The sequence below is a fragment of the Sarcophilus harrisii genome, chromosome 4 (assembly GCF_902635505.1).
Source record: "Sarcophilus harrisii chromosome 4, mSarHar1.11, whole genome shotgun sequence".
Taxonomy (NCBI): Eukaryota; Metazoa; Chordata; class Mammalia; order Dasyuromorphia; family Dasyuridae; genus Sarcophilus; species Sarcophilus harrisii.
This window is the reverse complement of record NC_045429.1, coordinates 123212946-123357124: the sequence shown is the minus strand read 5'-3', so window position 1 is coordinate 123357124 and position 144179 is coordinate 123212946. Positions and strand designations below refer to the sequence as shown.

Below are 144179 nucleotides of genomic sequence, written 5' to 3'. Positions count from 1 at the left end.
AAAGAAAGTAGATTGCAGGGATGAGAGTAATTTGGATAATCAGTTTTGGACATATTGATTTAGGATGTATATGTGCCATCCAGTTTGTGATGTTCAAAAAAGCATCTGGTGATGTAAAACTGTATCTTAGGGGAGGGATTTGGGCTGGTTATAGAGATATGAATCATCTGTGTTGAGATGGTAATTGAAGTCATAGGAGTAATGGATCATCAAGTAAGAGGAAAAAGAACTGGCACAGATCACTGGAGGATCTCTCCCCTTCACTCCTCCTCCCCCAATTAATAGACACACCACAGATAAAGGAAACTGTTAACTAGACCAAGGAAAACCAGAAGAGAGCTGTGTTTAAAACAAAAACAAAAACAAGCTAAGGAGGAGATAGAGTATCTAGGAGATCAACAATGTCAAATGCTGCAAAGACAGATGAAAAAAGAAGTAAGGAAGAGAAGGGCATTGAAAGGAAAGATGAAGGGGAACTAAAAATAACATTTCACATTTTTGTCTAGGCCTAATGATGCTATCATTATCTTAATAAAAGGTAATTCCATAACCCAAAGAGATGAAGCTCTAATGTTGTTAACATTTCAGACATCAAGATGAGCTGTTTGGAAACCCCTTTTGAGTAATGAAGCCCTTTTTGGCAACTATTGAAATCTTATGATATCAGTAGTTTCTTACTTTCTATATATAAAACTGAGCCTAACTGAAAGGTACATTTTAGAACTCACTTAAGATGATGTTTCACTATTTGTAGTCTTATGAAAAGATGCTCCAAATCACTATTGATCAGAGAAATGCAAATTAAGACAACTCTGAGATACCACTACACACCTCTCAGATGGGCTGAGGTGACAGGAAAAGATAATGATGAATGTTGGAGGGGATGTGGGAAAACTGGGATGCTGATACATTGTTGGTGGAACTGTGAACAGATCCAGCCATTCTGAAGAGCAGTTTGGAACTATGCTCAAAAAGTTATCAAACTGTGCACACCCTTTGACCCAGTGTTTCTACTGGGTTTATATCCCAAAGAGATCTTAAATGAGGGAAAGGGACCTATATGTGCAAAAATGTTTGTGGCAGCCCTTTTTGTAATGGCTAGAAACTGGAAACTGAGTGGATGCCCATCAGTTGAAGAATGGCTGAATAAGTTATGATATATAAATATTATGGGATATTATTGTTCTGTAAAAAAACAACCAGCAGGATGACTTCAGGGAGGCCTGGAAAGACTTACATGAACTAATGCTAAGTGAAATGAGCAGAACCAGGAGATCATTGTACACAGAAATAACAAGACTATATGATGATCAATTCTGATGGACGTGGCTCTCTTCAACATTGAGATGACTCAGACCAATTCCAATTTTTCGGTTATAAAGAGAGCCATCTACACCCAGAAAGAGGCCTGTGGGAACTGAATGTGGTTCACAACATAGCATTCTCACTCTTTCTATTGTTTGCTTGCATTTTTTTCTTTCTCAGTTTTTTTCCCTTTTTGATCTATTTTTTCTTGTGCAGCAAGATTACTGTATAAATATGTACATATATATTGGATTTAACATATATTTTTAACATATTTAACATGTACTGGACTATCTGCCATTGAGGGGAGGGAGGGGATAATTTGGAACAGAAAGCTTTGCAAGGGTCAGTGTTGAAAAATTACCCATGCATATGTTTTGTAAATAAAAAGCTTTTTTAAAAAGATGATGTTTCGATGTGTACAATAAATTTGGAAGAATAAAAAGATCACACACAAAATATGTTGATAAATGATCAATAGCCATCCTCAGGGACTGTGTCTATTGGCAAGGCTTCGTTCTTTGTAAAGTTCTCTTCAGCATTTTAATCAAACTCTTGAGTAAATGTATAGATAGCATGTGCTTACCAAATTTGCATATGGAACCAAGTTGGAAGAAAAAAACAACATATGGCAATATGAGATCCAGACAGGACCAAATCTAACAAGTTGATAAATAAGAATACATGTAAAATCCTAGATAACTCAGGAAGATCTGGGTTCAAAACTTGTTACTGGTGACCCTAGCTAAATCAGGCAACTTTTCTAGGTTTTAGTTTCCTCATTTGTACAATGAGTAGGATCATTGACTCAATGACATCCATCCTCTTAAATTATGATACTATGCTTCTTGAACAGAATAAGGAAAAATGTGTCTGGATAGCAACTCATATGTGAGGACTTAGATGTCAAGGTTGACTGAAAATTCAACAGAAATGTGATGGCAAAAAAAGTTATTGCAATCTTTGATTACCTTGACAGAAGACTAACATCTAGAACAAATTTTATTTTCCATTGGTCGGGCAACATCTGGATTACTGGATTTAGGACTGAGTACCACATTTTAGGATGGATGTGTGAGTGTGTGTGTGTGTGTGTGTGTGTGAACTATCATTAGAATAACTAAGAATTAGAACTGTCCCAAAACAAAGTAAGCAGTCTTTAGTGATGAGTTCCTTGTTATTGGAAATATTCAAACAGACAATGGGATGATTTCTTGGGTGGAAATAAGGAGAATCCATGCTTTGTGTAAGGGATGGATTTGAAGACTTTTCTAGTTCCTTTCAACAATTAGGAATCTAGAGTTAGGATCATGGAATCATCGGCTTAGAGGTGGAGGGCATCTTAGAGATCATCCTGTCCATTTGCCTCATTTTACAGTTGGGGAAATTGAGGTTCAAAGATGCCCTGGGTCTAGTATGCTTTGGAAATGAGATGTGAAGCAACAATTCTGCTCTAAGTCAACACTATATCTACTACACCCACTACTGCCCTTCAATTAGCCAGCTAATTGAAGAAGCAAATAAGTTCATATAATGTGGTACTGTATTCACTTGCTTCAATATTTAAACAAGTTTAACAAGTCAAATACTGTAAAATTTAATAGTAAAAAAAATCATTTTATAAAGAATGAAATGGAAAATTATAATAGAAAAAAAAAAGACATATATTTGTTATTGTTTGTCCTTCATTCTTGAAGAGGAACATGATATGGAGAAGGTGATGAAATGACATGCAAGGGAATTGGATTTGAGGAAGGGAAGGCTGTTCTAGGTCACCTGCCTTACTTTCCACTTCAGAGCCATTTGGATGTAGTGGCCAAATACAGATCAGGATGACTGGAGATGACTCTGAATGCAATGGGAGACGTTAACCTTTTAAGCTAGGGTCTTCAACAGGTCTCATTTTGACTAAGGCCATACCCAGTTCAATGATTAAGTACAGGTAAATATTGAGGCAAAAAATGTCCTCTTTCATATAGTTAAAAAAAAAAAATCTAAATAAATAAATGTATCTGAGAGGGGAAGACATTCACATATCCACAATGGATAGATAAATATATAAGAAAAAAAATTGAAAAGTGGCATATTTCAAGTAAGCTTATGTATTTTTCTGGATTTTAATCACTGCTTTTCTGAATACACATATGAGCTTTGCCACAGTCTGAAATGCCACTATGAAAACTGTACCTGTCCTTCAAAGACTCTTTTTATTTGAATTATGACTTTGCCTAAACTGGGCCAGGAAAGAAACTGAAAAAAAGTCAAGTGTTTTCTTAAAATATGATTGTTTTTAAGGAAAGATATCACATTTCATATTTGGAATCACAAAGAAGATTCTTTTTGAAACACAGAACAAAAATAAAACAAACAGTAATTCCAAAATGTTCAATAAAACACCAGATTCACTTACTCTTTGCTAAGATATTTTGTAACATGGGACTGATAAATCATCTTGGTTTAACTTCATAGTTAGAAGGCTTTGTTCTAAACCCTGAAAGAAATATATTTATTGGTATATCCCAGTTAGAATCAACTTTGTATATAGAGAGTGAGAAGACACTTATGTCATATGGTTTTAGAAGTGGCAGAAAAGACTTCATTATCTAAAAGAGGTTTTTCTAAATAACCTGTCTTGGTATCTGAAATTTTATACTTTTAATAAATCTTCAACAAAGAATTCTATTATTCTACTTCTCAAGAGAAAACTAATTTCTTCAAACTCTAAATTATTATTTCTTTAGTTTTTTTAAATAGCATTGAAAATATGTGTTTTTGAAATAAAAAGCAAATCTACCAATAATTAATATTTACAAAAAATGTGTGTGGGCTTTCTTCAGGTCATAGTATCTATTATATAGATGATAATTTACATTTCCTAGCACAATTCTTTGTACAAAATGGGCACTCAATCAGTCAACAAGCATCTATTAATTCCTTATTATGTGCCAAATACTATTCTAAATTCTGCCAACACAAAGACAAAAATGAAGCAAAACCTGCTGTATTTTTTCATAGAGAAGAGGTTGGCAACCACATACATAAAACTAATAAATAACTCAAAAGACTGAATAGTTCAAAAATAATATTATTATTTTGCAATATTTTAATAGATGATATCTCACTATAGTAAATATTGTCCCATCAATTCTTCCATGTTATTTTAAACTGAGCCATTACTAATAGCTAGCAATTTAATAACATTTGGGGGTTTGCAAAGTACTTTTAGAAATATCTCATTTGATCCTTATAACCATTCCCATTTATTGTTATCATTATCCCCTTTTACAGATTAAAAAATTGAGGCAGATTAATTAAGTGAATCATAGAGTTAATAAGTTTTCTGGAGCTAGATTTAAACCCTGATCTTTCTGATTCTCAGTCCAGAGCTCTATCCATGGTATTACCTCTAAAAAGTCTACTCAGTATATTGACAGCCTTTCTTTAACAATATTCAGACTCTGACTCTGGCTGGGGTGTGCTGGATTTGGCTTGAACTTCTCATTGCTAAATTTTTAGCATCAGCATTTGTACCTCAGAAATCTCTTACAAAGCAGGACTTGATTATTTTGTTGATTGTCTGGAAAAAAAAAATGCTAATGATGCAGATTAAACTAAATAGTATGTTCTGGGCACATTTTTTTTCTTTTTTGGAGACCTTTTGTATCATCTCAATCTCAGGCCAGGGGAAGGGGATTAGGTTCATAATTTAGTTTAGTTCCTATAAAGCACAGTCTCAGTTCCATGTGCAAAACTCTCTGGTTGCTCAAGTCCCAGCTAAGCTTGCTTTTCAGGGTTTCCATGTGGGACTAGCTAGCTGCTGACTCCAGGTCATCACAGTTTGAACTTCCTGTTTCGCCAGGATCACCTGAAAGGGAGGAAAGCAAACAACTCAGAACAGAAACAAATTCCTTTGTTTGGAGTCATTTCAGACCCATTTCTTGAAAAAGAGGTAAAAAGGGGGGAACAAGGGAAAAAAAGACCTTTCCCTTTCACTTTATGATGCCTGTTCTGTGTTTGATCAGATTTGATTTTTTTTTTCAGTTTAAACTCACAAGGCAGTTTCTAAAGGGCATGAGTGGGTAATGTGAGCATTCCAAGCCCCCCTACTCATTAACCAGCTTGATTTGTGCCCCTCTCAAGTGGGACCATAGTTTCTGTTTATCTAGTCAACCAAGAACCAGCTTGGCTAGGTCCTCCAGAGGAATCAAGTTTTTTGTCCTTTTCCTTCATCAAAATTAATAGGGATTAATAGGGAGGAGCTGAAAACTTTTAACCCACCTCCTCATTAAAATCTTAAATTAAATTAATTAGAATTGCCTTGCCTTGCCAAGGGAGGTCTAAATGATGTACTATCAGGTCAATCAGAAGGAAGACCCATATTTAAAAAGCCCTGTCTGAAGAGGGACCCCAAAACTCTAAAACTCCTTGAAGAAGAAAATCTTTGATTCTGCCTCAGTGAGGGACCTCACCCCAGAGAAACAAGACAAACAGTTTCATTCTGTTATCTAGCTGGGGTTGGTTCAGTCCTGAGTAAAAGAATTCCAACCCCATTGAATTAAAGAAACTCATTCAATTCTATTCAAACTCCAGTTCAAGCTGAAATCCAGCTAGTGATAAGCCAATTTGGGACTCCACCCACTAGCCCCCTTCAGTTTATAGCCAAAGCACCTCTTATAAAAGAGCCAATCTAAAATCCTCTCTGCAGAGGTTCTAAACATGCCATGCCAGGCTATGCCACGTTATGCCAAGGAAGCTTCTGCCCACTGGAATAATATTCTTTTCCAATATTATCCTCTCTTTACCCTCACCTATTTCCCTAATGAGACTTTATGCCTCTCTGTCAGGATTTTTAACCTTATTTCCCAATCCCTATAATAAACCTCTTTTATCAATCTAGGTTTTTGGGTTTGTAAATTTCTTTAAAGAGAATCTCTGTACCGCCAGGCAGGGGATTCCCCAAAATTCCTGATCCTTGTGCAAGGAGTGTAGGGGAGCCAAACCTCTCCATTTGGTTCCCTGAACCCTGAACCTGCCACTAGACCTTATCATTTAACTCCCTGACCACCAGAAACCCTAATCTCATTTTGGTTCCCTAAATCTAGACCTTATCATTTGGTTCCCTACAAAAGAGAACCCCCAAACCTAAACCTTGTCATATTTTTGGTTCCCATACTGGGAGCCCTGAAAACTAGACTTCACCTAATCATGTCCACTCTAGCCCTGGGTCTTTGCTCATCAAGAAATCATTGACCCAACTTATTGGTTACTACTAATCTAACTAATAAATTGATCATGCCTAGGACTCTGGCTTTTGCAGAGATGTCAGTATGATCCATTTTCCTAACAATTTATACATTTCTGTTATTAAAATTATGTATCTATATCTATCTATCTATCTATCTATATATATATATATATATCTCATCCTGGAGAAAATAACCTTTATTAGAACTTTATTTGCTACAAAAGTACCCTCTTGGTGACTGAATTATTATAGCACAAAATCAGAAAATCAGTAGTGTCATTTTTATTGTATTGGAATGGGCAGCATTACATAATGGTCTACTTGTTCTTCTTTTTACATAATTTTTCATTTCCCATCCCAATTTGCACTGACTATGCCTCATGCCTGAAATGTTCTTCATCTTCATCTCTATCTTTTATAGTCCCTGCCTTTCTTCAAAATTCAGGTCAAACCCAGCCTTCTTAAGAAGGTCTTTTCTGGTCTCCATGGCTACCTTCTAGGGTTATTCTCCATCTACTAGGAATGTATCTTTTTATATAGCTATGGCTATGTTGTGTGCCTTATTAGAATATAGACTCTAGAAAGCCTTTAAGGACTTTCTTTATATCTCTAATACTTAAGGTAAGGATTTAATAAATTCTTGATTTTATTTTATGTAAAATGTTCAGACCATCGTACATTTACAACATTTACTTAACATTGCTGTTTCTTTGCTTTATCCTTCCATATTTTTTAAGTATTAAGATTCTATTTGGTAGTGAAAGAAGCTTAGTAAAGTACAGGTACTAATTGCTATTTTAACGTTGGATAGAATTCTTCTATAAATCTATTTGGGCAAAGGTTTTTTTTTTTTTTTCCTCTTTGGTTTTCTACTTTGTAATTGTATTATTTAAAATCTCCATTTGATATTCTGTTAATTTGGGCATTTTATATTTTTTGTAGTTAATTTTGAATTCTTCATTTTTTCATGTTAACTTTGTGTAGTAGGATCTGATAATTCTTTTAATTTCTTTCATATTGGTTACAATTTTACCTTATTAATTTTTGTATTGTTTTGTTAGTTTGAATTTTTCCCTCTCCTTTTTAATTAGATCAAATAAGCCACAGATAGAAGGATTTATTTTCATCCATTCTGCCATTCTCATTCTCAAATGACTCTACAGTCACATTTTAAAAACTAGTTAAGTTTGTGTCTTCCTCTCTTAGTCTTTTTTTATTGTTTTTGGCTGGAAGGTGTTTTTTTTTTAAATCCTCTTCCTCTTTTAAGTCAATTTTTGTTGTTGTTGTTCCTGGAATTAGTTTTGCATTGACTAGTTGGATGCAATTCTGTTTCCCAAAAGGTCTGTTTCCTACTTCATCATCCCCACTCCAATTTATCTATTTTATCTCAACTATTTTTCTTGTTTTTCCCTCCTTTGCTCCACTTTTTTTAAATCTTTCAGTTAAATTATTTTATAATTGAGACTCTTCAACTTCTTATATTTGTTAGTTTTATTTTTATTCTTCCTTTTTCAAAGATTTATTTTCATTTTTTGTTCTCTTTTCTTTATTACTTCTGTTCTTGTCTACTTTGAAAACATTTTCTCTTACCTATGAGATATATCCTACTTTTACTTCTCTGGTTTCTGTGTTTCTCCTGGGGTTAAAGCTTCTGGCTTACTAGGTTTGAGTTCCTTCTCACTAATTTCTATGTTAATGTCTTTATAGATATTAACTCTTATCCCATTTTATTTTTTGCTGTGCTTCAATCTTAGAATTTTTAATTTCTGAGGGAAGTATGACAAGAAAATTACATTGGTAACAATTGTAAAATCCACTTTTACCTCCTTCCCAAAGGCTATGCTATCTCATCTCTCCATAAGTAGCCCAATTCTTATCATACGCCTGCCACCAACTCCTTTTGCTCCTTTTGCATTTGGCCAATTGAATTTTTAAATGAGTTATTTTGTTCCATGGATTTTTTTTTTCCATTTCACAAATTCTGTTTTTCTCTCTTTTTTTTTTCCTGAGGCAACTGGGGTTAAGTAACTTACCCAGGGTCACACCGCTAGGCAGTATTAAGTGTCTCAGATCAGATTTGAACTCAGGTCCTCCTGACTTCAGGGCTGGTATTCTATCCACTGAGCCACTTAACTGACTTACAAACTGTTTTTCAAAGAGTTGATTTCTTTTTTCCATTTTGTCAAATTTATTTTGTAAAGAGTTATATGATTTTTCCATTTCATTAAATCTTTGTGTAAGGAGTTTTCTTCAGATAATTTCTGTTTCCTTTTCCAAATTCTTCTGCAATGTTCTCATTTCCTCTCCCCATTTTTCTTCTAACTTTCTTTTAAAATCTTTTTTGAATTATTCCAACAGAGCCTTGTGAGATGGGAACCAACTCATATCACCCTTTGGGGATTCATCGGGAGATGATTTGCTTTTAGTGTCTTCAGGATTCTGTTCTTCAGAGGTCTGTTCTTCCCTTTCTCCATAAAAACTATCTATGGTCAGAGTTCTTTTTGCTTTTTTTGCTCATTAATTTTTTAGAGTTGACGTTTGCTCTCAGGGCAAAGGGGAGATTGTCCCTAGCTTCCTCTACAAGCGACAGTGGCTATGCTGGGTTGGTGCTGCTGACTTCTAATGCTGTGTGGGAGCGGCCAAATCCTGCATTATTCTGGAGTTCAGAGACTCACTATTTGCTTTTTGTATTTGTGTTGGATGCCTCACAGCTAATCTGCTGACCCACTGCTTGTAATCAGGACAGAGTAGCCAACGATGCTATATTTTGTACTCCTAAGAGTTTATATCTCCCTTCTCCTGGGTCAAGTTTGTTGTCTGTGAAAGTGTTCTCCCACCCAAATAGGTCAATTGGTTCTAGGTTGAATCCATCATGAAGTTTCCATCTCTCATTTCAGGTATACTCTTCTTCCATGGAATGCTCTTCAGGGAAAAACTCTCTCTGCTTTTTCATCTTTAGATTCCTTTTTTCCTATATTATTCTTCTATCTTTCCTTATTGAAGAGATACTTATCATCATTGCTGTTCATTGATGAACTAGGGAGGGTGCATAATCCTTTACCCTCTCTATTCCTTTTCTCTCTATCTATGTATCATCTTACTCTGCAATTGCCCACCACAAGATGCACTAATCCATTAATAGAAGAAACCAAGTGATTCAGCCATGACACTTCTCTCTTGCTCCTAATTTTTTGTTTCTTCTTCACTTTTATTTTTAACTAATTGTGTACTTTCAAAAAAATTCTTGATTCTTTTTAAACCTCACAGATCAGTGTATTTGTATATCTTCTGATAACCTCTATGCATAGAGATAATTTATTAAATTATTTTTCTATGATTATTGCAAGGCCAAGGTCTCCCACTGAATCCAGGACCATCTCCAGTCATCTTGATTTATATCTGATCACTGGACCCAGATGATTCTGGAAAAGAAAGTGAGGCTGGTGACTTTGCATAGCCCTTCCTTCCTCACTTAAATATAACTCACTTTCATGTCCTAGTATCACCTCCCTTATGTTATGGTCCTCTTTGGGAATGAAGGACAAATAACAACAATGTTATAGTGAAATAATATTTTATCATACTATAATTTTTTAGATATTTCCCAATCATTTAATATTTACTTTGTTTCTAGCTCTTTGCTACCAGGAAAAAAATGCTATACTATAAATATTTTGTGTATAGGAATTTTTTTTCTTTTTTATAAATGGGTTCCTTGAGGTATATGCAAAGGACATGGAGTTACTTGTTATTCTATTTACACAATTCAAAACTGCTTTTCAATATGTCTATATGCAAAAGGCATGGACTTATTTTTTATTCTATTTACACAATTCAAAACTGCTTTTCAATATGTCTATATTCACTAAAAGATCCACCAATAATGCATAAGTGTAAGACCAAAGGAATTTAACTGATTAGTCAAAGATCATACAGGTAATAAGCATCAGAGGAAAGATTTGGACCCTGGTCCCGACACCAGAAACAGAGTTCTTTCTATTTTGCCATATTGCCTGCCATAATAACAATTCAATAAATGCTTGCAGAATAGAATAGAAATAGAACTAATCCTAGCTCTGCAAGAGTTCAAAGCAGATCTTCTGCTATATGAAAACATTTCCAGCATTAGAAGACAACTATCACAGCTCCCCTTGTCTTCTTCAAGCTAAATATCCTCAGTTCTTTCAACAAGTTACTAATAGTGGCCCTTGCAATACTGAATTTAATTATTTAAGTAAATTCTTTCTTAAATGCTCCAAGTTTCCTCAAGTGCTCCAATACTTTGTACAAAAAGAAATAACAATAAAAGCTATTGTAAAGAACAATGCATGCCAATACCCTTTATAAATCTCTTTATAAAGTTAATAAGGAACAGTAGGATTAGCTCAGTCTTCAAATTTGGTTGAGAGGGCTAATGCCTTAAAAGGAAAATATTGCGATCCTCTTACCTATCCACCCACCCTTTCTCATCCTTTGGTCCAAAGATGAGACCTTATCCAAGGTCTCTCATAATCCCTTATATACTGGAAGCTTTAACATTTTGTGGGGCCCAGTGTACCCAGAAATATGCTAAAGCAGGGCTACTTTAACTTCTACTAGAGGCCCCTTTTTGCTGGAGAAATGTTTATGTAATTATGGATATATTGTAATGCTGAAGAAACTGAGCAAGACAGAAATTAGAGACCAATTCAGTAGTTTATTAAATGGAGAGAAATAGCGGGACCAATGGATCCATGATTGATCCCAGAGCTAAAAGAGACTATCATCTCAAAGAGTCTAGCCCCAAGTACCAGGGCAGCAAGCTTTTCATGGATTAACAAGAACAATGACATAATGGAGGTACCTAGGTGGGGATAACCTAAAGGAGGGAGGTTACTGATATTCTAATGATATCTAAAATGGATAAACCTTTGTCTTGTCAAACATTAAGAAGGAATGTCTATAAAACCTTTCTCTCAAACATTAAGAGGGAAAGGTTATAACCTAAGGAAGAATAACTAAATAGGACCATTTGAGAAACTGGGTCACAACATTAAAAGGGAACTTTGGCATAACAATATAAGTATATAAATCAGACAAATCAAATACTTATAATAAGTCATAATTTCATGATCCCCATATTCAGTTACAAAACCCCATAATGGGATAGCGAACCACAGTTTAAGAGGCTGGCTGCTAAAGCCCAATGCCTTAAGAGATCAGATTGCTTAATTTCCTGACAAGTCATTGTTTTGTTGATTATCTAGATTTAAGAAAGTGATGGTGAAGATGCTAACAATACAGATTAAATTTAAAAGTTTATTTAGTTACTTTTTATTGGAGTTGGGGAGGAGGTGGTCCAATTTAAACACTTACCAGCAAATCCATATTGGGAGAGGCTTTCAAAAGTGAAGCCATAGGAACTCTAAACCAGTTTATTCTCAGGAATTGCCAAACTTGACAATCCTGTTCCTATTATTAATGATAATCAGATCAATTCTCCCAGACTGTCCTGTTAGCATACAGTGATGTGAAGTTGGAACTCATCTGGTTTTCCATTGTTAGTACTTCAACTTTTAAAACTGTTTTGATTAGCATACCTTTCAACAACCAAAATCCTTCCTGGTTCCTCCCCTTACTCCTTAGATCCTGCCCAACCCTCCTCCACTCCCACATTAAAAGTTATGTACCCCAAAAGCAAGTTGCTTAATCATGTGACTGCCTTGCTTAGTTATGGTTGGTTAAGATTGTGAGATATTTCACATAATAAGTGGTAAACTTTTGTAACCTGTGATGGATATCTGTGTCATGATTTTTCCATGTTGTTAATCACTATACTCTATTTCATGTCTCTTTTTCATATTATCATTTCACATGTCCTTTATTTCCCTTCAGAATGACTAGTTCAAAGCCACACAATAGCCCAAAGTAACACAGGTTTGTTTCTAGAACTCACAGTGCCCAAATATTTCTGGGTTTTTTGTTGGCACTTTTGCCTACTGGGTGTAAACCTTTATTTGCAGGTAGCAAAATCTCTGGTAAAACAGATTTTACCTTGTTTTGGCTTGCCTAACTTTTTACAGAGTGACAATGGTCCAGTCTTCATGTTACAAATAACCCAAACTGTGTCTGAGGCACTTAAAATTAATCATTATCTCCACTCTGCCTGGTATCCTTGATCTTCAGGGAAGATGGAGAAAATTGATCATACTCTCTTCCAAGTCAATTGCTTTCTCCTACACTTCTTGAACTATTTTTTCTGTTCCTTTTAAACATACATCCCAAAACATGAGGGCTTTGCTCTTAGTGCTCTCTCCAGCTCTCCTTGCCCCACCTTGTAGATTCCCACATGTAAGGGATAATTCTTTGGTCAAGCTAGAACAAAGTTTAACTTCAGGCATCATCTATGCTGCTAATGAATATACTTTTCCCTAAAAGATGAGTTATTCATTGATATAATGAATGTCCCTATCAAGAGAAATGCCTCCTATTGGGAACCCCTTAACCAGTCATCCTCTCTCCTCAGTATCTAACCTCTTCTAAACCTTTAGCACATTTAAACCCTTTGCCAAACAAGTGACTCTTCTACTATTTGCAATGCCATTCTCCTTTATCCCTGCTTGCTAAATTTGTTTCTTCTAGGTTTTGATCAATTTTAAGCCGGTTGTGGTCCCTCTAAGAAACTACATTTGTGATTCCTTTCAGATTGATTTGTGATTCCTTTCTGATTCCTAACCCCTCCTGGCTGATGCATTATCAATCCAGGATGCCAAGGCCTTTGATTCACAAATCCCTGTCGAAAGCATCCCTTTGAATTCCAATAGGAGATTTGGGCTTGTCCCAGCCCCCATGGGATCTGAGCCAACTTGGGCCGTCCCAGCCCCCATTCTGATGATCTATTTGGGTTTTCCAACACCCATTCAAGCAAATTCTAGCCCTCACTGAAACCCAGAGAGGAGCCAACTTGGGACTCCACCAACAGGTCCCCTTTACCTTAGTCTCTCATTATAAAAAGAGCCAAACTAAAATCCTCTCTTTGCAGAAGTTCCAAACACGTCATGCTATGCTATGCTTGGCATGCTAAAGACATATCACTGGAATACTGTTTTCAGTGCTGTCTTCTCTTTGCCCTCACCTATTTCCTTAACCAAACTTTAACCTTACTTCCAATCTCCATAATAAACCTTTTTTATCAATCTAGGTTTTCAGGTCTGTAAATTCCTTTACAGGGAGCCCTTGAGCCACCAGAAGGGAGTTGTCCAAAACTCCCTAGCCTTGTGCCTAATCCTGAGAGATTGCAGGGGAGACAAACTCCTCCATTTGATACCCTAAACCCTGAACCTGCCACTAGACCTTATTTAACTCCCTGACCACCAGAAACCTTAACTTCATTTGGAGTCCTCAAATCTAAACCTCATCAAATTTATCTTCAAATGATGGCCAACTCTGACAGTCTCCTGGCCCCTAAATTTCATCACTCTTCTGAATGGGATACTGTAAAGCAGACTCAGCTCTAGGCCTACTCCCAGGTTCCCCCCAAAGTCAGAGAGAGAGAGAAAGTTTCAGGGTTCCCCACATCACCAACAGGAAGCAGCTTTAGAAGATTAGATCATTCTGATTTCTCTTGTGCAGTAAGAGAATTGTATAAATATGTTTATACATGTTGGATTTAACATATATTTTAACATGTTTACCATATATTTTATTGCTTGCCATCTAGGGGAGGGAGTGGAGGGAAGGAGGAAAAAGTCTGAAACACAAGGCTATGCAAGGCTCAAGGTTGTCAAATTATCCGTGCATATGTTTTGAAAATAAAAAAAAAAAACTTTATAAAATAAAATGAATGTTGAAAACTAGCTATGCGTATATTAGGAAAAATAAAATACTATTAAAAAAAAAAGATTAGGTCATTGATCTGTACTCCAAAAGAATGTGAGCCCCAATTGTTTAAGGGCAGAAATGAATAATGGGATAAATGAACCCCAGAAAAATATTACCCAGTATCTGAATGGACCCCACTGAGGAGCAAGCTGATCCTGTAGATCCTGTAGATAGAGCTAGCTTGTAGTGGTTTGCACTGTGGTGCCTTAGTAATCAACACTACTTGTACCCCTACAGTGCCACCAAACATTGGCCTGAATTTCTCCTTGGTTTCTGTAACACTTGCTCCCCACAGGCCACTGTGTTTCACTTCTAGATTCTGGGGTACCATTCTTGTTATCTCTAGATTTGGCTGCTAAAGAATTTGGGGCATTGGTCTTCAAGATCCATTTTATTTAGGGAAAACCTCCACCTACTTTCCTAAAGATTTCTTTAACAATTAAAAGAGGAGATGTCAGGAATGATGTGAACTCTAACCAAGTCCATCCTATTTCCATTGTCATCAATGTGAATCTTAACCATGGTGAACCTTGTTACACACAAAGAGAGGCCAAATTCCTGGAACTGTTTTGTCAGCATGACTAAGATGTACTCAACTCATCAAATCATATAAGGGCTCCTTCTTCCCTGAGCAGCCACACTAGACACTAACTTGCCCTACAAATAATCTATGGGAAAAAACAAGCTCATTATCCGTTATTAACATACCCTATTTCCTCCATCATGCAGTTGCTGTACACATAATGCACATGGGAATTTGTTCTCAGCTAGGACCTTTCCTAACTCTAGACTCTGTCTTTACTTCCTTTTTACCACTTCCCTCTGACCTTTAAATAGTTCCCTTTAATCAAAGTCTGCTCCTTAATCATTTTGATTAGCCTGTGAGCCTTTTCTGGACAATAAAGGGCCCTTGTGACTATGATAATATCTTTATGTGAGTTTCTCACATTCTGAATCTACTCTCCCAGAACCTCTCAAAAAGAGACCATAATCTGAAGTAATGATACATAGTTTGGATGGAGGAAAAGGGGAACCTCTGGGAGGATACCAAAAACAAATTTTGTGTTTTTTGCTACTTTTTTCTAAGTACTTTTCTTCCTCTGTAGGAATGAAAAAAAATTAAATTAGCATAAGAAAGCAAGACAATATCAACAATGATAATAGCTAGCATTTATATATCACTTTGAGGGGTAAGAAGTGATTTATATGTTGTATCTATCTCATTTGAGCCTTGTTATGCTTTTACTATGTATAAAGCACAGTGCTAAGTAATAAGGAAATAAACACAAGCAAAAAGACAGATAGCCACCTTTCTTGAGTAGCTTATATTCCTTTTTCTTTTTTTTTTTCACGTAAACTTATCTATCTATCCATCCATCTATCTATTTTTGCTGAGGCAATTGGAGTTAAGTGACTTCCCCAGGGTCACACAGCTAGGAAACATTAAGTGTCTGAGGCTATATTTGAACTCAGGTCCTCCTGACTTCAGGACTGGTGCTCTATCCACTGGGCCACCTAGCATAAAATTTATTTATTTTTAATACATATTGCTTTATGAAACATGCTGGAAAAGAAAAATCATAGCAAAGGGGAAAAATCATGGGAGAAATAAAAAACAAAAAAAAGAAGTGAACATAGCATGTGTTGATTTACATTCAGACTCCTTAGTTCTTTTTCTATATGCAGATGGCATTTTCTGTCCAAAGTCTATTGGGATTGCCTTTGATCACTGAACCACTGAAAAGAACAAAGTCTTTCATAATTGACAATTGTACATTCTTGCTGTTATTATGTACAATGTATTCCTGGTTCTGCCTGTTTCACTCAGCATCAGTTCTTGTAAATCTTCTAAAATCAGCTTGTTCATTATTATTTTTTTTTTGAAGAACAATAATGTTCCATTATGTTCATACACAATAACTTCTTTAGTCATTCCCCAATTGATGAGCATCCAATTCAATTGAGTGAATTCAGTTCAATTTATTATTACAAAAAGAGTTGCTGCAAACATTTTTGGAGCTCATATTCTACTGGGGAAAGACAGCCCATAAAAGGAGCTAAAATCATGGAGGGACAGTACCTGCAGCAGAGGCCTAGCGTCAAAATCTGGAAAATCAGAAATAGAGCCAGGAGTGGAATTAAGACTGACTGGCCTGGGCTCTTCCCCAAAGTGGAGGTCTGAGGAGGAACTTAGCCTTGGGGAAGGAGGAATAGCAGAGAAAATATTCCACCATGAGATGGGGTAGATGGATGTTCCACTGTGAAGAGGTCCTAGGCAATGAAGCAAGTTCCAAGCTGAGATAGCCCCTGAGGCAAGGGGGAGAAGTCGAGAAAGTCAGAAGCAAAGACCTGGGGAAAAGATTTAGATTAGATATAAAGAAAAACAGTTTATTAATAAAGGCTATCAAATATTAAAACTAAGAAAAGTTGGAACATTGACATTCATAGAGATTTACAAGAAGAGTTCTGAGAAGGGACTATATGAGTAGTAATACAATTTGGCTAAACTTGGCTCTGTTACTTTGGTTGAGTGAATGCAAACAGATACATCCAGAAAAACTGAAAAATCAACACTTCCAGAAACTGTTTGGAAGGCCAAGAGTCAAACCTTTGTCCCCAGAGCCAATCAAGTCTTGGGATCAAGATTTTGCTTTCTGGGAAAAGAAACAGCCTAAATGTACATGGGAGATGGGGAAGGAGAAGGAACAAATTTTTAGGGAAAGGAGAAAAGAATGTGTAAGCAAATGAGTACATATTATACATATTATAACTGAGTCAATCTGAGTCAAAGTCTAATATCATTCAGAGAGCAGGTATTTTGTTACTTAACTTGCAAATGTTTAAAATGAATATTGAGGGTTTGATAGGATTTTGTCAACCTATTCTTGACAAATTGAAAAAAAAATGGCATAATTAATAAATAATTCAAGTGGTCTAAGTGTGGACATTTGAGTCATTTGCATGTATATTTTTACCTGTAAGGTAAAATAGATTTTTTTTTTTTACATAGAATGATTTATGGAAGTTTTGTGTAATTTAAACGACTGCTTCCCACACTTGTAATTAGGGATTTGAAGCCTGCATAAGGCCACTATTTCAAAGAAAATTACTTCATAGATTTTGTAGGATGATATTCAGTGGTACTTAGATGCTGATTCTGTCAACTGCTATTGCTGTCTCTTAATCACAGTGTTTCTCATCAGGACTGGCAGAAGTCCCACACTAAATTATAGTGTGACAATAGCTTCTTGAAATTATATCAGAAATAATGCAAGGAAAACAGGAAGGGTGTGTCTTATTCTGTATCCATTGTCCTTCAAATGACAGATTTCTTTGAAGTGGGTTAGTGTATCATATAGCAGGATTATTTAACTGAAGCATTAGAGACAAACATCAAAGTATATATTTTGGAAAGAAACACAGTTTTTGCCCTTCTGGAATTTATGGTCATTGCTTCCTTTAGTAGCCAATGTTTTTTAACTTTCAGATTCAGTATGACTGTCCTTTACCAGGAGAGTAATGTGTATGCAGTAAGAACCCAAGAAATGTTAGTGATAGCATTAAACATGTGTAGATGAAATACTGTTGTAAAAAGTACACTGAATTTGGAGGCAGGGGAGCTGTGTGTATCATTTTTCTGTTACTTATTAACATGATGTGATCTTGAGATGTTCATTTGAGATGTTCATCTTGAGATGCCCATTTTTTAAATGGGCAATTATTTATTAGCTTTTTATTTTCTTTTTTTAAATACAATAGCTCTTATTTTAAAAATATATGCAAAGATAGTTTTTAACATGCACTCTTGCAAAACCTTGTGTTCTAGATATTTCTCCCTTCCTTGCACAACCTCATCCCCTAGACAACAAATAATTCAATGTTAAGATGTACAATATTTCTATGCATGTTACCATATTTATCATGCTGCAAAAGAAAAATTGGATCAAAAAGGAGAAAAATGAGAAAAAACTCCAAAAGCAGGCAAACAACAACAACAAAAGTGAAAAAAATTATGTTGTTATCCACATTGAGTTCCCATAGTCCTCTTTCTGGATGCAGATGGCTCTTTCCATCACAAGTCTATTAGAATTGGCTTGAATCACCTCATTGTTGAAATGAGCTACATCTATCAGAATTAATCATCACATAATCTTGCTGGTATTGTGCATTTAGTCTCGATGGGTCTTTTTCTTTTTCTTTTTTAAAATTATAGCTTTTTATTGACAAAATATATGCATGAGTAATTTTTCAACATTGATCCTTGCAAAAACTTCTGTTCCAACTTTTCCCCTCCTCCCCTCCACTCCCCCCTCCCCCCCCCAGATGGCAGGTAGTCCCATACCTGTTAAATATGTTAAAGTATATGTTAAATACAATATATGTATACATATTTATACAGTTATCTTGCTACACAAGAGAAATCGGATTTAGAAAGAAGGTAAAAATAACCTGGGAAGAAAAACAAAAATGAAAGCAAACAATAACAGAAAGAGTAGAAATGTTATGTTGTAGTCCACACTCATTTCCTAATGTTCTTTCACTGGGTGTAGCTTGGTCTGTTCATTACTGATCAATTGGAACTGATTTGAATCCTCTCATTGTTGAAGATAGCCACTTCCATCAGAATTGATCCTCATATAATATTGTTGTTGAAGTGTATAATGATTTCCTGGTTCTGCTCATTTCACTCAGCATCAGTTCATGTAAGTCTCTCCAGACCTCTCTGAAATCATCCTGCTGGTCATTTCTTACAGCACAATAATATTCCATAACATTCATATACCACAATTTACCCAACCATTCTCCAATTGATGGGCATCCATTCAATTTCCAGTTTCTAGCCACGACAAAAAGAGCTGCCACAAACATTTTTACATATACAGGTAATGGGTCTTTTTCTATAAAATAAGTGGAAGTAATGGATAGAGTCTTCGAAATGAAATAAAAATGGATAACAAGAAAGTTAATACCCCAGAGAAACAATAAGAATGTTGATAAATTCAAGATGACCGATCCAGATGAACTAGATCTCTGTATTTTGAAAAAAAACCGGCAGGTATGATTGAAAGTTCATGGAGAATGGAGAAGTACTAAAGAAAGCCCTGGAGAAGGGCAAATGTTGTCCTGATTTTCTCTTTATTTCTTTTGTTATTTTAAATTAAATTATATTTTTTTTAAAATTTCTTTTCTTTTCTTTCGCTCTGTCCTTTCCTTTTCTTCCCCAGGGATAGGGAACCACAGAATGAATGTTCCTAGTTAATCAAAACAAACTCCCACATAGGTCATGTTAAAAAAAATATATATATATATATATATATATATATATATATATATATATATGTGCCTCATTCTGCAAAAAATTTGGTCCCTCACTTCTCTAGCAAGAGATGGATGGCATGTTTCAAAGGTTTTCTGGAACCAGGCTGGTCATTGCATTAAAGAGATAATCATTTTTACAGAGTTGTAGGAATAATCTTTCTCTTGCTTGTGTTCACTTCAGTGTGGACCTTCACTATGCATACCTTTTAACCCTGATTTTTTAATAAGGGGAGAAAAAAAGAGTCTACAAATCATCTGCCAGTAAACTTGACTTTGATGTCTAGAAAACATCATTAAAAGGAGATTAAGTGAACATCTACAAAAGGAAGCAGTGAGAACAAAGGGCTTTATCAAGAACAGGTCTTGTGCAAAATCTCAAAACTAAGAGATAAGGCAGTAATGATGAAAACCATTTGGTCCTGATGAACAAAAAGAAAAGTTAGTTCTGTGGCCCACAATGAAATACGCTAGCTACCCACTTCCTGATGGAGATGATGCACTCATTGTGCAGAATGAGGATTGCCTATGTGAGGATTTGTTTTGCCTAATTACACATAATAGTTTTGTTTATCTCTTCCCTCCCTGCTCCCACTTCATCCCTCTTTCCCTCTGTCCCCCAATGCCTGTGGATGAGATTGGGGAGTGGGACAGGGAGATAAAAATTCTTGTTAATTGAAAATTGCCTTTTTGCTGATATTTGAATCTCCAGTGTTTAGCACAATGCCTAGCACACAATACCTTCAATCCAAAAATATGGAGTGACAAAGAGAAAGGGGGGGAGAGGGGAAGAGAGGATTTCAGTAGTGGAAGCTGCCTCCAAGAACAGTATTTTCTGAAGCTACAGCAGCTGTCACAAGAAAGGCAATACTCTGCCTTACTGGCAATAACACATCTCATAGCAGATGATGCTCGTTCCAAAGGATCCTTAATGGACTTTACAATCTTTACTTCTTGATTGGCCTCCTGGAGATAGAAGAGCATGGAGCAAGATGAAAGCTATAGCTTGAGATGTGCTTCAGCAGAGAAATAAAAGGACTCCTTGTGAATTGTGATAATCAATGCTGTGCTGTCACTTATTAGAATTCAATTTGTAATGACTGAGTCCAAGGGCAAAATGTATCATCATGAAGTTACATAATTCTGAAGGCCACTAAAATAATTTGTAAAACCCTAATTACTTAAAATTTCTTAACATTAAATAGGGAAAAATTTGGAGAAAAAATCATTGTTCATATTTATTTGCTCCTTAAACAATCATTTAGGACCTATGCATTCATTCTTTTAATTCATATTTAAATGAGCAAGCAGTTTTCCATTCCATCTCATCTCATCACTAAGAAAAAAAAAGAATACAAGAAAAAACTCAGAATAAATATGTACAATTAAGCAAAACGCTTTCCCATATTGACCATGTCTAAAAGTGTCTGTCTCATTCTGCATATTTAATTCACTTCTTTTTCAAGAAATTAAGTGTCCAGCTTCATCACTGGTCCTTTGGAATTATTGTTGGTCATCACACTTGTTAGAATTCTTGAGGTCTTTCAAAGTTGTCTTTAAAACACTGCTGTTATTATATAAATTGGTTCCCTGGTTCTCCTTCATTTTGTATCAATTCATATGTCTTCCAATTTTCTCTGAAACCATATCTTTTGTCATTTCTTATAGCACAATAGTATTCTATCTCTCTACTAATAATTTGTTCAATCATTCCCCAACTAATAAGATATCCCCAAACTTTCCAATTCTTTTTCCTCACAAAAAGAGCTGATATATTTTTTTTTTTGGTATATTTCTTGCATTTTTCTTTGGTCTTTTTGAGCATGTAGACATAGTAGTGGTATTGATGGATTAAAGAGTTTAGTGTCTTGGGGGCATAGTTCCAAATTGCTTTCTAAAATGCCTGTACTAATTTTTAGTTCCTCTAATGTTCCTGTTTCCTAAAGCCCCTTTTACATGTAATTTTCTTCCCCCCCCCCCCCCCGTCATCTTTGTCAATTTGATGGGTGTGAATTGAACCTTAGATTTGCTTTAATTTGCATTTCTCTCAGTGATTTGGAAAATTTTCATAGCTTCAATTTCTTCCTTTTAAAAGGAAAAAGGAGAGGAATAAGCATTTATATAGTGCTTATTATGTACCTGGCACTGTGCTAAATGATTTATAAATATCATCTCATTTGTTCCTCAACAACAACAAAGCTGTGAGATAGGTGTTATTATTATCTCCATTTTACAAATGAAGAAACTAATGCAAGTAGATTAGGTGATTTACTAGGGTCACACTGTTAGTGAGGCTGAATTTGAATGTCTGATACTCTAGGTATGATCTCTGGCATTTTTTTTTAATTAAAGCTGTTTATTTTCAAAACATATGCATAGATAATTTTCAACATTCACCTTTGCAAAATCTTACGTTCCAAAATTTTTTCCCTTCCTTCCCTCCATGCCCCCCCCAAGATGGCAAGTAATCCAATATATGTTAAACATGTATAATACTTGTATACATATTTCTACAATTATGTTGCTGCACAAGAAAAATCAGATCAAAGAGAAAAAAAAAAGGAGAAAAACAAAATGCAAGCAAACAACAATAAACCAGATGAAAATACTATGTTGTGATCCACACTCAGTTCCCACTGTCCTCTTCCTGGATGCAGATGACCCTCTTCATCACAAGACCATTGAACTGGCCTGAATTACCTCGCTGTTGAAAAGAGCCATGTCCATCAGAACTGATCATCTTGTAATCTTCTTGTTCCTTTGTACAATGATTTCTTGATTCTGCTCACTTCACTTAGCATCAGTTCATGTAAGTTTCTCCAGGTCTCTCTGAAATCATCCTGCATTCTTCATTTCTTACAGAACAATAATATTCCATAACATTCACATGTCATAACTTATTTAACCATTCTCCAACTGATGGGTAGCCACTTAGTTTCTAGTTTCTTGCCACTAAAAAAAAGGGCTGCTGCAAACATTTTTGCACACACAGGTCCTTTTCTCTTTTTTGTAATCTCTTTGAAATACAAGTCCCATAGATCTCCAGCATTTCTATCTGTCTTGGGAGATAACTCAGTTTAAATGAGACCTACTGGATTTCAAGTGTGAAGGCTTGGGGGAGGAAGAGGGAGGTTGAATTCTGGCTGTACCATTTACTAATTTAACCTCAGGAAAGTTACTTAAACTGGGTCTTGTTTTCTCCTCCATAAAACAAAGGACCTCTAAAATCCCTTCCAGATCTAAAACAATTATGCTGTGAATGGCTACGCAAAGCTCTTCAATATCTTTGCAAGAATGATTTATACTCATTAAAGGCATTCTTGAAGGTGTTAGATGAGGACATAAACTTTAAAAAACTATTCATTTTTAATACACGTTGTTTTATGGATTATGTTGGGAGAGAAAAATCCGAAGTGAACATCCATTCAATCTCGTTTTTTTTTCTGGGTGCAGATGGCATTTTCTATCCAACGTCTATTGGGATTGCCTTGGATGGGAACATATTCTGAAGACATCTTTACCATCACACAACTAATTGAAAGGTAAGAGAATAATAATAAAACAACAACCCAAAAAAGAGAGCAGACAGGACAAGAAGCAGGTCTTTCCGAGAACAGTGAACAATATGAACCACCTATCCAGAGAATATGTTTGTATTTGTGAGTGTGAAGCTGTAGCATTGAGTAGGTGGAAGGGAATAGTATAAGAGGTTAGAAAAATATGGTGGTGTTGAATCAGGCCATTAGAACTCATAGAACTCATAGGGTTTTGAGCAAAGGAATGATATTTTTAAAATACATTAATAAAGACTAGTCTGAGAGAAGTCTGAAGGAGAAATTTGGAAAAGAGAAATAAAGGCAGGAAGATTTAGGAAGTTACTCTAAATTAATGAGGTCTTGGGTTTCATTTAGAAGGGCAAAACCTTCAGGAATAAAGACATAATAATCTTGTACTTTGTCCTGGTTAGATCAGAAATAGAAATATCATATTCAATTTAGCATACTACTATCTAAGAAGGATATTGTTAAGCTGGAAATTATCCACAGAAAGTTAACTAAGATGGTGAAGAGCTTTGAGTTCATGTCGTATGTGGCATGGTTAAGGGAACTGGGCACATTTATTCCAGAGAAGAGATAATCTTGATAGCTGTTTAGTTGTCTGATGGGCTATTATGTGGAAGGAGGTAATTAGACTTGTTCTGTTTGACCCCAAAGTGTAGAGGTGGGAGCAATAAGTGAAAACTGCAAAGGCAAAATTAGACTTGATTAAAGAAAAAGTCCTAACAATTGAAATAAACCAAAAGTAGAATGATCTGCCTTGAGAGATAATGAGTTCCTCTTTATTGGTGATCTTTAATGCAGAGATTGTACTAGTCCTATTATGTATGCTAGAATAAGGGATTTTTTTTAGGTTTGAGTTAGACCAGATGGCCACAGAAAGTCTCTTGCAAGCCTGAAATTCTGTGATTCTGTTTAGGGGCAGTGGGAATAAAGGAAAGGGGTGGATGTGAGATATTGTGTAGGTAAAACTGACAGACTTTGGTATCTGACTAGTTATAAGAAGGGGAGAAGGGACAGCCCAGGAAAACTCCAAGGATTCAAATATGGTAGGTAGATGGTACAAATGGTGATATTATTGACTTTTTCTCTTTGCATATACTCCGTGCTTAGCATGGTATATGACATATAATAGATACCTAATAAATGCTCATTGATTTGACAAATATGGACAATATAACAAATTCCGCCTTGGAAATCTTAACTTTGAGGTGCTGATGAGACATACAGATAGAGATGCAGATCTGAAATTCAGAAGATAGATGGAATGGAAATGTAGACCTGGATGTGATCTGCATAGAAGGACCAACATGACTGAGGGAAACCAATTCCAATGATCTTATGATGAAAAGAGCCATCTACACCCAGAGAAAGGACTGTGAAAACTGAGAGTGGCTTATAACATAATATTCTCACTTTTTTTTGTTGGTCTTTGCTTGCATTTTGTTTTCTTACTCATTTTCTTTCCTTTTTGATCTCATTTTTCTTGTGCAGCAAGATAATTATATAAATATGTTTACATATATTGGATTTTATTTTATTTTAACATGTCTAACATATATTGGATTGCTTGCCATCTAGGGGAGGGGTGGGGGGAAGGAGGGGAAAATTTGGAACACAAGGTTTTGCAAGGGTCAATTTAGAAAAATTATCCGTGCATATGTTTTGTAAATAAAAGGCTTTAATAATAATAAAAAAAAAGAATGAACAGTTTGAGAAGTAAGAAGAAAACGGGAGGGGGCTGGTAGGGAGGAGAAAACATGGTGTCTTTGAAACCAAAAGAGGATTACAAATGCTAGGGAGAAGTCATGAAGATTGAGGATTAAAAAACACCCTTGCCATTGAATGTGGAAATTAAGAGATCTCTCAGAGCAATTTCAGTAACTTTGGTACAGAAGGCAGATTGTAAGAGGCTGAAAAAAAGTGGGTGGTTAGGAAATGGAAACATTTGGTGCATCACGTAGTTTTATTTTGTGAATTTTTGTGTTTCATGTCTTCAAAATAATTGTCATCATGTGCATTTTATTGAATTTTGGAATATGCATGTTTTTGTCTGCTAATTCTCCTTTAGATTTCTGACACTGAAAATAACATATATACTCACCTTTAAATCCCTAAAGCATTTAACAGGGACCAGACAAGATTAAACCCAAACCAAACATACATATAATATCGATGTAAATACTTATTTGTAAACATATACAGACATTTATATATGTATGTGTCTATATACATAAAACAAAAGTTATAAATTTCATCTGGTATTGAAAAGATTCTTCTCATGTAGCATTGTAAAGGTCACTTCTCTCTTGTCTGAGATGATGGTATCTCTCTCAGATAATCCTTAACTGGAAATGTATTTTTATTTTTTGGTATAACCATATTGGGTTTTTTCTTAACTGTTCCAGGATGTGCAATTGGCTTGGCTTCAGTCAGACTTCAAGTCCAGGAATCATATATTCCAGTAATCACTAGCTAAAGAGTCCCATACACTGCTATAGAACTCAGTTTTATAGTTTTCTTTTTTTAAAGAGATAGAAACAATGGCAAGTCCCAATTGATCCTTTCAAGTTCTAAAGTACACTGATTGGCTAACATATTTCAGACTTGGAGAATATCTTAATTTGGACAACTGGTCAGTCAAGTGAATGAAATCTCAGGTGGTAGATCCTTGCCAAGTAACTGGAAACAACGAATTCAAAAACTTTAGTGGAATTTTCCCATTGCTAAGTTAAATGCTCTGTAGCCATATAATGTATATGGTACATGACTTACCCAATATAAAGCATTGATTCTTGCTTCCTTCTAAGTCTTATGATTTCAAAGTCTTATTATAGTCGTTTTTAGCATTGAAACAAAAAGGTTGGAAGCAACTAGGCAAGGTGAGGTTGAGGGAGGTGACCCAGAAGAAAGTGTTGAGGAGAGGTTGGCCTAGAATGAAAACTTTATTGTAACTAGTAACCACAATACATTAACTAGTATTTAAATAAGATAAAACAGTAAAGGGCTACCTAATGCTAAAATGTGTACTTCCCAGCTGGCCAATCACTCTGGTCCTTCCTGCCTTTTGTTCAAGGGTAGCTAGCCAGTCCTAGGCTATTGTGCATGACCCATTTCTGCCATTTGGGAGGAGTATGGGGAAAGAATCCAAATAAAGTGAAAGAGCAGATAAGACCCTTGAACCTTTAGACTCCCTGCTTGATGATCAAGGGAATCTCCAAGAATAAGAGAGAGAGAAAAAGAGAGAAACAAACAGAATGTTAAGTTGTTAACAGAAGATGTTTGCTGTAGAGAAGCTAGGGAGCAGGAAGAGCTGAGGAAGGAGTCATGATAGTTATTTTCAAATATATGAAGACCTATTACCCAGAAGACAAAGTTGAATTATCCTGCTTTGGCCCAATGGTAAAACTAAGATTACTTGGGTGGAAGGTGAAAAGAAGCAGATTTTGATCTTATGTAATTAACCAATTGGTGAAGGAAATGGCAAACAACCCTTTGTCAAGAAAACCCTATATGGAGTCATGAAGAGTCAGACATGACAAAAACAATTAAACATTAATCAATAAACATTTTTTATTTATTTTTTGCTAATTCAATCAGGGTTAAGTGACTTGCCCAGGGTCACACAGCTAGCAAGTGTTAAGGGTCTGAGACCAGATTTGAACTCAGGTTCTCCTGACTTCAGGGCTGGTACTCTATCCACCTAGCTGCCCCTAAAAGTTTCTTTTTTAACCTATATTGGTGGTGTTTAACCACCAATTAATTTAATTAATTGATTTAATATTGGATTGCTTGCTGTCTTAGGGAGAGAGAAAAATTTGGAACACAAGGTTTTGCAAAGGTGATTGTTGAAAACTATTTTTGTATGTATTTGGAAAAATGAAATGCTATTAAAAAAAAAAAAAGTTACCAAAAAAAGGGGGGGAGGGCATGTGGGATTGACTCAACTTAGAGAAGTAGAAAATAGAAACTCTGTTGTCCAACAGGACAAGTGACAGGTTTCCCTACAAATTTGATGGGCATCTGTGTAGGGTGGGACTATAGGATTCTGGATAAAAGGTCGAAAAGAATCCCACAGCCAGAAGTCAACTGGGCCCTTGCCATGAAATAACGGAAAAATTTGTGCAATACTATGAGCATCAGGTCTCCAGTACAAGCATTTTGATGCTTGACAGATGGCACCATCTGCTGGGCAGAAGGAGCAATTATCAGAGAGCAATTGAGGAAAGGGCTGAAAAAGAATTGAGCAGTGACTACAGGGGGAAGATATTTGAAAACAGTAAAGGGCACCAGGAAGCAAAACTACACTGTGAATGAATGGAAGGCAAAACCAATAAGGGGGTGAACAGGGACTTTATTGTGCCCTGGCTTAGGGGACACAATGGTTCTGGGTTCAAATCCAATCTCACATGTTTCCTAGATAGATGCAAATTATTAAACTCTCTAATCTTCAGTTTATCTACAAAATGGGTATAATAATATCTACTTCATTTTAATATGTGAGCTTCTTGAAAGCAAGGACAATTTTTGCCTTTGATTTTCCAGGACCTTTCACATAGTAAGGGCTCAATAAATACTTGATTATAAAGATCAAGTAAGATAATAGAATTTCTTTGTAAACCTTAAATGTATAAATGTGAGCTATTAGTAACTGGATTGCTTGGAACAGGTTTTCATTTTTTCACAAACCATACAGGTTAGGACTTCAAGATAGGTCTCAGACAATCTAGGAGCTGGATCTAGTTTAATTCATCCTGGTTTCATCCTCTCTACTTTGGGAGATATCTTGTTTAATTCATTCTGAGCAAAGATCTGCAACATTCTTGAGAAATGGTCATTTAATCTCTGATTAAAGATCTCTAAAAACAGGAAATCTATTACTTCCTAATCCATCAATTACTTGAATATTGCACAGTTCTAATTGTTGTCTCTTTTTGACACCCCAGTGTTTAGCACAGTGCTTGATACATTGTAGGTATTTAATGAGTGTTTATTGACTTGTTGGTTAATTAGTCATGTCTGACTCTTCATGACCCTATATGAGGTTTTCTTAACAAAGGGTTGTTTGCCATTTCCTTCATCAATTGGTTAATTACATAAGATCAAAATCTGCTTCTTTGCACCTTCCATCCAAGTGATCTTAGTTCTGCCATTGAGGCAAAGTGGGATAATTCAAATGTGTGTTCTGGGTGATAGTTTTTCAAATTTTTGAAGACAGCTATCATGACTCCTTCCCCAGCTCTTCCTGCTCCCTAGCTTCTTTTCTACTGCAAGCATCTCTATTTGTTCAGTATATTTTCTTCTGTTAACTTCTCAACATTCTGGTTGCCTTTTCTTTTTTTGACAATCCAATTTATCTATGTCTTTCTTAAGATGTAGGATGGAAATGAACACAGTAATGCATAAATAATCCATATAAAGATGGCAAAGAATGGAATCGAATCACTGCATTTCTTATGCACACAATGTCTCTTAATGAAATTTATTAGCATTAAGAGGTTTCTGACTGCCATGTGCTACTACTGACTCATACTGATCTTGCAGACCACAAAATCCCCAGACCTTTTCCAAAGAAAATCTTGTCTTATTTTCCCCTAATTCTATACTTGTGAGTTTGAAATTGTGATCCTATGATTAGAACTTGGCAACAGCTACTGTTAAAGTTCATTATATGTAAGTTGGTTCATTATTCTAGCAAGTCAAGATCTTTCTGGATACAGCGAGTTTGTTAACAATCTAAGCTTTATGCCATCTGAAAACTTGACAAGGATGCTAACTAAGCCTTCTTCCAAGCAACTGATTAATAGAATGTGTAGCTCAGGTCCAAGGACAAATCTCTGGGTTACTCTAGTTGCAACCTCCCTCCAGAGTGGCATTGATCCATTAAAGGTTTCAGAAGTTGGACTGGACATGGAAGAGGGCCATAAAACTCTCCAGTAAAAGAGAACTGACCAGATGCCACTGTAGATCTGACTCCCCCCCCCCCCCCCCCCCCCCCCCCCCCCCCCCCCCCCCCCCCCCCCCCTTGTCTGACTAGTTCTCTGCCCAATCTCTGGGCTTCTGCACTGGTTGAACTTTTCGAGTCTTTGTGATTCCTGTGATTTGTGATTTTCCAACTCTGGGGCCCAATTTGTCTCAGATCTCTTTGCTAAGGATATCCTTTCTGTACATGCTGTTCTTCTAATCAACTGTTCCTGCCTGCTCTGTTTGGTTGACACAGCTGATTTATTAATGCTCCAATATCTTGACAGCTTATGGGCTCAATTATTTAAGCATATAACACTGTCTATAGTTTTCCCTTGATCTATATTGATTTAAGTTATCCTGGCAAAAATAAAATAGATATGGTTAGACTCGTACAAACTGTTCCCAATATTATATTTTGTTCTGTATTCACATTCCATCAACTGTTTCTCTGGAGATGGAGAGCAGAACTTATTATGGACATTAAGAACTCATTATGAGTCCTTTGGGATTGTTTTGGATCTTTGTATTGATGAGAATAGCTAAGTCTTAAGTGACTTGTCCAGGATCACACAGTTAACAATTATGCAGCTAGGATTCAAAAATCAGATCTTCCTGTTTTTGTATAGCATTCTAGCCACTATGCTGTCTATTTGTCTAAGTAAAAAAACAAAAGTCAAATATAAAGACTTTCAGAAGCACCTGGCAGCTAAAGGGGTTGCTACTGATGCTTCTCTAGTGGAATGGAGATTTGTTCAAGTGGAAAGAGCAAAGACAATACCAGTAAAAAACAAAACACATTAACTCAAAACATGCTTGAATTGCTATAAATTCTAAAATAAAATTCATCAATGCAAAAGACAATACAAAAATTAAAGAACTTAGAAAGGGTTATTTTCATTGATGAAGCTCACTTTCTTCATTCAAGTTTTTGTCAAAGATGTTGTCAGAATTATTCCAGCACAGTCTGTAAAATCTGGGCATCTTTGTATGCACTCACATCTCAGGTTATAGAATGTGCTTTAGCATAGGGTCTGAGATCAGGGGCAAGGAGTCTAGTGGTGAAGAGCCAGATTAATCCCTTGAGTAGAAAGGGAAGATAAGATGATGAAAACATGACTAGCACTAGAGTGAGTGAGCAATTGTCTTCCTATTTTCCTTCTCCTTATTTTCTTTTACTTTTGGTTCTACATAACTGGTCCTAAATTGGCTCTAGAGAAACTTAACTTGACATCTACGAATTTTGTTTTTAATTTTGATAATATACTTTCAATATAACTGGTTTTCTTTATCATCTTAGGTACTTTATTTTATGTATTTAAAAACATTCTGAGAAGGAATCTAATCTTTACCAAAAGGCTCTATGACACATAAAAAGGTTAAGAAGTCATATTTTAGAGTAAGATGAAGAACTGGGGGAAAGGAAGGAAATGAGGAAAGGAGGAAATTTTGAAGAGCAGACTTTCTACTAATTTGGGGGGATCTATATAGTTTTTTTATAGCATGAATTTTAGGGAAACGTTTTGCATAATCTCACATGTGCTTTTTCAATTAAGGGGGATTGGGGAGGAAGAAAGGAAAAGAATCTGGAACTCAAAAAATTTTCAAAACAAATGTTAAAAACTGTTTTATATGTAACTGGGGGAAATATAGTTATTAAAAACAAAAAAGAGCAAAATTTGTAATTGACTTTTCCTGGTTAAAAAGACATATATATATTAATCTGTACTATCTCAACATATAACCTTCTTTCACTTACATTGCTTTCCTCTCTCACTGCATATTCCCCCAAGTTCAGCCACTTAAGTTATTTCCTGACCTCAGGATTTTGGTTTCAGCTCTGTGTTTTTTGTGTGAGTCATACTCATTGCCAGGTATGCCTTTCCTCCTTATCTGACCTCTGCTGGCATTGCCAGACTTTAGCTCACAAAGGTTCCCACTGCATCTAGGGCCATCTCCAGTCATCCTGATCTCTATTTGGCCACTGGACCCAGATGGCTCTAGAGAGAAAAGTGAGGCAGGTGACCTAGCCCAGACCTCCTTCACTTAAATCCAATTTACTTGCATGCCATGGTATCACCTCCCTGATGTCATGGTCCTCTTGGAGAAGGAAGGACAAATAATATAAGCAGCATCATACTTGTAAATCATGCACAGTTACTATGTAAACAATGACTAAAATACTAGCAGTTTTTACTTTCTAGGTTTCTTAGTCTGTTGTTAAGTTTCTATGTTTCTAGAGCCTAGCAACAAGGGAAAGAAATATAGTTGGCTCTGCAATATGTGCCATGAGTGGCTGAGCAAACCCTTTAACTAAGCTTTGTGTGTATGTATGGTGGGCGGTGGGGGATAGGAAAGAACACAGGAAAGGGGAGAGAGGGAACTAGATTTGATTTAAAAAGTCATAGTTTTAAGTCATCTTGTTCTAAAAATTGAAGAATAAAAAATAAACTATTAATATCCATTTCTAAATTTTGGAATTTTTATCTTTAAGGTATAAATTGATTTAAATTCTCTATCACTTCTTTATCTTATGAGGCAAAGGGAAAAGAAGCTAATATTGTCTTGTCTTGGTGTGCACTGCTCTTTGTTGGTACTACAATGCTGCAGCAACCTATCTCCAACCTTCTTTTCTTGTTTTGAGCTCCCTGTTTTCCAAGTTTGTACTTTTCCTTCATTCTTAACCACTGCTAGGATGGATCATAGGATGGGCCATATACTTCTCTGCCCTAACTCTCCTTCCCTCACACTGCTGCTGAGATAGGGAAATTGGGGGATCTTGGGAGATTCCTCTTCAAAGAAATGTGAAGAGCTAAAGAATTATTTTACATATTCCAAATGATAAAAGGATGGGGCAAGGGTGAATATACATATTTTAACCACTACAGGTTTTCCATTTATTTAATAAACAAATTCTGAGTTCTCAAGAAAAGGATTTCTTATCCTCTTGCTAATTGCAAAATACTTCTTAATTAAACAACAATTTACCAAATGCTTAACAAGGGCCAACTACTTATTTGGAACTGTATATGGTAATGGGAACACAAAGATGAATTCAATTGGATGGATATGACATTTAGAGAAGTACAATATAAAGTAGTAAATGAAAACGGCAAAGGTGAAATTGAGACAAAATGGTCTAGGGATACTACAGGGAGAAAGCACTTAACTTTGGGGATCCAGGAAGTCTTCAAGGAGGAGATGGCTCCTGAGCCAATCTTGGAGGAGGAGAAGAAATCAGAGAAGTTATTAGAGGACACTCCAGATTGCATATGGATCAATTCTGACACAACAGTGAGCTCACAGACCCAGGGAGTATTCAATTTTGGCAGAATATGACCCTGTTTCATTCATAATTAAAATACCATAATTTGATCATCCATTTCCAAATAGTTGGATGCATGAACTGTTTCCATGCTTCTTTGGATGGTGGGGAGGATTATTATGAATAATGCTAGTATGCCCATTTTTGTAAAAGTTATTACTCTTTGTTCATAGGATCACAAATTTAAAACTGAAAGGGACTAAGGTGGTCTTCCAGGCCAGCCACTTCATTTTACAAGAGGAAAAATGTGAAGCAATTTTGCAAATTTAAATAGTTGACACCTTTGATCTATGATAAAATATGGCTTGATAATATTTAGTAAAAGGATAAGTTTGCCAAGTAAAAGACCTTCAAATGAGCTGATAAATAGTAATCCAGTACTTGTATTTTACTGACACTATCAATATATTACAAAACTGAGGAGGGCGGAGATCTTTTGTTTTTATATCACTTATGTCAAAATACATCCTTCCCTATCTCCTACCCAAAGAAGCATCTCTCATATAACAAAGACTAAAAAGAAGAAAATGAAATGTTTGGCAAAAATAAACTATCACATCAACCTTGAAGTCTGAAAGTACGCATAACACTCTACTCAAAGTTCTCCACCAAAGACAAGGAAGGAGAGGGGCATTTTCCCAGCTCTTTTTCAAGGTCAAGCATTTGATTTGTTTGTTTTTTGTTGTTAACATTGTTGTAGTCACCAAGTCCATTATCTTTCCAATCCTGTTTTTTTTTCCTATTGTACAAGTTCACAGAATTCTTTGAATTCTTCATAGTCATCATTTCTTATAGTAATATCCCATTATCAATTCCAAAATTGGGAGGCATTTGTTTCCATTTGTCACCGTAAAAAGCGTTGCTATAAATATTTTGGCATATTTCTTCTTTTATTTTATCTTCTTGCTCAGCAAAATCAGATCTAGATTAAAGAGTATGGACATTTTAATAACTTTCTTAGCATAATTCACAACTCCAACAGTGCTTTTGTGTGGTTAACTTACAGTACCTTCAAAATCAATTATTCTCTCATCGTTTTTTCTTTTGGCCAATTAGAAAGATGTGAAGTAAAAACCTGAGTCATTTTGAAGGGTAGAACACATTTAAACAGATATGTAAATACAAAGTAACTTCAAGAATCAGCAGGCATTAATAACTACAAGATCACCAAAGGCCTTGCATAGTAATAATATCTGAACTGTCCTTTGAAGAAAGCTAAAAGACAGAGAGGGAATGCAGTTCACACAAAGGCCACAGCCCAGGTGCAGGCTTATTGTTGAGAAATGGAAAATTGAATATGTCAGTTTGAGTTGAACAGAAATAATGTATGAGAGAGAATAATATGGAATAGGACTAGAAAGTTAGTTGGAAACCTGCTCTTCTTAATGTTGTCCAACTCTTAACAGTTTGGGAGTCATAGGTTGGTCATGAGAATCTTGGGGAAACTAGGTTGAGACTGGAGGGTTTCTAGGATTTTTATTTTGTTGTTGTTGAGGCAAAGTTAAGTGACTTGTCTGAATTTTAACTCAGTATCTCCTGACTCCAAGACCTGTTTTATCCACTGTGATACTTAGATGCTCCTTGATTTTTTTTTTTTTTTTTGCTGAGGCAATTAGGGTTAAATGACTTGGACAGGGTCACACAGCTAGGAAGTATTAAGTATCTGAGGCCAGAGTTGAACTCAAGTCCTCCTGATTTAAGGGCTAACGCTCTATCCACTGTGCCATCTAGCTGCCCCTGTCCCTTGATTCTTAATACCAATGGGAATTCACATTTATATTCTCAGGACCATGATGACCAAGCATTACTCTTGCATCAGAAAAGTTGAGTGATTTGCTCCATATCACATAGCTTCTAAGTGGTGGAGCTGAGATGATTACTGACCTCCTAAGTTCATAGCTAAACCCCAGAATCTTGTACTGATGTGGTCTGGTTGGGCCAGGACCCACCAAATACTGGTCAGACTCTGACAGAGAGGACAGGAAAGCTAGTAGTGAAAATTCAACTGAACCCCATTTGGGGTTTTCTTTGGAGAGATAATCAAGTGTCTTGACATCTCTTACTTCAGCTCCTGTTTACAGATGAGCTGACTGGATTAAGTCCCTCTCAGGATCACACTGCTAGTCTGTGTTTGAGAAGGGATTTGAATTTACAAAGGGGTGTCTTCCCTTGCCACACCTAGATGTTCCTTCTACTAGGAGTGAATTCAGATAAACAAAAATTATTTATAACTTAAATAATTATAATTTATACAATTTCATATAATTACATGTATCATTTTACTGTAAATGTAAAATATAATATTTACCATACAGTGAATTCAGATAAACAAATTATTTATAACTTAGATAATTATAATTTATACAATTGCTTATAATTACATGTATAATTTTACTGTAAATGTAGAATATAATATTTACCATACAGTGAATTCAGATAAACAAAAATTATTTATAACTTAAATAATTATATTTATACAATTTCATATAATTACATGTATCATTTTACTGAAAATGTAAAATATAATAATTTACCATACAGTGAATTCAGATAAACAAAAATTATTTATAACTTAAATAATTATAAATTATACAACTGCATATAATTACATGTATCATTTTACTGTAAATGTAAAATATAAAATTTACCATACAGTGAATTCAGATAAACAAAAATTATTTATAACTTAAATAATTATAATTTATACAACTGCATATAATTACATGTATAATTTTACTGTAAATGTAGAATATAATATTTACCATACAGTGAATTCAGATAAACAAAAAATATTTATAACTTAAATAATTATATTTATACAATTTCATATAATTACATGTATCATTTTACTGAAAATGTAAAATATAATATTTACCATACAGTGAATTCAGATAAACAAAAATTATTTATAACTTAAATAATTATAATTTATACAATTGCATATAATTACATGTATAATTTTATTGTAAATGTAAAATATAATATTTACCATACAGTGAATTCAGATAAACAAAAATTATTTATAACTTAAATAATTATAATTTATACAAGTGCATATAATTACATGTATAATTTTATTGTAAATGTAAAATATAATATTTACCATACAGTGAATTCAGATAAACAAAAATGATCTATAACTTAAATAATTATATTTATACAATTGCATATAATTACATGTATAAATTTACTGCAAATGTAAAATATAATATTTACCATACAGTGAATTCAGATAAACAAAAATTATCTATAACTTAAATAATTATAATTTATAAAACTGCATATAATTACGTGTATAATTTTACTGTAAATGTAAAATATAATATTTACCATATAGTGAATTCAGATAAAAATGATCTATAACTTAAATAATTATAATTTATACAATTGCTTATAATTACGTGTATAATTTTACTGTAAATGTAAAATATAATATTTACCATACATCATACAAAATAATTTACATATATGTAAACATATATTGTTATATATGTAAATATACATATGTATGTATATGTATAATATATGTAAACATAATTTTATAAATACACAATTAATACTTTTGATTGTATAGTAAAACATACCTAACTACACAGAAATTTCTCATAATTTATACTTATTTTTTAAATATATTTTGTTACCTATAAAATCATGACTATTTTATATAAAATGTATGTAATTTTTATATATGGCATATATCATATATAACATATGTAACAGTATGCTATCTATAGCATATGTAATTTGTGAATATAATTAAGTGTATCACATATCTTTATCGTACTTAAATTATATAATCATATTGAATACAATTCAAAAGTTTTTAATACTGCAAAGGCTTCTGAGATTAGAAAGCTCTAAGCTACACCTGAGATTCTTTATAAATCCGAAAATGGCTAAGTAACCCTTTTACTCTTGGTTGACCCAGGCAATTCTAATTCTACAATTCTAAATTCTATTATTCTCACATCTGGCAGCTAAACAGCAGCCGGGGGACCTCTGCAATATGTAACTTTGTAGGAGATGAGCAAGCTGTATTCTTTTTTTACACTTTCATAACTCAGATGAAAATATCATGAGCTTTTAAGAAAACATTTTAAAAGAAAAACAAAACCTGGCGGAATTACACAAATTCCGTGACAAATACATGGACGAGAAAATAAAGTTTTGATCCCCTAGCTTTCCCAGGCTTCATTTATCAAATCGCTTAAATAAAGGGCTGTGCCATTTAAGGCAGCTTGTTAGTTAATTACCAAGTTAAAGCAGAAGAAAAAAGCAAAAAAATCCAACTTGAAAGTGAACTTGGATCTTCTTGGGGAGACCGGAAGAGGCAGCGTGAAATAGACCACCCAACAACGCACGCGCACTACGGGGAGTGGGGGAGCACGGGCAGGGACTAGGAGACTTCGAGGCTCCGAGCAGGTGCTCGTTGCCTCGTGCCAGCGGGTCCCGGGACCATTCAGGGCCTCCTGCCTTGCGCCTGCGCGATGCGACGCGACCGCTTCGCCGCCTCCCTCGGCCCCTCCCGCCACCTTCTTCAAACCTCCCGCCTCCGCACTTTCCTATCCCGGAGGCCCGGCGCCTCCGGAAACACGAGACCCCGCCCCTCCCCACCCCGGGTCACCGGGCGACGTGAGCGACCGCAAGAGAGGCGCGTCGCGGCACCTCGGGGGCGGGGCCGAGGTCCGGCCAGCGTCTCCCCCCTCCCGCCGCCCTCTGTCGAATCTGCGGCGGCCGTTGGGCCGTTAGCGCAGTTTGGGCGGTTGTCTTGGAGAAGCAAAATGGCTGCGGCGACGGCGGCCGCGGCGGCGGCGGTGGTGGCGGCGGCGGCGGAGGAGGACACGGAGCTGCGGGACCTGCTGGTGCAGACGCTGGAGAACAGTGGAGTCCTCAATCGGATTAAGGTAAGGCGGGCGGGGCCGCCGGGGCCTTGACACCCGACTTAACGCGGCCTCGAGCAGGCGCTCGCTCTCCTCTCGGGATCCCTCGGGGGGGGGGGGGGGGGGGGGGGGGGGGGGGGGGGGGGGAGGGGCTGAGGCCCAGTGGCACAGGGATCCGCGCGCGGGCCGGCGTCGCCGCCAGGGAGGGAACCATGTGCGGGGAGCGGAGCTAGGGGAAGTGAGTGCCGGGGCCTGAGCTCATAATGGAGGCTCTTCCACCTGCCCGCAATGGTCGCTAGTCCTCGCTCGCCGCTGCTACGGACCCTCCTCTCTCCCCGCCCCCTTCCTAGCTCCGGAGAGAAGCTGCGGCCGGAGGCACCCTAGCTTTGAAAGCCCAATTTAACCCCCTTCTCCCCTCTCCCCGGGGGGCGGCTACAATAGCTGGGACGGTGTGGGTTCGGCGGGGATTCCACTCGTTCGAGGGTGAAATTAGTGCAGGGCTGGGGGGAGGAGGAGAGAGACTTAAAAGCTCTTAAGGGACCATGTCTCCCCCCTCCCCCCCCCCCCCCTTTTTTTTTTTTTTTTTTTTTTTGGTCAGTTGTTTTAAGCTTGATCGATATGAGCCTTTGTAATAGATGGGGGAGGTTGTGGTGGAATGGGACGCTGACCTCTCCCAAAAAGGAGATCACTTGGATCCAGAGTTTGCAAGAGTGAGAAATGCCTAATACAGGTGATAACAGCATCTTAGCGTTTACAGTTGCAAGGAACCTGAGAGTCATGGAAACTGCTGTTCATTTGTTCTTCAGTTGGATGTGCACATAAGTCAGCGTAGGTACCACAGGACTATCACTTGCTGTAGCAAAAATTAATCCCTAAATACCGGAACTAGGGCTGTGGTGTAGGAGATATTGGTGGTCCTCCGGCTAGCTTACGGTTGTCAAAAACAAACGTGATGAGGTTGGCTATACTGGTAATAGGAAAATAGTTTTTACATGAACTTTTCTAGAGTGAAGGTTTCATCTTAGAGTTTCTTACTGAAGAGATCCCATTCTTCATCCAACCCCATTCCTACATGGTCAGTGTGATTTTAAACAAGCTCTGCAGCCACTGTAGGAGCAGAGCTGTGGCAAGAATTAGGTAATTTTATCAATTTTTGCCCAGGGGATTTGAAGACAAATTTCTATAGTGTTTGCATTTTTTCTTCTTGAATATTCATGCTTTCCTATTTCTCCTAGCTTGGAAATACTAGTAGTATTTCCTAGTACTACTAGTAAAGTAGTACTTATAGAATAGGTATTCAGACCAAGTCATCCACCTGGTTGTTTTGTTTTTTTTTTAATTCTATTTGAATGGTATGTCAACATCTTAAATTGTCAGAAAAAAATTTTTTTGAATATCCCCTTCCCTTTTTTATTTTTTTGTTTTTTAGGCTGAGCTACGGGCAGCTGTATTTTTAGCACTTGAAGAACAAGAAAAAATAGAGGTATGCAAATGAAATTAATCTTTATTGTACCTTTTTAATTTATAATTCAAACTATTTAGGAAAAACTCCTGTGTTTTTTTTTCTTTTATTTATATCGTGATATAATTTTTGAAGAATTTATCATTAAATATATATTACAGGGGAAAAAATTAACATTCCTTTTGAGGGATATGTCAGTACTTTGGGGTCAACAAGATAAAAGCATTTAGGTTGGAATATAGATCCCAGATAGAAGCATTTAGGTTGGATAATACAGGTCCTAGCATCAGAATAAAAATTCAGTTCTTCAAATCAAAGATACTAAAATGGGGATGCAGCACCTATCTCTAAGTAAGTACTTACTGGAGTCCCAGACAGGGAAAATTAAGTAAAGATTTTCATTTAATCTTGATTTTGGTATAGAGCAGAGTTTCTTAAACTTTCCGCTGAGAAATTTTTACATGACCCTGGACATAATAGTATTTAAAATAGTATAAGTCAAACATTTACTGACAATCAGAATTTTGTGACCCTTTCCCATGCAGTTATATGATCCCATATGGGGATCTGAAAGTAGTAGCCTAACACAAAAGCACAATATCTGAGCTCTGCTGTCCCCTTGCCTTTGCACAAGCTATGTCTTCTGGAATGTATTTACTTCTTACCTCTTATTAACAGTCTTGACACAGTAGGGAATTTAATAAATGGCCTATTGATAATATGTGGAATCACATGGTCACAGTGTTGTTTCTTGAACTTTTTTTTCTCCCAAATATAATGAAAGCAATCCCTGGGGTGAGCGTTTTTTGTTTTTTATTTTTTTTTTAAATGGATTCTAAAGCTGTTCCTAAAGCAGAAGCTATTTCTTTAGAAAATACATGGTAATGTGTGTGTCCTCCCTCCCCCCCCCTTTCTAACTTGATGGCAATCATTTAAGTTTTGCTTAGGATCACTGTCTATTTAAAAAAATATATTGCTTTAAATCATAGATTCTTAACTTTTTTTCCCCCCCTGTTATGAAACCTTTCTGTAGTCTATTGAAGCCTGTGAATCCCTTTGGATCCCTTCTTAGAATAATTTTATAATGTACAAAATAAAATACCTAAGATCATAAAGGAAACCAATTTTGTTGAAATGCAAATATCAAAATTTTTAAAAAATTTCACAGACCCTAAGTTGACCTGCTTTAAATGATATAATTCTTAAAGCTAAAACAAATTTATTTTCTAAGTCCTTTCAGAATAGTGAACTTTAAGGTTATATAATTTTTGTAGCATAGAATCTCCGGTTTCCAAGAGTTTTTGAAAAGTAGGACTGTACAAAAGCTAGGTTTATAATAAAGCAAATTTGCTAATTTGGTTTCAAATAAAATAATCATAAAACATTCCAAAACCCTTAAATACTTTCAAACGCCTAATCTTTTAAAATAAATTTATAATTTATTTTTACTTTAAAAATGTAGCTTTATGGGGCAGCTAAGTGACCCAGTGGATAAAGAGCACCAGCCCTGCAGTCAAGAGGACCCGAGTTCCAATCTGGCACCAGACACTTAACACTTCCTAGCTGTGTGACTCTGGGCAAGTCACTTACCCCCCAATAGCCTTAGCAAAAAAAAGTAGCTTTATGAAAACATGTAAATTAATGATATATAAAAACATGTGCAGTATTCACTTTTAAAGATTATTAATAATAGAATTCTACTGTTGATAGTTTAAAGTATAATGTTAAAAGTGGCAGTGTAGTACTTTGTGACCATAGAGCATAGAAGTGAAATTTTATAGATTTTGAAATAGAAAAGTTTTTAAGATTGATAAATTAATTTTAGACTTTTACAATTGTCTTTTTTAATAGAACAAAACACCTTTAGTGAATGAAAGCCTGAAAAAGTTTTTAAATACTAAAGATGGTAAGCACCTTTTTATCTACTTTTGGTTTTTGTTTACTCAAATTTTCAGATCAAAACTTGAGAGAATGCCATTTGATATTATAAAATAACTTAATTCTTTCTTCCTTTTCTCTTTAAGACAATGTAAAAACATTATAATAGCATTAAACCTCTATATTGTGTCAGATAGTGAACTATTGTAGACAGTTTCAACCAGATTGACTCTAGCCATACTTATTGGAACAAGGCAATTTGCCAGAAAAATAGTTACTCCAACATCAGGATGGAAAATCCTGTGTGGGTAATTGTAATGTGTTTGGAGTTAATTGTAGCTTCTTAGTGACTTGTTCTTGAAGGGAATGTAAATCTTCTGTTTTTCATATTTTAGTATTAAGTATATTACAGAGAAATAATTTTTTTTCTGAAATTTTCTTGCAAGCTTTGTTTTTAAAAACCTTATTCTTCTGTGGTAATAGTACCATTTCCTAAAATACAGGAAAACAGTTTTGCAAAATACTAAATGTTTGAATGAACAAGTATGTGTTTTTTTTTTCCATTTACTTTTGTAGGTCGTTTAGTGGCAAGTCTTGTTGCAGAATTCCTTCAGTTTTTCAATCTCGACTTCACCTTGGCCGTCTTTCAGCCTGAAACTAGCACAGTAAGAATGTGAACTTGACCATCTCATATAGTGTCTTTTTGTGACTTTAGAATATGAAGTTAACTACATATATTTAAATTCCCCTTATATATGTATTTATCCTCATTTTGAATTATTTATGCAACTTGAGGGAATTTGAATAACTGTTTCCAAGATGGCTATGTCCCTCCTACTATCCTGTAGTCAGCAATTGGCCAGAAAGACTTTTCTGTAGGATCAAATTATGTAGGAGGCAAGAAAGTGGACTACCAAGAAAAAAATGGCCCTATTCTTATTGTTGGCTACCAGAAGTAAACTCATGTCCTGAACCAGATGCTCCCATTGTGGGTTTTTGTTGTTGTTGTGAGGAGAAATGTATTTTGTTTTATTGTAGTCATTATATGAAGGTCTTTTTCTATAGATGACTGCTGTATTTGTACATATTTAAAGACTTGGGGGTTTCAGATCTGCTGTTTGATTTTTTGGGCTGTGTTTCAATTTTACCAAATTATAGATACAAACTTACCTTTCTTTATATTGGCTTCGTGTATTTATTGAGTGCTCCATTATTAAAATATAGTTAAGGGTACTTTTAGCTCCAAGAAAATTCAACTTGTCTTAGAAATTAGGACAATTCCCTTGTATGATGAATTTAGTGGTGATAATTTTTTTTAAATTAAAGCTTTTTATTTACAAAAGATATGCCCGGGTAATTTTTCAACATTGACCCTTGCAAAACTTTCTGTTTCAAATTTTTCCCTCCTTCCTCCAACCCTCTCCCCTTGATGGCAGGTAGTCCAATATATGTTAAATATGTTAAATCCAATATATGTGTACATATTGATACAGTTATCTTGATGCACAAGAAAAATTGGATCTAGAAAGGAAAAAAAACCCTGAGAAGGAAAACAAAATGCAAGCAAATATCAACAAAAAGTATGAAAATGCTATGTTGTGGTCCACACTCAGTTCCCACAGGCCTCTCTCTGGGTGTAGATGGTTCTTTTCATCACTGAACAATTGGAACTGGTTTGAATCATCTCATTGTTGAATAGAGCTATGTCTATCAGAATTGATCATTATATAGTCTTGTTGCTATGTATAATGATCTCCTGATTCTGCTCATTTCACTTAGCATCAATTCATGTAGGTCTCTCCAAGCCTAGTTGAAATCATCCTGTTGGTTGTTTCTTACAGAAAATAATATTCTATAAAGTCCATATACCATAATTTATTCAGGCTATTCTCCAGTTGATGGGCATCCATTCAGTTTTCAGTTTCTTGCCACTACAAAAAGGGCTGCTACCAACATTTTTGCACATGTGGGTCTTTTTCCCTCCTTTAAGATCTCTTTAGGATATAAGCCCAGTAGAAACACTGCTGGGTCAAAAGTTATGAATGATTTGATAACTCCATGGGCATAGTTCCAAATTACTCTCCAGAATGGTTGGATCTGTTCACAGTTAGTGGTATTAAATCTTAAAGCTTATTACCGTACTATAGTCTTAAAAGGAGACGTATAATATTGTACTCTTCACTGCCCTTTATTAACCGCTCATGAATGTAAATTTCTTGAGAGCACAATTCATTTCTTTGTTACTTTGCACATATTAGGTAATAAATAGTACATAAGGCAAACAAGATAGCTTAGGGCTAATTGCAGAAGTCAAGAAGTCTCTCATGAAAGACATTTTAGTTGAATAGTATGTAAAGAGTGAATTAAATACTTTTTAAGCATTTACTATGTGTTGGCACTGTGCAAAGTGAGATAGTCCCCACTCTTAACATTTTAAGAGGGAGAAAGAATTCTTATGAGGCAGTGATAGCCAGGGAGGAGAGATTTTATCTAAGAGTTTAATTAAGTTAGATCCACAAGACAGTCCACGTCCTTTCCAGAAGTAGTGGTAGTATTGAGTTGATAACTGTACCCAAAGCGAGAGGTAAAAAGTGGTGGTAGTGGCACATCTGCCAGGATAGTTTCTGAAGCTCTTGAGGGGGCACCAAGGCAATAGTATATACTAGCAAATGACAAACTACCAGGATAGATGGTCATGGTATGAAACATTGTCTCAGCTGGGGCCATCTGGATAAAGTGGGATAGGTGAGTTTGTACTTGGCAATCATAGCAACTCATCATAGACAGTTTGGACAGACATTGAGAAGCAAATGAATTGAAAGAAAATGGAGGCACTGAAGAGAAAAAATCTTTTTATAAACTACACAAGTGAGCTGGGTAGAAGGTGGGGAGTGAGTGGGAAGGATGGTAGTATGATGAGAGCCGGGGCAAAGGTGAAGAGTTTGGGAAGAAGTTTTAACTGAGAAGAATGGAAGGCAATAACTGAAGGTTTCCCTGCAGCTAAGTCTTGTATAGGGGTCAAAATGGAGGCACTGGAGAAAAAGACTTGACTTTCATGCAAGATAAATTTATTGCTTTCTAGAGCATCATTCAATTGATGAAATAAACTCCAGAAAAAAATCATAATTTTAAAAAAATGGCTTAAGCTTTCACAACTAAGAAAAAGAAAAGTAGAATAAAACTAAAAAATGAAAAGGACATGCGTTTATTAGGTGCTTTCTATGCCTCAGGTTCTATGCTAAGATAGATATTGTTTAATTTGATCTTTATGGCAAATATATAAGGTAGGTGCTATTACAGTCCCCATTTTACAGTTGAAGAAACTGAAGTAGACAAGATGATTTGCCCAGGATGACACAGGTTAGTAAGTATCTGCAGCTGGATTTGAACTGTCTATCAGACTTCCACTCTAATTTCTGTCCTTTGCCATGTACCTCTATATAGTAAGAATTAATCTTTGTAGAGCCCTGATGAAATGTTCAAAGAGGGAAAAATAATTTGAGGAATTCCTGACATTCCTGGTCAGGCTAACAGAAGCAGGGGCAGCTTGTGGCAGGGAAGAGAAACCCTGAGAGACTTCCAGAGAAGAGGATGGAAACTCTTGGGTAAAAAGCATCAAAGGAAGAGTTGGTAGAAGATCAGTGTTCAAAGCCAGGAGTATTTGGTTCGTATAGGTTTCACTCAGTGATTCAACAGATAAAGTGACGCTGAATTTAATGTTATTTTTGGTTTGTGTATACATTTGGCTTTTTTGGTTATAGATAGCAAGCAGGGTTTGTTGATTTCGTGGGTCACAGATGAATTTCCATTAATTACGTTATTAGCTGTCTCCCATCATAATATCATTAATAGAAAACTAAGTTTATAGGCATGTCAAGTTAACAAATGCATGAAAACTTGTAGCTCTTGGCTTTTCTGTAACAACTGAAAGTAGAAAAGGAAATTGAATTTTTCTTGCATTGCTTTTGGGTTTTCTCTAGGTTTTATTTTTATTGGGATCATTTCTGATACCACAAATACACTGAGCTTAGAGCTCTCAGATATAGACATCTACACATTTATTCCTCAGCTTAATTTCAGCAAGCATAAACTTTCATCAGTCACAAAAACACAGTATATTAAGTAGTAGGTTTGGTTATGTTTAAATTAATGCTTGCTGAAATTAATATAATTTTGCATATATATAATTGCAAAAATCAATATCAGCATATGATCTATAAAATACTGCTTTGATCACACTGTATCATAGGAAAAAAATTTACTTGTTGGCTTTGATTTTTAGAGGAGAATGAAGCAATTGAGATTTTTGATACATATTTTTTAAGTGAGAATAATAAAGAGGAAAAAATAGATTTCACTATTTTTCTAATTGTCATTTGATTATTTTTTTCTTCTCATGGTCCTCGTATTCTTAAGTTTAAAGATCTTTTATTTCATTGATGTGGGTTGTCCTGCTGAAGGGAGATTGTAACTTTTCTATGCCTTACTGAATTTAGTTCTTTTTCTGATTCTAGTAGAAAAAAATTAGGATCTGGCAGTCTTTAAGTTTTCCTTATTATTAATACAGGCTGTTTCTGGATCTTTACTTGAAATCTTTTCAACTTTTAAAAAATATATCAGAGCTCATGTTCTGTTGACATTGTCTTCAGGAATCTCGATGTCATTGATGGGACATTAGTTGGAGAATTTATGACAGACATCCATAGGATTTCTGGTTATTTGGTAGTAGATTAAATTGTTATTAATATAGGGCTGAAAGAGATTTGAAGTAACCATTTTCAATCAGTAAATTGTTATATAAATTTTCAGTAAATTGTTACATTCTTTTTGATCATTTTGATACACTTGATACATTTTTTTTTTTTTTTTTTTTTTTTTGCTGAGGCAATTGGGATTAAGTGATTTGCCCAGGGTCACACAGCTAGGAAGTGTTAAGCATCTAAGGCCATATTTGAACTCGGGTCTTCCTGACTTCATGGCTGGTACTCTATCCACTGTGCCACCTAGCTGCCCCTTACACTCCTGTTTCAATTAATATTAGCTCTTTAAGTGGTTCCTTTCATTGAACCTTTTCCAAATTAATGATGCCTCTATAAATGACATCAATACTAATTAATTAGATTTGCTATGAAAGGAGTATTGAACTTGGCCACTGTTTGTGACTTTGATAGTTATCTTGCCTCATTAGATTTTTAATTCTTCATTTGTAAAATAAATTGTAAAATTGTAAAAATCTTCATCTAGATGGAGAGTTCTAACTTTTGGGTAATTATGGATTCCTTTAGCAGTCTGGAAAGCTTATGGACCTTCTTAGAATAATATTTGTTATCTGCATTCATAATTGATGGAAATGTCAAGTTTCAGGTAGAGATTAGTAAAAATCAGTTTACAGTATTTTTCCCATCTAGTTTCACAGATCTTTTGAACACACCAGGTGCTCTTACAATTTGTGTCTATACCATTTTTTTTACAGGATGGTTTCATGGCTCCTTTATTTAAAGGAGTGTATTGATATTATAATGCATTGATATTAAATCATATCACATAACTATAAAATAAAATTTTTATAAGGTGATTCTTGAGCCAACTGGCCACATAACTTAAGAGATTGCTAAGATAGCAAAAAAAAAAATCCTCCTTATGAAATAGTATCATAAGATCTCATCGATGAATATCCCATAAGAGATTTTTTAAGTGATCTCAGTGTACTTTTATGCATCTTTTATTTCATTTCTTCAAATAGAGAGGTTTTGGAACAAAGTGGATCTTTAGGACAGCTTTAGACTTGGGAAGAACTAGGTTCATTTTTGGTCTCTGTCATATACCATCTGTTTGACAAGAAGACTTAATTAACCTTTCAGAATGATACTAAATTTATAGTTGAGTTACTGATTTTCATTGATGAAGATTATTTCTATACTAGAAGTTATTCATACCAATGACAAAACAGGTTTGAAATAATAAACAAAAATCAGCAGTGGGTGTTATGAATAAACAATGAAATAATTGAAAAGTTAGCTTTATAAAAAGGAAATGAATAATCTATAAATTTCATGTTAACTGCTGAAATATCAAGAATTTCCTGTGAATTGTAGTTGGTGAAAGATGAAATGGCCAAGGAAACCAAAGATTTAATATTCGAAGCATATTAATTTATTAAATAATGCATGCTAATTGCATAACAGATCGGGACCAGACTTCAGCTTTGGACTGGACCCTGAATCCAGAGGGAAGACAGACTGTATATATTAAATAATAATCAGAAAAGGCCAGTAAGTTTAAAAAAAAAAGGTTAAAAAATTAAGTTACAAAGTGTGATAATATATAATCTGATTTTTAATTGGATTAAAAATTGGAAACTTTCCAAGTCAAGAGGGGGAGAGTCAACAGGTGCAATTCCATGAATTCAGAAGAAATGTCCCACTTCCCCCAAGTATCTGTAAACAATTAGAGGAATATGGAAACAATTGATTCATTAGTATGAAGGCCAGTTTTTAAATAAGACATAATGATTGTTTGAGATATATAATTGTGAAAAAACTTCTTACTTCAGTCTTTAGGTCTCACTGGGTTTTTGATCAGTGTAACCTAGACCTTAGAGGTCTTTAAAGCAGCAGGTAGAGGTGGTTCAGCTTCCTATCCATGTAGGTTTCAATTCAAACAATGCAATCAAGTATATTTAAAGTTAATATTAAAATTCCCACGATTAAATAAAAGTTTTCTCACAGGACACAAAATGAGCTAGACTCATAATTAAATAGAAACTAACCTGGCTCCAGAATTGAGTCACAAGATGGAATCAGTCTGGTTCAAGCAACTCCCCAAATTAACCACTTGCTGTCCTATTCCTGTCAGTTCCCTCAAAACCTAGGCTAAGTTAGGTTAAGTGATTTATTTTGTTTTTTTAAACTATATACTGAGAGAAAATTACCTTTAAAAATTAAATTTAAAAATTGTTAGTAGTTCATTAGTAATTTACATTTATATAAAATTTACTAAACTGAACCATTAGGAAACTTTTTGACAACAGTTTTAACCTAAGTGAAATTTCTAGGCTACGAGAGTCTGAAAGTAAGTGATTTAAATCGTCTTTTTAAGTAGTGCCAGTATATGTATTTATATTATTTTCTAATCACTTTAACATCCATAAACTAATCTGATTTTTTTTCTTCTCCGCACCCTGTAATTTAGAGTAGGTGATAATACCCTTATTTTACAAAATGAGGAAACTGAATTTGAGACTGTATGCCTTCTTCAAGATTGTGTAACTAGTAATTGACAAAGCCAAATCATATGATACAGTGCTTTCATTACTTTTTCTCAAAATGATAATATTCCATAATTTGAATATCACTGTCTTCTATGTAAAGAAGAGAAACAAAATAGATATTGAATGGTTCATTTAAATAATTAAGTGAGCCTTTTTCTTGGGCTTCAATATTTCTAATAGTTTTTATAGAACTGTGTAGTTATTTTCCATTATATATACTTATTGCCAAGTTCTTTATTATTTTAAAAATAAATTTATATTTACTTAAATTTTTAATATGCCCTTCCATCTCTTCCTCTTCTTCTCTCCCCGATATTTTCTCCCAACTTCAATGAAAAAAAATAAACAGTAGACCCTTTATCTTAAACGTGCATAGTCTAGGAAAACAAATTCCCACAGTGGCCTGTATCACTTTTTTCATTTACCATCATTTTGATCAGTTCCAAGTTGTTTTTCTCTACAATGTTGTTATTTTAGCAATCGTTTTTCTGCTTCTACTCACTTTTTCATATCAGTTCATAGAGGTCTTTTTTCCAGTTTCCTTTGAAACTCCATTTTATCATTTTTTTAGTATACAATAATATTCCATTGCATTTGCATATCACAATTTGTTTAGCCATTTCTAAAAAGAGGACATACGTATTTTTTGTACATATAGGTCCTTTAAAAAATTTACTTCGGTGTACAAGCTAGATGGTACAACTTGGGGCAAAGGTTTGTAAAATTTGGTGACATGGTTCTAAATTGATTTCCATAGTAGCTGGACCAATTCACAGCTCAATGAACAGTATTTCAAAAGAGTATCAGCTAGTATTTCTTTTAGCTTCACCATTCTTTAGATACCTTCCCCATTGTTTTTTCTTTCAAACTGGATTAAATGATTTGCCCAGGGTCACACAACTAGTAAGTGTCTGAGGCCATATTTTCAGGTCATCTTCACTCTAGGACCAGTATTCCATCCACTGTAGTAGCTAGCTGCTCCACCTTTTCCATTGCTTACTGAAGTCATTTGTGATTCTATCAGAATTATTTTGCTGTAGTTCAAGTTGAAGAGAATGTAATTTTCTCTCTTTGTCTTTTTATCTGTGGTACCTTGCCCATAATATGTATTTTGTATTTTATGGAATTATATTTCTTTATGTAATATGTTTTTGTAATTGATTCCCTCTTTTAGGCTTAGAGAATCCTACCTTTCTTTCTCATCTTCTTAATATTTATAGTAATTGTCATATTATGTGTGATATTTCTTTACCATATCTATTCTTAATATCACATTGATAAACTTTCTTCAAGTTTTTCTCCACTTTAGCTTCTCTAGAGAGATGTACATGGATCTAACTGTTCTTCATACCTGAAATTCTTTTACTTTGTTTCCTAACTACTTTAGCTTCCTTCAAGTTATAAATCCCAACTTCTATAAGGAAGTTTTTAGTGATGCCCCTTTAATTTTACTATCTTATCTCTGTTGATGATCTCCAGTTTATTCTTTATCTACCTTATTTGTAGATAGTTGTCTGCCTGTTAACTCCTCCATTAAGTTGTGAGCTCCTTAAGAGCTTTGTGCTTTGTGTTTGTTTTCTTTGCTTAGTGCAGTGTTTCATATATAGTGCATGATTAACAAATATACATACTAATTGTACATAGAAATACAGAATGTTTAACACTTAAAGGGATTTTAAAGTTTGTCCGGTTCTCCCTTGTTCCAGATAGGAAATAGAGGCTCCCACATTAGAAGCAACTCATCCATAGTTACATAGTTAGTACGTGGCAGAGCCATAATGTGTGAATCCATAATTTTTAACTAATTCCACAGTTCTCTTCATACCTCCTATCTTATATCAATGTTTAGGATGTCCCAAGAGTCTTTATGCAATTTTGAAGTATGTTTTAAGCTATTAAAACTTAAAAACTTCATGAAGACTTTTTGAACATCTTGAATTTAGCATGTACATGCCTGTACCACATATATGTCTTTTCATATGTGAATGATGATAAAAACTCATACTATTTCAAGATTATAAGAATAAGTGAGTAACAAAAGATCTAGTTTAACTATTAAGGACCTGCCACATTAATTTATATCTCTATGTATTTCTGAAGAAATAACAATTCAAAAACTGTTCTTAAAATCTCTGAGCCCCAATTTTCTTATCTATTTAAAGGAAAAAAAGGCTAATACTTTTACTACTTAACTTCTTAGAACTCTTGAAAATTTTATGAAGCAAATATTTTTACTATATTATGAATTTTATAGTGCATTGTAGTACATCTTTTTTTTTTTTCCAGATTCATGGGCTTGAAGCTCGAGAGAATTTAGCCCGTGATTTAGGAATTATAGAAGCAGAAGGCACTGTGGGTGGACCATTGCTGTTAGAGGTAATCAGACGATGTCAGCAGAAAGAAAAAGGTTCAATTACTGGGGAGGTAAGTATGATTTTTACTTTTTCTGGGATTTTTGGTGGCAGAAATGTGCTGTTGAATTTCCCAAGTTTTACCTTAAATCATACATTACATCAAATATGTAAGTTAGCACAGGCTTCTAGGACTGGAGGTTGAAAGAATTGGATTATGTGTATTTAGATTTGATAATATTTGAAAATACATTGACAATGCCAGACTCTTGAGAAGATAAAAGAATGAATATACCTAGGAATCTCTTTTCTCATTATTCTCCCTTGAAAACAGCAGTAAAGATACAAAAAAGAACTAAATTGTTAGAAATTTTCTAAAAAAAAAAAATTCAAAAAAAATAAAAATCATGAAGAAACAAAAGATTACAGTGAAAAGGTGTTCTGTCCTCAAAGAAGCTGAAGTTCAAAAACACCTTTCGGAATGGATAGAGAATAATTACAAATATCACATCAGAAAAATACTATAATTCTTTTCAATCCAGACTGCAGACAACACAGTTGAATAAATTAATGGAAGTAATGAAATTGATACTAGCTGAAGGAAATAGGTTTGTTTTGCCTTTATAAAAAAAAGACTCATAGGGTTCAAGATTGTTATGTTCAAAAAGGCTGTGATGTGGAGAAGGAATTCTGTTTGGTCTCAGAAGGTAGGTGTGTGTGCTGCACAGAAATTGCCAAGAGGCCAATTGTGCCTTGTTGTCAAGGAAGAATCTTAAAATAATTAGAGTTATCTTAAAGTAGAAAGTTTTGCCCCCAAAGATGGAAGATTTTCTTTTCTAAGAGATATTTACACAGATGCTAAATGACAACTTTTTGGATATATTGTAATGGAGATCCTTTCTTATATGGTTTAGACTAGCTGTCTTAAGTGTCTGAGCTGTTCTTCTATATTGTCTTGTTTGTTGGATCTCATTTGAGTTGGGGTTCCAGGCTTGAGTCACCAAGTTCTTCCTGGACATCCCAAATAGGAAAGCCCATAAACATCTTAAACTTAAAAAAACTCATTATCTTTTCTTTAACATCTTTAAATATTATTTAGAACAGAATCCCTATCACTGTTGATTTGAAGACATTATCATCCTCCTAGTCCTTAAGTCAGTGTCATCCTCAATTTCTCACTATTATATATTCCATATATCCAGTCTTTGGCATGTTATTTCTTTACAACCTCATATCTTTCCATATTTCTACTCCTATAGCCACCATTTTGCTACAGATGCTTTCATCATGTTTTGCTTGGAATATTGTAATAGATTTTTCATTGGCCTCCCTGCAATAAGTCTCTCCTTAGTTATGTCTATCTTCCTTGTAGCTTCCAAAGTTATTTTCTGTTTCTTGTTTCTACTTTTTCATTGGTAGTCCCTTGAGCCTGGAATACCCTTTCTTTACCTCTACTTCCTGGCTTCCTTCAAGATATAATGCAAATGTCATCTCCCCCAAGAAGTCTTGCTAGTTGCTAATGTCTTTTCCTTCTTTGCATTATCTTCCATTTACTCTTATTTGTGTTGTACATGTGCTTATATAAATGTGTATAGATAAGCAAAAATACCTCTATAATACTTCCTTTGAAGGGTGGTATGAGGAGCAAAAGAGATAATGTTTGTGTGACAGTATCTGCCATAAATTAGATGCTTAATAAATACTTTTTTCTTTTCTCACTTATGTGTTATATGTACTCTTTATCCCACATTGTCTCCCCTATTAGAATGTGACCTTAGAAGGCATAAATTGCATTTATTTGCTCATACTAAATGCTTAATAAATTCTTGGTTATTGACTGACTAATTACAATAATTAAAGAGAGCAATTGCAGAGGAAAACAAGAAAAAAAATTATGCAGTTTAGGGTGTTTTTGATTTTAAAAAATCAAAATTTACTGTTTAAAAATATAAAAATTTTGTATAGAGCAAGAATTCTTAACTTGAGTTCAGAGATTAGAAGTATGGTATGGTTTGTGTTTCAGTGATTTATTGATGATGAGAGAATATTAGTATTTAACATCTTTCATTCAGTGTTAGTGTGAAAATATTATCTACTTATAATCTATTTGGGTCACATTCTATTAGATTTAATGTAATTTTAAGGAGAGTCATCAAATTAACATAGCATCTTTAAATATTTCTAATAACTCTGAATAAGACTTAATCAAGTAGCATTTATGTATTCTGGAGGAATTTTAGTAGGTATTTCTGGTTTTACATCTACATGCAAAATATTACAGATCAGGATTGTATCACTTATCTCTGTGAACCCAAACATTTTGCATATGTCTTTAGTTTTTCAAGTGGAAACATCTTTTGGTTTCTGTTGATCATCTCTGCTTCCCTCTTTAATAGCACAAACTGTAATAGAACTTGTCTTCAATTTCAGGTCCTATTTTCTTAGCTGCTCCAATGTCATAACAACTAAGTTTATAAAGTAAAAGTTGAGTTACAAAAATAATTGGATTAATCTATAATAATCAAATTTCAGTACCCTAATAACAAAATACAATAACTCAGGCAAAAATATAAATAAGTTATATATAAATATATAGCATGCTATTTGAATTATTTCATAATTTATATAAAGTTAATGGATAAGTTAGGGAATTTTACTTTTTTTTTCCCTAAATATACTGCTTTAAGATTTGCAAAATGCTTTACAAATACTCTCATCTTAGAAGGTAGGTGCTATTATGATCCTAGTTTATAGATAAGGAAACAAGCAGACAGATTAAGTGACTTGCTCAAATCTGGTGTCAGTTATCACAAGAATAACAAGGTTGAATTTTGAGTTCAAATCTTCCTCCGTCCATTTAGCTGTCCATATACATAATTATATTTTAATTGCATTATGACTCACAAATGTATCCACACACATATAAGTAAGCACACATGAACTATGTGCATGAGTCTTTGAAAAATGAATTTTGTTCTAGGATACAAAGAAATAGATAAATTTGTTAGAGGTAGAAAATTTCAACACGTTTTATGAATCATAATGCAATAAAATTATGATTAAAAGATATTTCAATGATTGTGCAAGTACTTAAAATAACTGGCAAAGAAAATACAGCAATGATTTTCCCAAATAATTCCATATAACCACTAGGATTTATGTAAGAAATATTAAGTTAGTTCAAGTATAGTTCAGTATAACAAATCTTATAAAAAAAAATATAGAATTAAATCTTTATCACATGACATACTCCACAATAAATTTCAAATAGAAGTAATATATATGTATATCTTAAAATAATTGGAAGAAAATGGAATAATTTAATAATTATAAGGAAGAAAACTCTTAATAAATATAATTGTAAGAAGCAAGATGTATTGATTTAATTTTCTGAAAATAGCTCCTGCAGTGCAAAAAGTCATGCATAACAATTGGGGAAAAGGTCACCAAATCAAGAAACAGGAATGTGGCCATATGACAAATATGAAAACCTTTACATACAGTTGTAATGTTCTCGCTAAAATGTAATGTTTTCTGTTGAGGTTTTCTTGGGGTCTCTGGAGGCAGTCTTCATTTCAGTTCAGTAATCACCACAAATGCAGCCAGGTGTTAAAGTCCAAATCCTTTATTATCTCCTTCAAAGTCCTATCTCCTTCACTTGGGGTTCATCTAGTTTTCTAGAGTACTTCCAGAATCTTGGTTTCAGTGGAGAAGTGGAGGAGGAAAGCCTGCCACCAAGGTGGTGTGAGATGGGATGAATCTGTCTGAGTCCAAGGGCTTGTGCTCCAGCCTTCAGCCTCCAGCCTCCAGCCTTCTGTCCACTTGTCTCTGAATCTCTCTGAATCCAAAGGTTTGTGCTTCAGTCTCTAGTCACCACAAAGGTGAACAATGGAATGAATGTCCCTGCCTCCGAGACTTCTAGTGCGCTTGTCCTTTCTGGCCCTGAGATCTTCTAGCTTATATGCCCCACACTGAGTACAAACCAATCATTATATTACGAGGAAACCATTATTTGTTGTAGGATTTAATCAATGCTAAACTAGATTTAACCATTGTCTCCTCAATTCCACTTAGAACCTTGTTTCAAGTTCTGGCCCATAACATCTCCTGGTAGGATTAAATCAATCATACTGAACCATCTAAATTAGATAACTATTGTTTCTATCAATTATAAGACTCCTTTGTTTCAAGTACAGAGTTCTGGACCATAACATACATTGTTTTGCAAAGTGAAGAAATTGGGTAAAATAGAAAAAGTTCAAAAAGAAATTCAGAAGCAAACAGAAGTGTTTTTAGACAGACTGCTAGAAGACTTGCATTTAAATCTGGTGTCAGACATTTACTAGTTGTAAGACCTTGGTAAAATATTTAACCTTTATTTTCTCTGTAAAATAAGGATAATAATAGTTTTCCAAAGTTGTGAGGATGGAGATGAGATAATTATCAAGCGTTTAACATTTTATCATAGTTGGAGAAAAAATTTTAAACCCCAAGTTAGTGCAGTAAATGAACAAGTTCAGGATGAGTGAAGCAGGAAACAGGTGTGAAACTCAAAATGAGCTCTCTCACACTTTACAGAGCCAAGGTCAGCCTTTTAACTCTTCTGGTTACAGAGTTCTTCCCCCATCTCCCCAATGTTTGATAATGAGCTTAACATTCTTTCCTGATCCTCCTACAACATACACACTTAATATGTTCCCCCTCCCACTACATACATTGTATGACCATTAAAATGAACCATAGCTCCTCTTGGGGAGAAATTAATATTTATGAAGGAATTAAGCATTCATCCTCAAGCAAAGGTCTGACCTTTGTCTTTTAGGGTTTTTTTTTTGGTTTTTTTTTTTAACTACACAGCTAATTCTACCCAGTTTTATGTAGTTTCAATTGGTTTCAGATGCTTTCCTACTTCCTTCCTTTGGATTACTTTCAGCTCTAGATTTGTAGTTTTTCTCCATTTTGGGAACATAGTTGTTTGTTTCTCACACGATGGCTATGAAAATGTTAGCTATTATTTTTTATAAACTTTTAAAGTTTAAATATACATGTAAGTATGTATATTAAATTTGTTTTGATATCATGTGTTTTATATTCTTAATGATGACTAAGTTTAAAACAAAACTGGGAGAAGCAGTTACAGCATATAATTTGGAAATATAAAATGCACTTGGGTCACTGGCATTCACTTTCATGACATGCATCAACATTTTATGTTTAGTTAAGGTAGAAAAGCAACATAGCCTGGGAGATCAGAAGCTAGTTTTTGTTTCAGTTCTGTATCTTTGAACACATTCTGAGTAGAGGGTTGTGAGAAAATGATTTAGTTCTTCAAAAAGTATCTGAAATAGTTCCTAGACTATGTTACATTAAGGTACTGCCAATATTGTTGCAAGAAGAATTTGACACTAACATGCTCATTATTCTATTAATAATATCCCCCCTTAAAAAAGGAATGTAGGTGAAGAGCTATTATTAGCAACTTAGGGAAGGATGGAATAATGTACATGTTAGAGCCATGGATAAGGGAAGAATTGACCAAATGAGAGCTAAAATTGTTAGATATAAGATGGATAATATTGATTAAATTAAAAGATTTTTGTAAAAACAAAACCAATGTCATTAAGATTAGAAGGAAACCAGAAAATTGAGGGGAAAATCTTGGTAGGAAATCTTATAAAAGCCTCCTGTCAGATATATAGGTGAATCAAATTTATAAGAATATAAGGCATTCTCTTGTTGGTAATGGTCAAAGTATGTGAATAGGAAGTTTTCTGAAAAAATCAAGACTGATTATAGTTATGAAGAAATGCTCTAAATCACATGATTAAAGAAATGGAAACAACTGAGAAATATCACCTCTTGCTTAGCTGCTTTCATTGGCTGGAGATGTTATTATTGAGGCCAAGATTCTATATTGTATTATTACATATACTATTTAGCTTAAAGAAAATCTTATCTCATAAGTATCCTTCATCCTGACCAGATGGTATGCAGATGTGTGATTAATCACAAATATTATTAGATTGTTCATCTCACAAAACCATTTGTTACCATTTTTGGAAATATAGTATCTATACTACTGGTGTGTTGGTAGTTTTATAAATCAAATCATTAAATTTTGATTACTTATTACTGCAGTACACAGTGTTTGAAAGGTATAAAGATAACACAAAAAGAGCCTGTTCCCACAAAGATTAGTAATTTATTCAGGAGTATGGTAGATGGAATATTAAATATTTTGTGTCAGGAATATCCAAATAATTGGATTTCTTTGATCCTGGGCAAGTCACTTAACTTCTTGGCCCCAATCTTCTCATCTGCAAAATGGGAATACAAATAATAACTACCTCACAAGTAAGAATCAAATGAGTTAATAATATTATATTATGTCAATTTTATATATATGTGTGTATATAATAAGCATTTTACAAATCTTGAACTGCTTTATAAATGTTAGCTAATGATATTTTTAATAAAAGTTAAGGAGAATGGAAAACTAATAATCAACTTGAGCTATTTTTTTAATATTGGCTAGGATTTTGATGATGGGGGCAATCTGTAGGATGAACAGTGAAATGTATTCTGGGAACTTGCCCATAAATCTATTGGTTTTTCATATTTGTTTCCCTTACTTTCTGGAAAATTGGGTTAAGTTAGTGTAGAGTTTAGAAACATGAGTTGTGATGAAGCTGGAATGATATAAGATCAGTTAATATAGAATGCCTTGAGTTAATCACTCCAAAAAATCTATCTAGAAGGGCCAGTGCAAGTAACTTTGTTAAAAAAGATATTATCCCCTCAATATCACACTTGTGCCCTCTGTCTGTATATATTCCTTCTAACTGCTATATTAATGAGAAATTTCTAGTGAGTTTCAAATATCATCTTCCCATGTAGGAATGTAAACAGATAAACCTATTTAAGTCTCTTATGATTGTGAAGATCGCGTATTTTTAAATCAGCAGGAGTCAGGAATTCAGGTTAGGGGAAAATCGTCAAGTCTTTATTCTCAGTGAAGAAGGATCGGAGGTGGAAGGGAATCGGCGATAACAATGTGTGCAGCTGAGTCAAGAAGCTAGCTAGACCAGCAGCCACACGACCAGCAGCTAGGAGTATCGAACCCAGGCCCAATCTCTCCCAGCTTCTCTTCCTGTCTCTCTTTGCCTCCACCCACCAAAATCATCATTTCCTATACAACACATCAGGACTTGCACAGAGAGTGGGCAGGGACCATTCTTTATCCAATCATGTATATTAATAGAGTATAGCCCAATTACTATTTAGCCTCACATACTTGGGACCTCAGTGCATCAACTCAAACCTCAGCCCATTACATATGATGTCACTTTTCTGATTACTTATGTTCTCCAGAGTCCTATATTTGAAAATCAAAATTTCTATTCAGCTCTGGTCTTTTTATCAAATGCTTGAAAATCTTCTATTTCATTGAATTTACATCTTTTCCCTTGAAGAATTATACTTAGTTGTGTTGGGCAGGTGATTTTTGGGTGTAATCCTAGCTCCATTGCTCTTTGAAATATCATATTCCAAGTCTTCCAGTCCTTTAATATAGAATCTGCTGAATTTTGTTTTATCTTGACTGTGGCTCCCCGACTGTGGATGCTTGCAATATTTTTTCCTTGACCTGGGAGTTCCACAATTTGGCTATAATATTCCTAGGAATTTTCATTTTGGGATCTGTTTCAGGAGGTGATCTGTTGATTCTTTACATTTCTATTTTACCCTCTGGTACTAGGACAGTTTTCCTTGATAATTTTTTGAAAGATGATGTCTATGCTCCTTTTTTTTTTTTTTTTTTTAATCATCATGACTTTCAGTCATTCAGACCAGTAATTTTAAAATTATCTCTCCTAGATCTGTTTTTTGGGTCAGTTGTTTTTTGGGTCAGTTGTTTTTCCAATGAAATATTTCACTTTTTTTTTCCTGTTTTTTTTTTTTTTTTTTCCTTTTTGGGGAGTTTTGCTTTATATCTTGATTTTTTTCATAGTCATTAGGTTCCATTTGCTCAATTCTATTTTTTTTAAGCAATTATTTTCCTCAGTGAGGTTTTGTATCTTTATCTTTCCCAATTGGCCAATTTCGCTTTTTAAGATATTCTTCTCCTTGTTAGCTTCCCCCCGCCCCCAAGTAAATCTGTTTTAAATACACATTACTTTATGAACCATATTGGAAATGAAAAATCAGTGCAAAAAGGAAAAATCATGAGAGAGATTAAAAAAAAAAAAACAGAAAAAAGAAATGAACATCGCATGTGTTGATATACATTGAATTTCCATAGTTCATTTTCTGGATGCAGATGGCATTTTCTGTTCAAAGTCAACTGGGATTGCTTCGGATCACTGAACCACTGAGAAGAATCAAGCCTTTCATAGTTGATCATCACACATTCTTGCTGTTACTGTGAACAATGTATTCCTGGTTCTACTTGTTTTGTTTACCATAAGTTCTTGTAAATCTTTCCAGGCTTTTCTATAATCATCTTGTTCATTTTTTATAGAACAGTAATATTCCATTATCTTCATATATCACAGCTTTATTTAGCTATTCTTCATATGATGAGCAGTTATTCATTTTCTAATTCCTTAATACCATGAAAAAAATGGTTACATTTTTGCACATGTTGAGTCCTTTTCCCTCCTTTAAGTTCTCATTAGTTTTTTGCATTTCCTTTTGCACCTCAGTTCTTTCCCCAATTTTTTCTCCATCTCTCTTACTTGATTATCAAAGTACCTTTTGAACTCTTCCATGGTCTGATCCCAATTCTTTATTTTCTTTGAGGCTTTGGATGTAGAAGCTTTGACTTTGTTATCATCTTCTGAGTTTGTGTTTTGTAATGGGCCAGAACTCTGAACTTGAAACAAGGATTCTTACAAAGTACTATAAGTAGAATTGTTGAGTTTAGCATGGTGCTTAATAGTTCTCTAAGGTCAGTAGGATTGATTTAATCTTACAACAAATAATGGTTTCCTAGTGATATAATGATTGGTTTATATTCAGTGTAGAGTATGTAAGCCAATCTCTCAGAGCCAAGGAGAGAGATTCATTTCCACTTTCAGTCAAGTGGTTCTCCTGGGAGACTGAAAGAGCTTGGATTCAGAGGTAAGGATGACAAGTGGACTGGTGGCTGAAACAGAAGCCCTTGGACTTAGATTCATTCATCCCATCTCACACCACCTTGGTGTCAGGCTCTCCTCCTTCATTTCTCCACTAAAACCAAAACTCTGGAAGATCTTAAGAAAGCTAACTGAGCCCCAGGAAAAAAGACAAGACTTTGAAGGACATAATAAAGGATTTGGATTTTAATCCCTGGCTACTCTTGTGGTGATTACTGAACAGAAACAAAGGTTGTCCTGAGACCTCCAGAAAACTGAACCCACCAAGAACATTGCATTTTGACGCCCAATGTGAGGCAAGAACCTACATTTATGAAATTAGGGTAAGCACAAAAAATAGATAAGAAGGATACTTCGTAAAGGGCTAAACTAATGCTTCAGCTGAAATGGGACATGTTTACAAAACAAATTTCAAGGAAAATGTGTTGAAAGCTTGGTTAAACTTATAAAAAAAACCAAGGTTTGATTGTAACTTGGGAGCCGATCTTGAACTTTTAGTAACAGTACAGTACATATCTCCTTGGTTCTTAAAGGAAAAAGAATTAGATCCAGAGGAGTGGAAATTAGTAAGAGAGTAACTATGTGAATATTACAATGATAGTGGCCCTGATTCAATTTCTAAAGAAGCATTTTATACATATAACTTAAAACAATAGAATAAGAAAAAAAAAAAGAAAGAGCAGGAGAGGGAGGATACTGACAAACTAGGTGAAAAGAATGAAGAATTGGACAAGAAAAGAGTTAAGTACAATTCTGATGAAATTAAGGAATGTGGTGCTTCACAGCAGGAGTCATTAGGGCATTTTCAACCCCTGACTGTACCCCCTCCCCCCCCCAATTAACCCTTCATGGATGGAGGGAAAAGGAGGAGGGAGAGGGGGAGTGACACAATCAGCACCACCTATGAAGCAGCCTATGTCAAGATTACAAAAGGCACTAGTTGTAGCTTAAAAAGGATAGAATATATCTGATTTAAAAATAAATACATACCCTGGTATTGAAGAGTGACTCTTGAGGTCAACAAAGGAGAAGATACACTCCTTTTGATCTGGGAAAAAATCAAGGATTTGAAAAAAAGGTTGCACTCTTTATAGGGCTACATCATCTTATGTTAAGATGATATTAGAGAATTTGGCTAATGAAATTTTAACCCCTAGTGATTGGAAATCCATAGCAAGGACATGTTTAGAACCTGGACAAAACTTGTGGCTTTTGGAGTATAGTGAACTATGCAGAATACAAGCCCAACGAAATAGGCAAATTGGGGTTAATATACAAATCACCTTTGACCAACTAGAAGGTAAAGGTCAGTATGCAGACACTTCAGCACAGAATAATTGCCCCATAGCAGCATATGAGAAAATTTGCTGCTGCTGCTATAAAAGCATGGGGCTCCCTCACAGGGAAAGCAAGATTGAGGGGAAGCCTTCACGAAAATAGAGCAAGGTCCCAATGAACCCTTTCCTGATTTTTGTGGGACATTTGCCAACAGCTGTCATGTGAACAATTAGAGAAAATATAGCTACAGGAGTTATGATAAGACAACTGGCTAAGGAAAATGCTAATGAGGTTTACAGAAGAATTATATGGGGACTACACAAAGATGCTCCTTTAGAAGAGATCATAAGACTGTGTCACAGTGGGCACAAATGCTTATTATACCCAGGCTATAATGCAGAACATGGGAAGACAGGGTCCCTCTTGGCAAGGGACTTCCAGAGAAACTCGTCAATGCTTTCAGTGTGGTAAAGTAGGGCATCTGAAAGCTCAATGTTGGCACAAGATAAGAGTGAGAAAACAGGGGTGAGAGAATAAAACCCCAAACCCTGTGTCCAAAATGTAACAAGGGCTTCCACTGGGCTTCAGAATGTAAGTTGATCCAGGGAAATGAGAGGTGGGACCTAGCTCCAGGGACCCAGGTGGGGCATGATGGCAGCCAAGGTTACACCCAGAGAGTCTTTAGAAATTCAGTATTGATATGATCAATCAGCAGAGAAGCAATCTGATAGGAGAAAGGCATTACATGATCAATCAGCCAAAAAGCAATCAAATGGAAGAAAGGGATTATATGGTCTATCAGCCAGGAAGCAATCAGAGGGGGAAAAGGGATTGCAATTAGGGAAAATAGAGTTGTATGCAGCAGGGACATCCCCATGAGGTGAAATCTGTTCCTGTCTGGCCCATGGATCCTTTGCCTCCAGGCACAGTAGACTAGACCATTTCCCCTCCTGCAAGTGCTTACAAAACAGTGTTCATCCATACATTGATGTGGGAAACTGGGGAATGTGTAGATAATATCCAGTCACTAATACAGGTAAACAATGTGTGACTTATCAACCAGGAGAAGTAGTAGCATCAGGTTTACTGATACAGAGTCCTAATAAGCAATCTGGTGATACTTGCCCAGATTCTGACTCCAAGCAGCAGAATCGAGGAATATTTTGGATTGCAGCAGTTATAGCTGACACACTTATGCTCACTATCTATGTAAATGGAATACCACTGGAAGGGTTGGTAGACACAGGTGCAGATCATACCCGTCATTAGAGGTGCCACCTGGCCCAGTCACTGGCCAAAGATTAAGGCAGACACCTATATGTCTGGTGTAGGAGGATCAGTAGCAGCTGAAGTTAGTGCTGCTTCTATGAGATGGACATTTGAAAACGAAACAGGAGTTTTGACTCCTTTTGTAGTTGAACAAATCCCCATCAGTTTGTGGAGAAGAGACATTTTACAGCATTTAGGATTACAATTAAGTACTTCAGCTTTTGAAGGCCTGCCTGCACTCTGACCTGTTCCTATTCAGTGGAAAACTGATACACCAGTGTGGATAGAACAGTAGCCCTTAGCTAGCAAATAAAATTCAGGCCTTATTAGATATAGTCCAAGAGCAACTTGACCAAGGACACTTACAACCTCCTGGAATTCCCTGTATTTGTTGTAAAAAAAAGAAATCTGGAAAATGGAGGATGTTGACTGATTTAAGAAAAGTAAATGAACAAGTGGAAACTATGGGAACTCTTCAGCCTGGACTTCATCTCCTACTCAGTTGCCTAGATAGAGATGGCCTCTTTGGGTTATAGATATTAAGGATTGTTTCTATTCCCTCTTAGATAAGAAGCATATGAAAAAATTTGCCATTTCAGTACCCAGCGTTAATTTAGTTGAGCCCTATAAAAGATATGAATGGATAGTTTTGCCACAGGGAATGAAAAATAGCCCTACTATGTGCCAAATGTATGTTGCTGCTGTAACTCCAATAAGAGAAGCATTTCCAAAAGTAATATTGTTACATTATATGGATGATATATTGGGATGTGCACCTGAGGAACAAATGTTAGAAGCATGTCTACAAAAGACCATAGAAACACTAAGGAATTACAAATTATACATAGCCAGAAAAAATTCAAAGACATGCTCCTTTTCAATATTTAGCATATGAAGTATACCCTAAGCTGCTTACAGTTCAAAAACTGTCCTTAAGAACAGTGAATCTAAACACATTGAATGATTTTCAGAAATTGATAGGAGATATCCAATGGATGCGACCAGTGTTAGGCTTAATTACCAATCAATTACAAATATTATGTGACATTTTAAGGGAAGACACTGCTTTAAACTCACCATGCCAGCTTACAAAAGAAACTCAAGAGGCTTTGAGAGAAGTTGAACTGGCTTTATCCAATGTGGTTGAAAGAGTCACTCAAAAACCCTTGAAAATAGCAGTTTTTGCTACAGAAGAGGCACCCACAGCAGTCCTTCATCAAAGAGACATGTGATAAGAGTGGGTGAACCTCCCAGCACAACCACAACAAAGCCTTGCTCTTTACCCAGTGCTTGTGGCTAGAATTTTATTGAAGGCCATTAAACGAGCAGTACAATTATCTGGGATAAGACCTAACAAGATATACACATTCTGCAATGAGATGAACCAAATTGGTTCCATTTGTTCAGTAATGAATAGGACCAGCTACATCCAGAGAAAGAACTTTGGGAAATGAGTGTGAACTACTACATAGAATTTCCAATCCCTCTGTTTTTGTTGGCTTGCATTTTTTATTTCCTTTTCAGGTTAATTTTACATTATTTCAAAGTCCGATTCTTCTTGTGCAGCAAAATAATTGTATAGATATGTATACATATATTGTGTTTAACACATACTTTAACATATTTAACATGTATTGGTCTGCCTGCTATCTACGGGAGGGGATGGGGGGAAGGAGGGGAAAAGTTGGAACCGAAGGTTTTGCCAAGGTCAATGCTGAAAAATTACCCATGCATATATCTTGTAAATAAGAAGCTATAATAATAAAAACAAAAAGATATACACATTCTGTGCCAATGCACCAATTAATGTATGCTGTGAAACCATCCCAGAGTGGCAAATTTTGTTGGCCACAGCTTCAAATTTTATACATGGGACTCCATTAAAGATAACCCGGCTATTACATAATTGGCAATGGATTTTTATAGAAAAGGTTTCTAAGATTCCTCTTAAAGGACCAACTATCTTTACAGATGCATACAAACATAACATTTGTTCTGTATACTCTAATGATTTAACTATAAAGAGAGTAGTCAGAATTCCTTTTCAGCCCATTCATTAGAATGAATTGTATGCAATCATTCTAGCTCTTATTATCCAGGAGATATAAATATAATATCTGATTTGGCCTATTCAGTAAGTGTGGTACAAAGAATTGCCATTGCCCAAATAAAATTTACAGCTTCTAATATTTATCAGCTCTTTAAGGAACTTCAAGAGCAAGTGAGAAAGCATCCAGGTAAGATTTATATCCTACATGTCTACTCTCAAAGTGGACTTCCAGGTCCTATTTTTGATGGAAATTCAAAGGCAGATAATCTTTTAACTATGTTAGCCAGTACTCCTGTATTTCAGGAAGCCCAAGAATCTCATTCTAAATATCTCAGGCTTCTTGAGCTTTACGTTTACAATTTGGGATAACAAAAAAGGAAGCGAGGAGCATAGTAAAAAAAAAAGCTGTACAGCTTTCCTTCCTTTCCATGCTCCTGTGCTCCCTCCAGGAAAGAACCCTCGTGGTTTGAGACCCAGTGAAATCTGGCAAATGGATGTGGCCCATTATAAATCTTTTGGTCGTCTGTCTTTTACCTATGTTGTAGTAGATACCTTTTCAGGATTCACTTTTGCAATACCAGCAGCCAGAGACAGCCCAAGTTGTCACTGAATTCCTTATACAAGCTTTTGCAATCATGGGTGTGCCACAACAATAAAAACAGACAATGGACCTGCATATACTTTTAAATATTTTGTACACTTTTGTGCACAGTATAAGATTTTATACACCACTGGCATATCTTTTAATCCTCAAGGTCAAGCTAATAGTAGAGAGGAGAAATGGAGACATTAAGATGCCCCTCCAAAAACAAAAGAAAGGGGGAGTCATAGTTAATCCTAGAGAATTTCTAAATTTAGCTCTCTATACCATCAATTTTTAAATTTTCGATAAAGATGCACTGGCTCTGGCAGACAGGTTTTATAACCCACCAGAAGACCAGTGTCCAGTGCGAGCAACTCCACTATCTTTAGATAATCACCAGATGATGTGGAGAGATCCAGAAAGTAGTGAATTGAAGGGACCAGATGGGTTAACTGCTTGGGGGAGAGGGTTTGCTTGTATTTCTACAGATGAAGAAGGAATCAGATGGGTGCCAATGAGCACCTGGAGACAGAAAAAAGAGAAAAACCTTGAAACAAAGGAGAAGACCTAAGAAACATCTGTCACTGAAAGAGCATGGCTGATAATGAGTTACAGATCTTCAAAACCCACAGGAATCATTGGATTCCCTGAGATAAAAAAATGTTGAAACAGGACTTCCAAATCTGCAGGAATCATGGGATTCTCTGACACATGATGAGACTATTGCAGGAATCTTTGGATTCCCTACACACATGAAGTAATGAACAATAGATTACTTTTGGACTATTTCTAGGATTTATGGACATGTATAATTCCTCATGTTGATTCATGTTATTTGTTACATACTACCAGCCTGTGTTATATTGCTATGTGCTTATGTAATAACTCCCATGTTGATGGATTTATGTATACCTGTTTAAAATGAGACCTTTCAGAAACCCACTAATCTAGTTTGATTCCCTATTTTCCTTTGGTTTTCATTTCCCTTCCTGAGATGTCAGGGAGGGCATGATCACCTCCTTTTATGGTGTTTTCACCCCTTTTTTGAGGAATCAGGGAAAGTGGTGTTCTCATTCTCACCTCGAGAAGTCAGGGAGAATGTGACCACCTTAAATTCTAAAACAAAAGAAAGCAGGAGATGTTAAGCACCAAAACTCTGACAAGGATTCTTACAAGGTGCTAATTCAGTGGAATTGATGAGACAATGGCTATCTAGTTTAGCATGGTGCTTAATAGTTCTCTTAAATTCAGTATGATTGATTTAATCTTACAACAAATAATGGTTTCCTAGTGATATAATTGGTTTATACTCAGTGTAGAGCATCTAAGCCAAGCTCTCAGAGCCAAGGAGAGAGATTCATTTTCTCCTTCAGTCAGGCTCCTGGTTACTCTCCTGGGCGACTGAGAGAACTTGGATTCAGAGCTAGAGAAGACAAGCAGACTGGTGGCTGAAGCACAAGCTCTTGGACTCAGATTCATTCATCCCATCTCACACCACTTGGTGGCAGGCTCTCTTCCTTCATTTCTCCACTGAAACCAAGACTCTAGAAGACCTTTAAAAGAGCTAACCAGGCCTCAGGAAAAGAGACAAGACTTTGAAGGACATAATAAAAGATTTGGACTTTAACCCCTGGCTACTCTTGTGGTGATTACTGAACTGAAACAAAGGCTGCCCCGAGACCCCCAGAAAACTGAACCCACTAAGAACATTGCAGTGTTTTGAACCTCCTTGTCACCATAATAACTTTGAATGGTCAAACCCTTTTTTTTCCCTGCCCATTTTCCTAGTCTATTAATCTGCTTTTAACTCTTTGTTAGAGTAGGTCTCTGTTTTCAGGGTGGAGATGGCACTATCCCAGGCTTCAGAGGGTTTTTTGCAGCTATTTTTAGAGATCCTTCTAGGAATCTGATCAAAAGCCCCCTTTTCTGCCTTGGAGGAGTTAGATGTACTCCTCCCCCACTGTAGCTGTAAGATCTAGCATGCTAAAACCACAGAGTCCTGCTTTGCTGAAGCTAGAGTCACTAGGGTTGGGACCAGGACTGCGCTATTATGACCTTCTCAGGGACTGCACACCAGACTCCCTCCCAGTTGCTACAGACCCTGTCCACTGACTTTTCAAGTCCTCCTTGGTGTCCTTGGGCTGAGAGATCCTATAGCTGATTCAGAGGTCCTACTTTTCTGGGATCCAGGGACCTGGGGTTGGGGCTGGGCCAGGGCTAGGGCCTATGCTGGCAAGGCCTGTGCTGAGGGGTGCTTTGGGCTCCTACCTTGGTTCCATAGACCTTTTCTGCTGATCTTCCAGGTCGTCTTTGGCATCTTTGGGCTGAGAGGTCTGGAAGCCATTAGGACTGCTTCAGAGGTTGGTCTGGTACTGGGAACAGGGCTGTGCACTGGACTGGCCTGCTCCAGGACTACATGCTATATTCCCACCCTTGTGTATCAGACTTTTCTGCTGATTTTCTAAGTGGCCTTTGGCTGAGAAATGTTCTAGTCCATCTTTTGGGTGTTCTGATGCACTAAAATTTGTTCAGAGTCATTAACTTAAAGGAATTTGGAGCGTTTTGGGGGAGAGGTTGGGTGAGTTGCTGCCTTTACTCATCTGGGCTCCGCCTCCTAAGACCCACAATCTAATGCTGCCCCAGAGGCTTATTAATTGTGTGATCTTGGCCAAGTCACTTAAACTTGCTGTTTCAGTTTCCTTATCTGTAAGATAGGGATAATAATAAAATCATGACTGAAGGAAGAGAATAGAAGCAGCTAATGTTCATCTTTTCCCCACAGAGCTAGTGGAAAGTACTAGCTCTAGAATCCAAAGTGTTCAAATTCAACTTATAATGCTTCCTACCTTTTTGACTTTTAGCAAATCATTTACTCTCCCAAGGTTTTGGTTTTCTCATCTATAAAATTAAGGAGGTTAAATTTAGATGGCATCTGTGTTTAGTCATTCAAATCATTTATTCTATGATTAAAAACTTAACACGGATATAATAGTGTGATTATAGAGAGCTGGCTTTAGAGTTAGGAAGAATTAGGTTTTGATGAGCCTTTGATGTGAATATACTTGAGGGGTAGAAATTGAGGAGCATAATTTTAACTTTTTCAATGCTTCTGACAACTCTCATTAAGACTTTTTTTACCCTTGATAAAGTTTCTCACCCAGTACAATCATACATCTAATCATCAAAAAAGATAATCCTTTTCTGTCAGGGATCCACTTGGGCCTTAAATTCTCCAACTTGAAGAGACTAAGAATGCACTACATAGAAAAGGTGTGGCAATTCAAGGAGTGCTTACCAAATTGTGAGAAGTTAAGATAGAGACAAGGTACTAGAAATACCCGCCCTCCCCCCCCAAAAAAAATAGTAAGTCTGACTATAAGCCAACCTTGCTTCTAATCTGATAAATCAAACATTGAGACTCAGACAGAAGGAGAAAAAAATGAATAAAAGCATTCAGTAAGACATTGAACAAGTGTTTACTATGAGAGAAAAATGAACCAAAAATCCTCTCCCCAGAGATCATAGAATAAAAAATTCCAAAAGTTTCCAAAGAGTAAAAATTTTTAAAAGAATTAAGACAACTTACTGAAAATATTACTACTTATAAAAAGAGACAAGTTAATGAGAATATTGTTTTCATTTTGTTTTTCTGAATGAAAAGTCACTGAAATGTTTTTCTGACAAGTTATTTAATTTATTATGCTCTGGTAACAAGTGAATTGTGCTATGTAATATTCTAATTTCCTGAATTTTGCCATTGTGGTATTCCTAAAAGACACATGTGACTTTTTTTTTTTACTTTTTTTAAAAATTTTATTTGTAGTTCTTTATAGCAGTGAGGCAGGAATGAGCAGGATGAGAGATTCTCTGTGTTAGATTTCTGACCTATTAGACCTTTCTTTAATGTCCAGTATTTTCTTATTTATTAAAAAATTCTTTGTGTCATTAAAGCCCTTTATAATCATTTTCAGTCTACCATTCTGGGATTCTCATGCATTATTCCTCTTTGAACACTGTATTCTAGCCAGATTGGTTTGCTGGTCAATCCTTATCTATAGTTTCATTTCCCACATCCATGTCTTTGTACAGACTATATCATGTATTTGAAATATAATCATTTATCACCTTTAACTCTAAGCTTTAAAAGCCCAGCTCAGGTGCTGCTTCTCTATAAGGCCTTTCCCAATTTCCCCCCTCATCTTTTAATTATACCTATTATTTCCCCAGTCTTTTACTAGTTAGTTTTATATTGTTTTCACCTATATAATGGTACGTTGGCAGTCTGTTTCAAAACTTGTCAAATTCCCTATTTAATGTTTTTTGACAAGAAAAAAATGCTTCAGCACTTGACGTTTGCTCGGCACTTGTACTTTGTTGTTACCTTAGTTGAGCAGTAGGGATGTGAGGTTGATCAGGTTTTCTGCCTTGCTGCTATAGCTCAGCTGTGGGCAGCTTATCCTCAGCGAAAACTTCAGTGATCTGGAATGTCAAATTGGTGCCCACGATGATGCGAAATTGTTGTGGGGCAGTTTCTTCAGGTCAGTGTAGCTGCATGTAGTCTCCTGCATCCTAAAATAGTACTGGAAAGGGCATGGAATAGCTGGCCTGTTCAGCAGAAGCAGCAGCTGAGAAGCAGAGGTGGAGGATCTAGGATTCCGCACAGTCTAAGCCTTGTAGCCCAGTGTGTGGAGGGCACCACAGCTTCTCTGCTTGCATAACCAAGCTTGATCAACTCTCCCCTCCATCTTCCCCAAAGCTTGGACACAGTAGGGGTAGAGTAGAAAGATCAGGGTTCTCCCTAGAAAGTGAGTAGGGTCAAGAAGGGAACCTATATTGGGCTGACTTGTTTCTCTGCAGCTGGAAGTGCCACTTGCCCTTTTGGGTAATTGGGTAGGGAGGAATGATTAGGCTATGGATTGGAGATGTACTCCTTATGGGAAAATTTTTTTTGGTACTTTTGCCAGTTGTCATGCCTTCTGGAAATAATTCGTGACACGTACTGACTGAACTATCACTGTACTCTTCTGTGTCCATATTATTTCCCCATAGCAAATCTAAGTTCCTCGAGGACAAGGACTGTTTCATTTTTATCTTTATCTTTAGTGCATACCACAAAATAGAAATTTAATAAATATTTGTTGATTTTTGTATAAGATAATAAACAATGTTAAAGTTAAAGCTTTTTTGGTACTGTTAAAAAGAAAGTGGAATGAGAGGAGTATTTGCATTCAAATATCAAGATTGTGTCTTTAATTTTAAATATAACTAGAACTATTCAAAATACAACTTTTAATTATGTTTTTATTTTCATAAGACATATGAAATGTTTTACGTGGTATATTTCTATTTAGGGAGGACTGGATCTTTCCGATATACATTCACCACCAAAATCCCCAGAAGGAAAGATGGCAGGCTGTCATTCAGTACCAAGTAAGGTAAGTCATTTATAAATTGCCAAATTGTAAGTATTTCTGGGATTAATAAATTACACAAAACTACTTTTGATTTTTCATTTTTATTGAAATGAAAATGTCAGATATGACTGTTCTATAGTTGGCTTAAAAACTTTATTTTTTTTAATCAAATATGAATGTATCTTATGTCTTTCTGTGATTTGTCAGTAGTGCTTTAAATTCTGTTTTGTCAGTGTGATTTTGTTGTGATAGCTATAACTAAATTTAAATATTTGTATATTTTCACCTGTTGTGGTTTATGGTGCTATTTTTTTCACTTTGAAAAAAGTGACTAGTGAAAAAAAAAGTGAAAAAAAGAAAATTTATAGGGTTTTTATTTTAAAGATTCTGACTTTAGAATTCAATTATATTAAGTGCTGATAAGCTTGGGTTTCTTTCAGCTTTCAGTAAAGAGAGATGCTCAGATTTGGAGCTAAAAACAAAATTTGATTTGTCTTATTGAGGCTGGCTTTTAAACTCATTGGTTGTCTCTGTCTTCTGGTTATGTTCTCCTGTATTTTACATGTTGTACTTAAAAAAGTAAACTCAGAGAGCCAAGGTGATTTGCACAAGGTCTCATAGTTAGCGTCAGAAGCTGAATTTTAACCCAGAACCCAGCCCAGGGCTTTTTGTACTACACCCTATGGTAATGAGACAAGCTAGAATATTTTTTGCTAATAGAAGGGGGAAAAATTGAGATGAACACTGGAGTTTAATTTGGACTATCTGTTAGGGTTATGGATGATTGACTTGATTCTTCATAATACTTAGCTTTCGGCTATAGTAAGGGAATGTAATATCACAATCTATGGTAATTTCTATCCACTTTCTGCTTTGTGTATATTTCACTATTTTCTTTTCAGTTTTTTTTATCAGAATTATTCTCAATGAGAAAAGCAATTGAATTCATGGTGAAAGAGTCACTAAACATATAACATCAATTGGATGAAAGTAGTCTTTGCTAGCCTAATCATGCATAGAATTTTGGAGAGGGGAAAACATTACTTTGTGGTGAATTATTACTTTAGTGGGTTTTGTTTTTTTAATTTTATTTTGAATGGATCTTTTGAAAGTTTACATGTAAAAAAAAAATCAGTATTTTATTTGTAGTTCTTTATAGCAGTGAAGCAGGAGGAAGCAGGATGAGAGATTCTCTGTGTTAGATTTCTGACCTATTAGACCTTTCTTTAAACTTAATTTTTTATATTAATCAAACTATTTATAGTAGATTATCATGGAAGTGAAACACAAGTTCAATTTAATAAATGTTAAAATGATTTTTAAAATGATTTTTAATTTTAGAAAAAAAATTATGTCCTAGAATCAAGTGTCTTCAATATAGAATCAGTTTTCTTCTATGTAGAAATAATTAGTTTAGACTTGGTAGAGAGAGTACCCACATAAATGGGGGTAACAAAAGTATTGAAGTATCTCTGTTCTTAAATTTATATGGGTATTTCCAGTATAACTTTTAATAGCTATTTTATTTTGGAGAAACAGAATCCTAAGTAAAAATTTCCCTTTTACTTTAATACTTAAAGAGTCTGTGATATCACCTATGTGGGTTATCCTTTCTCAAATGTAGATTGCAATCCTTCTGCAATCTAGTAGATGATCTTGTTGCTTTGGACTCAATAGCCAACATCTTGTGTCAATCTAATGAGCTTCTCCTCATTTGGCTAGACTGGTCTTTGATAGACATACAGTCTATCACTGGGCCAATTTTTTTGGAAGCCTATTCAGTTCAAGTGAGACTTGTCAAAGTTCATACTTCATAGACAGCCTTTAAGACTCATGGTCATCTCTATAACACAAATGAGGAATCTGAGGATTGTATCACTAAAATGAATTTTTTTTTTATCTTTGTTTCTTGAATATTAAGGAAGTAAGGAAGTGATAATTTGGATTTTTATTTTAGTCACCTAGAAAATATGTCTGAAAGATACTTTTATAGAAATAAAGTTGTCTCAGCTCAGTTATAGATAAACCTATAAGTTAAACTCCAAGGAATCTTTTATTTTCCCTTTCTCCATTTTGTTTTTCAAAGAGATTCAAAGATACCCTTTAAATGGGATATAGAATCATATAAGTACTTATTACAAATCTGAAAGTCATTTGGTAAACCTAGAACTTCACTAATGGCTAAGGGATTTAACCATAAGCTCAAGTCCACCCTTATTCCAATTAGTTCTGGCCTGTCTTAGGCAATGTTGGTTAAATTTTTTTCTGTCTGTTCTCCCAGTCTTAAGACTATTCAGATAATCAGATAACTCTGAAACTACATGGGTATGGTCGTCTCACTGTAAACAGACTCCTTGAACCAAATTAAGTAAAGTTCCAGAAATTAAAAGGATAATGACTATCCAGCTGAGTTTTTGGATTGCTCAGGAGAAGTATGGCTGCTTCTGGATCATTACATATTAAAATTATATATTATCCACATCTGGCTAAACTACTAATGAAAAACAATTGCTAAGAATATTATTTATGCCAAGAGTAAACAGGGTGACAAGCAACTACTCTTTAAGTAGAGATTTAGAAATTTCCATTAATCTTAAGATAAGAGTGGTTTATGAGCAATCCATTATTTCTTGATATTATACATAGAAAGATATCTATTTTGTGGTAAAAGATGTCATTTTATTCTCATGCTCAGATACCAAGGTATAAAGGACAAGGTAAAAAGAAGAGAAGCGGGGAGAAGGCTGGTGAAAAGGTAAAATGCATGAGAGCAAAAAGGCCGGCAAGTGCTTTTAGATCCAGTAGGGAAAAGCAGCCTGTGCTGAAAAGTCCTAATAGTGGGTTCACATTGGAATCACAATGTGATAGATAATATGATTGAGTGTAAACACGAACTTTTGGGTTTTTTTGGAAACATTGCAGTCATTCATTTGTAATTATTATAGAACCTAAACACATATATGATGTTTTGTATAAAACAAAATGAGTTCTAGTTGGCATAACCATTTTAAAGTTCAGTTTTTACTGACAGAAACTTGTACCACAAAGATACCTGTTAAACTATAAATGCCCCTGGTTTTAGGTTTTTATTAGGTAAATAAGATTTAGAATTTTTCTTGCTTTTTAAATGAATATAAAACCTTGTGAGAATACTTACTATTTAGCTTCTGTTATATAGATACTTAAGATATTTGTGTATAAATTTTAAAAATTAAAATTGGGCTTTTTTTATCAATTGATATCTCACTGCATAGTCCTTCTCCAAGAGCCATTCCATATAACAATGTATATTTATGTGTATGTATATGTATAGCGTAATATACATAAACATAAATATGTACATATATGCATATATAAATGTATACTTTATGTACACATAAATATACATATATGTCTACATAAACATTTCCTTTTTTCTCTTCAAGAACTTACTGTTTAGTTGCAATAATTTAAAACTTAATTTTACATAGTTTCCTTATCACAGACCTCATGTTATTTACTCATAAGATCTCTAATTAGTAAACTAGTGGATAGCTTGTAATTGGAGATGAGATGGAATGAGTAGCTTAATTGCTATATTCTGATTCCTTTAAATCATATATATTTATTAGACTTTAGATTATTTACCTTTTTTAAATTTAAAAATTGGGAGTCTAAAAAGGAGCAGGATAGATTTTTTAAAAAAAAATTATTTAAAATGTATACATTTATTTCATTTTGCAAAATTCATCATCTCTCTGCTATTCTCTTATTGATTCTGAATATTTTTATACTGATTTGCAAACTCTTTCAAGATAAGCTAATACTTTCCAGGATCAAAGGTCTTTCTTTTAGTTAATATGGAAAAAAGGAAATAACTTCTTGAATCAGTTGACAGATATAAGCTAGAGAATACTAAGAGGTGAATTTCATGTCCCTATATTAAAAACAACAAAACCTTTAAAACTTTTTTTGGAAATGTATTTTATGAACCTAATCTTAAAGAAGCATGTTAAGGTTATGACTGCTTTTGGATAAGATGGATAGGATACCTAAACAGGCGCTCACACTTGATTTTTGTCAAATTAACCAGCATAATGTTGAGCATGGTAACTAATGTGTAGTAGTTTAGTGCTTTTGGTTTAGTGCTTTGGTCTGTTATTTGATTTTTCCCATTTTTAAATATTAACTAGCTGCCACAGTACCTGAATTCCATTTTCATAGACATGTTACCTCTGCTGTAACCACACTTAATACCTATAGTTGTTTGTCTTTAGAACCATAGGTATTTTCATTGTTTATATCTATACCTGTTACCAGTAAGTACCTTACTGCTGTTTTTTGAAGATACAACAAACTACTATTTGAAGATAGTAACTCTTTGAAGATACAAGCCCTTTCCCATAATTCAATTTCTAACTCCTATTTTTAGTGAGTAAGCTCACCAAAGCCAGGCTGCAAAGCAACGTCGATTTCCTCCTGTTTAGGGGATTTTGTCATTCATCGTCCTAGTCCCCTACCCTAAGTAATATTTGGGGGGAATAAGATTGGTCCCAGGTAGATTTCAGGTTTCTTTCCTTCAGGCCTGGTACAATATTGCATATTTTTCCCCTGCCCTATTTGATGTTCTTTTTATTTTCCTACTTGGATTGAATCATCACTTTTGCCATATTTTATAAGTTTGGGATAGAGGAGGAAAGGTCTTAAGGGTCTTTTGAATAGTTTCTGCAGTCTTTGGGGTGGAATATCCTTTAGGAGCTATTCCAGACAGAACATAGTAACTTCTCACAGTCATACTGTTTGCTTGTTACAGGCTGAGGAGAAGGGAGAAGGCCAGATGTGTAATATAATCTTTGTAGCAGGAGAGGATTCAGATATGGCAGGAGTATCTTCCACTATAGGCTTTAGGTTTTAGGTTCTACTGAAAGTGTGAAGCCTGGGTATCAGAGGAATTGAGTGATTTTTTTTTTTAAAGGATTAGTTTTCTCTGGTATTCTTAAAGAGGTCTCTCTCTCTCTCTGTCTGTCTTTATCTCTGTGTGTGCGTGCTCGTGCACGCGCGCGCGCGCGTGTGTGTGTGTGTGTGTGTGTGTGTGTGTGAGAATGGATTCCGCAGTAATTGTTCTACCTTTGGTGCTCTTTTGGGTTGTTTTCTTCTTTGATTTATTTGTTTGTTTGTTTTGAAATTTAGTGGAGATTGGGCTTTGACCCCCCCCCCCCCCCCCCCCCCCCCACACACACACAGCCAGTGATTTCTTAATTGCCAAATCTTATGGCCTTTTTCTTAGTCTTTATGAGCCTCAACAGGTTTGGGCTACTTCTTTTTCTTTGGATTTTTATAATACTCTTCTCCCATGATTCTCTTCCTCTTTGTCAGATTTCTCATTTTTTGGTATCATGTTCTGCTTTCAAACTGTTGGTTTACTCTTAACGCTCTGTCCTGGGCCTCTTCTCTTTCTTTATTTGCTGTCTTGGCTACTTCCTTGTTTCCTATGGGTTCAGTTATCTTCATACAGATGATACCCAGAGCTATATAATGTTTTTGGTCTCTTTTGAGCTTTTTTTTTTTTTTTTTTTATATCTCCCTTGATTTTAAATCTTTCCAAGGAAGTTACCTGAAAACAAAAGATTTCCCAGTTTTGCCGTTGTATCCTCAGAGCTTCATGTAGTGCCAGGAACAAAGTAGGCACTTCATACATATTTATTGATTATAAGAATTGTAAGTGATGATTTTAAGGATAAATTGAAGAGAATAATGAATGGGAATGAAGAAAATGTAAAAGCTGGAAGGCTAGCAAAGATACTTGAGAAAATACTGTTGTGTTCACTTTTGGAAACTATTCATTTCAAATTAGAATTTTACAAGTATTAATTGTATGTATTGATGAGTAATAACAGATGCTACTTTGCAGAACTATTTACTGTAGATTCTTTGATATAACAAATAATGACCCATTCTCTTGCTTTTTTTTGGGTAGGGAATCTTTTGGGGTTATATATTTACATCTTCTTGATGTAGGACTGAATTTTTCGAGTATTGTAGTGGTAGGTACAATTCAGTGAGAAAACTTGAGTTTGTTGATACTTTGAATTTATTGAAGGACCTTAACTTCTAATTAAAACATTTTGAAAATCACATTACCTTTTAAAAACCATAGAGATTTTTTTTTTTTGGGGGGGGGAGTAAATTCTTCTATGGCACCCTACCTAATATTCTAAAAAATGTTAATACAGCAGAACGATTGATTTATATAAAATTTCCTCCCTTTAAAAAAAATTTAAGTGGTTTTTGAAAATCTGTCATTGTTTCTTGCTTTGGTATTTAAAGCAAGATTTTTCCTGAGTGGTGGTTTTTTCCTTTTATAGTGGATTTTCACATTAAATTTTTTTTTCACTTATACTATTTTTTTAAAGTACTTTTTGGTTATGACTTTCAAAGAATTAAATCTTAAACCAAGAAGTAGTTTACCTTATGAAGGTTAAAAACTAGAATATCTTTGTATAAGATGGTAAAAAAGTTGATTTTTTTTTTTTTGCTCTGAGAAAATTGAAAAAGATGTCTGTCATATATATAATTGATTTCTTTCATCTGAAACTCCTTTTATAGTGCAGTTTAAGAAACTAAGTTAGAAAACAAAACTTGGTTTACCCAATTTTGAGCTAATTCTAAATCTAGTCGCATTTCCTACTGGAATTTCCTACTGGAAAATGAGATATGCATATCAGTGCTTATGGCAGCTAAAATAGTGTTGGTAAAAATTCACTGATAGAAAATGAGTTATATTTATTTGTGTAAATGTTTATATATCCTGGAGTAGTAATGAAATACTTTTTATTGTGAGTTGATAATCAGAATAAGGTTATTTTGGGTCTCATCTGAGGGAGTTTATTTACTAACGCAGGTACCTATTTTTGTTATTTTGTCTAAAGCCTAGTGTTAGGTTCTTATATATGTAATAACCAATTATTGATTAAACTCTAACCCTGTAATAAAATAATGTATACTGAAATGTCACTGAGTCTTATTTCCAAATAATTAGGAATCTATCCCTTCCTTCTTTGCCTCCCCAAAGGGAAATTTTTTTCTTTTTCACTACTTTGATGAGAATAAATGACAAATAACCAAATGTCCATTTATTTTAAAAAGCAGTTTTTAGGGAATGTAATACAGTCACTAAGGCAATATGTATCTAGCTTAATTGTTTTATACGTTATGTCAGTACTATTATTTTCTTGTATTTCAAGAATGAGTTTTTTTTTCAGTGTTGGTATTCTTTCCACTTACAGTTCATTCCACAACTTAATGGATAATGGTCCTAAATCTGTCTTTTTGGGAGGTCTGTGGTTAAAGCTTTTCAAATTATGTTGGTTCTGTCAGTTTGTGTTCTGTTGGCATAAATAGCCTTCAAGAAACCATCATGTTACATTGCTTTTAAGATTGTAAAGGTGAGATTGCCATTACTATGAATTGATGAACTTTATACACTATAGAATCCTAAAATATGTCAAATGTCAGCATCATTAAAAATATCATACTTAGTATATTTTTGTTTTTGTGCATTGCATTTAAATTCTTTAAAAGATTGGCAATCTTTGGTATATGAGGACTGTGAATAAAGTAGATTCATAAGTTGTTAAAAGTAAAAGAGATCTGAGAATAAGTATATTTATACTGTAATTGATTTTTTTTAATGCTATAAGTTATTGATTCAAATGAGTGGTAATCATTTCAAATCAGTTATCGTGGCAAGAATGCATTCATTCCATTGGGAATACATTCTTCTTAGTATTTTTTATAACTCATGGAATTGCCTTTTGAACTCCATGGCATAATCTTTTGAATATGTTATCATTAGACAAATTTTCATTCTTTGGAGATGAATTTTAGTTTTTGGAAATAATCTAAAATTACTGATTAGTCAAAGTTCGTGAGTAATTGAGGTGTGGGTAGTTTAATTTTTGTTTAAATACTGGGTGATGTTGCATTAAGGTATTGAGAATTTTTTGCTCATAAACCTTTAAAAACCTTTAAATTTGTCTAAAAGGCAGTCCTAAAAATATTTTTTTAAAACAAACTTCACTGGAATAAATATAGTCTTTATTAACACCATAGCAGTGTTTTATGCTATCTTTTACCATATCAGTCTTTTAAGAATTAAGATCCTGAAGCACCTTAATGACAGTGATGGGTGTAAGTACGCTACAACATGTTGCCAATAAAGAATTACATAGGAAGAACTGTAAAGAATAAGTTGACCAGTTGGGAAGAATAAGAGCTAACTCATAATAATAAGAGCCTTTGTTTTCTCTTGAAGCTTGGATTTTTTGGAGGATTTAGAGGAAGGTGTGGACAAGAGTCATGAAAGGGTTACAATTAGCATCATTGGGAGAGAGTGCCTTTCCTCTGGCCTGCATCTTCACCTCAGTGAACACCATATGGTTATATCATCACCACCCCACATTTTCAACCTCTGCCACCCAGAATTCTGAAATTTCTCTCCATATGACCATAGTCTCATTTCCTTGCATCATCATTCTGGCCTTACATTCTTTTAAGATCTTGCTATGTTTAGTTAAGATGTGGATCTTCTCCTTGCCAGTGCCAGTTCTCTTTCTTGTGTCTTTGATCTCATCCCACACCATCTCTTTTGGGAACTTTCATCTTTACTCATCACTGCCATTTTTCTGATCTGATCAACACTTTTTATTCACTGACTCCTTCACTGCTACTTCCAAACTCCCAGTTCTCCAGTCTTAAAAAAAAAAAAAAAATTATACCTGACTCTACTGCTCCCTCAAATTATCACTTTATATGTCTTATCTATTTTACAAAAAGAGTTTAACTGATATTTAGCTTAGATGCAACTGAAATTCATTTAAGAGAATTTATTTTTTTTTGGCTGAGGCAATTGGGATTAAGTGACTTGCCCAGGGTCACACAGCTAGTAAGTGTGAAGAATCTGAGGCCAGATAGATTTGAGCTCAGATTCTCTTGACTTCAGGGCTGGTGCTCTATCTACTGCGCCATCTAGCTGGCCCCACTTAAGAGAACTTTAATGGAAATGCATTGTAGGAATATTTTATCTTAGATGGATAAATGTTTTTATGAATTTAGTCAATTGTTAATAAATATATATCACTAAAAGCTAACAATCAGCTAGAAAAAGCTATTTATATATCTTTATGACCTCACTTAACCCTTTATAGTCTGACTGCTGAGTTGACTAGTGGGCCTAAATGGTTTTCTGTAAAGACTATGTCTAAATACTGGGTGTTTCTATGTTCGTTTCTTAGTCCCCTCATCCTTTATTTCTTCAATATATGGTATTAATCTCTTCCTGGGTATTTTCTTCTCCTCTGTATTTTCTTAGCATTACTCTCAATCAACAAAATTATGTTAAGTACCCATTATGTGCTGGGTACTCTGCTAGGAACTGAAGATAGTCATATAAAAAGTGAGATTATCCCTGCTGGCATGGAGCTTATATTCTAATGGGCCAGAGAACACATCTATAAATCCATACAGCATAAATATAAATCAATAAATTTTACACATGATAGTTAAATGAAGGGTAATTTGGAAGGGATGGGCAGTATCATATTTGGGGAAATCTGAAATGGTGTCTTCATGAAGAAATTAATCCTCCTTAAATGAAGAGATAGACTGAAGAGAAGAAGTAAAGACAAGTTTTTCAGTTATGATTTTATTGGTTCCCACTATCTGTTCTGCTCAGGACATTCCCCAAGTCTATAAGTATCCAGGCTTCATTTTTCTAAGCTCCAGGCCCACATTAGCAATTGCCTGCTTAGATATCTTTCTTTGGTGCTCTCAAGGATTTTAGACTCATTATGTTCATAATGGAACTCTAAAACCCATCCATCTTTTTAATTTAACTGTATTGATGGTGGGTATTACCATCCTTCCATTCATTCTAGTTTGCAAATTAGACTTAATCTTATCCTTAATCCTTATTTTTGTATCTTAATTTTTTGGAAGTTTTATGAAACTTATAGACTCTTTCTTTCTCAGTATGTTTTTAAATTCACAAATTAAATTAGAAACAAGCATTTATATAGTGCCTATTATATGCTAGTCACTGTATTTAAAAACTTTTAGTAATATCTCACTAAATTCTCCTGACAATCCTTCTATTAATAATCATTTTACAATGAGGAAACTGAAGCAAACAGAAGTTGAGTAATTTGCTCAGAGTCAGACTGCTACTAAATGTCTGAGGGGAGATTTGAATGAACTTAGTCTTCCTGACTTTAGGCCCAGTGCTTTATCTATTTGTAATGCCCACTACTTAGGTTGGGATTTGGTTATTTTTTTGGTAATACTAAAATTGTATTAAAATATAGGTGACTTCCTTCTCCCATCCACAATTAGGGAACCCTTAAAATCTATATATAGACTCTAGGGTAAGAATTTCTTGTTCTTATTTACTCTTCTTAGCTCCATATCTACTCACTTTCCAGATCTTAAAATTCTGTGACCATAACATGTTTAATTTTCTCTGGTCACTAACTTAGTTTGGCATTTGGTCTTAATTGGTTTCCTTTTCTTTCTTTTCTCCAGTCTGTCCTCCCTGCATACAACTAACAGACTAATATTCATACTAAAGAACAGTTTTGACAATGTCACTTATTCATTTGCCACCAGGATCTCATATAAATTCTTCTTTTTGATTTTTGGAATCCTTCATTATCTGTCTCTTTTAAGACATTTAACATTATTCCTATTTATATACACTGTTTCAATCAGAATGATGTATTTTCTCTTTCTCTCACACAACAATCTCTTATTTATTTCTGCATTTGCATAAGCTGTCCTCCATATGATTAGAATGCACTTCATCCTCTCCTTCACCTTTGAAATCCTTACCCTTCAAAGCTCAGTTATAGACTACATTATATGAAGCCTTTCCTGATCCCTTTAGTCTTTAGTGCCTTTTACATCCTCATAATACTTTGTAATTGCCTTGCACTTCACTTATAAGTAAATTTTGTATATTGTGTATATGTACATGTATACATACAATACATATATACATATATGGATATTATATATTCTGTGTATATTTTCTAGTGTTCTTTTCACTCTACCAATATACTTGTTGAATTGAGTGAATGAACTGCATGTGATCAATCCAAGTATTTCAGGTATCATCATGCCTCCTTTGAAATGTACCGTAAACATTTTGGTATATTAAATTATGTATGCATGTTTTTAACCACTCATTTTTTTTTTTTTTTTTTTTTGTAATGGAACTTGGTATAACTTTGTTTGGAGTGTTCATATAACTACAATAAATATTTATTACATTAATGTTAAATAATATTCATTTTTGAGGAATTACTTTTTTTTTCTGCTCAAGAGAATGCTGTTAATAATATTATTCCAGTAAAGTAAATCATATTGTGATAATCTGAGTTTATGCATCACAGAATGGGAAATATCTTCTCATGTGGAAAAGATTGAAAATCTTGAAGGTTGCCATTAGAAATATCTCATATGTATATTTTAATGCAAAATAAGTTATTTTTATTTTATTATTAAACTACTTTTTATACCATTACTGAAATACTTCCAAAGCTATAAGTCCTTCCCCCTAAAACAAAGGAAAACACTTCTATTTGCTAAGTATTAACTTTACATCTTGTCTCTTCTCTTTGGCATAGATTTTAATGAAAGGAATTTGAGGAAGAGATTGAATTTTAATTACTTAAATGATTTATTATTGTTTTCACTATTTACTCAATTTTGCTTTTTTCTCTATTGCTGTGGGATCTGCTGTTTCCAATAGTCTACCATCTTATTCATATTCAGTTGCATTCTTTTTTTTAAGACTAGTATTTTTGTAGTTTAAATTTTATGGAGATTTCAAGTTTAATTTTAAACGTTCACTTTCAAATGTATAAGAAAATTGTCTTACATATCTAACTCTTATAAAAGTTGAGGAGTCATACTCTTTTAGTATTGAAGCATGCTATTAAAAATAGCAATTTGACATAAATTTTTTACAGAAGGGTGGAAAACTTATTTTTTTCAGTATCAGCTTTGTATTATTAAAAAAAAGTTACTAAATGAGCTTTAATTGTTTTGAAAACATTTTGTGATGGAAAAATAATCTTTCATTCGGTCTATCCCTGTTGTATCTTTTATTCTATTTTTTTTTTACATATATCAATTTTATGAGTTTTTTCTAGGTAAAGCCCTGACATTTCAGTGTATAAATTCACTTACCACTAGTAATTTGTAATCTACTGGAGAAGACACATTTGATGCAAAAATATATATACATGTCCTTTTCATTTTGTTGCCTTAACGGTACTGTATAATGAAAAAATTATCTTACATATCTTATGAAGTATGTTCAAACTGGATAAATCTTCGAAAGTTTGTAAAGAATCTTAAAGATTATTTAGTCCAGCTCCTCCTTTTTATAGATAATGACTTTAGTGACATAAAAATTTAAGTATTGTGTAAGGTCAAAAATAATTAATGGCAGAATGGGAACTGCCAGTTCACTGTTTTTACCATGATGATATATTGTTTTCTCCAGCCTGGAAGAAGGAAAGGCTTGACGAGTACAATTAAGACTCTTTGTATTTAAGGCTTTAATAATAATTGAAAACACACTTCATAGCATTAGTATTATATTTTATCAGTTTACTGATGCTTTGTGCAAAGGCATAAAGTTATCCTAGCTAGGATATTGGTAAGCATGGAATGCTCAAATAAAGGGGAAGGGAAAAACCTACTTTATCATTAAGTTAATTCACTCTCCTCACCTCTATTTTTAATCAGTTGTTTTAATAATGAGTTGGTAGAAGAAATGGAATTCCTTTCTCCCTAATGATATCTCATATTGGTATCCCAAAAGTTTTAGCACAGTTTAAAGTTTTTGGGTTTGAAACTGCACTAAAACTTTTGGAACTCTGTATTGTGGTGTTTAGATATTGGATGAAAACTACTATTTTTGCTTATAAAGAATTCTTTCACTGGAAAAGCTTGCTTTTTCTGTATTAATGATTACATCTGATTTTTTATTAGTAGAATTAAAAAATTATTTAGAAAGTTTTTAGATGAAGTTATAGAATATAAATATGTATGTATATACACATGTGTGTGTATTATATGTAATAAACATATCTGTATGTATGTGTTGGGTTTATATATGTAAAAAAACAAACAAACCCTAAATTGATGAACTTCTTTACTTGAAATTTTTTCCAGCAAATCTTGAAAGTATTGAGAAAAATCTTTTTGTCCTATAATATAAGCAGCCTATCTAGAAGCAAAGAGAGATAGATAGAAAGTTATATATACTCATAAATCTTAACTGAATATAAAATATCTGAACATGTTTGATTTTGCCCAAGAGGAAGATATATGTGAATACTTTCCCCCCTCCCCTTCTTTTTTAGAAGATCATTGATGCAAATCAGAGTGATACAAGTATCTCCTCATCAGAAATAAAGACCAAAAGCCTTCATCTTTTAGCCAGTGAAACAAAACTTGGTTCTTCCTTAAATAATAGAGCTTTGGATGGCAAAGATAAAACCGGTCGATGTTCCCATGAAGATGACATAGATGGGGATTCCTTCTTTGACGATCCCATTCCTAAGCCAGAAAAAAGTTATGGTTGGTGAGTGAATCTTTGTTATTCATTACAATGTTTCTAGATGATTTCAAAGTATGTCTTCTAAATATTTAGTTTTATATTTTAAGGAAATTCCTTAACTATTTTTAGGTTTATAGACTATAATATAAATCTTAGAAAACAACTTTAATAGAGAAAAAATATCTACATATAGAAATTAAATTTTTATGTTAATATCAGGCCAAAAATATATTTTGCTCTTTAACATAATTTCTGGTTTTTCATATGTTCCTAATGCTCCTTTACTCTTTCATTCTTATTTGTTATAGATGAGTATATCCCTCTGGCAGCTGAACACACTAGTGTATAGTATTAATCTTTTAAGACTATTATTGACAAAACACCCTTCCCATATCTATTTTGGTACCATTGTTTTAACCATTACTTAATCATGCCTTTTTGTACATTTTAAATTGGTCCTGAAGGCCAATGTCTTAATTTTCAGACCTTAGTCCCTTTAGATCAGAAGCTGTCAACCAGCCTGTGTGATCAAAAGTTGTTTAATATTTTCACATATTTCACACTTTGAGATTATTCAGAGGACTATGTGGCATACTGTCATCACTCTGTTAGTTCCTAACTGAAGAAAATGGATAAAGGGGATGCTATCCTTTCCCATTTTTCATATAAGTATTACCAAAAATTTTGTTTGAATGAAAGTGTCACCTTTCTGATGTTAACATCAAGCAATAAAATAAGTATTCTTTATTGGCCATGAGAAATAAGGGCCCTCCATTATATCATGTGCCTTTTTTTTTTTCAGATGGCTTACTCCTTCCCCCAATAGTATTTTATGTTTTCTAATTACGTGTATAAGTAGTTTTCAGCATTCATTTTTGTAAAGCTTCCCTTTTTTATGTAATACTCTTCATAGGTTGTATTAGTATGGCACATTTTTGTTTTGAAAGAAATAGTTTTTTAGGACTTCATTAGTAAAATTGAAGTTGGAAAAAGAACTGAACTCTTAAATTCTATTTGCTTCTTAATAGATATAACATGTAAGGAATAATGGATTAAAGTGTGTATGTATATCTTTAATTATTTTCTATGTCTATAATTTGGAGAATGATGTCAACCACTTGAGCATTTTATCAGTGTAAAGAAATGTTTTCCTTTTTTACTTAATATTTGACTTTTAGGTAAATGTAAAGATTATAATGCAGCCAGAGGGCAAGTCCCACGTTTTTCACTAATCTTTTTATCTAGTACAAGACTATAAGAAAAGCTATGTAGTTTTTTAGTTAAGATAGTGACACTGAGAAGCAAAACAGTTCTAAGAAAACAAAATTTTAATGAATGAGAGAACAATATACCACTTTTACCATGTTTAATTCTTCAGTATCTTTTGTTTTTTAGTTTTTCAATCAGTATTATTCACTTTATTCTGTTAGCTCTTTGCCAGTAGCTACACTTATTCATGTGTAAATCTTTTTCTCCTGGCTGCCATTTCTTAATATGGGGTGAAAAAGGGCTTCTGATAAAAACAGTGACACTGAAGATGACTTAGAAGATTTGTTTGATATAACAGATGTCAAACAAAACTCTAAAAAGAGGTGAGGAGGTAATTTCTTATTAAATATCTTGGTGTGTGAATTTGTGATTGTTTCTTTTTTTTCCTTGTAGAAAAAAAGCTTTTGAATCTGTGATTTGCATAGTAAAGTTTCTGTATTTTCTTTATATAAACATGATTTGAGTAGCTTAGATTACAAATGGTAAAAGAAAGAATATATTGTAAGCTTATTTTTTGTTGTTTCTCATTAGGAAAAGTGAATCAAACAAGCAAGTAGGAAGCCTTGCGTCACTTTCTGATGCACCACCATTAAAAAGTGGACATAGCTCGCTGACTGGAACACGTTTGCTAAAAGAATCTGAAAGTAAGTACTCCCACAGTTATAATGTTTGACAATGGAAAGAGTGCTAGATTTAGAGTCAAAAGCTGGGTTTGTATGCTGCTTCTGGCATTGTATCCATGAGCAAGTAAACTAAACTGTGAATATCAGTTTCCTTATTTGTAAATACCAGGATGAAAACATTGTCATTGCTTGCCTCCCTGGATTCTTGTAAGATCAAACAAGATAATAGTGATAAGGTTGTTTGAAAAGTAAAAATGCTATAGATTGTTGTTATTATTTGGAGCTATTCTGATTTTTTTAGAGTTTCTGAAGTTTATTTATTTCAAGTTAATAATCTCTGTAGGAAGATTATGAATAGTTAGCATTTATATGGTGTAAGGTATGCAAATTTAAGGTTTGCAAAGCATTTTACAAATATTAGCTCATTTGTCCTTCACAACCACCCTGGGAGAAGCTATTTTATTTATTTTATAGATGAAGACACTGAAGCAGACAAAAATTGTTATATTCATAGATACATAGATATCTATGGGTCTTCCAGGAGCTTAGATTTGAAGATAGATGATTGTAATATGTTATTCATGTACAAGTGATAGTTATTTTAAAAAAGACCTGAATGTGTTAAGATTTATTCTCCTTTTATAACAAAGAATAGAATAAGAGAATGAATTTTGATTTTAATGGTTTGGGGACCTCTTGCATGAGGAAACATCCTTCTTTCAATGTCATTTGGTACTTTCTCTGCAACTTTTAAGTCTTAGAGAGTTGCCTGGAAATGTCAAACTCAGCTCTGGCTGGCAAAACTCCCTAGTGCACAGAGCTAGATAAAATGTAATTGGGAAATGTTTAACAGAAAAAAATAGAAATACAGTGCAACATCAGTAATGTTCATTTGTATTTTTCTAAATTACTACAGATGACTCAGGAATCTGTTTCCCTTTGAGTTTGCCACTGCTGGCCTAGAGTATTGAGGAATTTGGTGACTTACTCAGATTACATAATTAGTTGGTGTCAAAGAGGGACTTGAATCCTGGTCTTCCTAGGTATTGGGTTAGCTTTATTTTCACTACACCATATTTTCTCAAGAGGGTGAGGGAAAATGAAATATATCATTCAACTTGAAGCTTAGATTATAAGTAATCTATTACAATGTTTCCTCACTTCCAGTTTATTACTCAACTGTGAACCTAGTATGTACACTATTATGATTCTAAGGCATGCTTAGTCATCAAGCCATCTACTGATGGTCCCACACACATACACACCGAACCACACCTAAACACATGCCAGCCTCCTATTTTTCCATCCTCGTTATCATAGTTTACTGGTTTGGAAGTAGTAGTTTAGATTTTTACTAAGAGTAGATTGTTTAAAGTGCATCATTGAAGGCCAATGGCAAAAGATAAATACTTTAATTAAGAAAGTACATATTACTGAGCAAATATGGAAAAAGAAAACCAGATTAAGGAAAGGAATGAGGATGGAGGGATGAAAATGGATTAAAGTAGATTTTTGGAATCTTAATTTGTGAATTTTGTGTCCTATAAAAAGTTGCTGCAGTGTTTTGTAGAAGATGGAGATGGTAATATAGTTGGAATGACGAGGACAAAACAATCCATTGATACCGTTTAAGCCCTTGATAAGAAATGTCATAATATAAATCAGATTGTTGATTAGAATTTATTGATTTTAAGTTAGTCTTTTTTATACCATTATGCCTGAATCATATAAACAAGCTGCATGTATTTTTCAAGAGAGAAATTTTAAAGATCATATGTTAGTAATTAATAGTATTAAAAAAAATTGCTAATTGTTTTTTTTCCTCAGATACAAGGGGAAGCTCAATATTGAGGGATCTGAAAATGGTCAGTGATAAAATTGGATCACTTGGATTAGGTAATTAAATTGTCCATTTCTATGTTACTAAATTAGTATATTTGTTTTGACATGGTAGCTTTTAAAATAGAATTAAAATTTAAAATCATCAGTTTGTCACTGGTTAAATGTATACTGTACACTGACAACTTGCCTTTCAGGATAGATTAATGATCTTTAAGATTATTTTAAAAGGCTCTGTGCCTAATTTGAATTTATTTTCTCTTGACATCTGAATGGAGAGAATATTTAGTGTTAAGTTACTACTTTGTTCAGAGCACTTATACAATCTAGCAGGAAAATGCTATGCTGCTTCAAGAATCTATTTCATTAGTATGGTTACCCTTTTTGTTTTGATTATTTTTGGTAAAAAAAAATTATTCAACAAGGATAAATTAAAATGAATAAATACAAAACAAAAAGAAAAAAAGATATTTTCATGTATATAGCAGAATATAAGAAGATTCAATATAAAACAATGAATTTCAAGAAAACTTATTTAATTTTTTCATTATGCATTGTTTTCAAAGCTACCTAGCTTTTCTTTGCTACCTTCTAGGTTTTCTTTTTGTTTTGGGGCTTTTTTTTGTTGTTGTTGTTCTGTTCTGTTCTGTTTTGTTTTTGCTGTGCGCTTTCTACTTTTTTCCCCTTTCTCCCTCCTCAACCCTTAAAAGACTATATTTAAACACGGACATATACCTAAATATATACATATGTATACATATACATATATACATACACTCAACACATATATGTTATATAAATACACATACATATATATTATACTAAATATATATATATAAATATATTTCCACTTGTGATCTTTTTCTCTGGAAGTAGAGAGCATCTTATTTCACTGGTCCAAATGTGTTCCTTAATAGAAATCCTAGAAAACTTTGAGAGATAAGCATGACAATGAATAGGTAATTTTCAGTCTAGAAATAAATATTAATTTACTGATTGAGAACCCAGATCCAAGGTAAGTGGAGCCAAGGAAACTCTGGTTGATGTCTGTCCCCTCAATAAATAGTCATATTTTCTTATTTTGTTACATTATTACTTTTATTATTTTTCATTACAAATACATATACACACTTTTTGTAGCGTGGTAACCCTAATATTATAATATTGTTTCTTACCGTTGCCATCACCATCCAATTAAAGGCTGCTAACTCTCACTCATTTATTTGTATTACAGCTATGGCAATTATTGCTTCCTTCCTTTGTCTTTATGATACCCCGCATAGTACTTGTTTGAAGCCTTGGTAGCAAGGTTAGATTTTTTTAGTTTGGAGAAAGCAAGGACTATACTTGACAGTGATTATAGTAACTGCTGCAGAATGGAATGTGACTGCCTTGTAGCAATAGCTAAAGCTTTATTGAACAATTTTTGAATATGGCCTCTGGGAGTCTCGATTCTGGGCTTTTGAAGCAGCAAGAATTTTGGTTTTAAATATACCATTAAATCAAATACAGAACTTTCTTTCTCTAATTTCATTAAACTTTTTTAATTAAAACTTTTCAAGAATTCATATTCTCCTCAATTAGTCTTTATTAGAAGCTTTCTTAGAATTTTCTTTATTGGCTGATTGTGTTTTTAACATAATTGTTCTCTGATATGGAATGTGTTTAAGGTACACAAGGAAATTATTTATTTTGGATTTGCTTCTAAGATTAATAAAGTTTTTTTCTAATTTGAAATATTAACTTTTGCTTTTTATGGTGTAAGTTTTTATTATTGAATGACTGTTATAGTAAATAATTCTTCAAAAAAACAATAATATTTTAAAGAAAACATTTACTTTAGAATATTGTAGTTCTAGATAAAGAGCCATATCATGTGAATATAAATAAATATGTGTATATTCATATGTATGTATATCATATTAAAAATATATACATATATTTTTAAATTCAGGAACTGGAGATGAAGAAGAGTACATGGATGATTTTAATAGGTAAGGAAGAGATTTACTTGGTAGACAAATGCACTCAAGAAAACATACAAGTCAATATTTTCTGAAGACATTTTTTAAAATGAGAAATTCTATTTAAAATTTAAAATTATAGTAAGCTCTATTTATTTCCCTTCCAGTAGAGTTGCCAAGGGAATAGAAACTAATCCAAAACTTTATATTTGACTGCATAGAAGGTTAGATTTACAACAAACTAGTATAAAGATACGCTATCTTTATAAAAGATAGTATAGAAATTCATTAAAATAGAATAAAGTAAGACTGTGATTATTGTGAAGATCTGACACATGAATGAACTCAGCTAAGCTTCTCCTGCTTGATTTCTAATTCATTTCTCCCTTCAATTCAGTAGTTTGCTATCTTAATAATAATCCAGGCATAGAAATCTCTGCTGTACCATAATACCCTATAGACCTGTGTACCATGACAATCATCCTTCAAACTGCACTTTTTTTTTTCTGGGTTTCTGCCCATATAAAAAAGACTGCCTCTTTTTGCTTCTTGTATTCCCAGGATGTAGCACAATCCTTTGATACATAGCGCTTTAAAAATATTTTTTCCCATATAACAATAGATCTCTTTCAAACCTTCCTTAAAGAGGATGGTCAATTTGGGCGTTTTTCAAAAGATTTTTGTCACAGTAAATATGAGTAATGTAATATTTAACACAGTTGACATGATAAAGAAGCATGTAAGCATATACTTATTTTGCAATATCAAACTTGAAAACAGGATTTGTTATACATTTAAATAATTTATTTCTTAATGTTACGTTTACCATGTAAATATGTAATTCAAATGTTTTAATGAAAATAAATCTAAACAAGCTGTTATAAAAGCTTAATTAGCTGAAAACATATATTTTTTCTTATGAGAAAGTGCATATTTAAGAAAATATATCAGGAGTTTGGGCTTTTAGTCCATCTTCAATATATATGAATAATTGAGTATAATGGATAATTTTTGGTCTATTTCTTTGGTGTAGGGAACTATATGATGAGGCAACTCCTATTACTGATATAGATCAATAAACTCTTGCAATTTATAGTGTTAGAGGGGTGCATGTTGCATCTCTGAGAAGCTGTGTCTTATCCAGTGTCTCATATCTTTAATATATCAGAGGTGAGACTTGAATTTAGGTCCTCCATGCTTTCATATCAACCTTCTGTTCATTATATTACCTTGCTTCCCAAAGGATATTTAGTATCTTTAAGTAAACATTGCTTGATGTATGTTGCTCTGATTTTTTTGGTCTAAATGGTTACATTTCTTAAGTGGAAATTTTATATTGAATAATTATTATGAATGGTTTATTATCCTTACAATCTTTTTTTCTCTTCCTTCTGGAAATAGTACCATAAGTCACCGCTCAGAGAAAAGTGAAATAAGTATTGGTGAAGAGATAGAAGAAGACATTTCTGTGGAACTAGATGACGTCAATATCAATGATAAAGTATGCTTTTAAACATGCATGTTTTTATTGAATGATTTCTTTTTCAAGAAATATATTTGTAATGAATTTGTAGACTGGAGAAGCTTTATATACAATGTAAGTTTGTTAAATTTATACCCTTGGGGTACTTTCAGTTTAAAGAAATAGAAAGAGAAATAAAAAATAACTGAATGTAGGTTTGACATGCACCCTAAATTTTAACAAAGCAAATTTCATTGGATTATGAGAAATAGCATCTACAGCATCTCTATGGATTATGCAATCTTTCTGGTGTTATAAACCCTTTTGGCAGTCTGATGATTCCTTGTAGACCCTTTCTTAGAATAATCTTTTTAAATGCACATAGTCAAATTTTTAGATCATAAAGGAAACCACTTAAAACAGTTATCCAAAAATATATTTTGAAACTAAGTTCATGTAGGCCATGTTAAGAATCCCTAGTTTATAAGAAGTCTGGCAAAATTTGAATATGCCAATTCTTACAGCAACAGTATTTCCATATAGTGGTGATAAAACTACTTAAGCAAATCTGAAAACCAAAAGAAGATGCCTCATATGTTCTGTTATTGCAGAAGTAACTGCTTCCTTTTTGCAAAATGTGGCAGTAACGTCAGGAATTTGGGCCTCTGCTCTCTAGGAAACCTTAGAAGTGGTTTTCTGAAGAGCAGTCACATCAATGAACTTTAGGTCCATTGTTCAAAAATCAAATCATGGTTAAGCACATTCAAGGGAAAGACAGTATCCAAAAGCAAGTTATTTGCCAAATGAGGATTTTAATCTAAGATTCATCTGTTTATATTATTTAAAAAGGGGCAGATTGGGAGCCGTCAACATTTTATTAATTTCTTTGTTTCTATAGAATGAGCAGTGTTCCCAAGATAGTTTAAATGAATAGATCTGCAGGAAAACTCAATTATCTCCTGCTTTCATTGAGTTTTGCAATTAATGATTAAGTGAATATTAGTTAAATGATATGCTGTTGATGGTTTCCTGTTGGTGGTTTCCATGAAAATATAAATTGAGGTGTTTTGCAGTGTTATAAAAATGGGAATTCATGTCTGTGCGTCAGGATTGGTGAAGCCATCAAACCATGGCCTCGAGATGCATTCTAAAACAACAAAACAAGGTATCTTTGGTATCAAATGACCTAACGACTTTTGACTCTGTCATTTGCAAAAGGCATAAACATGAGCAAATTGTTTCACTTTTCTGTCTTGGTTTTCCTTTTCTGTGAAATGAGGGTGTACAGGATGGTCTCGCAGTTCCCTTTCAATTCTAATTATGTGAAACTAGAATGTAAGCACAAGGCCTGTCACCTTTTTATTTGTGTCCCCCATGTAAAACATAATGCCTTTCAATATAGTCTATGACTGATAGATGTTAGATGACTGTTCTTACAAGAAACAACATTTAATAAGCATTTACTGGGTGCAAAGTACTTCAGGATGATGGAGCAGATATGTAGTGTTCAATTGGAGCTTGCTCTTTTTTGACTCCCTTTTGGGTGTTCTTGGCAGAGATCACTGGAGTGATTTGCCATTTTTTTTCTCTAGATCATTTTACATATGAGCAAAGAAAAGCTTACAGGGATAAATGGCTCACTCAGTGTCACATAGTAAGTGTCTGAGGCCAAATTTGAACTCAGATCTTAAGGTAGAAGCAAGATATCCAGTTGGCAGGTATGCTGTAGTGGAAATTAATTTCAGGTATGGTTTATATTAATAAACCCTGAAATCCCTGATTTCTGTTTTAATGTCTATTGTGGAATAACAAAGAAATGAAGTTTTACTTCAAGTTACTTGAATTTCCAATCACTCAAGTACCATTTTGAGAGTATCTGATGAACCTGGCCATCTTCAGCAATGACATGAACCAAATCAGTTCCAATGGAGCAGTAATGAACCTGAACCAGTGACACCCAGCGAAAGAACTCTGGGAGATGACTAAGAACCATTACATTGAATTCCCAATCCCTATATTTTTGCCCACTTGCATTTTTAATTTCCTTCACAGGCTAATTGTACAATATTTCAGAGTCCAATTCTTTTTGTACAGCAAAATAATGGTTTGGACATGTATACTTATTTTGTATTTAATTTATACTTTAACGTATTTAACATGTATTGGTCAAAATTTAGCATATTGTATTTTCTGTACCCAAACTAGGGCTGCCTGAGGGTTTTCCCTTTCATTGGCCTTTTCCCAGTTCCCTCTTCACCCTCTTTTCAGCATTTTGACAATGTAGACCAGTAATATCAAACTCAAACAGAAATGGAATCCACTAAACTTGATACCCCAGGATCAATCCTTATGGAATCATATTGAGCTATTTGTAAAGTGTAATATCTTTTTTTTATTGTTTTAATTTGTCAGATGTTTTCCAATTAACATTTTAATTTTTGAGGCCACCTCCAGAGTATTGGGGGGGCTGTGTCACATGTTTAATAATACCTTTGACATAGACCACCCTTTGCTGATGCTCTGTCCTCCCTAAATTTTTATGGCTGTGCTCTATCATGATTCTCTTCCTGTCAGATGAACCATTCCTTTTTGGTTGCCTTTGTAAGTTCCTCTTCTATATCACATTATCTATGTGTGGACTTTGCTCTTAACCTCATCTCTATTCCATGATGCTGGATTTAACTTGATTTTTGACTGTTTTTAATAATTAGTAAAGAGTTTCAAGATATTTCTTAAGTTCAGTTTTTGCTTTGGTCTTCCACTCACTATAGGTTTTTTACACAAAGATGCCCATTGATTGGGTATCAATCATATAGAGGGGATTCTTCTTTGGGTATGGATTAGATTATTTCCAAAATAGATACTTAATTTTTATTGACTGACTAGACAACTTAGGTTCCTTTATTCTGAGCTTCTTTGATTTTAAAAAAGCATTTGAAAGTTTTAAAATATCCATTCCCCTTCTCCCTGATTTTAATGAATTTCATTTAAATTTAGAATGTAGGTAAAGGTTCATAGAGATGTGCTTTTTACTGAATGAAGTCTATAATAGATACAAATAGGGCCAATTAACACTGATATTTGGGGGACCATTTTCTTGGTCTTAGTAAAATAATGCTTAGCTAAGTTTTCCTAAATTTTTCACTTGCACTTGAGATTCTGATCAGTGTTTTAATTTCAATTTTGCTGCTTAGGAATCATAAAACCTGAGCTAAACCTTATAAGTTTTGAATTTTCTCATTTATCAAATGGCTAATATTTACCTCTTAGTGTAAAAAAAAACAAGTTTTGTAATGGATTTATATGCTTTATTAAATAAGTACTTTACAAATGATGATTTTTAATTCATTATAGTAATTTTATATTATAGTTATTTTAGAAAACTGATTATTTGTTTTCCCTTTCTTTTTACAAAAAGCTTGAAGACCTCACACAGGATCTTACTGTTTCTCAACTTAGTGATGTTGCAGATTACCTAGAAGATGTTGCATAGACATGAAAGAAGGAGGTATTCTAATAAAATGGACTAAGGACTCTGAACAGTTACATTTCTTTCAGACAATCACACTTTGGAATGTCTGCTTCCTGTTTGTGCCTTGTGTTTCAAAAAGACTGCAGATAAAAAACAAAAAAACAAAAAACTGATCATTTCACAGCATATACTAAATGAAATAGTTCCAATTTGAGCCCGTGTGGAGGATTTTCTATTCTTCATTTGGTTAAAGTATGCCTTTCACTGTGGAAGTTGGATTTTCTCAGCACTTGTCCGTTGCAGGCAATGGACAGATGGAATTACCAGTGTTATGAGTGTAATAGAAGAAATCAGCAAAACTGTACCTTCACACAAAATCATGTATGAGTGAGGGTGTGTGGCACTATGATATTTTCAAATAATGGTTTTAGGCCTCAAAAGCAAGGACATCTGGAGTTAAGGCTTATCCACTCAATTACACTTTGTTATTGGTGAAATTATTCTGAGAAGTTACTTAAAGAATTATATGATAAATCTAGTACTGAAATACATCAGGATAAGTTAAGTTTGCTAAATCAGCTTTAACTTTATATTTCCTTCCTTTTGGAAGGTTCGTTAGACCATTAAGGTTATCTTAAATTACTTTTCTTTCTGCTTATTAATTTTATTTTATGGACATTTAATAAGTGGTTGAAGTTTTGAATTCCTTGAGATGGACAGTATCACATCTGTATATACAATAGTAACACAAGTTACTGTTGATGAATCCTTGTCAGTGAGAGAATCTTTGATTTACAAACAGAAAAATGTTCAATATAATTGCATTTTTGAAAATTTGCCTTCTAAGATAACCCAAACAAGTCTGAAACCACTAAACAGCTTTTTTTTTTTTTTTTTTTTTTTGCTTCAGACCTGTAAGTTGATATCTAAGTTTAAGTCCAAATTGGAAAACAAAATTAGTGATGGCCTAAGACCACATGAATACTCAGTTTCAGACAGAAGCTTATACTGTGCATGTTTTCATTTAACTCTATAAAAACAGGGTCAGTAATGGAGATGCTGACAGTTTCATTTATACTGTCATGCATAATGCTGCTATTTATAGGTCATTGACATTTGTAATACTAAAGTCTTTTAAATTGCACTTGAGCATTGTTAAAAAAAAATAATTGGAAATGATAAAATGCAGGTGAATATAAGCAGCTACATTTATGTTAAATTTTTATACTTCTTTATTTCATTTAAATTATGGTTATTTTTTTGTCACCTTAATAAAAGCAGCATGCTAAACCAAATACATTAATGTAATAAAGAGGGGAGATAATACATAGTTTACATAAAGATAACTGGTACTCTCACATTGGCCCAAATATTTTAAAGTAATAATTTGTTGGATTTATAGTATAAAAGGTGATAACTACTTATAGACTTTTCACTTGATGGTAATTACATATTAAAATCTGGAATTGATTTTTTGTTTTTGTTCTTTTCTTCTTTTGTTTACTGAAAATGAAGCCAAGCAAGAATATCAAGGAGAAATAAAAAGGGGGAAAAAAAAACAAAAATAAAACAGATCACTGATGATGTTTAGGTCTGCTCTAGATTTATAAAGCAGTACCTCAAGGTAGTTAAGACCTTTATATTTTTGTGTATTTGAATCCTATCAAGAGGACCTTTAAATGGTACATATCTTGTATGAAGAAGTACTCTACTGTAAAAAACTGTCCAAATTACTTATTACAAATTACCTTTCATGCTTTGTGTAACATCTATGAAACAATGTGAAATTTAAATGGCTGTTGTAAATTGTAACATTTTTTTTTTGTTCTGCTCACCTGTGAATTGTATCAAAAATATTTTTAAAAATCCTGATTGATAATACTGAGATTTCAGTGAAATGTCCTAAAACTTTGTTATAGGGATGTGATCTTTATAAAAATTATACAATTAATTATAAATTGTTGATTAGTAGCATCTGAAATATGGCATTTTCCTACCCTACCCATTAAAGAATCTGAATTTCAGGTGGTATTTGGGAAAATGTGGGAGAAAAATACCAAATGGGGGAGATCATTTTGTGATGCTAGTACTATATGCATTTTGAGTAACTTTTAGTAACTTAAAATTCAACTATACTATAAGGTTATGGTGCTAGATGGAGTCACTCTGTTTGAAAAATAGATTTACCTATCTAAATAATGATTAAGCTTTAAGAGTTAGAATGTTAGGCCAGAAGATTTTGAATGTGAAAGGATTTTTTAGACGCATGTACATGGAGATATTATCCCAGGTATTGTACTTTTTGGAATATATTTTTATGGGGTGAAACCAGTATTCTGCAGTGGAAGTTTTCATATTTCAGGTCCTTCATTAATTGACAAAAAATAAAAGTGCTTTTTTCTTCTTTATGTTCTCTCATCTTTAAATATTACTGTTATGTCACTAATTGGGTAATTACAAGCATATTAAAAAAATCAAGCAAAGGTAGACAATACATGCAATATGTCCTTTATATTAAAGCATCTTGAAATAACTGTAAATTAAAGAATATATTTCACATATTTCCCTCATTTTCAGAACACTTAACCACTCCAAAATTTCTACATCCAATTAGGTCATCATGGTCAAATTCATGTAAAGCCAAATTAAAAACTACACTAGGCAAAGTACATGGGTCCTTGTATTCATAGTAGCTGTTTATGTATGTAAGATTGTCTACCATGTTTCCATACCTCATTTTACTTTAGGAAGAAAAAGAAGCATTCTTTTGTCTTTTTTGCTTCTGTATCTTTTGTATAAAGCATTCCAGAAAATATTATTAGGCTAATTTTGTGTATTCCTATATTTCTATCATATCTTATAATGTAAGTTATAAAGGGACCTTAGATCCAGTTTCATTTTACAATTGAAAAAATTAAGTAAAAAAAAAAAAGTGATTGGAGTTTTTAACTCAGATTGTCCCTGGCATATTTTCTCCTATAACCTATAATATCTTCATACTAGGAATTGTTTTTCCTAGTAATATACTTTGCCTATACCATCTCACCTCATTCTGTTTTTCGTTCTTCTGAAACTTCAATTTTTAAGTAGAAGAGTATTAAATATTATCCTTATCACTTCCCGATCATGGCTTCCAGCTTACCTCTGTTGATAAAGCCATAGAGATTTTACTTCTGATAAAAGTTCCAGGGCAAGTTGATGTTAGCTATTGATCATCTGACTGTGTGCCGTGTGGTGTTTATGTATGTTTGAGGATCTGACAAATGCTGATGCCAGAAAGAATGGCAAAGAGAACATTGCTATTGCCTGGGAAAGGGCATGGAGGCTTAGAGGTCTTGGCTGCCAGTAGAATAACACCATATACTAACAGCACTCTACTCCTTTCCAGGGAATGGCAGCTTGTTACTTTTACCAGTGACAGTGTCTGGAGATGCTTTTTCTTTTTCTTTGCCACCACTATCAGCAATAAGAGCACTACATTGAAACTATGATAAGATCTTCCCCCACTCCGTGTTTTGGTTTTCTTAGGAGCAAAAAGGAGTGCACATGAGAAACTTTGGAGATGGGGCTGGGAGAGAATGAAAAGAATTGTTTGGAAGTCATAGCCTCAGGGCTGCCGCATTTGAGAGGAAAGAAGTCTGCCCATGTTCACAAAGATAACTGATACAAAATAGTAAAACACTGGTAGGTACCCCTGCTTGGCTCTAGCGAAAACTCTGCCTTTGCCATTTGATGAGCTTTTTTCATCCCACTTGAGCTATTTCACATGTCCAAACTTTTCTTTCTGCCATCTATATGCTGTGCCATATGCTTATGACACTTGTATTTGCAGATGTTAATATTTTCATTTGTAGATTATATTTTATGGGATAATTTTCCCTGCAAATAAATACTTTTTAAATGTCCTTTGCATTTTCTAGTAATTTACTTTTTCAGATACATTTCCATTTTATGGGATTTAAATCTAAGAGGATTTTAGAGAACATCTGCTCTAACAGAAGAAAGCAGCTGGTAATACAGGGGGTAGGAGACTTATACTAGGAGTCAGGAAGATTTGAGTTCAAATTCTGCCTCAGACACTTTATTAAAATCTTGAGTTGTCTATCTCAATTTCCTTGTCTATAAAATGGGGATAGCACCTGCCTCCCAGGGTTGTGAGGATCAAACAAGATATGTGTAAAAAGCACTTAGCTCAGTGCCTAGGACATAGTAAGTGCTTTATGATTATTTTTTAACCTTCATTTTACAGGTAAGAAAACTAAGAGCCACAGAGGTGACAGAATTTGAGAGTTGGAAAGGACTTCATTGGCTAGATATGTATTCATCCCATATACTGAAGGAATCCCCACTATGACATACATACCCAAGGTCATTCCAGCCTCTTTTTAAAAAAAATTTTCTTTTTTTTTTTTACCCAATTACATGTAAAAACAATTTTCAACATTAATTTTCAAAAATTTTGAGTTACAAATTATAACCCTCCCTCCTCTCCCCTATCTCTGAGATAATAATAAACAGTCTGATATAGGTTATACATGTGTAGTCATATAAAACATATTTCTACATTAGTCATTTTGCAGAAGAAGCTCAAACTGCACCTCGATACCCTTCCTCTTCCCCTTCACCCCCTAAAAAGTAAAAAATAGTATGGTTTGGTCTGCATTCAGACTCAATCAGTTCTTTTTTTTTGAAGGTAGATAAAATTTTTCATTACAAGTTCTGTGGAATTGTCTTGGATTCAATAATCCAATTATTGATTAATAATACAATTATTACTGAAAATAGGCAAGTCATTCACAATTGATTATTATACAATATTTCTGTTACTGTGTACAGTGGTTTGACTCATTTCACTTCACATCAGTTCATGTAAGTCCAGGTTTTCTGAAAGCTTGTCATTTTTTACAGTATTCTGTAACGTTATATCACAACTTGTTCAGCCATTCTCCAAATGAAAGGGAATCTTTATAATTTCCAATTCTTTGCCACAAATAGAGATCCTATAAATATTTTTGTACAAATAGATCCTTCCCCTTTTAAAAAAAAATTCCTTTGGGCTATAGATCTTCTATTGATCCTGCTGGGTCAAAAGGTTTGCATAGTTTTATAGTCCTTTCGGCATAGTTCTAAAAATGGTTGGATCAGTTCACAACTCCACCAGCGGTATAATCAATCGTATCCCAATTTTCCTACAATACCTCCAAAGTTTATTTTTCCTTTTTGTAATGTTAGTCAGTGGCCTAGGTATGAGATAGTATCTCAAGAGTTGTTTTAATATGCATTTCTCCAATATGATTTAAAACATTTTTTCATATGACTATTGATAGCTTTGATTTCTTTTTCTAAAAATTGCTATTTATGTTCTTTGAGCATTTATCAATTGCAGAATGACTTGTATTCTTATAAATTTGGTTCAGTTCTATATATATTTAGGAAATGAGGCCTTTGTCAGATAAACTTTCTGTAAATTTTGTTTTTGCATTTCCTGCTTTCCTTCTAATTTTGACTCTATTTGGTTTTGTTTGTGTGAAACTTTTTAAATTTTATGTAAACACCCCATGTTTCTCTCTCTTTCTTATCCATGTCTGGCAGGTAATTTTTTCTATGCTTCCCTCATAAACTTATGAAAAAAATATGTAAATCCAATATAGGCATACATATTTATACAATCATTTTGCTGCACAAGAAAATTCAGATCAAAAAGGAAAAAAGAATGCAAACAACAAAAAGGGTGAAGGCTATGTTTTGATCCACATTCAGTTCTCACAGTTCTCTCTCTGGGTGTAGATGACTATCAGCATCACAAGATTATTGGAACTGGCCTCAATCATCTCATTGTTTCCAACAATGTTTATATGTTTACATATATTGGATTTAACATATTTTAATACTAATAACATATATTGGATTCCTTGCCATCTAGGGGAAGAGGTGGGAGGAAGGAAGGGAAAATTTGGAACACAAGGCTATGCAAAGTTCAATGTTGAAAAATTATCTGTAAATAGTTTTTTTTCTTTTTTTTTTAAATTTTTTTATTATAATAACTTTTTATTGACAGAACCCATGCCAGGATAATTTTTTACAACATTATCCCTTGCACCCACTTCTGTTCCAATTTTTCCCCTCTTTCCCTCCATCCCCTCCCCTAGATGGCAAGCAGTCCTATATATGTTGAATATATCGCAGTATATCCTAGATACAATATATGTGTGCAGAACCAAACAGTTCTCTTGTTGCACAGGAAGAATTGGATTCAGAAGGTAAACTGTAAATAGTTTTGAAAATAAAAAGTTTTCAGAAAAATTAAAGCCAAGAGTTGATCATTGTATAATCTTCTTGTTTCTGTGTACAATGATCTCCTGGTTCTGCTCATTTCACTTAGCATAAGTTCCTGGAAGTCTTTCCAGTCCTCTCTGGAATCATCCTGCTGATCCTTTCTTATCGAACAAAAATATTCCATAGCATTCCTATACTATAATTTATTCAGCCATTCTCTAATTGATGGGCATCCACTCAGTTTCCAGTTTCTTGCTACTACAAAAAGGTCTGCCAAAAACATTTTTGGCATCACTTTATGTCTACGTCATATGTTCATATTGGCCATGTTTTGATCTATGGTGTGAGAATCTTGGTTTATGCCTAATTTCTACCAAACTGCTTTCCACTTTTCACAGGCATTTTTGTCAAATGATGAGTTCTTTTTTACCCTAAAAAATTGGATCTTTGGATTTTCAAATCCAAATCACATACTAAATTATTTAGGGCCATTTAGTACTGTGTGTACCTAATCTATTGCACTGATCTCTACTGCTGTATTTCTTAGCTAGTTTGTTTCAATGTTTACCACTTTGTAATATAGTTTGAAATCTAGTGCTACAAAACTGTGTTCCTTTAAATTTTTTTCCATTGATTTTTTTGCTCTTTTGTACTTCTACATGAATTTTGTAACTTTTTTTTAACACCTCCATAAAACAATTCTTTAGTAGTTTAATTGGGATGTCATTAAATAAGTAAATTCATTTAGCCAGACTAAATATTTTTATTATATTGGTTTGGTCTACCCATGAGCTATGAATATTCTCCATTTGTTTAGATCTGCCTTCATTTATGTAAAACGTTTTGTAATTGTGCTCAGAATAGTTCCTGGATATATCTTGGCAATTGGGGTTAAGTGACTTGCCCAGGATTATATAGCTAGGAAGTGCTAAGTGTCTGAGACTAGATTTGAACTCAGGTCCTCCTGACTTCAGGGCTGGTGCTCTATCTACACTGTGCCACCTAGCTGCCCCAGTATTATTTAATATTATCTGCAGTTAATTTAAGCAGAATTCTATTTTTTTCTCTTCCTGCTGGTTTTTGTTGGTAATTTATAGAAGTGCTAGTAATTTATGTAGGTTTATTTTATATCCTGAAAGTTTGCTAAAGTTGTTAATTGTTTCAACTAGTTTTTGATTGATTTTTCAAGGTTGGTTGGTTGTCCTTCATTTTTGAAGAAGACTAAAATGACATCATTATGTTAGAGTCAAGTTGCAGTGTGTTCGACTGTGGCTGATTAGACCAGTACAAGCTTGGAGTGCTCTGCCACAGGTCAGGCACAAATGGTCCCTGTAAACATTTGAGATAGTTTCTCTAATTTTGTGTATTTTCCATTTCCTTTGAGCTAACTCATTTCTGCTTTACTCATAGGTCACAGAACCTTCTCTGATGAAGGCACACCACGCTGAGCAGTCCTGTGCCAGTGTCTCCCATGTCACAGGCTCTATTCTAAAGTTCTTAAGTGACTTCTTGACAGTGTCCTTGTATTGCTTTTTCTGACCACCTTATGCATGCTTGTCCTGTGTGAGTTCTCTATAAAATAATTTTTTTGGCAAGCGAACAATTTGAACATTATGGCCAACCCAATGGAGTTAGTTATGCTAGCTGCACTAAAGTTGGAATGCTTGGTGTTCTAGAAAGGACCTCAGTGTCTGGGATCTTGTCTTGCCAGGTGATCTTCAGAATTTTCCTAAGACAATTCAAATGGAGGTGATTCAATTTCCGGGCATGATGCTGGTAGACTGTCCAGATCTCATGGACATACAACAGTGAGGTGAGCCCAACGGCTCGGTATATCTTCAGTTTGGTAATCTACAGTAATACCTCCCATCTCCCACACTTTGCTTCAGAGCCTTTCAAACACTGAGCCAGCTCCAGCAATGCATGTGTCTATCTCATTATCAGTATGGACATCCCTGGAAAGCATACCGCCAAGGTAAGTGAACTTATCCACAGCATTTAAAACTTCACCATTTACAGTAACTGATGGGTTCCACATATGGATGGTGTGGTGCTGGCTGATAGAGGACCCATGTTTTCTTGGTGTTAATTGTTGGGCCAAAATTAGCACAAGCAGCAGAGAATTGATCCACACTCAATTGCATCTCTGCTTCGGAGGCTCCACTGAGTATACAATTCTCTGCAACAAAAAGTCATGCAGTAATACTCCCTCCACTTTGGTTTTGACTTGTAACCTTTTCCAAGCTGAAGAATTTACATCAATGCAGTAGCTGTCTTTTGATGCTATATTTGTCTTTATTGAAATCATTTGACAACATGGCCGAAAACTTCAAAGCATGGGAGCAAGCACAAAGCCATTGGTGACTGGGAAAGCTCAAGAGCATTGCCCATTGTCCAGAACCTGGGAAAGCATGCCATCATGAAATTGATGTACTAGATTGATTAACTTCTCTGGGCAACCAAATTTTTACATCATTTTCCATATGCCCTTATGACTGACAGTATTAAAGGCCTTGGTCAGATCTAAAAATGTTGTATACAAACTTCTGTTCTGCTTCCTGGAGTTGTGGAGTAAATGCCACATTGACTGTTCCTCAGACCCTTTTGAAGCCACACTGGTTCTCAGGTATATGATTTGGGTCAGCCCATTAAGGTTGTATCTGGCAAGAATTTTGCCAGTATTAACTAAGAACTTCCCTTCTTCCCTACCACTGGTTAATTTGTCACAGGACAGTCTATTCCCTTTAGCTTTATAAAGATGATCAATGGAGGCATCTTTGAATTCCTGGGGCATAACTTCTTAGCATAAAGAAATGGCATCTTAATATCTGAAAAATTTCAGTCAGTTTTTGTATAAGTAATGGACCCCCTCTTTGTAAATTTCAGCTGGAACCAAATCAGCAATTAGGAAAAAATCAGCAAATGGAAATATTCAGCTTGGAGAGGATGTCAGCCAGCATTCTGCACCACACATTGCCTTGGTCACTCTCACATCCTGCCTGACTCTTCTTTCAGTCAAATAGTCTAATGAATGCCAATGTTTGTCGCAAGGGTGCATCCATGATGTTTTACTGAATTTAGGTAAAGGGAATAAGTGTTGGTGATGAGAAGGTCATGAGGTGCATAAATCAATAGTAAATGATCATTATTGTTGCTGTTTCCAACTCCATTCCTCACAAGGACTCCCTGCCATATGTGGTAGTCTGAGACTACCTTAGCATTAAAGTCACCCAGAATTATAAGCTTGTCCTCTTTTGGCACATTGATAATAACTATCTCCAGGTCTTCATAAGATTTTTTTTAACCTTATCAAGATTTGTCTTGGTGGGGGCATAGGCACTGATGATGGTGGCATAGCATTTTCCTGCAATTGTCGAGCCTGCCACTCAATCCTTTTGGAAGGCATACAACCTTGTTTACTAGATTCGTTTTAATTACAAAATCTGCACCAGCTTTACTATGCTCCCTTTCACTGCAATTGCTCCAGAAAGATGTATATCCAGCTGCTACTTCAGCGAACTGGCCTTCATTTGCCAGCCTTGTTTCATACAGGGCTGCTATTTTGATGTGATACCTATTGGGTTCTCTCACAACAAGAACTATTCTTTTAGGTCTACTGGATTCTATCTATAAGTGTACACATATTCCATGTATCAGTGGTGAGAGGAATCAGCTTTTGTACATTTTTTTAGTGTTTTCAACCACAGAGTGGAATTCAACCAGGCCAGGGCTGAGGAAGCAGTTTTTAGGGCTTCTTTTCTAGCCCCTTCCTCACACTTGAAGGTGAGCAGAGCAGTCCTCCTAAGGCTGCTTGGAGACACCCAAGGGATTGCTGAATCCCACTGCTGCTTCCAGTGAGAAGATAACCCTATGATTTTGGACTGCCTGTGTGCAGGGTTGACAGCTCCCAGTGTATTTGCTGCTTCCTTACATGCCCATCATCACAGGACTTTGAGATAAGTAGAAATGTTGAAATAGTATGGTGATATCTTTTGTGTAAAAAACTGCAGGAAGTGGGTCAGCTTCACTCTCTCTTCTAAAGCCATCATTGTCCAGGGGCAGAACAGAATCAAGACCACTGAAGATGACTCAAGCTGCAGTGGATGACCTTGGGGTCTTCGATGTCTAACCAAGCTCTAAGCACTCTACAATACCTGCTTTGTGCCTTCATGGTGCTGGGAACAAATTGTTTCCATCTGCCATTCTGCCAGGGGAAGTTTTTACATGCTTGGGGTGGATACCCCGTGGCTTACCATAGGGTTTGAAACCCTTTGATTACCTTTGACCTGGTTTAGCCTGTCTGCCAGAATGGTTTACCAGGGTGTGGCTGCTGTGCCACAGGTGAGAGTTAGGTGGATGAGGTGGACACCAAAGGTGGAAAGCAGATCTGTAAAGGGCTCGCCAGCCCTCATCCCTGAATATATCCTACACCCCATTCTCAAGGAACTCTGTAAGTATATTATGTCATCTGCAAACAAAATAGCTTTGTTTCTTATTTGCCTATTATTTTATTCCTTCAATTTCTTTTTTTTTTTTTTTTTCATCTTACTGCTATAGGTAGCCTTTTTAAATACAATATTGAATTGTGGTGATAATGGACATCCTTGCTTAACTCCTGATCTTAACTGGGAAGGTTTCTATTTATCCCCTTTACAGATAATACTTGCTCTTGGTTTTAAATAGATAGTACTCTTTTAAGAAAAACACCATTTATTTCTGTTCTAATGTTTTTTAATTTGAATAGGTGTTGTGTTTTGTCAAAAAGTTTTTTCTGTATTTTCACCAAAATAATTTTTGTTGTTTTTGTTATTGATAACAATTATGATTATAATTTTTCTGATATTGAACTAGTTCTGTATTTCCCTTTAACATTATATGTAATAGTCATGATGTAGTCTTTTATTCAGAGATCTTATATTAATATTCATTAGGGAAATATGGTCCAATAGTTTTCTTTCTCTGTTTTTGCTCTCCTGGATTTAAGTATCAAAATCATATTTGTGTTCTTTATAGTTTCTTGAAGTATGATATATAGGCCCTTTTTTTGGTTATGGCTTTCAGCCCAGTAATTCTTAATTTATCTCTTCTTGATGTGTTTGGTAAATTGTTTTTCCTCTTTGAACTTTTTTACTTTCTTATTTTTTCATTCTTTTGCTTTGTTTTACTGTTTTGGTTTTGTTTTTTTTTTGTTTTTTTTTTGTTTTTTTTTTGGTGTCTGTATGGATTCATTAGGTTCCATTTACCCAATTCAGATTTTTAGGGAATTATTTTTTTAGTGGGCTTTTATATAACCTAATTTTCCATTAGGCTAATTCTGCTTTTAAGGAGTAGTGTCTTCAATGCCTCTTTTAATAATTGACCTTTTTTGATTTTTAAGATTATTTTCTTTAGTATTTTTTGTGTGTGTGTGTGTGTGTGTGTGTGTGTGTGTGTGTACGCACCATCTTTACCTCCTTTACTTAGGTGTCTGTTTTCTTAATTTTTTTTTTTTTTTTTTGCAGCATTCTCATTTCTTTTTCCCAATTTTTCTTCTATCACATTTATTTTATTTAAAAAAAAAAAAACTTAGTTGCTCTTTTTTAAAACTCTTCAGCTTTTCCAGGAATTCTTGTTGGTATTCTATCCAATCTTTTTTTTTTTTTTTTTTTTTCTTTTTAGGCCTTGTTTGTAAAGATTTTCCTTCAAGTCCTTGGAATGAGACTGTCCAAAGTTTCAAGTTTTCCCTCCGGTTTTGTTTTGTTTTGTTTTTAGTTGATTCTGGGAGATCCTTTTAAGTTTTCACTGCTTCTATGAGAGTATAAATCAGAAAAAATGTGATCACTGTTCTCCTGGTTTGCATTCTACATGCAGAAAAGGCCCTTGCTTCCTTGTTACTGCAAACACTCCTCTTTGCCCTGGAATTGCAACCTGGAACTGGGTAATTGTAAGTGGAGTTTCCAGGCAGTGCCCAGTTTAGGTCCCAATGCTAGCACTGGGGGCCCCAGGAATTTCTGACCAATTGTTCAGCTCCATTATGCTGTTTAGACTGAGAGTTCCTAAAGTTTCTACCAGTGCTGTTGCTGCCATGGCCTTTGAGCCCCATAGCTGGTGGTGTCCCCACATTCAGCCCTACTCAGTGTCACAGACCTCTCCTGACTTCCTAGGTTGTCTTTATCTGGAAAAATGTCTCACTCACAGTGAGATTTGACAGCCCTGAGGTTTAATCCCCAGGGAAACCGCAGTCAAAGGGGAAAGAAAAATTGAATGACAGGATTAAAAGGGGAAAAAAAGATTGAAATTACCAAACATCTTAAAAGGAAGAAAATTTAAAGACTTAGTATCAAACAGAAAAACCACCTGAATCATCACCATTTCTGTATACCAGCAACAAAACCTAACAGAGACAGAGAAATTACATTTAAAACAATCACAGACAAAATAAAATACTTGGAAGTCTAGCTACCAAGACAAATCCAGGAATTATATATACAATTTTCACAGAGATCTAAACAATTTGAAGAATTATTAATTGCTTATGAGTATGCTGATTTAATACAATAAAAAGTCAATTCTACCTAAGTTGGTTTACTTATTCAGTGCCATACCAATCAAACTTGGCAAAGGAAATAGCAAACCATTTCGATATTTTTGCCAGGAAAACCTCAAAAGGGGTCACCAAGAATTAGATGCATCTGAGACAACAATAACAACCCATCAAACTTCATAGAAATATTTTATAGTAATTCATCTGTAAGACTAAAAGGTCAAGAATATCAAGAAATTTCAAAAAGAAAAAGATAAAGAAGATTTCTTAGTAGTTCCAGATTCCAAACAATTTTTACATAGTGGTAATCAAAACAATTTGGTATTGGATAAAAAATAATGATGGATCAATGGAATAAATTAGTACATAGCATACAGTCAAGTTCCATAATAATCTAGTGTTTGATAAAAATCCAAACTTTTGGGTAAGGACTTGACAAAAATTGATGGGAAAACTGGAAAGCAGTTTAGCAGAATCTAGGCATAGATCAATATTTTATATCATAAACCAATATAAAGTCAAAATCTACACAATAATGTATAAATCACATAAAGGGTGATAGAAATAACTCTGGGGAGCAAAGGAAATTTTTCTTGTGAGATCTGTAGACAAAGGAATAATTGGCCAAACAAGGGGATTGTGGGAAGTAAAATAATTTTGATTACATGAAATTAAAAATTTTTACAATTGTAACAATTTAACAAAACTAATGCAGACAAAGTTGGAAAGCTGGGAAAATTTTTTGCAACAAGGTTATCTCATAAGGGCCTTTCTCAAAATATGTAACTGAGGCAAATTTATTTAAAAAAAGGGTGAAAAGAGTAAATGTTATGATTCATAATAGAATATGATGGGGATAAAATGTCTTAATAATCCTGTGACTGTGCATGAATTGAATGCACCTACAAAAAGATGGTGGCAGAATGGAGCATAAAGCAAAACCCAGCAAAATATGCTCTGTAGGAAACACTTTACATGAGGATTCACTGAATTTAAAATGACAGTCTAGAATGGAATTTATTATAGTTTATATCTTTAAAAAAGATGGCACTCTTAGAGAAAGCAATGACAAGATGCTTGGTTAATGGATAATATAAGTTGAGGTGTACTGTTGAGTACTGAATTGCAGAGAACTATGAATAAAACTATCGTTTTGAATATGGACATGCCTCTCAAACCTTGACAAAACCAAAAGAAATTCTGTAGAGAGGATTCTGGGAAGATGCAAGAGTAGATTAGGAAATTCCAAGTTCATTTGAATTCAGGTCCTCTTGACTCTAGCACTGGTGCTTTCTTTCCTGTACCATCTAGCTGCCCTTAAGACTAATAGTTTAAATTCTTTTCCTTCCTCTCTACATTTAGAAAGCTGCTTGAAACTTTTATGATTAAAGGATGAGAAAAGTCAGTGACAGAAAAAATAATAAATGGGGAACGTGATGTGGGAAAACTGGGACACTAATGCATTATTGGTAGGATTGTGAAATGATCCAATTATAATGGAGAGCAATTTGGAACTATGCCCTAAAGGCTATAAAATTCTATATATCCTTTTATGTCACTTCTGTCACTTTTGAGTCTATATCCCAAAGAAGTCATAAAAGGAAAAAGGACCCACATATATAAAAAAATGTTTGTAGCAGCTCTTTGTGTGGTGGCAAAGATTTGGAAAATAAGTAGATGCCCATCAATTGGGTAATGGCTGCATAAGTTATTGTATATGAAAGTAATGGAATATTACTGATCTATAAAAATATGAACAAATTGATTTTATAAAGGTCTGGAAAGATTTACATGAATCAATGCTGAGTGAAACAAGCAGAACCAGGAATGCATTATTGTGCATAGTAAAAGCCAGATTGTTCAATGATCAACTAGCATAGACTCAGATCTCAGTGCTACAGGAAAATGTCATACTCATCCAGAAGGAGAACTAGGGAGACTGTAAGTCAGCATGTTATATTCATTTTTTTTTTCTCTTCGTTTTCCCCTTTTGTTTTGATTTTTCTTTCCCAACTTGATTCATATGGAAAGATGTAAAAAATGACTATACATATATAATCTTAAAAATGTTTGTTTTGCATGTAACTGGAGGAGATAAAAATAAATGGGAAAAAAAAGAGTTGGAACAGAACAGTGGTGGTCCTGGGACAATCAAAGAGGATGTGAAGAAAGATACTAAGACAAAGATTTGGCCCCTATAAGTGTAAGCATCTCTAGGCTAGTTCTGCTGAAATAGCAAGCAATGAGCCTGGGATTCAGAGGTAGCCTTAGCCCCAGCCACAAGAATTGCCCTCTCTAAGACAGTGTGAAGAGTCCAGCATCTGAGTCCAGGAAGATCAGGTTCTTCTGATAAGAACATCAATTCTAGCTGTGCTGCTGATATGAGACTCTGGGAGAGAAGGATCCAGCACACACAGCAGTGGGGGAAATATACTGCTGGCTGCCGGTCCTTATAGGAGGATAGAGTTCTTGGTTTTGGATCCTAGGCCAGAGGGGAGAACTGAAGAAGTACCTAAAGCCAGAGGCACTGTCTTCAATATCACAGGACTAGAGATGATTATACCAATAATCTGCTATGAATTTAAAAATAAGCAGGCAAAGGAAAAAACCCAACCATAAAAAATTTATGTGAATAGGAGATAGGAGTTAATCTTCAGAGGAGCATCCTGAAGCAAAAAAAAAAAAAAAGCCTCTCAAAGAGTAACATTAAATGGTCACCTACATAAAAAGAATGAAAAGAACTCAAAAAAGACTTTAAAAATCAAATGAGGGGCAGCTAGGTGGTGCAGTAGATAGAGCACCCGCCTGGAAGTCAGAAGGACCTGAGTTCAAATCTGGTCTCAGACACACTTCATAGCTGTGTGACCCACAGCTAGAGTTATTTCTAACCCCAGTTGCCTTAGCAAAAAAAAAAAAAAAAAAAAAAATCAAATAGATGGGAGCCAAATGGAGGAGTGAAGGCCAGGACTCACCCCAGCTCATAAACCTTTTCAAATACCTTTAAATAAACCTTTAAATAAATCCCAAATTTTAGAGCATCAGAACTCATAAAAATATGGAGTGAAATAATTTTCCAGCCAAAAGCAGCTTGGAAGGTCAACAGGAGGTGTCTTGCATCAGGCAGGATATGTCTGGAGCACAATCATGACCCACGCTACCCCAGCACAACCCAGGCCCCAGAAAACCAAGAGTTGGCCATAAGACCTTTGATTCTGGGGCAGTAGTGGTGATCTTCAGACCTCTCAGTCCACAGACTCCCAAAGACAACTTGATCGAAAGGTTTGGCCACTAAGTTGTGAGGAGAGGCCCAGCAAACTGAGAGCAGACTTTGGGATCCACTGAATCATCAGCAGGAAGCAGCAGTGATAGCAGGAACTGGTGGGCTTCCAGAGATCTCAGTGCACAGGGAGGGGAGGTTGAATGACTGGTCAGAGGGACATTGTAGGAGCCTCTTTGCTGGCAGTGTGGCAGGACTCTGTTGCTTTGCCCAAACAGATCCAACTCTAGAGCCCACAGTACTGGTCCCAGAAGGATCACTGAAAACAATTGCACAAAACCACCTGAAGTATCTAGATTTGAGCCCTCCACCCTGGAAACAGAGTTCTATTTTATTTTATTTTTTGTCTTTTTTTTAATTAAAGCTTTTTATTTTTCAAAACATTGCATGAACAGTTCTTCATTAGCCCTTGCAAAACACTGTGTTCTAATTCCCTACCCCTTTCCCCCACGCTTTCCTCTAGATGGCAAATAGTCCAATATATGTGAAACATGGTAGAAATGTGTTAAATCCAATATATGCATACATATTTATACACTTATCATGCCTCACAAGAAAAAAAAAGCCAACAACAAGGATAAAAATGCTATGTTGTAGTTCACACTCAGTTCCCACAGTGTGTTCTCTGGGTGTAGAGGGCTTTCTTCATCACTGAACAATTGGAACTGGTTTGAAACCTCTCATTGCTGAAGAGAGCCATGTCCATCAGAATTGTTCATCCATATAGTTTTTCTGTTGTCCTGCACAATGATCTCCTGATTCTGCTCATTTCACTTAGCCTCAGCTCTCTGAAATCATTCTGCTGGTCATTTCTTACAGAACAATAATATTCCATAACATTCATATACCATAACTTATTCAGCCATTCTCCAGTTGATGGGCATCCATTCAGTTTCCAGTTTCTTGCCACTACAAAAGAGCTGCTACAAACATTTTTGCACAGGAGGGTCCCTTTCCCTTCGTTAAGACTTCTTTGGCATATAGGCTCAGTAGTAACACTGCTGGATCGAAGAATATGCACAGTTTGATAACTTTTTTTGAGCATAGTTCCAAATTGCAGAGCTCTACTTTAACAGAGTTAAAAGTCAATTAAAGACTAGAAAAATGAGCAAATAACAGAAAAAAATTCTGACCATAGAAAGCTATTATTATGTCAAGATCAAAATATACACTCAGAAGATAATAACAAAGTCAAATCTCCTACATACAAAGCCTCCAAGAAAAACCACAATTGGTTTCAGGTCATGGAAGATCTTAAAAGGGATTTTGAAAATCAAGAAAGATAGAGGGAAAAAATGGGGAGAGATGAGAGTGATGCAAAAGTTAATGGGAAAAAATGCTTTAAAAAGCAAATTTGGTGAAATGGGAAAGGAAGTACAAAAGCTCAGTGAGAAAAATGATTCCTTAAAAATTAGAATTGACCAACTAGAAGCTGATGACTTTATGAGAAATCAAGAAACAATGAAATAAGACCAAAAGAATGAAAATATAGGAAACAATATGAAATATCTCATCTAATCTAGAAAACAGAACCAGGAGAGGCATGTTAAAAATTATTGGTCTACCTGAAATCCACTATCAAAAAAAGATCCTGGATAAGATCTTTCAAGAAATTATGAAGGAATACTATCCTGACATTTTAGAACCAGAGAATAAAATAGAATTGAAAGAATCTATTGATCGCCTAAAAGAAATCCCGAGTTGAAAACTCCCAGGAATATTATAAATTCCAGAACTCTCCCAGGTTGAAGAGAAAATATTGCAAGCAAAATGTTGTAAGAAAGAAAGAAACAATTTGGGCATGGTGGAGCCACAGACGATCAACACAAGATTTGATAGCTTTTACATTAAAGTACTGGAGAACTTGAAATATATTCCAGAGAACACTGGGAGCTAGGATTACAACCAATAATTACTATGCAAAAATGAGTATAATTCTTCAAAGAAAAAATATTCAGCAAAATAGAGGACTTTAAAAAGACCAGAGCTGAATAGAAAATTTGATCTTCAAATACAGGACTCGGGAGAAGCATAAGGAGGTAATCAGGAAAGTGATACATGGGATTTTATAAAGTTTATTTACATTTCTAAATGGGAAAATAATAGTTGGAACTCATAAGAATTTTCTCATTGTAAGGGCAAAAAAAAAAAATAAGAACCCCTTCCCAATTGATAAAAAATCAGAAGATATGAATTATGCCAAAAGACCTATAAAATCATGAATATCCTTTAATCTAATAATACCGCTATAAGGCATGAATCCCAAAAGAGTTTTTTTTGAAAGGAAAAAGAACTTATATGTACAAAAATAATTATAGCAGCTCTTTTCTTAGGACAAATAATTGGAAATTGAAGGGATGCCCATCAACTGGTTGAATAAATTGTAGTATGTGATTCTAATAGAATGTTTTTGTCCTATAAGAAATGATGAGTAGGATGCTATCAGAAAAACCTGGAAAGTCCTCCATGAGTTCAAGCAAAGTGAACTGTCCTGTGCACATAAGTAATAACAATGTTGTGGGTTGATCAGCTATGAATGACTTCTCTTTTTTCAACAATACAATGATCTAAATCTGCTTTCAAGGACTTAGGATGAAAAATGCTATCCATACTCAGAGAAAGTACTGATTGTGTCTGAATATAGATTGAAGGATACTTAATTTTTTTTTTCTTGAGGGTTTTTTTTTAGGGGGAGTGGGGAGATCTATGTTTTCTTTTGTTACATGACTTTTGTGGAAATGTTTTGCATAATTTCACATTGGCTTTCTCAATGGAGGAGTATGAGAAGGGAGAGAATCTAGAACTGAAAGTTTTAAAAACAAATATAGAAAAATTGTTTTGCATGTAACTGGGGAAAATTTAAAAAAATAAAAATAAACCAAAACCAAACCAAAATAAAGAACTTTAGAATTGATTGTGGAAATGGGAGACATTGGCACAGGATTGTGCAGTGTCGTGTCCTCGTAAGATGCTGTGCTCTATGAGCAAAGAAGAATTAAATTAGCTCAGAAGAAATGCAAGGTGCACAAAGTTGGAGTATCCACCCCAAATGATCATAGGGACTATTTGGGTCTGACCTGTGGCAGAGCATTCTGAATTCATATTGGTCTGCTCACTCATAGTCAAACATGCTAACTTGACTCTAACATAGTGATGTCATTTTGTTGTTCTTCAAGAGCAAAGGACAATTACTACCAGGAGCAATACATGGTACAAGACAGTTCCAAAAGATTCAAGATAGAAAATGCTATTCACATCCAGAGAAAGAACTATTGGGGCTGAATGAAGATCAAAGCATACACTTTTTACTTTTTTTTCCTTTTTGTGGCTTTCTGCTTTTGTTCTGTTTTTTCTTTCACAACATGACTTATGGGGAAATATATTTGCATGAGTGCACATGTATAACCTATATCAGATTGTTTACCATGTTGGGGAAGCAGAAGACAGAGAAAAAAGATTTTAAGTTTCAAAATTTTTGAAAAAAGTGAGACAATCCTGGCTTACCTTCTTTTCTGATCTGCCATAACCTTGATATCTTTCAGGTTTATTTTTGCTAATATATGGCAGCTTATTTATACCTAACAAAGTATTCTTAAAAGCTGGCTTTCTATCTACTGCATTAGAGGTGTCATAAACTCCCAACCCAATGTCATAAGCTGATGCAAAATTTCCAAGAACAGAACCAGAATAAAATGTTATTAGGAAATGTTTAATTATATAAATAAAAATATAATACAACAATGTTAATTTGTGGTTTTTTAGGTCAATATGATTTTTTTTATTATAGTAACTTTTTATTGACAAATCCATGCCAGGGTAATTTTTTTACAACATTATCCCTTGCACTCACTTCTGTTCAGATTTTTCCCTCCCACCCTCCACCACCTCCCCTAGATGGCAAGCAGGTCAATATGATTTGCTGGGATCCCATTTGTAAATGAGTTTGATATCACTGTTACATATTGTGGCTATTTATTCACTAAAAGAATTTTGTCATTGTTCAGTCATTTTAAGTAGGGTTTGACTTCATGATGATATGGTACAGCTTCTAGGGGAAATATAGCAATAATTTTAATGTCCTATGACCTTAGAGTGCTTCTGTTGTAACAATCATTTCAATGATTCTAAAGTCTTCAATGAGACGGAGTGAGATCTCTCAGGACAGTTGTGAAAATCGAGTAAGGTTTCATCTACCCCAGAGTTGGAGTAGTTCTGAAGGTTCTTGGGCATTGACTCAAGAGTATACCTAAGTCGCTTTCCTGCTATACTCCCGGAAATGACATCATTTTCTTCCTACTTTGATCAAATATGGGCAGCTACTTATTGGCTAAAGTTCTGTTTCCTGAGTAGTTCCTGCTTAGATGGATGAAGGTCAGTGGTGGGAGGGGCATTTGTATTAGAAACTATTTAAAGTGTCAAACTTATCCCAAAGGTGCCTCCTCCTTTCAATTGCTTGTCCAACTAGAGGGACACCTGTTTCTTGCAAGAACATATAATAAACTTTAGTTTTGTTCCTAGAGATATCTCCAGCCTTTATATGTATATTAAATAGAGACAACTCGCCATTCTGAGCCACACATTTCTGGCTTTGGAATCAGTGATCCTGAAGTTCCCTTACCCCTGACCTTAGAGTGCTATTATTGGAACAATCTGTCAATGATTATAAAAATCTTCTGGCCTAGGAATATAATAATATTTCTTCCCTTAGACTTTAGCAAAGATATATCAGGGATTTTAAGGTCCTCTGAACTTAGAGTGCTCTTGTTCTAACAATCTGTCTGTCAATGATTCTAAAGTGTTCTGGCCTTAGAATAGATCTTCAGACATTATTGACTGTCAGATAATCTGTTCATCAGTGATAACCAAATGCCCGAGACAATAGTGAATAGATTACTGCTCAAATCTACGTGTAAGTCATAAAATTAGCATATCAGTGACATGAAGTGGATAAATTTACCTTCTTTCTCTTAGTTCATTGCTAAATTCTTTTGGAACTTAGCCCTCTTCGATTGGCTTTACAATTACAATAAACTTTGCCCCTTGATTTGGATATCATTTCAAGCCTGCAAATTCTTTTGGGCCAACACACAACACCAGTCTGTGACCCCCCAACCTTTTGGAGTCCCTTCTGAACTTCCCAGTATTTTTTATAAGAAACCCAAAATAAGAAAACCCACAAGAAGTCTGACTCCACTGAGAAATAATTGAGCAACAAAGGTGAGGGAAGGACAGATTATGAAGGGCTTTAAATTCCAGACAGATTTGATCCTGGATTACATTAATTTACATTTCCTCACTTACCCAATTAGGGTAGTTTTGTCTCAGCATGGGAGTTCCAAAGCTTAATGGATAAAGTTCTTCCAGAGCATAGTCTCTCAACAAATGGGAATTTTCCTGCACTGACAAATAACCATTTTCCTAAAATTTTACTTTCCCCGTATCACTGCTCTATTGACACACCATCAATGACTCAGACTCCAGGTCTGGCACTCTGACCATTGTCCCAGCTAGCTGTCCTGGATGCCAATAAAAGAAATACAAAAAGAGTGGGTCCTGAGTCAGGAGACTTGACTGCTAGTCCTAACTATCATCACTAACTAGTTGTGCAAATTTAGAAAATTATTTCCCTGAGTCTCCATTTTCTCATCTTCAGAATGAGAAGTTTGGACTAGATAATCTCTAAGGTACCATCATATTTGGATGCATTTGGCTCATTTAGGCTACTCATTCAGAGATATCCTGTCTTGAAAGAACCTGTTTTAAATGTCAGTGTATTTTGTTACTTGGAAATGCAAATGAGACTGTGTAAAGCAGGATAAATGAACTTTTCAAGTTGACCATTGAAATGCCTCCAAGAAAAAATTGGTTCCTAAACTTTTAGGGCAGAGGATCAAAGAAAACAGGAAGGTATGCAAATAATTGTTGTCCAGATTGTTAGCAGTCACTTTTCAAGAAGCTGCTGAAAATTTAGAGCTATGATTCTGATGTGAACTGCCAAATCCTGTTCATATAGAATATTGTGAAGTTTAATCTATTAATTCATCCATCCTGTCTTCAATCTAGTTAGCATCTTTAAACACAGTCACAACAATCTTTGAGACAAAGTTGATAGGAATTTAGTTTTCCCAGATTGTCTTATTACTATAAATTAAGAAGTTAAGCTTTCTCAGACATTTTGATCAATCTGTCTTTACACAGATCTGGCCATCTTGGCTCCCTGACTCTCCCTCTTCAGTTTGCACTTTTGCCACCTCCAAGGCTACATTTGTTATGCCACAGTTCTCTTTAACTGTTCTGACTCGGTTTCCCTGAACTAGTTTCCTTTGTCTCAGTTTCCTTAACTGTTCTGTCAAATCCCCTTAGTTGTAAAAACCCACTCTGGTCCATTAAGACTGGGAACCATTTACTCTAAGGTTATAAATTGCTAGCAAGACCCTCCCCTGTTCTCAAGAATTTACAATATCCCTCTAAAATATTCCAAGATACCTCACTGACATCTTTATCTCTGGGTATTCAGACATCCTGTCTCTGGGCTTTTAGGAGTTATGGTCTCCCCCCCAACCTGACAGAAGTCTTCCTGCCTTTTTCTGGGCCTTTGTCTTTAGAGAATATTTAAGTGATTGGCTTTCTCATGTTCATTGCTGGAAGAGCCTGGCTGCTGGATGCAGCAGGCTGGATTCTTTGAGATGACAGTCTCCCCAGTCCTGGGACCAATATGGATTCCTTGGTCCCAGTATATCTTTTATCTCTATCTGACTGGATAATTTGAGACGAGAGGCTTGTCCAGTCAATTATACTCTCCAATTAATAAACTATTGAAAACTCTCTAATCTCTCTCCTGCCTCAGTTTCTCTGGCATTACACATTCTCCTTATAGGAGATCTGCTTATGATGAAAATCTTTTCTGAGCTCTCTTCAGGACTAAGTCCATTATGAAGTACTCTTTTTCTCTCTCTCTCAGTGTTTTCCTTCTAATGGCACCATTCTCCCTATTCCAACTAGCTTTGGTCATTCTAACCTGCCGGACAAAGGCTTTTTCCTACCTATCTTTCTCCAGGCTATTCCACCATATCAGAATAATCTTCAAAGCTTTTGAAAGTAGGAAAATGCTTAAAACTGATTTCTGATCCAAACAATGGTGGCTTCTTTGTTTTTTGAAAAAAAAATCATTTAGTGATTTGAATAACATTTCCTAACAAAGAATATACTAGAGAGATAGCAACAGATGAAATTAGGTCATTTACTCATTTCAGCTTTTCAAATGATGTACCACACAAGTAATGGGGACAGTTTATCTCTTGCTGTTGCCACTTAAAAAAAAAAGAACACTATTATTGCCTTGGGTTTATAAAACATTTGATAATGTATCTTTGGAGATGAGGGTAGGGAAAGAAACTTTTTTCTAACAAAAGCCATTGTGATGTATATATTCATATAAGGGTCAGTTGTGGGTTATGGTCAAATAAAGACAAGAGCTTTAAAGAAGAAAAAATGTTCAACTTTTTTTTTCCTTTTTAAAAGAGTGGGACAAAATTTTATTTAAGAAATATAAAAGCAATGAAAATACATGAACTTCATTTTAATTTGAGGCAGAAAAACAAATGAAAGGTGGGGAAGAAGAGATATGGGGGAAAGTGAAAGAAAAAGAAAAGAAAGTGATACAAATAGAAAAGAGGAAAAGAAATAGAAAAACGAAAAAGAGAAACACTGGAACATGGGTTCTGAGATGAGTAGGTAAATGAAGTTAAACTGTTTTTCATTCAATAAAAAATTTATTAAGTATTTGAAATCTACAGATGAAGGGTAGATAGGACATACTATCTATCCTCATGTAGTTTTACAGTCTAGTGAGAATATAAAATACATTTAGCTACAATATGATTTTTGTATTAATTAAACTTGATGCCTCTTCATCAGAGTAAGTTTTCTCTGGTTATAATTTCCCCTTCAAATTCAATTCTATTTGATTCAACAAGAATTGATTTAGTTTCTGCTACATTTAAAGTACTGGGCTGGGAACTGGGAATGTAAAAACAAAGTGCTCTTAAAACCTTACATTCTACTAGGGAGACATAGCCCATACATAGATAAATGTAAGGTGGGATGTGGTGAGTAACAATAACTCAGGGGTTCAGGAAAGGCTTCTTTGAGAGGAACCTTGAAGGAAGCTAGAAATTTCAGGAGGTGGGATTGAAGAAGACTACTGTTCCTGAGATGAGCACAGATTTTCTAAAGATATGAAGATAGGAGTGGGCTTGCCATGTATTAGGAATAACAAACAGGCTGCCATAATTTGGAATTTAGAGTATATGAGTGGGGTTAATTGAAATCAGTTTAAAGATAGACATGAGCCAGATTGTGAAAGGATTTAAATGGTAAAGGAATTTGTAGATCAGATTGAGGAGGGAAGAACCTGGGAAAACTAAGAGATTATTATAATAATCAAGGTGAAAGATGATGTGTCTGAACTAGGAAAGCAGCCATGTGAGCAGGGAATGGGATGGATCCAAGATTGGTTATTGAGGTAGAATTCACAAGACTTAGCAACTAAGTACTTATGGGAAGGAGGGAGAAAAAGAATAAAGAGCTTAATATGATTGAGAAAGACATGGTGAATTCTTTGACTTCAAAATTTCTAATTTGTTCTTCAGAAATTAAGCTTGTCATGCACAATTCTTCCTTAACTCTTACTCTTGCGAAAACTTTAAAGTATAATTTATCATCATAGCAGTTCCTAGAGAAGAAATGAAATATCCCTAAGAATCAGTGGGGTTGGTGTGGTTCACTATTGCAGTGGGGTTGAAGGTGGAAGGGGAGGGGAGTGACTATAATAAGTTTCCCTACTTGTACTCTAAAAAATAATGTAATTAATTATTTTACATAAACTTTTGATAGATTATTTTTCAGGTGATTTTTCTATACTGTTAAGCGTTCTCAGAAATGACACATACTTCATTATTCTTAGTGAGTAATATAATAAAGTCAGACCCATTAGATTCTTAGAATATCTTAGGAGCAATTTTCTTTCCACAACAAAAGTCCTAACTCATTGTTTCATTATGGGACAGTAGTGGTAAGCCATCAATTTTCACAAGACACACCAACAGAGAACAAACTGGTGATAGGTCCTATCAAACTTTAAAGAGTCTTCAAGCTTGAGCCTATCATCGGAAAACCAACCTAGCCAAGTTTTAGGAAGTGCATCACTTGTGAAAGTGACCAAAGTAAGATTGATGTGCAAAACTAAAGAAAGAATGAAATTATAATTTTTAATTCCATAAGATCACAAAGTCCCTTTTATAGGTAACAGAACACACAACACACATATATATACACACAGTGGTCTGTACATAAGAGGTCCAAAGTTTTACATAGTAACACTTCCAAGACTCAAATTTAGATCCTTATTCCAGATGTCAACATTTTCCACTATATGTTACCACAAATATTCTTTATGGCCCCATTTATTCCTACCTTTTTTCCTTAGCACATGATGCTAGAACACTTTTGCCTGAAGAATGAGTTTCTCTTTCACAACTTTAGCTCTTAAAAAAAGGCATCACAAATATAGGCCACTTGAGCATGCATAGCAGAATAGGAAATCTTGCAGGATATTATCTTACCAATTTCTCTCTAGTAGCTGAATTTTCCACTGTGGTTTGTGAGGTGTGGTTTTAGAAATAACATGTATCCTGACAGAATATGCAGATATGTAATTGCCAGCACTGCTCTCCATATGTATTTATTTTGTCTGGTCACTTTACCCTCAGGCCAGAGTCTAAAGTAAAATTTCACTTAACCATAATACTTGAATAATGGGATTTTTGAGTAATTTTCTTTTGTTTTAAAATTATTCTGGAGCCCACTTTTTTTTCCCTACTTCAATCCCTTGGTTTTTTTAATGGCTCATAATCTTAAGGTTCTTTTGTACCACAGAACCATAGAGTTTTTCATTATGAGTAGGATTAGATATTGCATAGTATTATAGAGAAGGCCCAAAAAATTGGGCTGAAGACATGAACTCCAGACAAATGTCCAAGTTGCTTTTTTTTCCAACTCAATTTCTAATAATTATTTTATTTTGTTCTTTGTTACTTTCTCCTCCCGTGAAATGCAGACAAAAAAATCCAGTAAATTAATTTGGATTCTAGTTATTTATCCTGTTTCAAGTAAATCTTGGTTTTCTGTAACAATTTAAGGGATTAAAAACTGCACAATATAGGGGAATGATAAAAATAGATAGGTCTTCATGGGGTGGGAAAATGAAATGAAAAAAAGTACTCAGTAATCTCCTACCAGTAGTATATTGTCTCACTATTATTACTGTAGCAAATAAAAATAATGTTTACTCATCAAAAATAGCTCTGAGAACCTAAGGAATTTCACTTTGAAATAAAGAGGGCCCAGCTCTGTGTGGAAGAAAGTGTGGGTCTTATAATGATCAGACATATCAGGAGAAGCTGGAATTGCAAAACACCTTTACATTAAGGACAATTTCTTTGACCACATTCATAGTGTCTAACACTATTAGTTGACATTACAGTTCTCCAATCTTTTTAACAGTTTCATCTCACCAAAGATTCAGGGAATGAAGGGTCCTGTGTGTCACATGTGTATGTTGTAAAAACCTCCAAACAGAAAAGAAGAGGAAATCAGATTGAATTGTGATAAGACAGAAAACAAGCATTCCTGGAAGATAATAACAGATTCAAGATTCTAATCCAGCTCCTGAGTCAAAATCCATTTTACTCTCTAAACACTATACTGTTTCATCAAACAGTGGTAAATAATAGTGATCAATTTAAGGCCTCTCTAGTTTCTATACAATCTTTTAGAAGTATGAATTAGAACCCTTGGGAGATTGCAGAGTTCTTTAGGAACAATACTATTGAGTTATAAATCAGTATTTGATGCCAATAATAATAAATTGAGCTATAAGCCCCCTATGAATTTATGAGATAGCTGTGAAATCAGCTCTTAGTCTTCCCTTTGTTAAATAAACCTAAATCCTAGAGCTTTCCAAAAGCAGAATAGATTACATCTGGAGATAGTGGTTTCCCTTTCAGTAGAGATCTTCAAGCTATGACTACTATAACTACTGTCTTAAAGTTGTTTCTTGTTTCTTGTTTAGATATGTTTAGATGTGTGCTGGATTAGATAACTTATAAAGTCACTTCCACTTTGGAGATTGTGTGATTCCATGATTTCTTTTTTGATGTTAGGATCTATTAGTGCTATTAGAACTCCCTCCTCTCTAGTTTCTTCATATCCTGTAAAATATGAATAATAAAAAGATCATAAAATACTATTGAGTTATAAATCAGTATTTGATGCCAATAATAATAAATTGAGCTATAAGCCCCCTATGAATTTATGAGATAGCTGTGAAATCAGCTCTTAGTCTTCCCTTTGTTAAATAAACCTAAATCCTAGAGCTTTCCAAAAGCAGAATAGATTGCATCTGGAGATAGTGGTTTCCCTTTCAGTAGAGATCTTCAAGCTATGACTACTATAACTACTGTCTTAAAGTTGTTTCTTGTTTAGATATGTGCTGGATTAGATAACTTATAAAGTCACTTCCACTTTGGAGATTGTGTGATTCCATGATTTCTTTTTTGATGTTAGGATCTATTAGTGCTATTAGAACTCCCTCCTCTCTAGTTTCTTCATATCCTGTAAAATATGAATAATAAAAAGATCATAAAATATTGGTTTAATAAATAATAAAATGAGATTCAACAAAATTCTGAAAATTAAAATTTAAAGATATTTTGAATTACTAGACCCAGATGCTGGATATATCATGTCTTTCTTGATGAGCTTTAAGATATAACTTTTTTTTTTTTTTTTTTTTGCTGAGGCAATTGGGGTTAAGTGACTTGCCCAAGGTCATACAACTGGGAAGTATTAAGTGTCTCAGGGCAGATTTGAATTCAAGTACTCCTGACTTCAGGGCTGGTGCTGTATCCACTCGGCCATTTAACTACCTCAAGATGTAACTTTTTAATAGAAAGTTTTAAACACTTGTTTTGATACTATGATGATGATTGTAATAATGATAAACCTTCTAAGCAAACAACAGTGAATTTATGTTTTCCATTTTTACATCTGTCGTATTCAGATGTAAATCTTCCCTTTTGTTAGTTTCTACATTTGAAGATCTGCATTTTGTGATCCAATGTATATTATATTAAATTGTTGGTCTTTCATGCTGCATGTCCCTCATTCCCTAAATATTTATTAGAAGCTTGTGTAATGGTCTAGGGATAACCCCTAACATATTTGAACAAATCCTAACATATTTGTTAGAGGAAATAACAAAGGGAAATTACTGTTCTAGACCTGATTCTGACCAATGCAAAAGTAGAAACTTTGAGGGAAAATAACAGCTCATCTTAAAATTCATGCTAAAGAAGACAAAAATGAGATTTAGTGTACTATGCCTTTAAGATTTAGGAGAGAGTTCCAATAGGTTCAGAAAAAACTCAAGAGATACACAAAATTTTCAAGAATTAAATTCTGAATTTCTAAATCAAAGTAATTTAGAGATAAAAATTGTATCCAGATTCTCTGATTCTAGTGTAATAATGCTTTCCATGAATATCACACTACCTCTCACTTAAATCTTTTGATGAGTTCAAATCATTGGAGCACAACAATCACTCATTTGATCAATAAGTGTTTAATTAGTGCCTATTACGTGTCATGCATTGTGTTAGGTTTTAGAGATACAAATATGAAATTAAGAAAATCTCCATCCTTAAAAAGCTAAACCTCATAAGAAACAACAAATTCTACTCTTCAATAAGGAATTGCAACATACACAATAAATGTACATGATTTGTGTGTGTGTGTGTGTGTGTGTGTATGTGTGGTGGGTGTGGGTGTGCAGTGGGAGTAAGGCAATAACACTTGGGAAATCAGGAATGGCTTTATGGAGAAGTTTGCACTTTAGCTAACCTTTAGAACACAGAAGCCAGGGATTCTAAGAAAGGGAGATGAAGAATAGACAGCTATACAATAATTTGTGCAAAGGGGCAGAGATAGGAGATGAAAAGGTATGTGCAAGAAACAGCACATTTTGCTGAAACAAAAATTTGCCTGGAAGCAAGGGCATTTTTACAAAAGTGTATCTCCTGTAGCAATGGGGCAGCAAATGCTAAAACTCAGAATGAGGGGTTATACCTAAGTATGCCAAGGACAAGAAGAAATACTTTTAAAAATTATATTGAGAACAAGAGAAGAATGAAAGAAAGTAGAGGTCACAGCTCATAGTGGATCAAATTATGACAATTCGTGACAGTGAGAATTAATTTTTATTTCCTCTGTCAAAGAGAACAATCCCTTTAATTTCAAAAAATACTTTTATTTTTTCTGTCAAGGAGAACAATCTCTTTAATTTCAATAAATAATATTATTTTCTCTGTCAAGGAGAACAATCCCTTTAATTTCAATAACTAACTTTTTCTATCAAGAAAGAATAATCCTTTAATTTCAATAAATACTTTTTTTCTATCAAAGAAGAATAATCCCTTTAATTTCAATAAATAGTATTATTTTCTCCGTTAAAGGGAAAAATCCCTTTAATTTCAATAAATACTTTTTTCCTGTGAAAAAGAACAACCCCTTTGATTTTAATAAATGTTTTTATTTTCTAATGATCTTGCAGATCAAGGAGAATAATCTTTTTAATTTCAATAAAGTCCAGTGCAGTACTGAGAAGAATTGAATAAAAGTAGGATTCTTCCACTTTATTATACCTTCCTTTGTCTCCCTCCATTCCCTTCACTTTACTTCCATTGGTGAATTTAAGTTCCCAAGTCATATATAGGCTTCTAGGAGGAAAAAACAAAAAACTTACATATGTGATTGCTGAGACTATCATCTTTGAAGGGTTGTTGAGAAAGGAAGGATAGAGTGAAGGATAAAAGTAGCAGTGTTCTAAAAAGGGAAGACAACAGAGTTTGTCAACTATAGTCTGAGAAACTTAATTTAGATTCCTTACAAATTTCAAGAATATGGAGAATAAGTTTTGTATTCCTTCTGCTCGGCTTTTAGGCAGATTATATTGTATGATATTAGTGACTTAAAATATATATGTAGTCCTTAGTCATGGAGACCTTGAATGCGATAGGCTAAATGCACTGTCCCACTTTTTTTTTACAATCAAAATTAACTTTGATATTCTCTCTCTCTCTCTCTCTCTCTCTCTCTCTCTCTCTCTCTCTCTCTTTCTCTCTCTCTCTCTCTCTCTCTCTTTCGTTAATTGAAGTTCAGAATGACTTGCCCATGGTCATACAGTGCTAGAAGTAGGACTTTTAAACCAGATCTTCCAGATTCACAAGTTCAACACTAGCCATTACATTCACTGCATCTCATCAATTTAATTACTTATTGTAAGAAGAGAAAATGAATACTCTTGCCATTTCCTTTATCTATTATTCTCTCATTGTTTATTGGTTTCAGTTGTATTCAGCTCTTCATAACCACATTTAGGGTTTTCTCAGAAAAGCTACTAGAGTGGTTGTCATTTCCTTCTCCAGTTCACAATAGGAGAAACTGAGGCAAACAGGCTTTACATGACTTGTCTAGATTCACATAGTAAGTGTCTAAGGCTGGATTTTAACTCACAAAAATGAGTTTTCTTGATTCCAGGCTCAAAACTCTACACTGCACTACTACCTCACTACTCAATCCTCTCATTAATGGTCAGTTATCTGGATTCTTGCCTCTTTATGGTACTGCTGCTATCTGTAAATGGTCCTGGAGGGTTCGGAGAAAATTTTAAAAACATAACGGGTGGTGGGAAGACTGTGGAAAAATCCTATTGTCTATTAGGATAATTTTAAGGGACAGAAACAAGAAATAGAACTACAGAATGAGAAAAATAAAATAGTTGTTATTTAAAATAAATGACTAATAATCAAAGTTGGAAATGGTGACCAGAATTAATGGTAAATATGAATATGAATCCATGAAAGCAGACATCCAGCAGAATTATTTCCATTTTGATTTTGTAGGAGTTGTTGAATTTGCTTTTCTACATTTTTATATGTCTGGAAACATGGGGAAATCCCAGTCTTCCTCTAAGCAGTGAGATTTAAAGTTCAAAGTTTCATGTTCTCTTTGGGCTGTGATACCTTGTTAGTCAGTTTATAAAGTTTCCAATTGTGGGCTCTCACTTCTGTAGGTGTCGCCTTGCACAAACACATTTCCTGGAGAGACACTTACCTTGATATGTGCCAGGACAGCAACATACTTCTAGCCACCCAGCCTCCCAACCTTGATAGCATCCTCAATTGCTCATTCTCTCTCACTCCCCAAAACCAATCTTTTGCTAAGCTCTGTTGTTTCTACTATTCTGGAGAATGTCCTTAACACCTCATACAAAGATTATTATCATAGTTTTTAGTTGATCTTCTTATTTCTTCACACATCAGCTCATCCTCTACTAAGTTGTCAAATTGATCCGAGAATATCTCTCCTCCTCCCAACCCCAAACAATAGATTCTTGGGATTTTGCATAGTTAAGATCAAATATAAAATCCTTTATTTGAAAGTTTAAAGATTCATAATCTGACTTTTCTTACCTTCCCATAATTCTTATACCTTACTCTGCTTTTCCACATAGTCTGTGATCCAGTGATATTAGTCTTTTTGTTATTCCTTCCACAAGATGCTCCATCTCAAGACTCCATGCATTTTCTTTTTTGTTTTTTTAAATGGTTTTATCATTATTATTATTATTATTATAGCTTTTTATTGACAGAACATATGCATGGGAAATTTCTCAAAATTGACCCTTGCAAACACTTTTGTTCCAACTTTTCCCTTCCTTCCCTCCACCCCCTTCCCTAGATAGAAAGGATCTGGGGGTTTTAGTGAACCAAAGGTTCAATGAATCAGCAGTAGGATGTGGCAACAAAGAAAGGTAATGTTATCTTGGTTTGTTCTAAGAGAGGTGTATCTTCCAGGAATGGGGAGGAGATGAGTTCACTATCTCATACATGTTAAACATGTTAAACATCTCACAGTCTCATACGTGTTAAACATGTTAAAGTATATTTTAGATACAATATATCTGTACATATTTATACAGTTCTCTTGTTGCACAAGAGAAATTGGATTTAGAAAGGTAAAAATAACCTGGGAAGAAAAACAAAAATGCAAGCAAACAACAACAAAAAGAGTGTAAATGCTATGCTTTGGTCCACACTCATTTCCCAGTGTTCCTTTTCTGGGTGTAGCCAATTCTGTCTATCATTGATCAATTGGAACTGAATTAGATCTTCTCTTTGTCGAAGATAGCCAGGTCCATCAGAATACATTCTCATACAGTATTGTTGTTGAAGTGTATAATGATCTCCTGTTTCTGCTTATTTCACTTAGCATCAGTTCATGTAAGTCTCTCCAAGCCTCTCTGTAGTCATCCTGCTGGTCATTTCTTACAGAACAATAATATTCTATAACGTCTATATACCATAATTTACTCAGCCATTCTCCAATTGATGGGCATCCATTCAATGTCCAGTTTCTAGTCACTACGAAAAGGGCTGCCACAAACATATTTGCACATACAGGTCCCTGACTCCATGCATTTTCACTGACTGTCCTCCCATGCCTGAAATTCTTGCTCTTTTCTTCTTCACTTCCCAGATTTCCTGGCTTGTTTCAAGTCCCAGATCATTTTGTATAGGAAACCTTTCCTTATCCCTTTTAATTCTCATCCTGTCCCTCTGAAATCACCTCCAATTTATTCTGTATATATCTTCTTCATCCAAATTTGTTGTCTCCTCCATTAGATTGTGAGCACCATGATAGTAGATATTATTTTGGGGGGGGGGAAGGAAAAGACTTGTTTTTGCTTGTTTCTATCTAGATAAGAAAAGTTGTGCTTGAGAAACAGTAAATGTCTTCTCCAAAATCACATAGCTAGAAAGTTTCTAAGGCAGTATTTGAACTACATCTTTCTCACTTCATGAATATTATTGAATACAGCTTCATTCCATTTTGCTTCCAAAATGTATCATCCTATAGTGTTTCTCCCAAGACACAAGAATGCTGCTTGACTTTGAAAACTATCAAATAACAAAGAATTTAACATGTGCTAGGGAACAGTGATTCACAGGAATGAAACTAAAAAAACATTTATTTAAGGAATTTGTTTGCCTTTTTCTTTCAGGCTTTGTTGTCCCAATGTATTCATCTGCTTATAGAGCAGCTGCCAAGCACAGAAAAAAAGGAAATAGAAAACCTCACTGTATGTACTAGTTTCTTTTCTTTTAATATATTTAATCAGTTTAATATTAAAAAGAAAAATAAAAAAGTATAACATTTCTGTAACTTTAAAAAATTATTTTTATTATATAGTTAGTTAATCAATTTACAATGAAAGAGTTAATATCCAAATAGAGCTTGACAGGTTAGCATTGGACTGAATTTATTGTCCTGAAATTCAATAGGGATAAAAGTAAAGTATACTTGGGATTCAAAAATGTAGGATGTCATGGTTAGACATCAGTAGAAGGATCTGGGGGGTTTAGTGAACCAAAGGTTCAATGAATCAGCAGTAGGATGTGGCAACAAAGAAAGGTAATGTTATCTTGGTTTGTTCTAAGAGAGGTGTATCTTCCAGGAATGGGGAGGAGATGAGCTCATTATATGATGTCCTAATTAGGCTTTCTCTGGGTATAGTCTTCAATTCTGACCATTACATCTAAGAACACTGATCAACTGGAGAATGTTGAGAGGAGGGTAACCCTAAGGGTGAATGACCTTGAGTCCACATCAGGTGAAGAGTGTCTGAAGGAGATGGAAAAAAGATGGAGGGCGGGGATAAAAAATGATAGTTCATCTGTGTATTTGAAAGACTGTTGTCAGATAAGGGAGAGATAAGCCTCAGAGTGACAAATCTGGTTGCAAAGAACCGCATTTAAGTTCAATATCAGATAAAACTTCTGAACAATTGAAGCTATCTGAGAAAAGGATGAGGGTAAGGAAATAATAATTCTTGTAGCACCGACTATGCCAGGCACTGTGCTAAGCACCTTTCCAATAACTCTGTGAGGTAGGTTCTATTCTCATTTTACAATTGAGACAAAAAGTCACACGATTAGAAAGTATCTGAGGCCAGATTAGAACTCCAGACTTCTTGACTCCAGGTTTAGTATATACTGGATACTAAAATATATACTCTATTCTGAACCACTTTTTACAAATAAGGAAGATTATATTTGTGAGACATTAAATGACTTGCCCAAGATCACACAGCTCGTAAGTTTCTGAGGCAGGATTTGAACTCAGCTCTGGATATAAAATTATATATCCAGCATTTATATCCAGAATTGATGGGAATCTAGAGCAGAAATGACCACTCCTCTGAGAACTGAGAAGAATATGTTTCAAAAGGTTCAGTAGAAAAAGTAAGATCCTAAAACCTAAATTTTTTATGTGAGGAATGGGGGACAATAGGGGTCAGGCAAAAAAGAATGAAAAATTGAAATTCTGAAAATGCAAACAGAAATAATCTTATTAAGGAAAAAATGAGGAATTTTTTTAAAAAGAATAATGTGTATGGGGAATTCCTCAAATATCTTGAATTTTTTGAAGAATTAATTTTTAGATTTTTAAAATGCATACATGGAAGATATAGAGAAACAAAAATTAATTGAATGGACAAGAGTGTCAAACTTCTATGAGAATAGTATAAGATTGCTAAAGTTCAGAACAAAACTGAGTTCAATTATGGAAATCAAAAACAGCAATAGGGGGGACCAAAAAAGACATTTTGAGGTGATAAAGAAATTGTCAGTGAAGGTACATGACTACTTCTTAGAATAATGGAACTGATAATAATATATAACACTGAGAAGGTAGAAACTATTCAGTTGCCATTTTATTTCTTTTTCTGTCCCAAGGAGAATAATCTTTGGACTGAGACCAATCAGGATGAAATGAAAATGAAGTATAGAAATTCATGCAGTGATAGTTCCAAGTTGCCTTCAATAAATTCAAATAACCTAGACATTCTAGGCAAATGCTAGAATGAATAGGTTTAATTGTTCCGCTGCATGAGCAGCATAGTGATCCCTAAAAGGTCTTGGGGAAAAAGAGAAAGAAATAGAATTGTCCTTCCCTCCAAACACACTTTAAAAAAAAAAAAAAGCTGGGAAACTACAGGCTGGTGAGCTAGATTTTGATTTCTAGAATATTTGGTTGAAGGGATAGTTTCCTTTCCTTTCCTCAATTTTGTAGTCTGGCTTGCAGCTTCATTTCTTAACTAAAATCTCTCCCCCTATCAGTGTTCTCTTAGTTGTTGACTCCAATGGATTTTTTTTAATGCCTCATCTTTTTTGATGTCCCTTAGAAACACTTATTGAATTATAAATTAGTCCAATCCATCCCTGAATAGAGATCTTCTCTATACCACTCCAGAAAAAGTTATCCAGCTTTTGCTTGAAGACTTAGAACTCATCAATTTTAGAAACAATCAATATATTTAGAGAGATCTAATTTCCATTTCTTACAAGGAAAGGTAGCCTATAGCTTCCTAACCACATTATGTATTCTTGAATACCATTTTTAATGCTACAGATAGAACATCTTCTGAATGCAGTTATGCCTTAGTTACCAGAACAAATTGAAAGTTATTCTACTGAATAAAAGACAGTCCACATGGTATGGTGGAAAGTTCATTAGGTCTTAAGTCGGATAACATGAGGTCTGCCCCTGAGTGTCATGAACTTATCTCAGGTGAGACTCTTTATTTCTTTTCATTTAAGTTTCCTCATCTATTAAATGATTCAATTAAATGACCTTCAAGATCTCTTCCAAACAGGAGATCATTATATACTTCAACAACAATACTATATGATGATCAATTCTGATGGACGTGGCTCTCTTCAACAATGAGATGAACCAAATCAACTCCAATAGAGCATTAATGGATTGAACCAGCTACACCCAGTGAAAGAACTCTGGGAAATGAATATGAACCATTACATAGAATTCCCAATCCCTATATTTTTGTCTGCCTGCATTTTTGATTTCCTTCACAGGCTAACTATACACTATTTCAAACTCCGATTCTTTTTGTACAGCAAAATAACTGTTAGGACGTGTATGTTTACATTGTATTTAATTTATACTTTAACATATTTAACATGTATTGGTCAACCTGCCATTGGGGGGAGGGAATGTGGGGAAGGAGGGGAAAAATTGGAACAAAAGGTTTGGCAACTGTCAATGCTGTAAAATTACCTATGCATGTAACTTGTAAATAAAAGCTATATATATATATATAAAAAGATCTCTTCCAACCCACTCTAAAATTCCATGATTCTAACTACTATATAATGAGGTAGTTGAAGAGTTTGTTCCATTCTTCAAAGGATCCATGATTTCATATATTTGAATGTTCTCTCTCTGATGGTGTGGATCACAACTTATTGTAGTCCCATTCTTCCTGTGCTTCTCTTCTCTCAAAAGTTCATTGTAGTGTTCTTGGTTTGGTTTTCTGGAGGTCTCTGGAGCAGCCTTCCTTTCAGTTCAGTAATCACCACAAGAGTAGCCAAGGGTTAAAGTCCAAATCCTTTATTATCACTTTCAAAGTTTTGTCTCCTTTCCTGGGCCCTGGTTCGCGTTCTTAAAGGCCTTCTGGAGTCTTGGTTTCAGTGGAGAATTGAAGGAGGAGAGCTGCCACCAAGGTGGTGTGAGATGGGATGAATGAATCTAAGTCCAAGGCTTTGCTTTAGCCTTCAGTCTGCTTGTCTTCTCCAGCTCTCCATGAACCTGGCTGAGGCTCTTAGCTTATATGCTCTACACTGAGTATAAACCAATCATTATATCACTAGGAAACCATTATTTGTTGTAAGATTAAATCAATCATGCTGAACTTAGAGAAATATTAAGCACCATGCTCAATTAGATAACCATTGTCTCATCAATCCCACTGAATTAGTAACTTGTAAGAATTCTTGTTTCAAGTTCAGGGTTCTGGCCCATAACAGTTCACCATAATAAAGTATTATATTCTTCCACCATTTATTCTGACACCTTGCAGGTGCCAGTAGGACTATTTTCCTATTATTCCTTATTCTCACATTGACTGGCTCATATTTTTTTCTCCATGTATGGCACAAGAATTTGTTCAAGTTCCTACTCTTTTGGGAAATGCATTTGGATAGAATCTGAGAATATAGACAAAAATGGCACAGTCCTTACTTTCCAAAAATTGATGTTCTTGTTGGAGGGAGAAAACAACATGGAAGTAGAAAGCTAAACCCAAACCATGTTCCTGGTGTGGAGTTTTTCTTCAGTAAGAGGTAGTACTTGGATTGAGCTTTGAAGAAATCCTTATTTAGAGAAGTGCTAAGAAACAGAAATGAAGAAGGAAGGCAGTTCAGATAAGGGGAACATGTGCATGGAGTTAGAAGATGGAACTAGAAGCAGACCACTATGGTTGGAAGGCAGAAACAATAATAATAGTACATATTTACATAGAACTTTAAATCTTGCAAACCTCTTGCAAACTATAAACATGTTAATTCCTGCCCTCATTCCCAGAATAATAGCTTTATTCTTTTGCAGCTAGAGAATAAGGCCATCTCACTGATAAAAGAGAAATGGGTTTGGGTGCAGAGTCAATGAAGTTTCATAGAAAAAAACATTAAGACCTGACACTTAGAAACTGTCTGCCCATGTTATTATTAATTCTTTCCTGGATCACTAAAAAGAAAATAAAAGTTTGTGAATCAGGAAACAGCCAAAAGATAATTGAGCTTGACTGAATCTACTTTGATATTAAGAGAGTCTTAGAAACTATAGCCAAGTGCCAATCAATTTAAAATTGATCAATTTAAAATTTGTGTGCTTCTTGAAATTGGAAATTTTAGCCATAAATTACATGAGACTCCTACTTATTTTGTATCAGATTATGTCCATTTGAATTTTAAGAACTGTCTTGCTTTCTCTGTACAATAAAAGAAGGTTATTTAAGGGAACAAGAGGAACAAGCTCTTTCTGAAAACTCCCAGATAGATATGTTGTAATACGTTGGGAAAAATCCTGCCAGTTAGGTGCATTACTGAGTTATGAAACTTGATAAGGATTGGAAAAATTATGGAAAAAAGGGAAATTTGTTAATTACTATGTGGAAAAAGTTACAAAAAAAGATCTTATAGAATTCCCTTTTATCTGCAAGCTTGTCAGGTTTATTGAAACCATCTAGTAAGGAAATGTCATAAGTTCTGCAAAAAAAGCTTGTCATGGGTTATAGAGTTCCTGAACAAGGAAATAGACTTACTGAGAATTTACAATTTGGTGTATAATAATTTTTAATGGTTGATCTATATACTTGGGGGGAAAAAAGAGTGAAGAATATTAAGTGAAATATCATATATGTGTGAGTCCTGGTAAACTTTTAGTGTTTATTTCAACTCCATGAGAGTAAAAATAACAGTATCTAGCCCTAAGCTATGATTGTTGAAACCTGACATTTGAGTTAAAAGCTCTTGGGATAGTAGCTGATATTATTTTGAGTTTTGAATTCATTGACATCTTTAGGTCAGTAATCCACCACTGAGAGAAATGCCATAAGTTACTCAAAGGAAATGTGATCCTGAACTCTTTCAAGTAGAAATTTATCTGTGAAAAAGCCAAGAGGACAACATTGCTATACCTAAGATGGGATGTTTTTGGTTCAATTAACCCATTGGATTATTTTCTTTTGAACAAAAATGTTTTCCGCCTGGTTATTCTTGGGGTTTGACTATGAGGTGGAATTGTTTCTGCTTGATTAGTTGTTAACTGTAATTCTTACCTGGTCAAACAAAAAGAATAAGGATATTTATACTGACATACATAATCATGTCCCTATTTTTTTTTCTTTTTTCCTTTTTTTTATATTGTTTTATTATTCCTTTATTTCTCATAAAATCATTAATTTCTTTTTTTATTATAGCTTTTTATTTACAAGATATATGCATGGGTAATGTTTCAGCATTGACAATTATAAAACCTTTTGTTCCAATTTTTCCCTCCTTCTCCCCACTCCCTCCCCTAGATGGCAGGTTGACCTAAAGTCATTAATTCCATTTGCTCAAATCTAATTTTTAAGGAATTATTTTCCTCGGTGAGCTTTTGTACCTTCTTTTCTATTTGGACAATTTTTTAAAGACATTCTTCTTTTCATTAGCTATTTTGTAATTTCTCTTGCATCACTCTCATTTCTCTTCCTATTTTTTCTCTACCTGTCTTATTTTCAGAATTTCTTTTAAGCTCTTCCATATCCTGAGAACAATTCTTATTTTTTCTTGGAGGCTTTGGATATAGGAGCTTTGACTTTGTTATCTTCTTCTGAGTATTTGATCTTCTTTGTCACCATAGTAACTTTATGTGGTCAGAATCTTTTTTTTTTCTGTTATTTGCTTATTTTCCCAGCCTATTACTTGGTTTTTATTTATTTAATAAAGTAGAGCTCTGTTTCTAAGGTAGAGGGTACAATGTCCCAAGCTTCATGGGTTTTGTGCAATTGTTTTCTGAGATCCTTCTAGGGACTTGTACATTTTCAGTTCCTCTAAGGGGATATGATCCAAGGAAATGACTTCTCTTCAGGTCTGTGAGGGACCACTAGCACTCTTTTCTGCCCTAAAACTGTGTGAAGAAGGGTCTCTGGTTTACTCTGGGTATAAATTCTAGTGTGCTAGTGCTATTCCTCATCCTGGGACTGAATCAGGATTACATCCCAGATCTCAATATGGGCAGAGCAACAGAGTTCTGCTTCAATTCTAATAAACTGGACAACTGCTTGACCCCCTTATTCTCTGGTGACCTCCAGAAGACACTGATTTGCTGCTGCTGATTCAGTGGCTCCCAAAGCCAGCTAATGGTTTGCTGGTTTCCTAAGTCTTTCTCACCCTAATGAGACATACCTTTTTTTTTTTTTTTTTTGCCAACCTTCCAAGTTGCTTTTGGTGTCTGTGGGCTGAGAAGTCTGGAAATCACCACTGTGGCTGATTTAGAGGCTCCAGTGTCTGCTTCTGATTTGCTGATGCTGTGTGAGGATAGCTCATGCTAGGACGATGCTGCTTTCCCAGTCTCATGCTACAGACTGTTGTCTGTGCTACAACAACAAAAAGATGAGAATGTTATGTTGTGATACACATTCAGTTCCCACAGTTATCTCTCTGAGTGTAGATGGCTCTCTTCATCATGAGATCATTGGAACTAGTATCAATCATTTCATTGTTGGAAAGAATCATGTCCATCAGAATTAATCGTATAATCTTGTTGTTGCCATGTACAATGATCTCCTGGTTCTGCTCATTTCACTTAGCATCAGTTCATGTAAGTCTCTCCAGGTCTCTCTAAAATCATCCTGCTGGTCGTTTCTTATAGAACAATAATATTCATAACATTCATATACCACAATTTATTTAGCCATTCTCCAATTGATGGGCATCCACTCGGTTTCCAGTTTCTTCCCACTACACTGAGGGCTGCCATAAACATTTTTGCACATACAGGTCCCTTTCCCTTCTTTAAGATCTTTTTGAGGTATAATCCCAGTAGTAACACTGCTGGATCAAAGGGTATACACAGTTTGATAACTTTTTGAGCGTAGTTCCAAATTAAAGAGTCTTATTTTTTAATATCTTAATGTTGATCAAACTTTTACTTTTGAATAATGTGAACTTGATCCTTCCCTAAATATATACTTTTGCTGATCAGGGGCCTTTGGTTTTTAAACATTTAATTTTATTTGTCAATTAAATTAAGAGGCTGTTTTTCTTAAACAAGAAATTTGGATAGTCACCAAAGCTTGTAGTTAGGTTTCAAACATATTCAAATGTGGTCTAGAATAAGGAGAAGTTTAAAAGGAAGTCCCCTGGGCTGTTAGTAAAACTTCACATAAGTGTTCCATATATATATATAAAGAACCATTATATATATATATATTTTTTTTTCTTTCAAGTCAAAAACCTCTTCCCCTTTTAAAGTTTTCAGATAAGTCCTTCAATTGGTTTGCCCCAGATAGGTGGTATCTGGTATCTGGTTACATCTATTCATCAACAAAAAACTGATATCTGAGATCAGTTTTGTGGTTACATAACAAAAATCAAATAGCATTTTCACTATCTCCCTATCTATCACAATTCATTTTCCTTGTTAATTTCATTAATAACAGACTGCTCAAAATTTATAGTCTTTAACTCTGGGCTTTCTTTGCTCTGTCTGAGTCTTTAAAGGTAAATGCAATAAATCCTTAAAGGAGGATTGGAGAGATACTTTCAGAGGTACATATATGCTAATCAGCAACTTTTCTGGGGTCTTTTTCACAAGAACTTTTAGGAAATCCAAAACCCCATTGTCTAAACTCCCCTGCTCTATTATAGTGACCTTGTTAGATTTATTCTTGTGGTTTGTTTATTCTTATGCATTCTGCAACAACAAAAATGATTCCCCTTAAGTTTCTGGAGTTTGACTAGGATTCTTTGTAATTATGAGGCAAATTAATAATTTGTTTTGAGAAGAAAGCCCTTTGGAATTGGAGTGCTTTGGGCACCATTTGGGACTTGTACCTTCTGGCTACATTCATAAAGAATGGAATCTTTTTTTCATCTAATTGTTTTCATTTTTGTCTCTATTAAACTGTGAGTTCTTTGAGAGCAGACACTATCTTTTTGCCTTTCTTTATGTCCCCAGCACTTAACACAGTGCCTGGTATATAAAAAGCACTTTTTAAAATTGATAAATATTTTTGACTGACAAAGGCATCATTTAGTGGTTCTTCAGTCATGTACTAACTATAATTCCATTTGTAGTTTTCTTGGCAAATATCCTAAAGTGGAAGGTTTGTCATTTCCTTCAATGGCTCATTTTATCTGAAACTAAGGCTAAAAGGATTATGTGACCTGCTCAGGGGTCACACAACCAAGAAGTGTGCAAGGATGGATTTCATTCAGGAAGATGAGTGTTCCTGACTTCAGGCTCAACACTCTATGAACTGTGCCACCTAACACAGAGGTCCATTAATGAGTACTGATTTTGTACAATAGTTTAAACTGATTATAAAATTACCAATCATTTTTTTTTACATTTCACCTATTTAACAAGGGTTTGTTAGACATCCTTTTCCCATATGGCTATACTTCCCAAGATGGATTAGGATTCCCAAAATTGTAATCTTTTAAGACTTGTGTCCAAATTCAAGGAAGTAGTGTTATATGGAGTGATGCCCCAATGCAGATAGAAATGGTATTTCTAGGTAGGCTAGGAATTGGGAAACTGAATCAGAAAAAAACTAACTGAAACAGTCTAGTGCACCATTTTCCACATTGAGGTTCCAAATACTAGAGAAAAAGAGAACCTTGAAAGAAACGCAATTACATGTGGAGACCACAAAAAGAACCCCATTCCAAGTAAGTTTCCTATTATTCACTTTTCCTTTTAGCTATCAGGTTCAAACTCTCATTCTTACACTCTTCCCTTTCCTGCCTTCTCTCTGTCACTCTATCTCACTATATCTGGGAATTATGCAGAAGGAATAAAGATTATGCTTTATGTAGAAATACCAAGATTGAGGAATTGAATTTAATGTTGTCATACTGCTGAGGGTACTTTAATGATTAAATGATTTAATGATTAAATGAAAATATTCCTTTAACATAAATTCTTAAGCTATAGGTTTATGGGTTGTAAGCAATATTTGACTATATCTGCTACTTTTTTTTTTCATATTTTCTACTTTGTATTGTGAACAATATAGATGTAATGTAATGGTTTTCTGGCCTGAAGTAAGCATCCAAACACCACTGATGAATTTAAAGAGTTTTCTCTGGACATCTTTTATATATTACATTGCAATTTTAAAATATTGATATTGGCAATATATACTCTGTATAATTAATTGCTTTTGATGTCTTAAATTTGCTTATTAGAATTTCTATTATGTGCCACATTAGCTGTATAAATTCTTAATGACTTACAAAATAAGTTGCTATTTTTTTGTTCTTAAAAATACTATAACAACATAGGTAGCTGTAAGGATGGAGGGCTGAACCTGAAGTTAGAAAGATTTGAGTTCATATTTGGCCATAGACACTTAACTGGCTGTATAACAGTTAAAGTAGCCACCTGCTAGTGACTGCTGGGGATCTAATTCTGACCAGAAGAATAGACCCCTTCATGTGAGAGGATGATAATGATATAAGAAGATTGAGAGGCAGTTGCATTCTCTAACTTCTATCCTGTTCCTTTTTGTCTCTGATTTATTTCCCAATTCACAAGTAACATCTGTATCAGTAAAGGCTGATTGGCAATTCCTTCAAGTGTATTATGATTCACAGCTGTGGGGGCTTTTTAGAGAACCTACTGCTCTGGCCCCTTAATGGTACAATCCCCTTTAACCATTTACAGGCTTTCTGGGTTTCGCACTTGGGTATGGTCCTCAATATGTGACCATGAAAAAGTCACTCACCTTTAGGTTTCCTCAGTTGTAAAATGGGGATAATAATAATAATGCCTCCCTCTAAGGGTTGTTGTGAGGATCAAATGAGTTGATAATTGTAAAGTACTTAGACATAGTGCCTGATACATAATAAACATAATATAATGTTAACTATTATTGTTATTATTAATAATCCTATTACTCTAATTATAACATATTTTTAAAATCTTCCCATTTTTAAAAAAAAGGATAAATTGATGATTGCCACCAAAGGATTAGCATGTGCTAGCTCATTATATTGTATTGGGCAATGCCTTCTATTATATAAAATATTATGTTACATGCTGGAAAGCTTTTGTCTAGGACAAAATATTTTAATTTGTTACTTTTGATGTTTTGAATATGATTAATCCTATTGCAAAAATAGCGCAAAAAAGAAAGGTGTAGTGCAATCTTTAATATGAAAATAACGTTTTAAGTTTGTATCAATACTAAAAATGTAAGTTCTACCTGAGTTTCCTTTCTTAATTTTGATGTATTATACATAACTAATGCAAAATATTATTTTATTTTTTATATTTTAATCTTTAGCATTTTAATTTCAAGAGTAATTAATTGAATCTGAAACTTCAAAAACCAGTACTTAATAAATGTTAAGACAATCTCAATATTTTATTTTTGGTATTTTTTGTATTGTTAACACAAAAAATTGCTATTAAAAATAATAATATAAATTTTAATGTAAAATACAGTAAAATTATCTTTAAAATTATCATTTTATGAGAATTTTTAATTTTATCAATATCCACTTCCACTACTGAAATTATTTTGAAATTAAAAATTCTTTTAAAATTATCTACATAAAACTAATTTAATTTTAATATTCTAAGGGACTTCCATGATGGACATTTTGCCATATAAAACATACAGAAACAGAATTCTGTTCTAAAATAAGGTGTTTTTATTTAATGTTTTATTCTTTTGACGTGCTGCAAAAGGGCAACTTTCAAATTTTTCTTGGAATGTGTGTTAGCAGACTGCTTGAAATATTTGAACTTCTGAGTATCTAATATAGAATAGTGATAAAAACCCTTTCTTTAAATGAAGTTATGGTTGTCCATGGCATATTGAAGGATTAATGAGTAGCACAGAAGTGAAGTGAGCTTTCTTGATGTAAATCGTTTTCTTGAAACATCTGATGAATGCTGTTCCTAGTACTATTGATGAGGAAAAATTCACTCTTTGAACTCATTGATTGACTCACTGTACAGAATGATAATACAAAGAGTCCAGAGGACTACAATAGTAATTAAAATATAGAAAGTTATTGCATCTTTGTCTAGGTTAATATTTTAAATCATCATATTTCTTGTAAAAAGAATTGTGAGCAATAATAGTGTTGGTACTTTTTTTCCTCAGGGCAGGTAACATACAATTACCTAGGAACTGCCCATGTGGCAATAAAGAACATGAAGAATGGATGCCTGGACTATCTGAAGAATCTTCACATGTCCTGATTATACGATCAACAAATATAGAGATGCAGAATAACAAACACAAACAGTACAAAAGCAGAGATTCTCTACCCATCCTAAATTTTCTCAATAAATCAGTATGCTTTACAAGGAGCCCTGAACACTCTAACACACACATGTATGTGTGTGTGTGTGTATATATATATATATATATATATATATAAAACATATTTTAAAATCAAGTTATTTATATAAACAGAGGCTCCCCAGTTTAAAAAAAAAAAAGTTGCAGTTGGTCATACCCTAGGGTTACCTCTGGAGGGCATTAATGCCTCGAATAGCTTTATATTATAGAGGGCCTTATGACCAAAACACTGCACTGAGACATTTCCAATCAATGCTAATTGATTATGCTGAAAATTGAACTTGGGGCCTTGAAATGAATCTTCAAGTGAAACACTTTATCAACCTAACCTACATATTCAGACTGAAAATTATGCTTTTGCCTACATTAGACTCTGAAATAAACAAAATGATGTGAAGTTATTTTTCCTCTACTAATATTTAGCGACTAGGAAATTTGTACTACAAATTTAAATATCAATGAATCCAACCTTTACATTTTTTAGATTAGCAAACTGTGACCCACAGGGGAATAAATAATGCATCCAAGGTCATATAGAGAGTATCAAAGAAAGCATTTGGACTCATATCTTCTGACTCTATAGACATTATTTGTAAAGGTCCATTAGAGAGGTCAGGCAAGCACAATTGAGATGTAAGTGAGTCAGTGGTCTCTAGGTCCCCAAATGTGATTAGAGTTGAGCACTTAGAGACTGCCTTCTTGGGTGGGACCTCCTACCACGGCAGGAATCCTAAAATCTCACTTTGAGAGCTTGTCAAGTTTGGGAGTTAATCTTCATCATCGATTGGCTTGTGCCTGTGACCTCATAGACCTGATATAAGCTCGGAGAAGGAAGCACTCTCTCTTTTTCCACCTGGAGCTTGGCTTGGGGAGACATACTAGGAGTACAGGAGGTCATAGAGTGAGGTGTAGACCATGTGAATAAAGTCTAAGCTTGTTTGCCAAAACTCTTGGGTGCTCGGTTGTGCTTAAACTGCGTCCATATGAGATAGCAGCCGGAGGACTTCTGAAGACTTGAAAACCGAGGCAAGATTGATATTGTATTTACCATAGATCCCTCTGATCAGGCCTAGGAATCAGGCTAGATTAGTGGTGGTTGAGTGCGAGAAAGGTCTCAACAATTATTCTTTTATTATACTTTATTGTCAGTAACAACCCTCTAAAATTTAATCCTAAATCTTCATTTGTAACCACTGACTCTCCCTCTTGGTTCTTGATGTCTGAGGAGAAATTAAGGAAGAGTGTCTGTCTGGTTATGTCTTATTTCTGGTTATGGTCAAAGTACTCGGTTCCTATTTTCTGGTAAATTTTTTCAACAAGAAATGCTTGAATGACATAAGAAAAAATGGGGAAAAACTTCAATGTAAAAAGAAAATTGCAATTTACGTTGTTTTATAGCCCAACAAAAGAAGACTTAAGGATGGTTAGTTTTCTTCTAGTATTTTTCTCTTTAAAAATTTTAAAATATATTTTGTTCTTATATCCTCTTTATTTCCAAATATTTTCTGCCGCCTTTTCTCTACCATCATAATCCAAACCACAAGAGAACATTTTCTTCAGATTGTCTCTTACCAATATGCCATGTCTTTTAACAATAAATAAAAAAGAAAGACAAAAAAAGCATGATTATTTTCCAGCGGCAAACAGTAGCCAGCATATCTATTTTTATAGATAAGGAAATTGAGTCTCTGAGAGGTTAGGTAATTTGCTCATGATCATACAGACTATAAACCTAAAGTAAGATTGACCCCATGAACCCTTACTCTTAGCCTGTCATTCTAGGTGCTTTGACACATTGCCTCTAAAATTTGGTAGATTATAGTAATCAAACAGTTAACAAGTACCAATCAATTAAGTGCCTACTGTGTGACAGGTACTTTGCTAGATGCTGGGGATATAAGTACAAAGTATGAAAAAGTTCCTGTTCACAATGATCTTATATTTTATTATTTGATACTTAGTCATTTTAGTCCTGTCCAACTCTTTGTAACCCCACTTAAGATTTTCTTAGCAAAGATACTGGAACAGTTTGTTATTTTCTTCTTTATCTCATTTTTCCAGATAAGGAAACTGAGGCACACAGGTTTAAGTGATTTGCTCTGAGTCACACTGCTAGGGTTACACAGTATGAAACCAGATTTGAATTCAGGAAAATTAGTTTTCCTTGGTTCCAAGCCCAGAGCTCTATCTGCTTTGCTACCTACCTGCACATTCTAATGGGGAAGGTAAATATATGTGAAATACTATAATACATCCTATAAATTAAAAATGAATAAATATAAATACAGGATGTCCAAAAAGTCAGCACAATTATACTTTACTAGTTCAAAACTGTACTAAGACTTTTGGAGTACACTATACAAAGTAGTTAAATGTAAGGCAGTTTTGAAGGGAAAGTGCTAACCTGTAGATTCCATGTACAATATAATTCTTGAGTTGATCTTAAAGGAAGAAGACTTAAAGGCAGAGTTGCATCTTAAAAGAAGTAGAGGTAAAAAGGAAGTGCATTCTAGGCAGGTGAAATGGCCAGGGTAATGTCACAGAGACAGAAGAGGGACTATTATGTGTAAGGAACAGAGAGAAATTTGATGGGAAAGGGAATAATGTCCAAGAAATGTATACTTTATTCTATCCAATATTAATCTAGTAGAATTGTGTGTGTAGGAGTTGTGATCTATGCATTAAAGAAAATTATTTTTAGCAGTGTATGGAATAAATTAGGTTGGTAAATAATAAGGGTAGATATCATCTCAGGATATCTACTGGAACTTTTGCTGCAAAAAATATAGAGAGAAGCTGATAAATTCTTTATTTGCTTTAATAATAATTTTTTAATATGTAAAGGAAACCACTAAATCTGACAAAAAGAAACTGATTGATAAAGAATAAATAAGGGGAATGCTGGAAACAAATGTCTACTCCATCTTCACATTTATGGTCATTGTTGGTAGAGCTTTGAACTGGTCCAACTACTCTGTTAAGAAACACAGAATATTGACCTATACATGCCTTTTGATGCAACAATTTCATTGGTAGCCCTATATTCCAAAAAGATAAAAGAAAGAGAAAAAGGACTCATTTTTACAAAATATTTTTCTTAGTAGCTTTTTTTTTTTTGTAGTAACAACACCTTAGTCTGAAAACTAAAAAAAAGTTCCCATTTATAGGAAAAATCATAAACAAAGGATGGAAATTATGGTATATAAACTGTAAACTAAGAAATGGATGATTTCAGAGAAAAGTAGGAAAACTTGAATGAACTGATACAGGATGAAATGAGCAGAATTAGAAGAACAATTTACATAACAGTATTTTGAAGAAAAACAAGTTTGAAAGATTGGAGAATTTTGACTGTCCTCTTGGACTTGATAGGAATCTCATCATGCTGAAAGATCATATTAACTTTGGAACTCACACCTCCTTGGAATCTCTGTGACTCTTTTCTTCTCAGTGGAGATGAGAGAGGGTGGACAACGGTGAATTCTTCCTAGATCCTCACTTAAGGAGGCAGCGCAGAGAATTTCCTTTTCTGTGGTATTCCTCTGGATTTATCAGTATGCCTCATCATTCTTCTTCGGGTTGCAGCTTTCTTTTAAGAACTCAAAGCATATGAACCCTTTGATCTCAGAGGTGAGATAAATGAGGTGAGAGACTTATAGAGCATGAAAAGCGCTCCAGTTTATTATGCTGTATAGCTTTGTTGATATACATTTCTGCAAGCGTGATCAGCCTGTGAACAGTAGACAATTCCCAATCACCATTCAGAGAAGTAGCTCGTGGGCTTTGAGTATGCATGGTATCTGCTAATGAGAGGAGAACCCATCTGGCAATTCAGCAACTTGCTCACAGGTGAGAGGTCCTGTTCAGGCATCCCTGCTTATATAGCCACTGGCTGTAACACTCTGGCTTACACCCATTCCCATGATCACAAATCATTGCTCCTTGCTCAACAAGGGTGTTTCTGCAACGAGGCAGAAAACTTGTTGTGCATCAAAGATCAAGGTGGTCTCGGTACTCCCTCTCGGTAGAATCCCATAACTTAGCATCTTTGTCCTTGCCTTGTACACTTTTTATGTGTTCTCTTTCTCCATCAGATTGTGAGCTCATTAAGGCTGGGGGGCTATATTTTGTCTCTTCTGAATCCCTAGAATTTAGTTTAATATCTTGCATACAGTGGGTACTTAACAAATAGTTATTGACTGATTACTGCAATGACAAACCATAATTCTAGAGATAGGGAGATGAAGCTTGCTTTTTACCTCTTGACAGAAGTGAAGTACTTGAAATGCAGAATAAGACACCCATTTGTGTAGAAAGCCAATATGTGAATTTTCATTGCTTGTCTACGCATATTTGTTATGAGAATTTTCTTTTTCTTATCCTATTTTCATTCAATTAAGGGTTGGAAGTGCTTGTAAATTGAAAAACAATTAAAAATAGTTTTTGGTAAAAAAGTGGAGGAAAACTTGGCAGAGTCTGATATGCATGCAAGATCTTATCAGAGAAATTGTATGGAAGATTTGTTTCATATGGAGATCTGTGAATGATCTCAAAAGTTATTTTTGATTCTGATTTTCTATACAAATTTACCATCACATGTGTAGGGATAACCTCCCTTCTCTGATCTTATTTCTATGGTCCATTAATGCATACATGCAT

At 34.5% G+C, this 144179-nt stretch overlaps 1 protein-coding gene across 6 annotated transcripts; it reads left to right on the top strand.

Annotated features, from left to right (window-relative positions):
* Positions 1-37044: 37044 nt before the first annotated feature.
* FGFR1OP (FGFR1 oncogene partner) lies at positions 37045-98063 on the top strand. Of its 6 annotated transcripts, none has more exons than XM_031937500.1 (13): positions 37045-37476; positions 38882-38935; positions 40766-40820; positions 41369-41457; positions 50349-50486; positions 70079-70162; positions 72837-72896; positions 83551-83771; positions 85548-85660; positions 87467-87535; positions 89433-89472; positions 90844-90943; positions 94323-98063. In XM_031937500.1, the coding sequence occupies exons 1-13, from the start codon at positions 37060-37062 to the stop codon at positions 94395-94397; spliced, it is 1515 nt and encodes a 504-aa protein (XP_031793360.1). In that variant the 5' UTR covers positions 37045-37059; the 3' UTR covers positions 94398-98063. The 6 variants fall into 6 exon arrangements, with proteins under 6 accessions (XP_031793360.1, XP_031793361.1, XP_031793359.1 ...); XM_031937501.1 differs by lacking the exon at positions 94323-98063 and adding an exon at positions 91978-92829 and having other exon boundaries at positions 83554-83771; XM_031937499.1 differs by lacking the exon at positions 94323-98063 and adding an exon at positions 91978-92828.
* Positions 98064-144179: the final 46116 nt, after the last annotated feature.

Excerpts from the sequence above, each read along its gene's own strand:
- FGFR1OP (XM_031937499.1), top strand. The coding sequence starts at position 37,060 with ATGCGACGCGACCGCTTCGCCGCCTCCCTCGGCCCCTCCCGCCACCTT. Across the intron at positions 72,897-83,550 it reads GGGAGAAGGCTGGTGAAAAG|AAGATCATTGATGCAAATCA; the intron begins GTAAAATGCATG and ends CTTCTTTTTTAG. Across the intron at positions 90,944-91,977 it reads ACGTCAATATCAATGATAAA|TGTTATAAAAATGGGAATTC; the intron begins GTATGCTTTTAA and ends GGTGTTTTGCAG.